Here is a 144,179-nt window from a genome sequence, read left to right on the forward strand (position 1 = left end):
TAAGGTCACATAGTCCTCGCCCAATCACTCTGGTAAGTCTTCAAGGTAGACTCCCAAACCTTCACAGACTTCATTCACTGGCAATCCACAATGTCTCTTGGATGCTCTGAATGCGACGCCTAACCGTCTGGAGGATTCACAGTCCTCAAGTGTAATAAGTCTTCAGATCACACAGACAAGAAGACTTAAGTGATGCCCAATGTTCTCTGGCTCTGGGTGGTTAGGGTTTTTCTCCTCACTAGGAATTTTCTCTCAAAGGCTTCGAGGTGGGTTGCTCTAAAACGACAAAAGCCGTGCACTTAAATCTGAGCAGCCGACCATTTATGGTTGTAGGGGGTGGGCTATTTATAGCCACTTGGCAACCCGACCTGATTTGTCCGAAATGACCCTGGGTCACTAAGGAACTGACACGTGTCGCAACAGTCAGATTTCAAACTCTCATGGCAACTTTACTTGGGCTACAAGCAAAGCTGACTTGTCCGGCTCTGGACAAGATTCGCTCTCATTGTCTTCACTCGAAGACATAGGTTTTGGTTTAGGCATCACTTCAGTCATTCTGACTGGTTCTCCTGGACCCCACTTAACAGTACGGTGGTTCCTATGACTCAACACACAAGAAAAAGAACTACGAAAGATCTAAGTCTTCGAGCTCCATAGGCTTCATAACGTGTCTTCTTTTGTCATAGTCTTCAAAGTGAATATCTTCATATACCACCTTTGACTTCAATGTCTTCATACATTTTTGGGGGTCATCTCTGGTAGAAAAACCGAATCAATGAGGGACTTCTACCTGTGTTATCTTGCAATTCTCACGAACACATTAGTCCCTCAACTAGGTTTGCCGTCAATACTGCAAAACCAACTAGGGGTGGCACTAGATGCACTTACAGTCCCTCTCCTTCTTCTGATCAAGACTCTGCCTGAGGTCAGTTCCCCGAGCATAAGCCCCACGGTCATCACCAATTCTGGGTGCAGAAACACCCTCCCCAACCTGTCCGTGACTCCCACCAGTGCGGGTAGCAGCAGACGAGGAGAAATCCGTAGACAAATTTCTTTTTGTAGGCACTTCCTTTGACCGTGGGAACTCCTTCCTAGCGCCATATCCTTCGGCTCCATGTGAGCTAGCACGACTGGTACTGCTACTAGCAGCACCTCCAACCGTGGCATCCTTTCCAGCAGTGTTCCTTCCTGGAGAAGCACGAAGCCACTCCCCCCAATGAACAGATGCATCCTCGGGAGGGGTACAGATTCCACCCAGGTGCACAAGCCTCCCACAATCAAAACAGAAATGAGGGATTTTCTCATAGTGAAAGTCAAACCATGTCCCTTCCGTATCCTCCTTTGACTTCTTCAAGTTGAAACAGCGGATAAGGGGCTCAAAAACAGAGATCGCAGTCCTTACCCGAAGGTGCTGGCCACGGGCAATGCCATCATTGTCCGTGTCCACTCTCACCGCAGTTCCCAACCAATTACCAAGAGCTCTGCCGAATTTTTCCATTCTTTTGTCAGGTGGCAGATCACTCACACGAACCTAAATATCAATCTTGTCAAACACCATCTCCGATGGCCTCACCGCCCCTTCATAGTCCTTCATGATTAGAACAGAAAAATCAAACTGCCAAGGCCCATTCTGCAACACATGTTTCCAATCACCCTCGCATCCAAAGTGAACAACAAAGATGTTGGATCCCATATCCCTGAATTTCGCCTCCTTATGCAAACCCCAAGCTCGAGGCAAGGTTCTCTCCAGGACAGATTTCTTCATTGGTTTCGAGGCACATACCTTTCCCACAGCCGACCACTTTGTTACCTTAGGAAGAGAGAGATCAGGGTCGTCGAAAACAAAACCATCGGCCTCTTTGTCTAGGAGAACCATCCCCCCATCCTTGCCGAAAGACTAGCCGCCGGATCGGGGGTCCTGCACTCCGCCGGTGACTTAGACGTCCCCGGCCTGCTGACTCCCCCAGCTTCTTCATCGGAGTGGCCACAGCCACCGCCTTCGATGAAACCCGGGCTCCATGACTCCTCGAAGCGGCAGTTGCCCCATCGCTCGCCTTCTCTGCCTACACTGATTGCCGTACGTGGAGGGGCCGAGTTGGATCGATCAACGCAACAATCACGGTGGTATTAAGCCTTGTCTCAAGCACGCGTGAAAACAGCTAGCGGGGTTAAACAACGGCTGCATACAGTATGCACACACACACACACACAGAGAGTCATACCCCGCTAATCCACGGCACGTCGATCAGTAGTCAGTACACCTACATCATCTTCTTCCCAATTGTATATTGCCACTTTGCTACTATATGCATTGTCACGCACACATAGAGGCGGCCGGCGCGTACGTGGTGTTGCGGTGTGATGTGGCGAGCCGCGGCCGCGGCGGTGGGTGCGGTTGGGGGAGCCTTGTCCGCTGCGACGGCGACGTGCGAAATGAGCATGGGAGAGGCTGCGCAGAAGAGAGTGGAGGCGTATTGTGATCTTGTGAGAAAGCAAAGCAAACCAACGGCAAAATCGCCTAGAGGGGAGACTATAGCAGCTCTTTTCTTTTTCTTTTTTGGAGAAACGGAGACTATAGCCTTGGGCCTCCGCACATTCGGCTGTCTGATTGTCCATGCATGGCCAGCACGGCGCGGTGAAAATCAAGGAGAGGGCGAGGCCTAATCGGCTAGAGGCTAGAGTAGTTGGTGAAAGTACATTTGCATGACATGACACAAGGATGGATAAGAGCATCTCCAGCCGCGCCCCCAATAGGTCCTCCTAGGCGATTTTTCTGCGCTAGCGCCTAAAAATCAGCCCAGTCGCGTCCCCAGGAGCCCGTTTTCGTCGGTTTGGACCGAAACTGGCGCCGGCAGACTCAGGCCGAACTCGGCGCGCTGGGGGCGCCCGAGGGCGCCGGGGCGAGCGATTTTGGCGTGAAAGAGCTGAGGGGCCGCCGAGTCAACGACACTCGCCTCGTCGTCCTCACAACGCCTCAGTTTCTCGCGGGGAATCAATGGCAAGGCCTCAAGGGCGGCACTTCATGGGCAGCTCGGCGACGCCTCCCCTCCCGCCACGTGTACACACGGCGTGCGGCTATAAAAGAAAGGACTCCCCTCGCCTCTGGCCACATCCGCCCACAGCCGCCGCCGAGCTCTGCCTCTCTCCCCGTGCGCAGCCGCCGACGACGTTCCTCCCCTCCACTCTCTTCCCAACCGATGGCCGAGCGGTTCCCCGGCGACGGGGCGGCGGCCAACGGCTTAGGCCGCCGCTCGCTCCATGAGTGGGAGGCCTACCTCTTCTTCGAGGCGAACATCCCGGCACCATCGGACATGCGCATCGGGCCGACGGGGTGGAGACTCAGCGCCGGTGGAGTCCCCATTCCCCCGGTGCCCGACGTCGACGCGCGCCCCGACATCTTCGTCGCCGAGATTAGCCGCGTGCGGGCGTCGCTCACGGAGGAGCAGCGCGCGCTCCCGCAGTACGCCGACGACAACCACGCGTCGTGGGCAGCATACTTCCAGCACCGGCAGGAGCAGTGGCTGGCGTCCACCAACGTGGGGCCGGTGGTGGGGGCGTGAAGAACAACAGGGGCGCCACCTATGGTGGGGCACCCCCGGCCGCACGCTCCACAGGGTGCTGGAGTACCTCGAGGATGGCAATGACCCACCGCTGGCATACCCTGCCACGGCCGCCGCCCTGATCCCTCGCCGGAGCATCGGACAATGGATGCACAGGAGGTTCGGCTCCTCCTCGTCTTCCTCCTCTCGCTCCTCCTCCCGCTCCTCTTCCCACTCCACCGGCTCGCCGGTGGTGTTCGGCGTCAAGGCCGAGCCCGCAGCGGAGACGCCACTCGACCGGCGCACCCGCAGCACCGGCATCGTCATCAACGAAGGCGGCGGGCGCACCTCCTCGCCGGCTCCTCCCTGCTACATCAAACCGAAGACGGAGCCGGGGCTCACCGGCGGTGTCAATGAGGAGCTCGACGACGCGGCGGCCTTGAAGTGGGAGCGTGAGGACTGGGTGCGGACGGAGCTGGAGCGCCAGCGCCTCGCCTACGAGCGGTTCTGAAGGAAATATGCCCTAGCTCGTTGATAAATGTTTATTATTTATTTATTTATTTATTTCCTTATATCATGATAAATTTTTATTATTCATGCTAGAATTGTATTAACCGGAAACATAATACATGTGTGAATACATAGAGAAACAGTATGTCACTAGTATGCCTCTACTTGACTAGCTCGTTGAATCAAAGATGGTTAAGTTTCCTAGCCATAGACATGAGTTGTCATTTGATTAACGTGATCACATCATTAGAGAATGATGTGATTGACTTGACCCATTCCGTTAGCATAGCACTTGATCGTTTAGTTTGTTGCTATTGCTTTCTTCATGACTTATACATGTTTCTATGACTATGAGATTATGCAACTCCCGTTTACCGGAGGAACACTTTGTGTGCTACCAAATGTCACAACGTAACTGGGTGATTATAAAGGTGCTCTATAGGTGTCTCCGAACGTACTAGTTGGGTTGGCGTATTTCGAGATTAGGATTTGTCACTCCAATGGTCGGAGAGGTATCTCTGGGCCCACTTGATAATGCACATCACTATAAGCCTTGCAAGCATTGCAACTAATGAGTTAGTTACGGGATGATGTGTTACGGAACGAGTAAAGAGACTTGCCGGTAACGAGATTGAACTAGGTATTGAGATACCGACGATCGAATCTCGGGCAAGTAACATACCGATGACAAAGGGAACAACGTATGTTGTTATGCGGTTTGACCGATAAAGTTCTTCATAGAATATGTAGGAGCCAATATGAGCATCCAGGTTCCGCTATTGGTTATTGACTGGAGACGTGCCTCGGTCATGTCTACGTAATTCTCGAACCCGTAGGATCCGCACGCTTAATGTTCGATGAAGGTTATATTATGAGTTTATGTGTTTTGATGTACCGAAGGAGTTTGGAGTCCTGGATGAGATCGGGGAAATGACGAGGAGTCTGGAAATGGTCGAGACGTAAAGATCGATATATTGGACGACTATATTCGGACATCGGATCGGACATCGGAAAGGTTCTGAGTGATTCGGTATTTTCGGTGGGGGAGTTACGGGAATTGTATTGGGCCTTAATGGGCCATACGGGAGGAGAGAAAGGCCTCAAGGGGCCGCACCCCTCCCCATGGAGCTGGTCCAATTGGACTAGGGAGGGGGGCACCCCCTTCCTTCCTTCTATTTTTCCCTTCCCTTTCCTTCCCTCCTACTCCTACTACTTGGAAGGGCTCCTAGTTCTACTAGGAAAGGGGGAATCCTACTCCCGGTGGGAGTAGGACTCCCCTAGGCGCGCCATAGAGAGGGCCGGCCCTCAGGGCCGGCCCTCCCCCTCCTCCACTCCTTTATATACGGGGGCAGGGGGCACCCCAAAGACACAACAATTGATCTCTTGATCTCTTAGCCGTGTGCGGTGCCCCCCTCCACCATAATCCACCTCGATCATATCGTAGCGGTGCTTAGACGAAGCCCTGTGTCGGTAGAATATCATCATCGTCACCACGCCGTCGTGCTGACGAAGCTCTCCCTCAACACTTGGCTGGATCGGAGTTCGAGGGACGTCATCGAGTTGAACGTGTGCAGAACTCGGAGGTGCCGTGCGTTCGGTACTTGATCGGTCGGATGTGAAGACGTACGACTACATCAACCGCGTTGTGCTAACGCTTCCGCTTTCGGTCTACGAGAGTACGTGGACAACACTCTCCCCTCTCGTTGCTATGCATCACCATGATCTTGCGTGTGCGTAGGAATTTTTTTGAAATTACTACGTTACCCAATAGTGGTATCAGAGCCAGGTTTTATGCGTTGATGTAATATGCACGAGTAGAACACAAGTGAGTTGTGGGCGATATAAGTCATACTGCTTACCAGCATGTCACACTTTGGTTCGGCGGTATTGTTGGATGAAGCGGCCCGGACCGACATTACGCATACGCTTACGCGAGACTCGTTCTACCGACATGCTTTGCACACAGGTGGCTGGCGGGTGTCAGTTTCTCCAACTTTAGTTGAACCGAGTGTGGCTACGCCCGGTCCTTGCGAAGGTTAAAACGGCACCAACTTGACAAACTATCGTTGTGGTTTTGATGCGTAGGTAATAACGGTTCTTGCTCAGCCCGTAGCAGCCACGTAAAACTTGCAACAACAAAGTAGAGGACATCTAACTTGTTTTTGCAGGGCATGTTGTGATGTGATATGGTCAAGACGTGATGAGATATAAGTTGTTGTATGAGATGATCATGTTTTGTTGAAGATATCGGCAACTGGCAAAAGCCTTTTGGTTATCTCTCTATTGCATAAGATGCAAGCGCCAAATAATTGCTTTACTTTATCGCTATGCGATAGCAATAGTTGCAAGAGCAATTTTTGGCGAGACAACCATGTGACGACACATTGATATAGATCAAGATGATGGAGATCATGGTGTCATGCCGGTGATGATGGAGATCATGACGATGCTATGGAGATGGAGATCAAAGGCACAAGATGATGATGTCCATATCATGTCACATATTATGATTGCATGTGATGTTTATCTTTTATACATCATATTTTGCTTAGTTCGGCGTTAGCTTTATAAGATAATCTCTCACTAAATTATCAAGGTATAAGTGTTCTTCCTGAGTATGCACAGTTGCGAAAGTTCTTCGTGCTGAGACACCACGTGATGATCGTGAAGGAAATATGCCCTAGAGGCAATAATAAAGTTATTATTTATTTCCTCATTTCATGATAAATGTTTATTATTTATGCTAGAATTGTATTAACCGGAAACATAATACATGTGTGAATACATAGACAAACAGAGTGCCACTAGTATGCCTCTACTTGACTAGCTCGTTGATCAAAGATGGTTATGTTTCCTAACCATAGACATGAGTTGTCATTTGATTAACGGGGTCACATCATTAGGAGAATGATGTGATTAACTAGACCCATTCCGTTAGCTTAGCACTTGATCATTTAGTTTGTTGCTATTGCTTTCTTCATGACTTATACATGTTCCTATGACTATGAGATTATGCAACTCCCGTTTACCGGAGGAACACTTTGTGTGCCACCAAACGTCACAACGTAACTGGGTAATGCACATCACTATAAGCCTTGCAAGCATTGCAACTAATGAGTTAGTTGCGGGATGATGTATTACGGAACGAGTAAAGAGACTTGCCGGTAACGAGATTGAACTAGGTATTGAGATACCGACGATCGAATCACGGGCAAGTAACATACCGATGACAAAGGGAACAACGTATGTTGTTATGCGGTCTGACCGATAAAGATCTTCGTATGTAGGAGCCAATATGGGCATCCAGGTCCCGCTATTGGTTATTGACAAGAGAGGTGTCTCGGTCATGTCTACATAGTTCTCGAACCCGTAGGGTCCACACGCTTAACGTTTGTTGACGATATAGTACTATGAGTTATGTATGTTGGCGACCGAATGTTGTTCGGAGTTTTGGATGAGATCACAGATATGACGAGGAACTCCGGAATGGTCCGGAAGTAAAGATTGATATGTGGATAGTAGTGTTTGATCTCCGGAAGGGTTCCGGATGTTTCCCGAAATGTTTGGGCACGAGAACACTTTATCTGGGCCAAAGGGAAAAAGCCCACGAGGCTTTTGGAAAGTGCAAAAGGAAGTTTTGCGGAGACCAGAGGCTAGACGCCGGGAACCCTGGCGTCTAGCCCTGGAGTCCGAGAAGGACTCTTGCCTTTCGGGTGAAACCGACTTTGAGGAGGTTTTTACTCCAAGTTTCGACCCCATGGCTCAACATATAAATAGAGGGGTAGGGCTAGCACCAAAGATAGATCAAGAAACACCAAGCCGTGTGCCGGCAACCCCGTCCCCTCTAGTTTATCCTCCGTCATAGTTTTCGTAGTGCTTAGGCGAAGCCCTGCGAAGATTGTTCTTCACCAACACCGTCACCATGTCGTCGTGCTGCCGGAACTCATCTACTACTTCACCCCTCTTGACTAGCCGAGCCGAACGTGTGCAGAACTCGGAGGTGCCGTGCTTTCGGTGCTTGGATCGGTCGGATCATGAAGACGTACGACTACATCAACCGCTTTGAAATAGCGCTTCCGCTTACGGTCTACGAGGGTACGTAGACAACACTCTCCCCTCTCGTTGCTATGCAACACCATGATCTTGCGTGTGCGTAGGAATTTTTTTGAAATTACTATGTTCCCCAACAGTGGCATCCGAGCCTAGGTTTTACGCGTAGATGTCATATGCACGAGTAGAACACAAGTGAGTTGTGGGCGATATAAGTCATACTGCTTACCAGCATGTCATACTTTGGTTCGGCGGTATTGTTGGATGAAGCGGCCCGGACCGACATTACGCGTACGCTTACGTGAGACTGGTTCTACCGACGTGCTTTGCACACAGGTGGCTGGCGGGTGTCAGTTTCTCCAACTTTAGTTGAACCGAGTGTGGCTACGCCCGGTCCTTGCAAAGGTTAAAACAGCACCAACTTGACGAACTATCATTGTGGTTTTGATGCGTAGGTAAGAATGGTTCTTGCTAAGCCTAGTAGCAGCCACGTAAAACTTGCGACAACAAAGTAGAGGACGTCTAACTTGTTTTTGCAGGGCATGTTGTGATGTGATATGGTCAAGACATGATGCTAAATTTTATTGTATGAGATGATCATGTTTTGTAACCGAGTTATCGGCAACTGGCAGGACCCATATGGTTGTCGCTTTATTGTATGCAATGCAATCGCCCTGTAATGCTTTACTTTATCACTAAGAGGTAGCGATAGTCGTGGAAGCATAAGATTGGCGAGACGACAACGATGCTACGATGGAGATCAAGGTGTCGCACCGGTGACGATGGTGATCATGAAGGTGCTTCGAAGATGGAGATCACAAGCACAAGATGATGATGGCCATATCATATCACTTATATTGATTGCATGTGATGTTTATCTTTTATTCATCTTATATTGCTTTGATTGACGGTAGAATTATAAGATGATCTCTCACTAAATTTCAAGATAAAAGTGTTCTCCCTGAGTATGCACCGTTGCCAAAGTTCGTCGTGCCTAGACACCACGTGATGATCGGGTGTGATAAGCTCTACGTCCATCTACAACGGGTGCAAGCCAGTTTTTGCACACGCAGAATACTCAGGTTAAACTTGACGAGCCTAGCATATGCAGATATGGCCTCCGAACACTGAGACCGAAAGGTCGAGCATGAATCATATAGTAGATATGATCAACATATTGATGTTCACCATTAAAAGCTACTCCATTTCACGTGATGATCGGTTATGGTTTAGTTGATTTGGATCATGTGATCACTTAGAAGATTAGAGGGATGTCTGTCTAAGTGGGAGTTCTTAAGTAATATGATTAATTGAACTTTAATTTATCATGAACTTAGTCCTGGTAGTATTAGCATATCTATGTTGTAGATCAATAGCTCGCGATGTTGCTCCCAGTTTATTGTGTTCCTAAAGAAAAATTATGTTGAAAAATGTTAATAGCAATGATGCGGATTGGATCCATGATCTGAGGATTATCCTCATTTCTGCACAGAAGAATTATGTTTTTGATGCACCGCTAGGTGACAGACCTATTGCAGGAGTAGATGCAGACGTTATGAATGTTTGGCTAGCTCAATATAATGACTACTTGATAGTTTAGTGCACCATGCTTAACGGCTTAGAATCGGGACTTCAAAGATGTTTTGAATGTCATGGACCATATGAGATGTTCCAGGAGTTGAAGTTAATATTTCAAGTAAATACCCGAGTTGAGAGATATGAAGTCTCCAACAAGTTATATAGCTAAAAAGATGGAGGAGAATAGCTCAAGTAGTGAGCATGTGCTCAGATTGTCTGGGTACTACAATCGCTTGAATCAAGTGGGAGTTAATCTTCCAGATAAAATAGTGATTGACAGAATTCTCTAGTCACCATCACCAAGTTAGTAGAACTTCGTGATGAACTATAATATGCAAGGGATGACGAAAACAATTCCCAAGCTCTTCGTGATGCAAAAATCGGCGAAGGTAGAAATCAAGAAAAACATCAAGTGTTGATGATTGACAAGACCACTAGTTTCAAGATAAAGGGTAAAGGGAAGAAGGGGAACTTCAAGAAGAACGGCAAACAAGTTGCTGCTCAAGTGAAGAAACCCAAGTATAGACCTAAGCCTGAAACTGAGTGCTTCTACTGCAAAGGGACTGGTCACTAGAAGCGGAACTACCCCAAGTATTTGGTGGATAGGAAGGATGGCAAAGTTAAAAAAGATATATTTGATATACATGTTATTGATGTGTACTTTACTAGTGTTTATAGAAACCCCTTGGTATTTGATACTGGTTCAGTTGCTAAAGAGCAGTAACTCAAAATGGGAGTTGCAAAATAAACAGAGACTAGTTAAGGGTGAAGTGACGATGTGTGTTGGAAGTGGTTCCAAGATTGATATGATCATCATCGCACACTCCCTATACTTTCGGGATTAGTGTTGAACCTAAATAAATGTTATTTGGTGTTTGCGTTGAGCATAAATATGATTGGATCATGTTTATTGCAATACGGTTATTCATGTAAGTTAGAGAATAATTGTTGTTCTGTTTACATGAATAAAACCTTCTATGGTCATACACCCAATGAAAATGGTTTGTTGGATCTCGATCGTGGTGATACACATTTTCATAATATTGAAGCCAAAAGATGCAAAGTCAATAATGATAATGCGACTTATTTGTGGCACTGCCGTTTAGGTCATATTGGTGTAAAACGCATGAAGAAAATCCATGTTGATGGGCTTTGGGAATCACTTGATTCTGAAATCAGTTGATGCTTGCGAACCATGCCTCATGGGCAAGATGACTAAAACTCTGTTCTCCAGAACAATGGAGCGAGCAATAGATTTGTTGGAAATCATACATACTGATGTATGTGGTCCGATGAATATTGAGGCTCGCGACAGGTATCATTATTTTCTGACCTTCACAGATGATTTGAGCAGATATGAGTATATCTACTTGATGAAACACAAGTCTGAAATATTTGAAAAGTTCAAAGAATTTCAGAGTGAAGTGGAGAATCATCGTAACAAAAATAAAAGTTTCTACGATATGATCGCAGAAGTAAAATATTTGAGTTACGAGTTTGGCCTTCAGTTAAAACAATGTGAAATAGTTTCACTACTCACGCCACCTGGAACACCACAACGTAATGGTGTGTCCAAACATCATAACCGTACTTTATTTAATATAGTGCAATCTATGATGTCTCTTACCGATTTACCACTATTGTTTTGGGGTTGTGCACTAAAGACAGCTGCATTCACATTAAAAAGGGCACCATCTAAATCCGTTGAGACGACGCCGTATGAACTATGGTTTAGCGAGAAACCTAAGCTGTCATTTCTTAAAATTTGGGGTTGCAATGCTTATGTGAAAAAGTCTCATCTTGATAAGCTCAAACCCAAGTCAGAGAAGTGCATCTTCATACCCAAAAGTAACTGTTGGGTACACCTTCTATCACAGATCCGAAGGCAAGATATTTGTTGCTGAGAATGGATCCTTTCTAGAGAAGGAGTTTCTCTCGAAAGAAGTGAGTGGGAGGAAAGTAGAACTTGATGAGGTAACTGTACCTGCTCCCTTATTGGAAAGTAGTTCATCACAGAAATATGTTCCTGTGACTACTACACCAATTAGTGAGGAAGCTAATGATGATGATCATGTAACTTCAGATCAAGTTGCTACCGAACCTCGTAGGTAAACCAGAATGAGATCCGCACCAGAGTGGTACGGTAATCCTGTTCTGGAGGTCATGTTACTTGACCATGACGAGCCTACGAATTATAAGGAAGCGATGATGAGCCCAGATTCCGCGAAATGGCTTGAGGCCATGAAATCTGAGATGAGATCCATGTATGAGAACAAAGTATGGACTTTGATTGACTTGCCCATTGATCGGCGATCCATTGAGATTAAATGGATCTTCAAGAGGAAGACGGGCGTTGATAGTAGTGTTACTATCTACAAAGCTAGAATTGTCGCAAAAAGGTTTTCAACAAGTTCAAGGTGTTGACTACGATGAGAGTTTCTCACTCGTATCGATGCTTAACTCTGTCCGAATCATGTTAGCAATTGCCGCATTTTATGAAATCTGGCAAATGGATAAACAAAACTGCATTCTTTAATGGATTTATTAAAGAAGAGTTGTATATGATGCAACCAGAAGGTTTTGTCAATCCTAAAGGTGCTAACAAAATATGCAAGCTCCAGCAGTCCATCTATGGACTGGTGCAAGCATCTCGGAGTTGGAATATACGCTTTGATAAGTTGATCAAAGCATATAGTTTTATACAGACTTGCGGTGAAGCCTGTATTTACAAGAAAGTGAGTGGGAGCACTACAGCATTTCTGATAAGTATATGTGAATGACATATTGTTGATCGGAAATAATGTAGAATTATTCTGCAAAGCATAAAGGAGTGTTTGAAAGGAGTTTTTCAAAGAAAAACCTCGATGAAGCTGCTTACATATTAAGCATCAAGATCTATGGAGATAGATCAAAACGCTTGATAAGTTTTTTTTCATGAGTACATACCTTGACAAGATTTTGAAGTAGCTCAAAATGGAACAGTCAAATAAAGAGTTCTTGTCTGTGTTACAAGGTGTGAAACTGAGTAAGACTCAAAGCCCAACCATGGCAGAACATAGAAAAAGAATGAAAGTCATTCCCTATGCCTCAGCCATAGGTTCTATAAAGTATGCCATGCTGTGTACCAGATCTATTGTATACCCTACACTATTTTTGGCAAGGGAGTACAATAGTGATCTAGGAGTAGATCACTGGACAGTGGTCAAAATTATCCTTAGTGGAATAAGGATATGTTTCTCGATTATGGAGGTGACAAAAGGTTCGTCGTAAAGAGTTACGTCGATTCAAGCTTTGACACCGATCTGGATGACTCTAAGTCTTGATCTAGATACATATTGAAAGTGGGACCAATTAGCTAGAGTAGCTCCGTGCAGAGCATTGTTGACACAGAAATTTGCAAGATACATACGGATCTGAATGTTGCAGACCCGTTGACTAAACTTCTCTCACAAGCAAAACATGATCACACCTTAGTACTCTTTGGGTCTTAATCACATAGCGATGTGAACTAGATTATTGACTCTAGTAAACCCTTTGGGTGTTAGTCACATGACGATGTGAACTATGGGTGTTAATCACATGGTGATGTGAACTATTGATGTTAAATCACATGGCGATGTGATCTAGATTATTGACTCTAGCAAGTGGGAGACTGAAGGAAATATGCCCTAGAGGCAATAATAAAGTTATTATTTATTTCCTTATTTCATGATAAATGTTTATTATTCATGCTAGAATTGTATTAACCGGAAACATAATACATGTGTGAATACATAGACAAACAGAGTGCCACTAGTATGCCTCTACTTGACTAGCTCGTTGATCAAAGATGGTTATGTTTCCTAACCATAGACATGAGTTGTCATTTGATTAACGGGGTCACATCATTAGGACAATGATGTGATTGACTTGACCCATTCCGTTAGCTTAGCACTTGATCGTTTAGTTTGTTGCTATTGCTTTCTTCATGACTTATACATGTTCCTATGACTATGAGATTATGCAACTCCCGTTTACCGGAGGAACACTTTGTGTGCCACCAAACGTCACAACGTAACTGGGTGATTATAAAGGAGCTCTACAGGTGTCTCCAAAGGTACTTGTTGGGTTGGCGTATTTCGAGATTAGGATTTGTCACTCCGATTGTCGGAGAGGTGTCTCTAGGCCCACTCGGTAATGCACATCACTATAAGCCTTGCAAGCATTGCAACTAATGAGTTAGTTGCGGGATGATGTATTACGGAACGAGTAAAGAGACTTGCCGGTAACGAGATTGAACTAGGTATTGAGATACCGATGATCGAATCTCGGGCAAGTAACATATCGATGACAAAGGGAACAACGTATTTTGTTATGCGGTCTGACCGATAAAGATCTTCGTAGAATATGTAGGAGCCAATATGGGCATCCAGGTCCCGCTATTGGCTATTGACAAGAGAGGTGTCTCGGTCATGTCTACATAGTTCTCGAACCTATAGGGTCCGCACGCTTAACGTTCATTGACGATATAGTACTATGAGTTATGTATGTTGGTGACCGAATGTTGTTCGGAGTTTTGGATGAGATCGCAGATATGACGAGTAACTCCGGAATGGTCCAGAAGTAAAGATTGATATGTGGATAGTAGTGTTTGATCTCCGGAAGGGTTCCAGAATTCACCGGAAGGGGTTCCGGATGTTTCCCGAAATGTTTGGGCATGAGAACACTTTATCTAGGCCAAAGGGTAAAGCCCACGAGGCTTTTGGAAAGTACAAAAGGAAGTTTTGCAGAGACCAGAGGCTAGATGCCAGGAACCCTGGCGTCTAGGGGGTAGACGCCGGGAACCCTGGCATCTAGCCCTGGAGTCCGAGAAGGACTCTTGCCTTTCGGGTGAAACCGACTTTGAGGAGGTTTTTATTCCAAGTTTCGACCCCAGGGCTCAACATATAAATAGAGGGGTAGGTGAAAGTTCGTTATATCGACTAGAGGGGGGGTGAATAGGCGATTTTTATGAAAGTCTTTAAAACGTGGAAGTTATGAAGACAAACGATAGAAATAAACCTATTACCCTGCAGCGGAAGGTAGACTACACTAGGCAAGCCATAGTCAAGTATTCAATAGAGTGAAAGCACAATGACTAATAGCAGCAATGTAGAAAGGATCAGGTAGGAAGATATTGTGAAGCCACACAGAACACGCAGTCACTCAGTGAAGACAAAAGATAGTGCGAACATACAATGACTTCACAAGGAGTAACAGTAAGTAAAGGGAAGGGAAGATGAAACCAGTGACTCGCTGAAGACAATGATTTGTTGGGCCAGTTCCAGTTGCTGTGACAACTGTACATCTGGTTAGGGCGGCTAGGTATTTAAACCTTAGGACACACAGTCCCGGACACCCAGTCCTGAACACGTAGCTCAGGACACCTAGTCCTCACCGTATTCCCCTTGAGCTAAGGTCACACAGACCTCGCCCAATCACTCTGGTAAGTCTTCAAGGTAGACTCCCAAACCTTCACAGACTTCATACACCGGCAATCCACAATGTCTCTTGGATGCTTAGAACGCGACGCCTAACCGGCTGGAGGATGCACAGTCCTCAAGTGTAATAAGTCTTCAGATCACACAGACAAGAAGACTTAAGTGGTGCCTAATTCTCTTTGGCTCTGTGCGGTTAGGGCTTTATCCTCGCAAGGAATTCTCTCTCAAAGGCTTCGAGGTGGGTTGCTCTCAAACGACAAAAGTCGTACTCTGAATCTGAGCAGCCAACCGTTTATGGTTGTAGGGGGTGGGCTATTTATAGCCACTTGGCAACCCGACCTGATTTGTCCGAAATGACCCTGGGTCACTAAGGAACTGACACGTGTTCCAACGGTCAGATTTTAAACTCACACGGCAACTTTACTTGGGCTTCAAGCAAAGCTGACTTGCCCGACTCTGGACAAGATTCGCTCTCAAAGTCTTCACTCGAAGACATAGGTTTTGTTTAAGCATCACTTCAGTCATTCTGACTGGTTCTCTTGGACCCCACTTAACAGTACGGTGGTTCCTATGACTCAACACAGAAGAAAGAGAACTACGAAAGATCTAAGTCTTCGAGCTCCATAGGCTTCATGTGGTGTCTTCTCTTGTCATAGTCTTCAATGTGAATATCTTCATATACCACCTTTGACTTCAATGTCTTCATACATTTTTACGGGTCATCTCTGGTAGGAAAACTGAATCAATGAGGGACTTCTACCTGTGTTATCCTGCAATTCTCACAAACACATTAGTCCCTCAACTAGGTTTGTCGTCAATACTCCAAAACCAACTAGGGGTGGCACTAGATGCACTTACAGTAGGGCTAGCACCAAAGATAGATCAAGAAACACCAAGCCGTGTGCCGGCAACCCCGTCCCCTCTAGTTTATCCTCCGTCATAGTTTTCGTAGTGCTTAGGCGAAGCCCTGCGAAGATTGTTCTTCACCAACACCGTCCCCATGCCGTCGTGCTGCTAGAACTCATCTACTACTCCGCGCCTCTTGCTGGATCGAGAAGGCGAGGACGTCACCGAGCCGAACGTGTGCAGAACTCGGAGGTCTCGTGCTTTCGGTGCTTGGATCGGTCGGATCGTGAAGACGTACGACTACATCAACCGCGTTGATATAACGCTTCCGCTTACGGTCTACGAGGGTACGTAGACAACACTCTCCCCTCTCGTTGCTATGCATCACCATGATCTTGCGTGTGCATAGGAAATTTTTTGAAATTACTACATTCCCCAACAGATCAGGTGTGATAGGCTCTACGTTCAAATACAAGGGTGCAAAATAGTTGCACACGTGGAATACTCAGGCTAAACTTGACGAGCCTAGCATATAACAGATATGGCCTCGGAACACGGAGACCGAAAGGTCGAGCGTGAATCATATAGTAGATATGATCAACATAGTGATGTTCACCATTGAAACTACTCCATCTCACGTGATGATCGGACATGGTTTAGTTGATATGGATCACGTGATCACTTAGAAGATTAGAGGGATGTCTGTCTAAGTGGGAGTTCTTAGTAATATGATTAATTGAACTTTAATTTATCATGAACTTAGTCCTGGTAGTATTAGCATATCTATGTTGTAGATCAATAGCTCGCGATGTTGCTCCCAGTATATTGTGTTCCTAAAGAAAAATTATGTTGAAAAATGTTAATAGCAATGATGCGGATTGGATCCGTGATCTGAGGATTATCCTCATTGCTGCACAGAAGAATTATGTTTTTGATGCACCGCTAGGTGACAGACCTATTGCAGGAGTAGATGCAGACGTTATGAATGTTTGGCTAGCTCAATATAATGACTACTTGATAGTTTAGTGCACCATGCTTAACGGCTTAGAATCGGGACTTCAAAGACGTTTTGAATGTCATGGACCATATGAGATGTTCCAGGAGTTGAAGTTAATATTTCAAGCAAATACCCGAGTTGAGAGATATGAAGTCTCCAACAAGTTATATAGCTAAAAAGATGGAGGAGAATAGCTCAAGCAGTGAGCATGTGCTCAGATTGTCTGGGTACTACAATCGCTTGAATCAAGTGGGAGTTAATCTTCCAGATAAAATAGTGATTGACAGAATTCTCTAGTCACCATCACCAAGTTAGTAGAACTTCGTGATGAACTATGATATGCAAGGGATAACGGAAACGATTCCCAAGCTCTTCGTAATGCTGAAATCAATGAAGGTAGAAATCAAGAAAAATATCAAGTGTTGATGGTAGACAAGACCACTAGTTTCAAGAAAAGGGCAAAGGGAAGAAGGGAAACTTCAAGAAGAACGGCAAGCAAGTTGCTGCTTAAGTGAAGAAGCCCAAGTCTGGTCCTAAGCCTGAGACTAAGTGCTTCTACTGCAAAGGGACTGGTCATTGGAAGCGGAACTGCCCCAAGTATTTGGTGGATAAGAAGGATGGCAAAGTGAACAAAGGTATATTTTATATACAGATTATTGATGTTTATTTTACTAGTGTTCGTAGCAACTCCTCGGTATTTGATACTGGTTCAGTTGCTAAGAGTAGTAACTCGAAACGGGAGTTGCAGAATGAACAGAGACTAGTTAAGGGTGAAGTGACGATGTGTGCTGGAAGTGGTTCCAAGATTGATATGATCATCATCGCACACTCCCTATACTTTCGGGATTAGTGTTGAACCTAAATAAGTGTTATTTGGTGTTTGCGTTGAGCATGAATATGATTTGATCGTGTTTATTGCAATACGGTTATTCATTTAAGTAAGAGAATAAATTATTGTTCTGTTTACATGAATAAAATATTATATGGTTACACACCCAATGAAAATGGTCGTTGGATCTCGATCGTAGTGATACACATATTCATATTATTGAAACCAAAATATGCAAAGTTAATAATGATAGTGCAACTTATTTGTGGCACTGCCGTTTAGGTCATATTGGTGTAAAGCGCATGAAGAAACTCCATGCTGATGGACTTTTGGAATCACTTGATTATGAATCACTTGATGCTTGCAAACCATGCCTCATGGGCAAGATGACTAAGACTCCGTTCTCCGGCACAATGGAGCGAGCGACTGACTTATTGGAAATAATACATACTGATGTATGTGGTCCGATGAGTGTTAAGGCTCACGGCAAGTATCGTTATTTTCTGACCTTCACAGATGATTTGAGCAGATATGGGTATATCTACTTAGTGAAACACAAGCCTGAAACACTTGAAAAGTTCAAAGAATTTCAGAGTGAAGTGGAGAATCATCGTAACAAGAAAATAAAAGTTTCTACGATATGATCGCAGAGGTAAAATATTTGAGTTAAGAGTTTGGCCTTCAGTTAAAACAATGTGAAATAGTTTCACTACTCACGCCACCTGGAACACCATAGTGTAATGGTGTGTTCGAACGTCATAACCGTACTTTATTAGATATGGTGCGATCTAAGATGTCCCTTACCGATCTACCACTATCGTTTTAGGGTTATGCATTAGAGACAACTGCATTCACGTTAAATAAGGCATCATCTAAATCCGTTGAGACGACACCGTATGAACTATGGTTTGGCAAGAAACCTAAACTGTTGTTTCTTAAAGTTTGAGGTTGCAATGCTTATGTGAAAAAGTTTCAACCTAATAAGCTCAAACCCAAATCGAAGAAGTGGGTCTTCATAGGATACCCAAAAGAAAATGTTGGGTACACCTTCTATCACAGATCCGAAGGCAAGATATTCGTTGCTGAGAATGGATCCTTTCTAGAGAAGGAGTTTCTCTTGAAAGAAGTGCGTGGGAGGAAAGTAGAACTTGATGAGGTAATTGTACCTGCTCCCTTATTGGAAAGTAGTTCATCACAGAAATATGTTCCTGTGACTACTACACCAATTAGTGAGGAAGCTAATGATGATGATCATGTAACTTTAGATCAAGTTGCTACCGAACCTCGTAGGTAAACCAGAGTGAGATCCGCACTAGAGTGGTACGGTAATCCTGTTCTGGAAGTCATGTTACTTGACCATGATGAGCCTACGAACTATGAGGAAGCTATGATGAGCCCAGATTCCGCAAAATGGCTTGAGGCCATGAAATCTGAGATTAGATCCATGTATGAGAACAAAGTATGGACTTTGATTGACTTGCCCATTGATCGGCGGGCCATTGAGATTAAATGGATCTTCAAGAGGAAGACGGACGCTGATAGCAGTGTTACTGTCTACAAAGCTAGAATTGTCGCAAAAAGGTTTTCGACAAGTTCAAGGTGTTGACTACGATGAGAGTTTCTCACTCGTATCTATGCTTAAGTCTGTCCGAATCATGTTAGCAATTGCCGCATTTTATGAAATCTGGCAAATGGATAAACAAAACTGTATTCCTTAATGGATTATTAAAGAATAGTTGTATATGATGCAACCAGAAGGTTTTGTCAATCCTAAAGGTACTAACAAAATATGCAAGCTCCAGCGATCCATCTATGGACTGGTGCAAGCATCTCGGAGTTGGAATATACGCTTTGATAAGTTGATCAAAGCATATAGTTTTATACAGACTTGCGGTGAAGCCTGTATTTACAAGAAAGTGAGTGGGAGCACTACAGCATTTCTGATAAGTATATGTGAATAACATATTGTTGATTAGAGATAATGTAGAATTATTCTGCAAAGCATAAAGGAATGTTAGAAAGGAGTTTTTCAAAGAAAGACCTCGGTGAAGCTGCTTACATATTGAGCATCAAGATCTATAGAGATAGATCAAGATGCTTGATAAGTTTTTCAATGAGTACATACCTTGACAAGATTTTGAAGTAGTTCAAAATGGAACATTCAAAGAAGGAGTTCTTGCCTGTGTTACAAGGTGTGAAGTTGAGTAAGTCTCAAAACCCGACCATGGCAGAAGATAGAGAGAGAATGAAAGTCATTCCCTATGCCTCAGCCATAGGTTCTATAAAGTATGCCATGCTGTGTACCAGACCTATTGTATACCCTGCCCTGAGTTTGGCAAGGGAGTACAATAGTGATCTAGGAGTAGATCACTGGACATTGGTCAAAATTATCCTTAGTGGAATAAGGATATGTTTCTCGATTATGGAGGTGACAAAAGGTTCGTCGTAAAGGGTTACGTCGATGCAAGTTTTGACACTGATCCAGATGACTCAAAGTCTCAATCTGGATACATATTGAAAGTGGGAGCAATTAGCTAGAGTAGCTCCGTGTAGTGCATTGTTGACATAGAAATTTGCAAAATACATACGGATCTGAATGTAGCAAACCCGTTGACTAAACTTCCCTCACAAGCAAAACATGATCACACCTTAGTACTCTTTGGGTATTGATCACATAGCGATGTGAACTAGATTATTGACTCTAGTAAACCCTTTGAGTGTTGGTCACATGACGATGTGAACTATGGGTGTTAATCACATGGTGATGTGAACTATTGATGTTAAATCACATGGTGATGTGAACTAGATTATTGACTCTAGTGCAAGTGGGAGACTGAAGGAAATATGCCCTAGAGGCAATAATGAAGTTATTATTTATTTCCTTATATCATGATAAATGTTTATTATTCATGCTAGAATTGTATTAACCGGAAACATAATACATGTGTGAATACATAGACAAACAGTATGTCACTAGTATGCCTCTACTTGACTAGCTTGTTGAATCAAAGATGGTTAAGTTTCCTAGCCATAGACATGAGTTGTCATTTGATTAACGGGATCACATCATTAGAGAATGATGTGATTGACTTGACCCATTCCGTTAGCATAGGACTTGATCGTTTAGTTTGTTGCTATTGCTTTCTTCATGACTTATACATGTTCCTATGACTATGAGATTATGCAACTTCCGTTTATCGTAGGAACACTTTGTGTGCTACCAAACGTCACAACGTAACTGGATGATTATAAAGGTGCTCTACAGGTGTCTCCGAAGGTACTTGTTGGGTTGGCGTATTTTGAAATTAGGATTTGTCACTCCGATGGTCGGAGAGGTATCTCTGGGCCCACTCGGTAATGCACATCACTATAAGCCTTGCAAGCATTACAACTAATGAGTTAGTTGCGGGATGATGTGTTACGGAACGAGTAAAGAGACTTGCCGGTAACGAGATTGAACTAGGTATTGAGATACCGACGATCGAATCTCGGGCAAGTAACATACCGATGACAACGGGAACAATGTATGTTGTTATGCGGTTTGACCGATAAAGATCTTCGTAGAATATGTAGGAGCCAATATGAGCATCCAGGTTCCGCTATTGGTTATTGACCGGAGACGTGTCTCGGTCATGTCTACGTAATTCTCGAACCCGTAGGGTCCGCACGCTTAATGTTCGATGATGGTTATATTATGAGTTTATGTGTTTTGATGTACCGAAGGAGTTCGGAGTCCCTGATGAGATCGGCGACATGACGAGGAGTCTCGAAATGGTCGAGACGTAAAGATCGATATATTGGACGACTATATTCGGACATCGGAAAGGTTCCGAGTGATTCGGGTATTTTCGGGAGTAGCGGGGAGTTACGGGAATTCGTATTGGGCCTTAATGGGCCATACGGGAAAGGAGGGAAAGGCCTCATAGGGTGGCCGCACCCCTCCCCATGGGCTGGTCCGAATTGGACTAGGGAGGGGGGCGCCCCCTTCCTTCCTTCTATTTTTCCCTTCCCTTTCCTTCCCTCCTACTCCTACTACTTGGAAGGGCTCCTAGTTCTACTAGGAAAGGGGGAATCCTACTCCCGGTGGGAGTAGCACTCCCCTAGGGCGCGCCATAGAGAGGGCCGGCCCTCCCCCTCCTCCACTCCTTTATATACGGGGGCAGGGGGCACCCCAAAGACACAACAATTGATCTCTTGATCTCTTAGCCGTGTGCGGTGCCCCCCTCCACCATAATCCACCTCGATCATATCGTAGCGGTGCTTAGACGAAGCCCTGTGTCGGTAGAATATCATCATCGTCACCACGCCATCGTGCTGACGAAACTCTCCCTCAACACTCGGCTGGATAGGAGTTCGAGGGACGTCATCGAGTTGAACGTGTGCAGAACTCGGAGGTGCCGTGCGTTCGGTACTTGATCAGTCGGATCGTGAAGACGTACGACTACATCAACCGCGTTGTGCTAGATATTGCGTGTGCGTAGGAAATTTTTTGAAATTACTACGTTATCCAACAGGTTCGCCGCTCGGCGCCATGGGTGCGACGAGGGAGGCATCGTCGTCCTCGACGACAGCGACGAAGACGCGCCGCGGCCACCGGTCCGCCAGGGCGACGCCGGGCAGGGGTCCAGCAGGGGCGGTTGCGTCAAGGAGAAGAAGGCCGACAAGGACGACGGCTGGGATGGCGGCGACTTCGCCGTGCTCAGCGACTTCGTCGCCCCGTAGTTGTAGTTGCAGCCTTTTTAAAAAAACTTTGTTATGTAATGTCGAATATTTGTCAAGTTTGCCGAACTTTAACCGAATATATGTCCAGTTTGCCAAACTTTAGCCGAATTTCTTTTTTTTTAAACGGCTTCTGGGGAGAACCCTGGGGCCGGCGGCTGGGAACCCGAAAGCCTCCATGCCGATTTTAGTGCCGGGTCGCCCCCAGGCGGCGATTTTACTCGCCCCGGCGGGGGGGGGGGGGGGGGGGGGCACATAGATCAGGGAGTAGAACATGACGATACTATGGGTGTGGACCAGTAGCTGACTTCCTCTTCGCCTAGCTAGCTTTCTTAAATTTCACACAAGCTGTTCGCCTAGCTAGCTACTAGAATGCTATTTCATCCCTCCGTTCAAAAACATAACATGTTCTAAAAAATTTCTTAATCGGGTGTATAAAAATCTTTGCTCATGAGTGGGCAAGTCTAAGAGCCTATTTTATTTGCAGGATTTAGAAACACAGAAATATGATAGGATTGCATGTACAAAACAGAGAATTGTAAAAACATAAGAATCCGAGGAATTGGGTGTTTGATTCACATGAGTAGGAAAATCATATGAATCCTAAATGCATGATCAAATTAAGATTACACCCTATGCAAACATAATATGAAGTTCATTGCGCAAAAAGTAAGATAATATGAAGTTAATTAAAAACTAGTATGCTACTTATGGCCCTTGTCTCATTTTTCGTGCATATAAATATAAAAAAGGAGTTTAGGTGCATCGATTCGATTCGCATGATTCTAAAAACGCAGGAATAAAAATAACACAAAATTGGAATGCCATGCACATTTGATGTTGTTTGATTGCAATGATGGAAAAAACAAAGGATTTTGTCCAAGAAGTTTGAGTGGATGCTAGATTTTCTATGAAATGTAGTACCAGTGATTCCATCGAAAATAATAATTCTAAAGGATTATAATCCTACATTTGAAACAAAAAGGCCCTAAATTCATTCGTTTTATCTATGGAACTCAATCTAAAGGAAATAAATCTTTCAGTTTTCCAATGGTACGTACCTTTGATCAAACGGTTATTATATTTAAAAAATCTATTCCTATGATTTTCCTCTACTTTTCATATGAATCAAAGAGACCTAAAAGATGAAAAATGAAGGCACTAGAGGTAGGTAAAAGTACATCTGCATAACAAAATTGTAGCCGAACTTACCGGATGGTTGATGATGGGATAAAAATCTTTGCTCGTGGGTGGCCAAGTCTGAGAGGAAAAGAGAAGGCGCATGATCGGAGCAGCTACTTTTGTAGTCCCTAGGCTCTATAACTAGGCTGTTGTGTGAGCCACGAACCTAACACTAGCATGTGAGTGTATCATCTTTCACATTTCGACAATAACACCCGCACTGATTCATCGCTATGTATCATCTCTAGTCTCATATCAACAAAGTAGTATGTCATCTCTCGTCTCATTATCCACAAAGTGTACATGACCACATTGCCCTTGAGTTTTAAAAGAACTAGATAATACTCCGCGCCTTGATACGGGAATAAGTCTCTTCCACATCCTCACCATATATCAACGGTAGCAGACCTAGCGGTAAATGAGGGCTGACTGCATGTTAAAATGGCTTGTGATATTCGGCGGATTGATTTGTTGGTGAAAAAAATTGATGAAGTGAAGGACTTGCATGTGCTTGAGGGTTTGCATGTGTTGAAAAATGGAATGTGAAGGGCTCGCATCTGCTTGATGATGCAGAGGAATTGCATGTGCTAGAAAAATAGGTAGTGGGTTGCAATTATTTAATAACAAATGATTCGAAAGGTGAGACGTTCAGTGACGCAATACTTGTTGAAACTGGATCAAGAAAACCTAATCCGGTGAGAAAGAAACACAAGGAAACATACCTGCAGCTTCATGCGGCCAAAACTGCAAACGGCACGCTAGAGAGTTTGGCCAACTTATCAAATGTACGCTGCAATCGCATGTCAAAAACCACTGGTTGTGCCCACACTGGATGCAAGTTTCATGCATGAGGGCGGGCGCTGACAAGACAAGCTGAATGACATTAACATTTCACACAAGGCAGGAAACTCTGAGAAAAAGTTACATTAGTTTTTTTTAGAAAAGGTGAAAGACCCCCTGCCTCTACATCTGAACGATGCATGCAGCCACTTTATTAAATGTTCACATAAAACCTTATAAAGTAATACAACAATAAGACTAAAGCCACTATATAGACAACATCTGTCACTACTCCTATCCAATTGATAAGGGGATTATGATAGTCTGGTCCTAATACCAAACAGACCTTGCAACCAAACCTAACATCTAAGATCTGAGATCCCATTCAGGACGCCTGCCGGGTATGGGTCACTCACCGGTCCGGCGCACTCCTCAACCAGGACACATGCGGGGTATGAGGCCGCCGCACCCACCTGCCACCAATTCATTTTCAGAGCTGTACTATTGCATTTACCTTGCCCGGTCTGGCTGCCGTCGACGCCATAACAACGCCAGACCGCGTCACCACATGCGCGAGTCCATCTCCACGCATCGGATGCCGACTCACCACAGCGCCATGCCGCCGAGACCCGCCGCCATCAATGAGTGAGATGACGCACCGCTCCATCAAAGAATCTGTCATCTGGTCCCTCGATCACGTGTGTACCTCCAAGAATGACGCTCCCAAAGAGGAAACGGCACCGGAGCATCGCCGTCATCCGATCATCCGATCTAGGGTTTCCCCCGGAGGTAGCAGATCAGGATAGAATCCGCAGATCCACCCAGCTGCCGACGTGTCGCACCCACCACCGCGCCGACCGCGACCCGGAGACCAAGCCCACGCTTGGGCCCAGATCGGGCCGCGCCACCGCCGAACCGGTGACACGGCCGCCGATCCTCTGGCGACTGCGACGCGCCCGATGGAGATCCAGATCGAAATCGAAGACGACCCCGACCGAAACCCCGCCACCAGCGCCGCTGCACCACGCCACCTCCTCCTAGCCCAGTCGCCTCCGGATCCAGCCGTCCTCGCCTCCGGGAGACCAGCCGGACCAGGCGCCCCTTATCCACGAACAGCCGACCCGTGCCGCCGCCATGAGGACCAGAGGAAGGAGGGAGAGCCCCGCCGCCGCCCGCGCCGCACGGGCTTCGCCCGACGGGCGCACTCCGGTGGCGACGAGGGGAAGGAGACGTTGAAGAGTGGGAGTTGCTGGCGGCCGATCTAGCTAGATCTCCCGAGACGCGCGGCGCGTCGCGTGAGCGGGACGAGCTTTAAAAATAGGGAAGAATTTCACTTCTCCAGCCTCTGCACCCAAAAAAAAAAGTTACACTAGTGGATGGTGAATCAGCTGTCTGTGAAATCCGAAGATCAAACTATGCGGCAGATAATCGACAGCAACAAAAGCACTGTGAAATATCTCATCATAGCAGCATATGCATGCAGAACTCCTCAACAAAATCAAGAAACGGGGTTTGTGCCTTGTACGCAACTACTTGCAAGTGTGATATGATTGAACAACGGTCCTTTTTGAATTGTGTATAATTTGTATGTGCTCCGAACAGGCCACCAATGATTTGTAATACAGTAATTTCCATTCTTCGGAGTGCCTATCTTGGTCGGAAAGAACTCGACAACATCAAACCGACTTTTTTGTCGAAAGGTGAGACCAATATGAAAAGAGAAGTAAAATAACGTAAAAGAGGTTAGCTTTTTTTTCTTGGTGGAGGATGATGCGTGTTTCATTAAAGCTCTAACACTAATTCCTCACTAATGAGAAAACTATAATATGATCAAAATTGTAAACCTTACTGTGCCACAGTAGCAAAGTTCTTCTGGAAAGTCCTGGTGGAAAGTGAGGTGTTCATCTGTGAAAAGATTTAAGTGTGTGGATTTAGCAGCTGGTGCTACAGAGAGTTATTTGAGCGAAAGAGAAACCAAAAACATACTGGAGAACACAAGGTTGCACAAGCCGAAGAATTGATCTTAAAATGATTAAATTCTTGCAAACAAAAAGGTAAGCAAATCGTTCCCCTCTGAAATCAAACTAATAAAAAATAACAATATGTTGACCATGGGATTTTGCATCTGTTGTATGACAATGGAATCTGGGTTAACCCGTTTCCAGAAGGGAAAAAATCAATATATTCAGGAGACTGGTCATAAATGGAATCACAGAAGCTTGCTCATAGTTGAGACCGATCATGGTTCAGCCATGGGAAGTCTATCTATCTTTATAAGAGAAATACCTTAAAATAATAATTCAAGTATCCATGATTGTATCACCTCTTTCCTTGCTCATAGACGAGCATCAATCGGCTACTCCAACCATTTAGTATCATTAGACCGATGATCATCACAAGTGACGATATCTAATGGCTACAAACGGGATCTGCTTTTGGAACCCATTGAAATTATTTTCACCAGCTGCTCCATGTGCAGTTATTCCAGTGAGCAGTGTGGCCATTTTACGCTCTAGATTTTTTTTTTTAAAAAGGAGGATAACCCCCGGCCTCTGCATCTGGGCGATGCATACGCCACTTTATTAATTATTCACACAAGACCTTACAAAGTCATACTCCCTCCGTTTCAAAATAGATGACTCAATTTCGTACTACAAAATTAAGTCATCTATTTTGGAACGGAGAGAGTATAATAGTAAGATTAAAGCACCGTCTAAACAACATCTGTCGCTACTCCTATCTAGTTGATGAACGAGCGCTGAAAATCTGGACCTAATGCCAAACAGACCTCGCAGCCAAACCTAACATCTAAGACCTAAGGTCCCAACCAGGACGTCTGCCGGGTATGGGGCACCCACCAGTCCGGCGTACTCCTCAACCAGGACGCCTGCCGGGTATGAGGCCGCCGCAGCCACCTGCCATCAATCCATCTTTAGTGTTGTACTGCTACATCAACCTTGACCAGTCTAGCTGCCATCGGCGTCACCACGACGCCAGACGACGCCACCATCATGCGCTCGTCCATCATCACACGCCCACCAACGAGACCCCGCTGCTCCATGCCGCTGAGACCCGCCGTTGTCAACGTGTCAGATGCCACGCCGCTCCTCCTCCTCCAGCCAGCACTTGCTCCAAAACGATGCCCCGAGGAGGGAGAACGACATCAAAAACGTCGCCATCCTCCGATCCGATAGACCCAGATCTAGGGTTTCCCCCGGAACCTCCCGATCAGGTTGATGTGACCTGCAACGACGATGCCTCGAGAAGGGAATGACGTCCGAGAAGACGCCATCGTCCGCCATGACCGCAGTCAGTCGCGATTTTCACCGGAAGACACGTCGTCCCGATCTCACGGCTGGCCGGAACCGAACGGAGTCTCGCCACGAAGACGAACGCCATCGTCGGTAATCCGGCGGAGATCTGTCATCTCCTCGCCGGTCCCTCCACGCGCCGCCGGTCGGCGGAAGGCCACCCCGCCGCGGATCCGCAGTCGCCGCCGTCACCATCTCCGCACAGATCAGCCACCCCACCGGATGGGGTGCTGCCACCGCCGCCGTCCACAGGGCCGCCGCTCCGTCGGCTTATGGCGCTCTGGCCACCGCCGCACGGGATGGGATTGCCACCCCAGACGCCACCTTCAGATCTCACAAGAGGGGCCGCCCCTGTCGCCTTAGATGAGATCGTGCTGCATCCACCCGCCCAGGTGCCTTCGGCACCGAGCCCGCCGCCACCGCGGCCCACGCCGGCGGCAGCGGCGACAGAAGGAGGGGTCCCTGCGGTGCTAGGGTTGAGGGACCCTTGGCGTCGCCTAGGGGGAGGCGACGCGAGGGAAGGGCTAGTATCCAGAAACTGCGGGTCCTGAATATCTGCCGAGCTACGATTGCAAAAGGAGTGCCGGATAGAATGGACTATGTAAGGAATTTGGAGTTTGGATAGCCATGGAACATTTAACACACACTGAAACATGTAATTGCAATGGATGCAGCCTCTACATATGGAAAACAGCAAGAGTACTTCCTGCTATCCGAGTCTAGACATCACAGCAGCAACAACATTATATGAAAAATGAAAGACTGTATGCTACTTACTTCTTTCATCCCAAATTACTTGTCTTAAATTTGTCTAGATACTGATGTAATTTGAGATGGACGTAATACTTGCTATAAATGGCATATAAGACAACGCTGAAATTCGATCCATCTTTATCCTTAGTTTCACATTAAATTAACAGGCATGTCGCAGTGCCAATCAATGGCAGGAAAACTATTCCCCGGTTATGTTCCCTGTCTTAGGGGATTGGTGGCAATAGCACTTACAGATGACAACAGATATGGCCATCCTTATACTGTGAAAGTTATGCGTGGAGTTTCAGCTACTGAACTGAATTTGTGAGATGGAATCATGTGACGCTGGTCGTGTCTGGAATCAATTGTGTCCCAACATACTTCCTCCGTTCCAAAATATAATGCTTTAATTTCTCTATTCCTGTGCTTCAACTTTGACCATAAATTTAACTAATGAGAACGACTGTGGCGGGAGCAAAAGTTATACCAGTGAATTATTCAAAAGTAGTTTTTAATTATATGATTTTTTTTCACACCGCAATCGGTCTCGTTGGTTAAATTTATGGTCAAAGTTGGATCTCAAGAAGCACAGACGTACTATATTTTAGAATGAAAGGAGTATTACACATCGCTGCATAGATCAGACAGCACAGGCATTGGGCTCCCGGCCAAGAATGATTTTATGAGTGTAAGCGCCTATTTGAGGCGATGCATCGGAGAGGATCCTCATGACCTGCACCCCTTACAGTCACAAAGTTGAGACCCTTGTACGCTTGGCTCCAGCGGTCCAGCCATCAATCTGTTTAAACATGGAAGAGTTCAGAAGCTAGGAACAAATTGGAGGACGGATATCCTAATTAAAACTAGCATATTGGAAAGAGTAACAAAAAATTAAAGGAGAATACAAATGTTGCATTATAATGGCGCATAGAATACAACCTATCCTGGTCGAAAAGGGAACATACTATGCATGTAATCTAGTCATAGTAAGTTAGAAAGCGGAAATGAGAGCGGCGATTCGGTGCTCGAGCCCAGCTGAGCCCGAAATCGCTGGCGTTCGTTCTTCGTTTGGGATTCGAGTAATTTGGTCTGACAGCTTGACAGGAAGCGCTGGAAAAAAGGACGTACGGCCCGTATACTGTATGGAATAGTGCGTTCCGTCAGGCGCGGGGTCCTGGTCCGTGGACTAGAACGCCTCGTTTTATGCTGAGACGCTGAATGTCGAACTAAAAAAAAAGGTTTCTATAAACCACGTCAGCAATCGCCAACACAGCCCACTCCCATCCCCGCACCGCCCAAGGAGCCTCCCAAAATCCGGTTTTCAGCTGCGGCGGCCGCTGCTTCCCGCCGGCGACGAACTAATGGTGGATGCTGGTCTTTGCTTTTGCTGGATGCCATGACAGGTAAGTGCATCATTCCTCGATTTAGGTCTAGTGGTTGCAGAGGTTTGTTTCTAAACTGGGGGCTGACACTACGACCGGCGGTGCGTTATAGGTTCCCACTCCGGGAGGAGTTCGCCGACAGCCTAGAACACCCAGATCCGGTCCCTCTCGCTGTGCTGCGGACGGGAGAAGCCAGCGCTGTTGTGCTGGAGGAGTCAAACGCAGGATCTAATAAGGGCAACAAGTTGGGTGTCGCCGGCCGGAGGAGTCGCAGGGCGGCATGCGCCGGTGGCGTGAGGCATGCTCGGTCTTCCCAGTCGTCCGACAGGTTCAACCCCAAGGCGCCCGATTGGACAAAAAGGTATGCGCTGGATGCATACCCAATTTCTCTGCATTTTGTTGTAGATGGCTGGATGTTAGACTGTTGTAGTATGGTCTATATCTTCGTATTGTAGTTTTCCTTCTCCCTAGAGAGATTTAAATCAAGTTCACTGCCCATGGGAACTTGTTCCTGCAGAAGTGCAGATAACTTGTTAGTTCTCCTAGTCCGGAAATTACTTTGAACAGTCATACTTTGCAGTTGAACCTAATGAAAAGTAATGGTTTGCTTGAAAAATTCAGGTTGCGTCTCCGCAGTGCACCACCCGACAGGATGCCGTGCCCCTCTAGGATGAGTGCACAAGAGGTGTCGATTCGCAAATACGCGGAGGAGCCAACACAAAGTGTTATTACACCAGAACTAGGAATTAGTTTCGACTCACTTGGCGATGGATATGATTTCTACACCTTGTATTCGTGAGAGATCGGCTTGGGAGTTAGGTATGGAAAGAACAGGATGAATGCCGAGAGGACCAAATCAGTGCGGGAGATAGTTTGCGGATGTTGATTGTGTACTAAGAAAATGGACTTCAAATTTGTTACCTGCAGATCAGCTGATTTGCAAGTTTCATGCTATACTGAGAAGCAACTATATGTAACATGCATGTATATCTGTTTGTTAGATAGTTGTTGATTGGAAAGAATCCACTGGAATAGAGCATTTCCTTTTCGTGTCCTACAGTCTCTTTGAGATAATTGCATCACCGAAGATGTATTTAGTGGTTTTCTCATGTAATGCGCTGCAGCAGCATATCTCTAATGCTCGCTGTCAGTGTACTGAAACCTTCATCTAAGTTTGAGGTTATCTAAGTGTATAGAAACTGAAAGTTACATGTTTAATTTCCATTATATGTGGGTTTCTTCATATTTCTGTTAACTGTAGATGCTCTAGAGTCTGCATATGAAATCATGGATAATTTGTTGTTGTGCACTGTTATGTCAGCGGTACTTCCATTTTTGACATTTCAAGATATTTTGCAGGAGGATGTGCTCCATGCAAGAGGAAGGACAAACGGGGTAGTAGAAATTCATCTTAGGTAACAGGCTGACATTTCTTCTCCTCTCTACTTGTTACGGAATAGCAGACTGAAGTTAACTTCGTGCGTACTGAAAAAAATGCTTAATTGCTCTTTGAGGCAGGACATTCAATTGAACATACAACTGTTCATAAATTTGGGGCTGACATTTTACATTGATTAAGTTGCAGGGGAAGCAAGCAGAGAACAGTAGATAGTGCCTGCCGTTCTGGAATCAGCCTGGCACAGAATAATGCCTGAGCCGTTCTCCAGTTTAGTTGTTCTGTCTCTCCCTTATGCTGTGGCCGCATTTAATGCACCCACGGGCAGGCTTCATTTTCCGTCCATACATCTGCTATACAGAGTAAAATACAGCACTGCTTCACGCATCCCCATGCAAGTGAATGGTGGTGATTTCAGGATCAGCTGAGCCTGGGCTCATAAACGAATATCCGAGCGGAAATTGCCTTTGGTGACCGAGCTCATTGGAGGCCTTCAGATTCAAAATTCAAATTTTATCAAAATTTATATTTTTACATTTCAAAAAATTCTGAAAAAAATTACAGATATACATGAAGGCATAACACACATGTGTGTAAAACTTCAGGGCAAAACACGTTGAAATGAGGGCTGTGCAAAAAAGACAAATCTATGGATGTTTAACACATGACACTGTTCATCCTCCTAGGCCATGAATTTGTCTTTTTTGTACAAGTCGCATTTCAACGTATTTCATCATGAAAACACACATGTGGGTTACATCCTTACATACACGCATATTTTTTTCAGAATTTTTTGAAACAAAAAAGTTTGAATTTGATTTTTTTTTTTAAATAAAGGCCTCTATGAAGCTCGGCCACCAAAACGCCATTCTCGTTAGAAAGCTAAATGAATGTGTATCATGCCTACAACAGCCATGGGTTATCACACATACTTATGGCAAGACTTTTCTCTACTTGCAGTAATACGTGACTAAACTATTATGACAGAGGTTCAACGTAGAGACACAACCAAGGCCAAAATATAAATGGTCCGAGGATGAAAAGATTATGCACGAAGCAAACCACAGAGCTTCAGGGTAATGAACATTCATGGAATCATGGGCGTTTTGATCAAGAACAAGTCTTTACCTCGCCATCATCATCATACCAAGCATGCCACGGGGTCGCTGTTGGAAGCTTGAGAGCATCAATGCTGTATCTAGTTGATGTTACTGGAATCACTGCATCTGTGTCTCCACTGTACAAAGTAAAGAAAAGATCAAAACAAAAGATACTTATATGTTTACCCAGCATTTGTACAAAGCCATGATGTTTAAACTACACAGTGGGAAAAGTAGCTAAGGTTTTACCAGCACCTTTCGGAAGGTCGAAATTACACAACCATGTTAAATGTGAAGAGAGACTAACAAAAATTAATTGACATCGAACTAGGTTGTACACAACCATCTGATAAACCCACTTCTCTACGGTGACAATATATTAATAGTTTTGGGGAAATAAACTAACTGAATCCCATGTCTACAGCATGGAGCATAGTTTAGTATAGAGCCATCTTTGTGTGCCTGAGTGGGTAAAGACTTCAGAGAGTTAGGAATAACTTGAACATCCATATACGGACCCATATTGAATAAGTTCGTGATAGATATGCAGTATAGATTTTTCACAGTCCTTCCAGTTGGTGTTAATAACTTCACTGCAAAGAATGTCAGTAGTACAGCTTTTGGCCTTCTACATTCTAGCCTTTTGACTTGCCCTTATACTTGTATATATGATGGCTTTGGTTTCTCAATAATATTAAGCTGTTTTCCCCTTTTCAGAAAAGGAGGTTAAACCTCCGGCCTCTGCATCAATCGATGCATATAACCATCTTTATTAAAATTTTCACGAAGGTCTGACAAGAACATACATCAATCCACCCGAAGCCACTCACTCTCACTTACAAACTTGATAATGTGGAGTGCTCTCACTTCCTATATCTAAAGTCGATGTCGTCGCCAATCCATCCATATAACGCATCGGAACCAACAACCAGTGCAACTGACCTAAAGCGTACACCACATGCACACGTTTTAGAAGCATCCATCATCATCGAACCGTTGTCCTATCTTCAGAAGAGAGATCCGCATCATCCCTGTTAGTCCGGCAATCCATCAGTGCCGCCACAGCGCCCAACTACGATGCCGCCCTGCGATTGTCCATCCAGACGCGGAGACTCTAAAAGATCTGTAGTGCGTAGCACCTGCCGAACAGGCATGACACAGCGTAGCACCTGTCGGCTAGGCATGACTTGACATCTCCACCGAAGCTCTGTTCAAGATGAAGACGCTCCACCTCCTGTCTCTGTCTTCCATCGTTGCTAACCAGATCCTAGGGTTTCTCCCAGAGCAACACAAGTGGGTCAATAGTATTTACACGATAATGTCTTCATCAAGGTAACGGCGCAGAATACCGCCATCGCCTGCCATCGGCTCGGTTTTCACCGGCAACAATGTCTCTCTGACTCGTAGCCGGGACTAGATGACGGATCTCGAGGTCCGACCACCCAGCCTCAGGCCGACGCTAGTAGAAAAAGGCCCATTTGTCCCGGTTCGGGAACCGGGACTAAAGGGTCGATACTAAAGCTCAATACCTTTAGTCCTGGTTCTTATACGAACCGGGACAGATGAGTCTCCACGTGGCCGCTGGCAGCTTGCCTAGGCAGGGGGGGCCTTTTGTCCCGGTTGGTAGCACCAACTGGGACCAAAAGGCATCCACGCGTCAGCAATTTAGGGGCTGGGGTTTTGTTTTTTTAAGGGGGGGGGTGGGGGTTTTGGGGTTTTTGTAGGGTTAATGTAGGGGTTTCATATATTAATTGTGTTAGCTAGCTAATAGAGAGAAGTGTCCTCTCTTATCTCCGTGCTTGGTTGACGCTACGTACTATACGTATAGAGAGGACTCGACTCGACAAGCAAATGAAGGAAACCATTAAGTACAGAAGATCGTCATGAACATATACAGAGAGAAGTGATCAACCTCTCCTTCTCCGAGAGATTGGTCGAACAACAAGTTTTCGTATATCTATCCGCCGCTACTGGCTACATATATACAATATTAAGATCTCTAACAACCCCCTAACTTCTGAACTCAAGTTCCACATGGTATTCTCCGGCTTTACTGATGACGTGGTCAAGAAAGAATCCCGCCAATTCCTCTTGAATTGCTCGTATGCGATCTTGTGGTAGGAGTTCATTCCGCATCTGCCATGTCTAATTTGAAGAAGGGGGTAAATACATATATATGAATGAAACTCAACACAAATGATGGTATAATAAAATGAAATTATGAATATTATTGCTTACGCACATCAAATTGTCTTTTAGAGTAGACCCACTTTTTTTTGCAAGTCGCGTTGTAGATGAACTCGCAAAGGTAGTATCCATAGTAATTATTCCCAGGTTCCTGCCACAAGCACTTTACGAGAAATAGAGGTCAATCAAACTGATAATGAAGCATTATAAATGGTATTGATGAAAGTAGCAAGAATCAATGGGTGATGCGCGGAACTAGCTAGCTAGTAGTACTTACTTTCGGGTGTGTAAATCGCAGCTCCCCGGCAGTCCCGGAGCTTGTGCGGTGAATACTTTCCAAACCCTGCGGGACAAAGAAAATAATTACTTGATATCAGGAAATGGACAAAGTTGCGGATATGGTGCGATAATGATCGATTGAACTTACTTCTCGAGCACTTTCGTCATGTGCGCATAGTCCTCGGGATTTTTTCGTCTCGAGTCTAAGACGGTTACCAGTCCCTGTTCAATCTTAATCTCTAGGAGAATAAAGTTGAAGCTGCGCACACATGCATAACTCATCAATTACATTCCTATAACCTTGAGTAATACTGGAAACCAAATATGCACAAGACAGTAACACTCACTTAAAGTTGTAAGGAAAGAGTATTTTATCTTTGTTTTGATTTTGAAGCAACGATTTTAGCAAGTTGGACTCGGATTCTTTGGCATCGTGTTTAACCGTCCATTCATCTATGATATTTGTGTTAATGAACCCAATATCATAGATTTCTGCCTTTCTGCATTCGACGATCTTCAATCTGCATAATATAGTGAGGATAATTATATATACATGCAAGGAAAGAGCTGAGCTATATATAGAGACTTAGTTACAGAAGTAGTACTTACAGACAGTAGCAAGTGACGATTATTTTATCGGGGCCTTTTGATTGAAAAACTGGAAGAACTCCTCAAATGGAACAGACAACAAATCAATTCCAACAAGGTCGTGCTCCTCTTTAACTCTCAGCGTCAAAGTATCCTGCCCAGACTCGCTGCAGGTTTTCATGTACCAGTCATGGAATCTTCGCATCATCTTGTTAGAGGATGATGACCAGGTTTGATGAGAGGCTTCCCATGCCGGTATTTGAAATCGTCCACCTCCATTGTATCAAAATGTGCATCGTCGGGCAGGTAATCTCCAGGATTGGTACTGGGCAGCATCCTTGGATGATTAGCGACGATATCGCTAGACACCTTGAGCGGGGGGCATGATTAGTTAGCTTGTTCGCCGAGCTGGGGAATTGTTTTCCCACATCTTCGTTCTGCTAACATTTGATCACTGCAAGTACTTCCCGACCGCTAATAATGTGCTCATAGTTGGTTTTCGGCGGTGACGATGGTGGTCGCTTCAGGGCATCCAAAGTGCGCTGAACTTTCACCTTATCTATCTTCTCCTCCGGAGGTGGATGTTTCTTCACTCTGTGCGTTTCAAAGAAGTCCTTCACTTGGGCTTCACATATCTTCGCGTTTTCCTCCTCGCTCATCTCGCATGGTAACCTCTCTAGAGGCTTGAGAGATGGACCGAATCTGTATTGCCTCCCGCCTCTGGCTGTACTGCTAGACGCCGGAGCAGTCGGAGCGGCTGCGGCTGTTTTATTTCGTTGCTTACGAGGCGGAGAAGAAGGACGCGGAGTGCTACGACGCGCCAGAGCAGCCGGAGCGGCGGCGACTGTCTTCCACTTTTGCTGACGAGGCATAGGAGGAGGCGGGCTGCTCGGACGCGCCAACATAGGCCGAGAAGGAGGCAGAGTGCCGCCACGCGCCGGAGAAGGAGGCGGAGTGCCCTGATCACTCGCCGGAGGAGGAGGCGGAGTGCCCTGACTCGCCGGGGGAGGAGGAGGAGGTGGAGGCATCCAGTTCGGAAGGTTGATGAGCTCCTTCCGCCATAGACATGGAGTCTTCAGAGCAAGACCCAACCAAGTCTTCCCTTCACCGGTAGGGTGGTCAAGCTCGAGGTCCTCAAATCCCTCCGTTATTTCATCCACCATCGCAGCAGCATATCCTTCTGGAATCGGACGGCAGTGAAAAGTTGCGCCGGGTTCAGGAGGTGCAACAGAGCCAACAGTCGCCTTGACTTTGAAGTTTTGCCACTGCGGCATAAGGTGGAAAGGTTGAGCCTCCGTGATAGCATCAACGGGGTAGCTAGCAGGAGTCGTGAAGTCAGGCTGCTGAAGGAGCTCAGTGGAAGCCATGCTGCTTCTCCACTGAGATGGTGGGGTAGCTTCTGGGGTAGCTCCGACATGTCGATGGCTGTCCTGTTCCTCTAGCGCTTGTACCCTTGCATGCAGCTTCTGCAGTTCGGTCTGCTCCACTTTCCTCCTCCTCTCCCGGCTTTTGTAACCGCCTGCCTCGGGAAACTCAACCTTCCACAAAACGGAGCCTGGCGTGCCTCGTGTCCATCCAGGGTGCTCAGGATTCCCGAGGGCCATTGTGAGCTCATCGTTCTCTCTGTCGGGAAAGAACATCCCAAGCTATGCTGCGGCGATATACTCCCGAAGCTTCGTGACGGGTATTTGCAGTTGCTGGTTCGTCTAACGGCACTTCCCTGTTTTGGGGTCCAAGGTTCCCCCAACCCCGAAGAACCAAGTCCTTGAACGGTTTGGCCAGTTCAATGTCTCTGGTTTGACCCTTTTATCAAGCAGGTCATTCTCAGCCTTGTCCCACAACGGCCGGGCTTTGACGTAGCCACCTGACCCCGTGCGATGCTGAAGCTCCTTCTTTGCAGCATTTTTCTTGTTTGTTGCTGACATCTTCTTACTCTTCTCTGATGTCTTGTGGGCCACAAATGCGTCCTAGTGATCTCTTATCTTCTCAAATCGGCCGGTGAATTCTGGAGTCTCGTCTTTGTCGACAAACGTTGTTTTCAACTCAATCTTCCACCTCCTGAATAGATCTGCCATCTTCTTAAGAGCATGAGCCTTGACCAATGGCTCTATAGCGGGCTTCTCCGGATCCTTCTCTGGCGATAGGGTGAAATTTGCCTTCAGCGTGGTCCAAAGATCATCTTGCTGCCTATCGTTGACATAAGACACCTGAGGGTCTTCGTTCTTAGGCTTATACCATTGGTGGATGCTGATCGAGATCATGTCCCTAACAAGAACCCCGCACTGAGCAGAAAATGCTTCCTTGGTCCCCTCCTAGCATGACTTTTCCAATTAGTCTCCCCTCATACTGCGATTTAGGGAGACCAATCTTCTTAAGGCCAGGAATGAAGTCAACACAAAACCCAATGACATCCTCTGTTTGATGGCCCATGGAGATGCTTCCTTCTGGCCTAGCGCGGTTACAGACATATTTCTTTAGGACTCCCATGAACCTCTCAAAGGGGAATATATTGTGTAGAAATACGGGGCCCAGAACGACAATCTTGTCGACTAGATGAACTAGGACGTGCGTCATGATATTGAAGAAGGATAGTGGAAATACCAGCTCGAAACTGACAAGACATTGCGCCACATCGGTCCTTAGCCTTGGTATGATTTCTGGATCGATCACCTTCTGAGAGATTGCATTAAGGAATGCACATAGCTTCACAATGGCTAATCAGACGTTTTCTGGTAAAAGCCCCCTCAATGCAACCGGAAGCAGTTGCGTCATAATCACGTGGCAGTCATGAGACTTTATATTCTGGAACTTTTTCTCTCACATATTTATTATTCCCTTTATATTCGACGAGAAGCCAGATGGGACCTTCATACTGAGCAGGCATTCAAAGAAGATTTCCTTCTCTTATTTGGTAAGAGCGTAGTTGGCAGGTCCTTCATACTGCTTTGGAGGCATGCCGTCTTTTTCGTGCAAACGTTGCAGGTCCTCCCGTGCCTCCGGTGTATCTTTTGTCTTCCCATACACGCCCAAGAAGCCTAGCAGGTTCACGCAAAGGTTCTTCGTCACGTGCATCACGTTGATTGAAGAGCGGACCTCTAGGTCTTTCCAGTAGGGTAGGTCCCAAATATAGATTTCTTCTTCCACATGGGTGCGCGTCCCTCGGCATCATTCGGAATAGATAGTCCGCTGGGACCCTTTCCAAATATTATGTGTAAATCATTGACCATAGCAAGTATGTGATCATCGGTATGCATGGCGGGCTTCTTCCGGTGATCTGCCTCGCCTTTGAAATGCTTGCCTTTCTTTCGACATTGATGGTTGGTCGGAAGAAATCGACAATGGCCCAGGTACACATTCTTCCTGCATTTGTCCAGGTATATACGTTCGGTGTCAGCTAAACAGTGCGTGCATGCGTGGTATCCCTTATTTGTCTGTTCTAAAAGGTTACTGAGAGCGGGCCAATTGTTGATGATTACAAACAGCAACGCATGCAGGTTAAATTCCTCCTGTTTGTGCTCATCCCACACACGTACACCGTTTCCATTCCACAGCTGTAAAAGTTCTTCAACTAATGGCCTTAGGTACACATCGATGTCGTTGCCGGGTTGCTTAGGGCCTTGGATGAGAACTGGCATCATAATGAACTTCCGCTTCATCCACATCCAAGAAGGAAGGTTATACATACATAGAGTCACGGGCCAGGTGGTGTGATTGCTGCTCTGCTACCCGAAAGGATTAATGACACCCGCGCTTAAACCAAACCATACGTTCCTTGGGTCACCTGCAAACTCAGCCTAGTACTTTCTCTCGATTTTTCTCCACTGCGACCCGTCAGCAGGTGCTATCAAGTTCCCGTCTTTCTTACGGTCCTCTCTGTGCCATCGCATCAACTTGGCATGCTCTTCGTTTCTGAACAGACGTTTCAACCATGGTATTATAGGAGCATACCACATCACTGATACGTCTCCGTCGTATCTATAATTTTTGATTGTTCCATGCCAATATTCTACAACTTTCATATACTTTTGGCAAATTTTTATACTATTTTTGGGACTAACATATTGATCCAGTGCCTACTGTTAGTTCCTGTTTGTTGCATGTATTTTGTTTCGTAGAATATCCATATCAAACGGAGTCCAAACAGGATAAAAACTGACGGAGATTTTTTTGGAATATATATGATTTTTGGGAAGAAAAATCCACGCGAGACGATGCCCGAGGGGGCCACGAGGCAGGGGGCAGGCGCGCCCCTGACCCTCGTGGCCACCCCGTAATGCGGTTGATGCCCTTCTTTCGCCGCAAGAAAGCTAATATCCGTATAGAGATCGTGTTAAAATTTCAGCCCAATCGGAGTTACGGATCTCTGGGAATATAAGAAATGGTGAAAGGGTAGAATCTGAGAACGCATAAACAGAGAGAGACAGAGAGACAGATCCAATCTCGGAGGGGCTCTCGCCCCTCCCATGCCATGGAGGCCATGGACCAGAGGGGAAACCCTTCTCCCATCTAGGGAGGAGGTCAAGGAAGAAGAAGGAGGAGGGGGGCTCTCTCTCCCTCGCTTCCGGTGGCGCCGGAGTGCCACCGGGGGCCATCATCATCACCGCAATCTTCACCAACAACTTCACCACCATCATCACCAACTCTTCCCCCCTCTATGCAGCAGTGTAACCTCTCTCTTACCCGTTGTAATCTCTACTTAAACATGGTGCTCAATGCTATATATTATTTCCCAATGATGTATGGCTATCCTATGATGTTTGAGTAGATCCGTTTTGTCCTATGGGCTATTTGATGATCAAGATTGGTTTGAGTTGCATGTTTTATTATTGGTGCTGTCCTATGGTGCTCTCCGTGTCGCGCAAGCATGAGGGATCCCCGTTGTAGGGTGTTGCAATACGTTCATGATTCGCTTATAGTGGGTTGCGTGAGTGACTGAAACACAAACCCGAGTAAGGGGGTTGTTGCATATGGGATAAAGAGGACTTGATGCTTTAATGCTATGGTTGGGTTTTACCTTAATGATCTTTAGTAGTTGCGGATGCTTGCTAGAGTTCCAATCATAAGTGCATATGATCCAAGTAGAGAAAGTATGTTAGCTTATGCCTCTTCCTCATATAAAATGGCAATAGTGATTACCGGTCTAGTTATCGATTGCCTAGGGACAAATAACTTTCTCGTAACAAAAAGCTCTTTACTAAAACTAAATTAGTTGTGTCTTTACCTAAACAGGCCCTACCTTTTATTTATGCAATCTTTATTATCTTGCAAACCTATCCAACAACACCTACAAAGTACTTCTAGTTTCATACTTGTTCTAGGTAAAGCGAACATCAAGCATGCATAGAGTTGTATCGGTGGTCGATAGAACTTGAGGGAATATTTGTTCTGCCTTTAGCTCCTCGTTGGGTTCGACACTCTTACTTATCGAAAAATTTTGCGATCCCCTATGCTTGTGGGTTATCCAGACCTTTTTCTGGCGCCGTTGCCGGGGAGCAATAGCGTGGGGTGAATATTCTCGTGTGTGCTTGTTTGCTTTATCACTAAGTAATTTTTATTTGCTGTTCTTAGTTGTTCTTTATCTTTAGTTATGGAAATGGAACACGAAATACCAAAAAAAATTAGGTGTACTTTCTGCTCATGGAGATGGGGAACCTCCTAAAACCCTCGATGCTGGTTATGTGAAAGATATTATGTACTACTTTAATAATCCTGAAAAAAAAACCCTTTCAATTATGTAATGGGAGTAACGTTGGATCAACGTGAATACTTTAGGGATTACCGCTTGACACAAAAAGGGAAACTATTATGGGATCAAATTCATATATTGAATTGGTATGCTAGGCAACTATGCTTGAGATATGGTTATACTTGTTGCTCTAGGATGAAGGCTCCACACCTTCCCTTTTTATGCAAATTTAATGATAATAAAACCTTAGCTTCTTATGCTAATGGTATATATGATTACTATGATGTTGAACAAATAGAAGAATTTGTTGCTTTTATGGGTGCTTATGAAATTGAATCTATGTTTAAAGAGTTTGAAGATTTTGATGATTCGGTTTATAGACCTAAAAATTTAGCTATCCTGAAATATTATTATGAGAATTATGAATAAAATTCCGATATTAATGCACTTATTGAGAAAGTCTCCGCTGTCCAAGAAGAGACTAATATTTTCCAGGAATCTATGGAAGAAGAAGTTGATGAAACTGTGAGCTCATTGGATGTAAAAGATGAGGAGGAGGGCGAAGAATAAAAGGAGGAAGAGCGGATTGATCACCTATGCCCACTTTCTAATGAGAGTAACTCTTAAACTCATACATTGTTTAATTTCCCTTCGTGCTTACCGAAGGATGAATGATATGATAATTGCTATGATCCTGTTGATTCTTTTGAAATATCCCTTTTTGATGATGCTTGCTATGCTTGTGGCCAAGATGCCAATATGAATTATGCTTATGGAGATGAACTTGCTATAGTTCCTTATGTTAAACATGAAATTGTTGCTATTACACCCATGCATGATAGTCCTATTATCTTTTTGAATTCTCCCAACTACACTATATCAGAGAAGTTTACCCTTATTAAGGATTATATTGATGGGTTGCCTTATACCGTTGCACATGATGATTTTGATGAATATAATATGCATGTGCTTGCTGCTCCTACTTGCAATTATTATGAGAGAGGAACTATATCTCCACCTCTCTATGTTTCCCACATGATAAAATTGCAAGAGACTGTTTATACTATGCATTGGCCTTCACTATGTGTGCATGAATTGTTCTTTTATGACATGCCTATGCATAGGAAGAGAGTTAGACTTCGTTGTTGCATGATATATGTTGCCTTGTGCTCACTACTAAATGCCAAATCATTGCTAACTAAAATTGGCTTTGATATACCTTGGGATCCGGGTGGATTCACTACTTGAGCACTATATGCCTAGCTTAATGGCTTTAAAGAAAGCACTGCCAGGGAGACAACCCGGAAGTTTTAGAGAGTCATTTATTTCGGTTGATTGCTTTTATATAGTTTTAAAACAACAAAAATAAAGAGGGGAACCCAAAACTTTTTCAAAAAGGAAAGTGAAAGTGAGAAAGACGAGCATTGTTGAAGTGGGAGCTAGCTTTGAACTTTGTTCATGCTCACGGAAAATTTGTGAATCTTGATTACATAAAATTTTCAAAAAAAATAATTATCCCCTTGTACAATTCCATTGTATTATAAAAATAATGTGCCAAGGTTTGCCTTTAGGATGTTTACATTTGCTTGATGGTTTGTACAGTGCAGGACAAAAACTTTGGCTGTAGTGCGCGATTTTACATTTTTAGTTGGAACCTCAAACGGTTCTGATTCTTTTTTAACTGTATTCCTATACAAATTGTTTATTTTTTATAATTTTGGTAGAAATTTTCAAGTATCATAAGTATGGTGAATGTTCAGATTGTTACAGACTGTTCTGTTTTAGACAGATTCTGTTTTTGATGCATAGTTTGCTTGTTTTGATGAAACTATCGATTAATATCAGTGGATTAAGCCATCAAAAAGTTATACTACAGTATACACAATGCAAAAAAATATGAATTGGTTTGCAACAGTACTTAGAGTAGTGATTTTCTTTATTATACTAACGGATCTTACCGAGTTTTCTATTGAAGTTTTTGTGTGGACGAAGTGTTCGATGATCGAGAAGGTCTCGATGTGAGAAGAAGGAAGAGAGGCAATAGCTCAAGCTTGGGGATGCCCGAGGCACCCCAAGTAAACATTCAAGGAGACTCAAGCGTCTAAGCTTGGGGATGCCTCAGAAGGCATCCCCTCTTTCTTCAACAAGTATCGGTATGTTTTCGGATTCGTTTCGTTCATGCGATATGTGCAATCTTGGAGTGTCTTTTGCATTTAGTTTTCATTTTGCTTTTATGCTCCATGCTGCTATGAGATAGTCCTTGGTTGATTTATAGAATGCTCATTGCACTTCACTTATATCTTTTGAGTATGGCTTTATAGAATGCTTCATGTGCTTCACATATATCATTTGATGTTTGGATTGCCTGTTTCTCTTCACTTAGACAACCGCCATTTGTAGAATGCTCTTTTACTTCACTTATAACTGTTAGAGTGTGGGCATATCTTTTGTAGAAAGAATTAAACTCTCTTGCTTCACTTATATCTATTTAGAGAGATGACAGGAATTGGTCATTCACATGGTTAGTCATAAAATCCTACATAAAACTTGTAGATCACTGAATATGATGTGTTTGATTCCTTGCAATAGTTTTGCGATATAAAGATGGTGATATTAGAGTCATGCTAGTGGGTAGTTGTGGATTAGTAGAAATACTTGTGTTGAGGTTTGTGATTCCCATAGCATGCACGTATGGTGAACCGTTATGTAACGAAGTCGGAGCATGATTTATTTATTGATTGTCTTCCTTATGAGTGGCAGTCGGGGAGGAGCGATGGTCTTTTCCTACCAATCTATCCCCCTAGGGGCATGAGTAGTAGTACTTTGCTTCGAGGGCTAATAAAGTTTTGCAATAAGTATGTGAGTTCTTTATGACTAATGTTGAGTCCATGGATTATACGCACTCTCACCCTTCCATCATTGCTAGCCTCTTCGGTACCGTGCATTGCCCTTTCTCACCTCGAGAGTTGGTGCAAACTTCGCCGGTGCATCCAAACCCCATGATATGATACGCTCTGTCACACATAAACCTCGTTATATCTTCCTCAAAACAGCCACCATACCTACCTATCATGGCATTTCCATAGCCATTCCGAGATAATATTGCCATGCAACTTCCTTCATCATCATATACATGACTTGAGCATTTATTGTCATATTGCTTTGCATGATCGTAAGATAGCTAGCATGATATTTTCATGGCTTGTCCGTTTTTTGATGTCATTGCTACGCTAGATCACTGCACATCCCGGTACACCACCGGAGGCATTCATATAGTGTCATATCTTTGTTCTAGTATCGAGTTATAATATTGAGTTGTAAGTAAATAAAAGTGTGATGATCATCATTATTAGAGCATTGCCCCAGTGAGGAAAGGATGATGGAGACTATGATTCCCCCACAAGTCGGGATGAGACTCCGGACGAAAAAAAAAAGAGAAAGGCCAAAAAAAGGAGAAGGCCCAAAAAAAATTGAGAGAAAAAGAGAGAAGGGGCAATGTTACTATCCTTTTACCACACTTGTGCTTCAAAGTAGCGCCATGTTCTTCATATAGAGAGTCTCTTGAGTTATCACTTTCATATACTAGTGGAAATTTTCATTATAGAACTTGGCTTGTATATTCCAACGATGGGCTTCCTCAAATGCCCTAGGTCTTCATGAGCAAGCAAGTTGGATGCACACCGACTTAGTTTCAGTTTGATCTTTCATACACTTATAGCTCTTAGTGCATCTGTTGCATGGCAATCCCTACTCCTCACATTGACCTCAATTGATGGGCATCTCCATAGCCCGTTGATACGCCTAGTTGACGTGAGACTATCTTCTCTTTTTTGTCTTCTCCACATAACCTCCACCATCATATTCTATTCCACCTATAGTGCTATGTCCATGGCTCACGCTCATGTATTGCGTGAAAGTTGAAAAGGTTTGAGAACGTCAAAAGTATGAAACAATTGCTTGGCTTGTCATCGGGGTTGTGCATGATGTGAATATTTTGTGTGAAGAAGACGGAGCATAGCCAGACTATATGATTTTGTAGGGATAACTTTCTTTGTCCATGTTATTTTGAAAAGATATGATTGATTTATTAGTAGGCTTGAAGTATTATTGTTTTTATGTCAAATGATAGACTATTGCTTTGAATCACTTGTGTCCTAATATTCATGTCATGATTAGATACGTGATCAAGATTATGCTAGGTAGCATTCCACATCAAAAATTATCTTTTTTATCATTTACCTACTCGAGGACGAGTAGGAATTAAGCTTGGGGATGCTGATACGTCTCCGTCGTATCTATAACTTTTGATTGTTCCATGCCAATATTCTCCAACTTTCATATACTTTTGGCAACTTTTATACTATTTTGGGACTAACATATTGATCCAGTGCCCAGTGCCAGTTCCTGTTTGTTGCATGTTTTTTTGTTTCGCAGAATATCCATATCAAACGGAGTACAAACAGGATAAAAACTGAAGGAGCTTTTTTTGGAATATATATGATTTTTGGGAAGAAAAATCCACACGAGACGATGCTAGAGGGGGCCACGAGGCAGGGGGCGCGCCCCTGACCCTCGTGACCACCCCATAAGGCGGTTGATGCCCTTCTTTCGCCGCAAGAAAGCTAATATCCGGATAGAGATGGTGTTAAAATTTCAGCCCAGTCGGAGTTACGGATCTCCGGGAATATATGAAATGGTGAAAGGGTAGAATCTGAGAAGGCAGAAACAGAGACAGAGAGATAGATCCAATCTCGGAGGGGCTCTCGCCCCTACCGTGCCATGGAGGCCATGGACTAGAGGGGAAACCCTTCTCCCATCTAGGGAGGAGGTCAAGGAATAAGAAGAAGGGGGAGCTCCCGCTCCCTCGCTTCCGGTGCCATCATCATCACCGCAATCTTCACCAACAACTTCACCACCATCATCACTAACTCTTCCCCCCTCTATGCAGCGGTGTAACCTCTCTCTTACCCACTGTAATCTCTACTTAAACATGGTGCTCAACTCTATATATTATTTCCCAATGATGTATGGCTATCCTATGATGTTTGAGTAGATCTGTTTTGTCCTATGGGCTATTTGATGATCAAGATTGGTTTGAGTTGCATGTTTTATTATTGGTGCTGTCCTACGGTGCTCTCCATGTCGCGCAAGCGTGAGGGATCCCCGCTATAGGGTGTTGCAATACATTCATGATTCGCGTATAATGGGTTGCGTGAGTGACTGAAACACAAACCCGAGTAAGGGGGTTGTTGCGTATGGGATAAAGAGGACTTGATGCTTTAATGCTATGGTTGGGTTTTACCTTAATGATCATTAGTAGTTGCGGATGCTTGCTAGAGTTCCAATCATAAGTGCATATGATCCAAGTAGAGAAAGTATGTTAGCTTATGCCTCTCCCTCATATAAAATTGCAATAGTGATTACCGGTCTAGTTATCGATTGCCTAGGGACAAATAACTTTCTCGTAACAAAAATCTCTTTACTAAAACTAACTTAGTTGTGTCTTTACCTAAACAGCCCCTACTTTTTATTTACGCATTCTTTATTATCTTGCAAACCTATCCAACAACACCTACGAAGTACTTCTAGTTTCATACTTGTTCTAGGTAAAGCGAACATCAAGCGTGCGTAGAGTTGTATCGGTGGTCGATAGAACTTGAGGGAATATTTGTTCTGCCTTTAGCTCCTCGTTAGGTTCGCACTCTTACTTATCAAAAACTGTTGCGATCCCCTATACTTGTGGGTTATCAAGAATCACCTTGGCAGGAACCCTCTTCATGGGGGGCTTGCCGTCAACATCACCAGGGTCATCTCGTCTAATCTTATACCGCAATGCACAACATACTGGGCATGCGTTCAAATCCTCGTACGCACCGCGGTAGAGGATGCAGTCATTAGGGCATGCATGTATCTTCTGCACCTCCAATCCTAGAAGGCATATGACCTTCTTGTTGCGTACGTACTGTCGGGCAATTTGTTATCCTTTGGAAGCTTCTTCTTCAATATTTTCAGTAGCTTCTCAAATCCTTTATTAGGCACAACATTGTTTGCCTTCCACTGGAACAATTCCAGTACGGTACTGAGCTTTGTGTTGCCATCTTCGCAATTGGGGTACAACCCTTTTTTGTGATCCTCTAACATGCGATCGAATTTCAGCTTCTCATTTTCACTTTCGCACTGTCTCCTTGCATCAACAATGACCCGGCGGAGATCATCATCGGGCACATTGTCTGGTTCCTCTTGATCTTCAGCAGCTTTCCCCGTTGCAGTATCACCGTATTTAGGGGGCACATAGTTGTCATCGTCCTCTTCTTCTTCGATGTCTTCCATCATAACCCCCATTTCTCCGTGCTTGGTCCAAACATTATAGTGTGGCATGAAACACTTATAAAGCAGGTGGATGTGAAGGATTATCGAGTCAGAGTAAGACCTCGTATTCCCATAGCTAGGGCATGAACAACACATAAAACCATTATGCTTGTTTGCCTCAGCCACTTCGTGAAAATTATGCACGCCCTTAATGTACACGATCGGAGGTGTGTCTGTCGCCGTACATCCATTGACATTTCATCTGCGTGCATTATATATAATTAAGTGTATAAAAAACCATTACAGAAGATCATGAATAGATAAGTGACCAAATTAATAGAAGTTCATCATCACATTAAAACCAAAGTACATACATAGTTCTCATTGAATAACATATAGTTGTCCAGAGTATCTAATTAAACCATACATTGAAACTATGTAAAACATTTCAATGCAATAACAAATGCGATCATAATCGCAACCAAGGTAACAATTGATCCAACAACATAATGATACCAAGCCTTGGTATGAATGGCATATTTTCTAATCTTTCTAATCTTCAAACGCATTGCATCCATCTTGATCTTGTGATCATCGACGACATCCGCAACATGCAACTCCAATATCATCTTCTCCTCCTCAATTTTTTTATTTTTTCCTTCAAGTAATTATTTCTTCTTCAACTAAATTTAACCTCTCGACAATAGGGTCAGTTGGAATTTCCGGTTCACATACCTCCTAGATAAATAAAATCGATGTCACGTTGGTTGGCATAATTGTCATAAACGATAAATGAACCAAATAGTTATAAAAGATAATATATACCACAAACGAATCATAGACAACACGAGGGCTGACGGGGGCAGTCGTGGAATTGTCACGGCAGATGTCGTAGTGTGAGGACTTAGTCGTGGAGCCATCACAACAAGGTTAGCTTAAAGGGGTTAATCAGGGCAAAGGACACGAGGAGTTTATACTGGTTCGGCCCCTTCCGGTGAAGGTAAAAGCCTAATCCAGTTGAGGTGGTATTGCTAGGGTTTCGATGACCAGGGAGCGATGATAATCCACAAGTATAGGGGATCGCAACAGTTTTCGAGGGTAAAGTATTCAACCAAAATTTATTGATTCGACACAAGGGGAGCCAAAGAATACTCTCAAGTATTGGCAGCTGAGTTTTCAATTAAACCACACCTAGAAACTTAATATTTGTAGCAAAGTATTTAGTAGAAAAGTAATATAATAGTAGTGGTAACGGTAGCAAAAGGTAACAGTTTTTGGTATTTTGTAGTGATGATAGCAATAGCAACGGAAAAGTAAATAAGCGAAGAACAATATATGGAAAGCTCGTAGGCAATGGATCGGTGATAGAGAATTATGCCGGATGCGGTTCATCATGTAACAGTCATAACCTAGGGTGACATAGAACTAGCTCCAGTTCATCAAGGTAATGTAGGCATGTATTCCGAATATAGTCATACGTGCTTATGGAAAAGAACTTGCATGACATCTTTTGTCCTACCCTCCCATGGCAGCGGGGTCCTATTGGAAACTAAGGGATATTAAGGCCTCCTTTTAATAGAGTACCGGACCAAAGCATTAACACATAGTGAATACATGAACTCCTCAAACTACAGTCATCACCGGGAGTGGTCCCGATTATTGTCACTTCGGGGTTGCCGGATCATAACACATAGTAGGTGACTATAGACTTGCAAGATAGGATCAAGAACTCACATATATTCATGAAAACATAATAGGTTCAGATCTGAAATCATGGCACTCGGGCCCTAATGACGAGCATTAAGAATAGAAAAGTCATAGCAACATCAATCTCAGAACATAGTGGATACTAGGGATCAAACCCTAACAAAACTAACTTGATTACATGATAGATCCCATCCAACCCATCACCGTCCAGCAAGCCTACGATGGAATTACTCACGCACGGCGGTGAGCATCATGAAATTGGTGATGGAGGATGGTTGATGATGATGATGGCGACGGATTCCCCTCTTCGGAGACCCCAACGGACTCCAGATCAGCCCTCCCGAGAGGTTTTAGGGCTTGGCGGCGGCTCCGTATCGTAAAACGCGATGAATTCTTCTCTCTGAATTTTTTCTCCCCGAAACACAATATATAGAGTTGGAGTTGGAGTCGTAGGAACTCCAGGGGGCCCACGAGGTAGGGGGCGTGCCCCCCACCCTCGTGGACAGGTGGTGGGCCCGTTGACCTTCATCTTTTGCAGGTATTTTTTATATTTTCCAAAAAGTTGCTCCATGAAGTTTCAGCTCATTCCGACAACGTTTGTTTCTCCACATAAATAACACCATGGTAATTCTGCTGAAAACAGCGTCAGTCCGGGTTAGTTCCATTCAAATCATGCAAGTTAGAGTCCAAAAAAAGGGCAAAAGTGTTTGGAGAAGTAGATACGACAGAGACGTATCAACTCCCCAACCTTAAACCTTTGCTTGTCCTCAAGCAATTCAGTTGACAAACTGAAAGTGATAAAGAAAAACTTTTACAAACTCTGTTTGCTCTTGTTGTTGTAAATATGTAAAGCCAGCATTCAAGTTTTCAGCAAAGATTATAACTAACCACATTCGCAATAACGCTTAGGTCTCAAGTTTACTCATATCAATAGCATAATCAACTAGCGAGCACTAATAATAAATCTCGGATGACAACACTTTCTCCAAACAATCATAATATGATATAACAAGATGGTATCTCGCTAGCCCTTTCTGAGACCGCAAAACATAAATGCAGAGCACCTTTAAAGACCAAGGACTGACTAGACATTGTAATTCATGGTAAAAGAGATCCAGTCAAGTCATACTCAATGTAAACTATCAATAATGAATGAAAATGACAGCAGTGCTCTCCAACTGGTGCTTTTTAATAAGAGGATGATGACTCAGCATAAAGTAAATAGATAGGCCCTTCGCAGAGGGAAGCAGGGATTTGTAGAGGTGCCAGAGCTCGGTTTTGAAATAGAGATGAATAATATTTTGAGCGGTATACTTTCATTGTCAACATAACAACCAAGAGATGGCGATATCTTCCATGCTACACACATTATAGGCGGTTCCCAAACAGAATGGTAAAGTTTATACTCCCCCTTCCACCAACAAGCATCAATCCTTGGCTTGCTCGAAACAACGAGTGCCTCCAACTAACAAGAGTCTCAGGGGGAGTTTTCTTTGCAATTATTTTGATTTAGTTTGAATAAAGCATGGGACTGGGTATCCCGGTGACCAGCCATTTATCTCATGAGTGAGGAGCGGAGTCCACTCCTCTTGAGAATAACCCGCCTAACATGGAAGATATGGACAGCCCTAGTTGATACATGAGCTATTCGAGCATACAAAATAGGATATTTATTTGAAGGTTTAGAGTTTGGCACATACAAATTTACATGGAACGGCAGGTAGATACCGTATATAGGTAGGTATAGTGGACTCATGTGGAATAACTTTGGGGTTTATGGAGTTTGGATGCACAAGCAGTATTCCCGCTTAGTATAGGTGAAGGCTAGCAAAAGACTGGGAAGCGACCAACTAGAGAGCGACAACAGTCATGAACATGCATTAAAAATTAATCAACATCGAATGCAAGCATGAGTAGGATATAATCCACCATGAACATAAATATCGTGAAGGCTATGTTGATTTTGTTTCAACTACATGCGTGAACATGTGCCAAGTCAAGTCACTTAAATCATTCGGAGGAGGATACCACCCTATCATACCACATCACAACCATTTTAATAGCATGTTGGCACGCAAGGTAAACCATTATAACTCATAGCTAATCAAGCATGGCACAAGAAACTATGATCTCTAGTTGTCATTGCAAACATGTTTATTCATAATAGGCTGAATCAGGAACGATGAACTAATCATATTTACAAAAACAAAAGAGGTCGAGTTCATACTAGCTTTTCTCATCTCAGTCAGTCCATCATATATCGTCATAATTGCCTTTCACTTGCACGACCGAATGATGTGAATAATAATAATAGTGCACGTGCATTGGACTAAGCTGGAATCTGCAAGCATTCAATAAATAGGAGAAGACAAGGCAATATGGGCTCTTTTGTCAGATCAATAAATATGCATACAAGAGCCACTTCAACAATTTAATTATGGTCTTCTCCTATCGACCCCCAAAGAAAAGAAAAGAAATAAAACTATTTACACGGGAGAGCTCCCAACAAGTATAAGAAGAACATGAAATCTTTTTGGGTTTTCTTTTTAATTACTACTGCAAGCATGGAAAGTAAACTAATTAAAAGCTACAACTAATTTTTTTGGTTTTTCTTAAGGTTTATCAAACACACAAGAAGAAAGCATAAAACGCAAATTAAACTAGCATGGATGATACAATGAAAAAGTATGAGCACCGACGTGTGTGAACATAAATGTAATGTCGGTGGGAAATACGTACTCCCCCAAGCTTAGGCTTTTAGCCTAAGTTGGTCTATGGCCACGGCTGGCCTGGCGGATATCCATAATAATAGCTTGGGTCGTACTGCGATGCAGCGGCTATCGCCTCCTGAGCTGTAGCGTAGCGACGAGCGGCCTCCGCTCTCCTCTCGTACTCATCTGCCTCCTCTCTGGTAATAACATATCTTCCTCTAGCCTGATAATCAAAGAAGGTAGGAGCAGAGAGAGTAATATGGACAGCATGGCGTCTGTCAAAGATTAAGCGATACTGGAGAGGTGATTCATTCCTCTCGCCAAACTAGTGGTGAACCATAACATTAAAGTCTAGGTAAGCAGGTGGTAATTCAATATCATCTTCGCATATGGCTACACCAAGAAAATTAGCTATGCGGGTTGCATAAATTCCTCCAAAGAAATCTCCATTAAATCTATTAAGATGCAACCTACGTGCAGCAATGGCTCCCAAATTATAAGATTTATCTCCTAACACATCACTCCTAAGAATACTGAGGTCAGGGACACACGTATGACATGCCTCATCTTTACCATTAATGCATCTACCTATGAAGAGAGCAAAATAATGTATAGCAGGAAAGTGAATGCTCCCTATGGTAGCTTGTGTAATATCTCTAGATTCTCCCACGGTTATGCTAGCAAGAAAATCTCTAAATTCAGATTTGCGAGGATCCCTTATACTACCCCATTGTGGAAGTTTGCAAGCAGTGGTAAAATCCTCTAAGTCCATAGTGTAAGAATTTTCATAAAGATCAAACATGACAGTTGGAGAATTACGTGAAGATGAAAATTCAAACCTCCTCACAAAGGTACTAGTGAGATTGTGATACTGGTTGCACTTCTCTTCCTCGGAGCTCACAAGATCAGCGTTACACAAATATGCGTTGAATTCTTCCTTAATTCCCACTCGATCCATAAAATTTTCTGAAGGCCATTCACAAGGACGCACTGGAGCATCTCTTGGTGGCTCTTCATCAACATCACGCATTGCAAGCCTGGGTCCTTGCTTCCTTGAGGAACCACCTTGGAACATTTTCCTAAGCATTTTTCTTCCTCTGAAAAATTCTAAAAAAATTAGTAACTTCAAAATAAAAGTAAACCAAACTCAATAATATTGATAGCAACTACTCCTACAAGTACCTAGGGCCTATATCATGCATCAAAACTACTTTTGACCATATAAATTTGACATGCAAGCTCAAGAACAGGGTCACCAAGGAACAATCTCCCCAAGCAATTTTGTGAGAGGTGCTTTGAGCAAGGAGATCGAAAATGGCAGCAAAATGAGCTTGGACTCAGGTTTTAGGTGGATATCCGTGTTTGGGGGAGGAAGAAGGAGTGTGTGGGTGAAAGGATAAGTGGAGGAGGGCCACCGTGGGTCCACGAGGCAGGGGGGCGTGCCCAAGGGGTAGGGCGCGCCCTCCACCCTCGTGGGCAGGTGGTTGACCCCCCTGCTGTGTTCTCAGTGCCAAATATTCTCAAGTATTCCATAAAAAATCATATTTAAATTTCAGGGCATTTGGAGAACTTCTATTTTCGGGGTATTTTTATATTGCACGGATAATCAGATAACAGACAAAAAAATACTATTTTTATTTTATTTAATATAAATAACAGAAAGTAAAAGGAGGGTACAGAAGGTTGTGCCTTCTAGTTTCATCAATCTCATGATCATCAAAAGGAATCCACTAACAAGGTTGATCAAGTCTTGTTAACGAACTCATTCGAATAACATGGAATCGGAGAAATTTCAAATAACACTATGTTACCTCAATGGGGATATGCACATCCCCAATAATAAGAATATCATATTTCTTCTTGACAGTAGGAAGAGGAAATTCAAAACCTCCAAATATAATCGATGGAATTTTTCCAATGGAATTGATACTATGAACTTGAGGTTGTTTCCTCGAAAAGTGTATCGTATGCTCATTACCATTAACATGAAAAGTGACATTGCCTTTAGTGCAATCAATAACAGCCCCTGCAGTATTCAAAAAGGGTCATCCAAGAATAATAGACATACTATCATCCTCGGGAATATCAAGAATAACAAAGTCCGTTAAAATAGTAACGTTTGCAACTACAACAGGCACATCCTCACAAATACCGACAGGTATAGCAGTTGATTTATCAGCCATTTGCAAAAATATTTCAGTAGGCGTCAACTTATTCAAATCAAGTCTACGATATAAAGAGAGGCATAACACTAACACCGGCTCCAAGATCACATAAAGCAGTTTTAACATAGTTTCTTTTAATGGAGCATGGTATAGTGGGTACTCCTGGATCTCCAAGTTTCTTTGGTATTCCACCCTTAAAAGTATAATTAGCAAGCATGGTGGAAATTTCAGCTTCCTGTATCTTTCTTTTATTTTTAATAATATCTTTCATATACTTAGCATAAGGATTCATTTTAAGAATATCAGTTAATCGCATATGCAAAAATATAGGTCTAATCATTTCAGCAAAGCGCTCAAAATCCTCATCATCCTTTTTCTTGGATGGTTTGGGAGGAAAAGTCATGGGTTTCTTAACCCATGGTTCTCTTTCTTTACTGTGTTTCCTAGCAACAAAGTGTTTCTTATCATAACGTTGATTCTTTGATTGTGGGTTATCAAGATCAACACCAGGTTCAATTTCTATATCATTATCATTACTAGGTTGAGCATCATCATGAACATTATCATTAACATTATTACTAGGTTCAGGTTCATTACCAGATTGTGTTTCAGCATCAGAAATAGAAATATCATTTGGATTCTCAGGTGTTTCAATAACAGGATCACTAGAAGCATGCAAAGTCCTATCATTTTTCTTTTTCTTCTTTTCAGAAGGACTAGGTGCATCTATATTATTTCTCTGAGAATCTTGCTCAATTCTCTTAGGGTGGCCTTCAGGATACAAAGGTTCCTGAGTCATTCTACCACCTCTAGTCATAACTCTAAAAGCATTATCATTATTCTTACTATTCAATTCATTGAGCAAATCATTTTGAGCTGTAAGTACTTGTTCTACTTGAGTGGTAACCATAGAAGCATGTTTACTAATAAGTTTAAGTTCACATTTGACATTAGCCATATAATCACCCAAGTGTTCAAGCATATTTGAATTGTATTTCAATTGTCTACCAAAATAAGCATTAAAATCTTCTTGCTTAACCATAAATTTATCAAACTCATCTAAGCATGGGCTAGCAAACTTAGTAAATGGGATTTCAGCTTTATCATATCTATAGAGAGAATTTACCTTTACTACCTGTGTCGGGTTATCAAGACCATGAGTCTCTTCAATAGGTAAGGGATTAAGATCATATGTTTCTTCAACAGGCGGTAAGTAAGACCATGTATTTCTTCAATAGGAGGTAAATTCTTAACATCTTCAGCTTTAATACCTTTTTCTTTCATAGATTTCTTTGCCTCTTGCATATCTTCAGCACTGAGAAATAGAATACCCCTCTTCTTCAGAGTTGGTATAGGAATAGGCTCAGGAATTGGCTCCGGAGGTGTCCAATTAATTTCATTTGTCAACATATTATTCAATAGAATTTCAGCTTCATTCGGTGTTCTTTCCCTGAAAACAGAACCGGCACAACTATCCAGGTAATCTCTGGAAGCATCGGTTAGTCCATTATAAAAGATATCAAGCATTTCATTTTTCTTAAGAGGATGATCAGGCAAAGCATTAAGTAATTGGAGAAGCCTCCCCCAAGCTTGTGGGAGACTCTCTTCTTCAATTTGCACAAAATTATATATATCCCTTAAAGCAGCTTGTTTCTTATGAACAGGGAAATATTTAGCATAGAAGTAATAAATCATATCCTGGGGACTACGCACACAACCAGGATCAAGAGAATTAAACCATATCTTAGCATCACCCTTTAATGAGAACGAAAATATTTTAAGGATATAAAAGTAACGAGTTCTCTCATCAGTAGTGAACAGGGTGGCTATATCATTTAATTTAGTAAGATGTGCCACAAAAGTTTCAGATTCATAGCCATGAAAAGGATCAGATTCAACCAAAGTAATTATATCAGGATCAATAGAGAATTCATAATCCTTATCGGTAACACAGATAGGTGAAGTAGCAAAAGCAGGGCTAGGTTTCATTCTAGCATTTAGAGATTGCTTATTCCATTTAGGTAATAACCTCTTAAGTTCGTATCTATCTTTGGAAGCTAAAATAGCTAAAGAAGCTTCTTTATCAAAAACATAACCCTCGGGAATAACAGGCAAGTCTTCATCATCAATTTCATCAGTATTATCAGATTCAATATTTTCAATCTCTCTAGCCCTAGAAAGTTGTTCGTCAAGAAATTCACCAAGTGGCACAGTCGTATCAAGCATAGAAGTAGTTTCATCATAAGTATGATGTATAGCAGAAGTAGCATCATCAATAACATGCGACATATCAAAATGAATAGCAGAAGCAGGTTTAGGTGTCGCAAGCTTACTCAAAACAGAAGGTGAATCAAGTGCAGAGCTAGATGGCAGTTCCTTACCTCCCCTCGTAGTTGAGGAATAAATCTTGGTTCTTGGATCTTTCAAGTTCTTCATAATGAATAGCAGATATAAATCCCAAGTGACTCAAAGAATAGAGCTATGCTCCCCGGCAACGGCGCCAGAAAATAGTCTTGATAACCCACAAGTATAGGGGATCGCAACAGTTTTCGAGGGTAAAGTATTCAACCCAAATTTATTGATTCGACACAAGGGGAGCCAAAGAATACTCTCAAGTATTGGTAGCTAAGTTGTCAATTCAACCACACCTGGAAACTTAATATCTGCAGCAAAGTATTTAGTAGCAAAGTAATATGATAGTAGTGGTAACGGTAGCAAAATGTAACAGTAGTAAAAGTAGTGTTTTTGGTATTTTGTAGTGATGATAGAAATAGCAACAGAAAAGTAAATAAGCGAAGAACAATATATGGAAATCTTGTAGGCAATGGATTGATGATAGAGAATTATGCCGGATGTGGTTCATCATGTAACAGTCATAACCTAGGGTGACACAGAACTAGCTCAATCTGGAACTTCATAAACTGCTCAAGTACCAACCTTTAGGTCTGAATATTTTTCCTTTTCCTGACATGTGGTAGATCTGAAATTGCAATGTGAGACTGTGAAACTTGTTTTTCATCACTTAGTCGTTTTTTGACTTCAGATCTATACTCTCACTGTCCGTGTAAGAGGTTTATCTTTATAAATTAATAACCTGCCAAGTACCATTAGTCCTCTCTAAACCGCTAATTGCTCATTTCTGCAAATTGATAGCGTCAATCTCTGGTTTACCGTACTTGCATGCTTGAACAATTAACTTTTAACGGATTAATCATAAATCTTAAACCAGCACAAATCTTCCTTCAGGTTGTCGAATAAATGGCCAAATATTTTTATGCTTGCAACTAGGTTCCGTCCCGGATTACCGAAGAAGAACTGAATGGATGTGTTGCAACTGGCGCTTTAACGAAAAAGAATGTCATCCATTGGAGAACCCCCGGTCCAGAAAATCCTCTTGAGCCCAAGGATGGTGAAGTGGTTGTGTTTGTTGATCATCTGAGCCGCGGATTTAAACCTCCCGGATCAAAAAAATTCTGTGACGTACTTCATTATTTCCAACTCCACCCTCAAGATATCGGACCTAACTCTGTGTGCAATATATGCAACTTTCAAGTTTTTTGCGAAGCTTAATTACAAGAAGAGCCCACAGTCGAGCTGTTTAGAGATTTCTTCTACTTGAACCGCCATACCGAGTTTACTGACGGGCCCAATATTGAACTTGGCGGGGTGTCAATTCGGAAAAGGAAAGATGTCAGCTTCCCTCATGCCAAGCATCACAACCACCCCAAGGATTGGAATCGGCCTTGGTTCTACTGCCGAGACACCTCTCCTACTGGTGGGAACCCTCTACTGGGTTACCGTGCCCATCGGCTCACCAGTACACATCCACTCCCCCAAAGACTCAGCGCAAAGGAACGGGCCAAATATGCCCCACAGCTTTCGAAGCTCAGAGCCTTTGTGGCAAACGGTTTGACAGGCATTGATTTTTTTCGTTGCTGGGTCTCTTGGAGCATTTTACCCTTAAGCCGTCGTCCCGGTTTAATGTGTGAGTATACAGGGGACGTTAAAGACCCTCAACGGCACACTGATATTCAGCTTACTGATGCTGAAATCACTGAATCTGTCAAGAAAATGCTGGATGAACCGGTGGCCGACTGTAGTAAAACGGGGCTTAGTCCTTTATGCGCCTCAAATAAACCGCCAGCTGTAAGAACTATTTAACTCCTTTTTCAATCCATGTTTTTAATACTTCCTTATGACCTTTTCCAATATTTAACAGGGCGATCATCCATTCTGGAAGAGGAAGGCGCAAGATAAACCGGCTAAAACACCCCGTGCCAAGACCAAGGTCACGAAGAAACTTGGCTCTTTATTCATGCACCTCATTTGACAATGACTGTTATCAGGATGACACGGAAGCCAGCCACACGAGTGACGTAGAGGTAATTACTCTCTCTTCCGGTTCAGACTCTCTGCCCACGCAGAGAACCCGACAAGCAATCCGGAAAGTAAAATTTTCTCACCCCCTAGCTCACTTGGATCCGAACTTTCTTTTGAAGAAACAGCAACATGAAGCTCGCTGCACAACCCGGCATAGCGGTCATGTGGTCACTTCGTTCGATTTACCAAACAAACTGGTTCGTAAACGCCGCCCAGAGGTCTCTCATATTTCTGACGCATCTTATCCCAAGGCGGGTTATCTCCGACAACCTCTTAATCCGTCTGATTCTCGAACTATCAGGGAACATCTCATTCATCTTCTGGCAAGTCCACGGGAACACAACTTCCACCTCTCAAAACTGTTCCTGGGTGAGTATATTAAACTAACCCTTTACACCTTATGTTTGCTTACTAACGTTTACGTTCGTCCCTTTCAGAGCCAAGGCTAGACCCAGCAAAAAGGCCAAGTTGAATAAACCAGCTGATGACAACACTACAGCTAATCCAGAAAAGACCCCAAAGCCGTCTGAACCAAATGATGATGCTATCCTTGATGATATGCCACCACAAGATCATGAAACCTTTGTTGAACAAATGGAAATTGATCTGATGGCTCATGATGATAAACCGCCAAGCCCAACCAAAGTTGTTGATGACAAAACGGACGATGTTGTTGTTACTGGTGTCAACTATACGGCCCCAGGCAACCCCACTACTCTGTCAAAACATAGTGCTAAGGAAGAATTTTCTGTTATGGATAAGGGAAAGTGGAAGGTGGATTTGGAAAGTTATGCCCATCTCAGCGCCCAAGATATTCATTCTGGGTTTTAAACCAACTGTACACCAGCCGTGATTATGAAGCCGGTCTACTGAACATGATGAAGGAGCGATATGAGGTAAACACTGCTGATCTCTGCATAACTACTCTTCCCTTATGACTGGTTTAGGCTACCAACTCTAGTAGGCCCCCAAGTGACGGTTTATAATACTGATATGAACCGGGACTTTAGAAAATACTTCAACTTTGCTTGTGTAGCCCCCAAGGGCCGGTTTATCTTTTCAAGATGAACTGGGTCTTTATACTGTAAGACTCAAAATTCTTTGAACACCTTTGTAAACCGATGAACCACCAAGCTGATTGATGGAAGGAAAATCCATAGTTTTTAACTTGAGCAAATATGCATTACTCTCCAAGTGCCAAGTATATGACTTGTCATGTGCTTGGGACTTTGTAATAATTTTGGAGAAGAAGCAATAGACATTAGCCCCCAAGTGCCAAGTGTATGACTTGCCATGTGCTTGGGACTTCAAATATGTACTGCCAACTCACAAATTGCATATCTCTTGCAGGCTGAGCTTAGCAAAAAAGAAACCCAAGTCGCCGACCTTCAAGAACATATCAAAACTCAACAAGCTGAGACTTCCAAGGCCAAAGAAGAGCTCACCGATGCTTTAGCAGCCATGGAAAAACTGAAGGAGAGCTTTAAGAGCGAGCGGGCAGGCTGGGATACAGAGAAAACAACAAGAGGGCTGAGAACGCTGAAGCAGCACTTAATCCGGTAGCAGAGGAGTTAATTGGCTTGAAACGACAAATAAATGCCATGACTACTGCTGTTTTGGTAAATAATCATCTTCATAAACCGTAAACATGTATTATCTAATAAACTGCCGGTTTACCAATGTTTTTGACAATGCATGGAGTCGCGTTGGTCATCTTGGCTCAGATATGCGTCAAAGACTGAAAGCTGCATATACATTTATAAAGAAGTTATATACCGGCATACAACGGGTCATCTGCACAGCCTCCCATAATAAGCCGCCCCCAACCTTGATCAAGGATACGTTGGTAAGGCTAGCTGTGATGCCTGCTCGGATTGAGGAACTGAAGAAATCGGCTGCCAGGTGCTACCTCTTGAGCACTGCGTTCGTTTTCCCCGAAGAGGAAGGGATGATGCAGCAAAGTAGCGTAAGTATTTCCCTCAGTTTTTGAGAACCAAGGTGTCAATCTAGTAGGAGGCTACGCGCCAGTCCCTCGTACCTGCACAAAACAAATAAAGCCTCACAACCAACGCGATAAGGGGTTGTCAATCCCTACACGGCCACTTATGAGAGTGAGATCTGATAGATATGATAAGATAATATTTTTGGTATTTTTGTGATAAAGATGCAAAGTAAAATAAAAGGAAAGTAAAAAAGCAAAGGAAATAACTAAGTAGTAGGAGACTAATATGGTGAAGATAGACCCGGGGGCCATAGGTTTCACTAGTGGCTTCTCTCGAGAGCATAAGTATTCTACGGTGGGTGAACAAATTATTGTTGAGCAATTGACAGAATTGAGCATAGTTATGAGAAAATCTAGGTATGATCATGTATATAGGCATCACGTCCGAGACAAGTAGACTGACTCCTGCCTGCATGTACTACTATTACTCCACTCATCGACCGCTATCCAGCATGCATCTAGAGTATTAAGTTAATGAAAACAGAGTAACGCCTTAAGCAAGATGACATGATGTAGAGGGATAAACTCATGCAATATGATGAAAACCCAATCTTGTTATCCTCGATGGCAACAGTACAATACGTGCCTTGCTGCCCCTACTGTCACTGGGAAAGGACGCCGCAAGATTGAACCCAAAGCTCAGCACTTCCCCCCTTGCAAGAAAGATCAATCTAGTAGGCCAAACCAAACTGATAATTCAAAGAGACTTGCAAAGATAACCAATCATACATAAAATAATTCAGAGAAGATTCAAATATTGTTCATAGATAGACTTGATCATAAACCCACAATTCATCGGTCTCAACAAACACATCGCAAAAAGAAGATTACATCGAATAGTTCTCCACAAGAGAGGGGGAGAACATTGTATTGAGATCCAAAAAGAGAGAAGAAGCCATCTAGCTACTAACTATGGACCCGTAGGTCTGAGGTGAACTACTCACACTTCATCGGAGGGGCTATGATGTTGATGTAGAAGCCCTCTGTGATCGATGCCCCCTCCGGCGGAGCTCCGGAACAGGCCCCAAGATGGGATCTCGTGGATACAGAAAGTTACGGCGGTGGAATTAGGGTTTTGGCTCCATATCTGATCATTTGGGGGTACGTAGGTATATATAGGAGGAAGGAGTACGTCGGTGGAGCAACAGGGGGCCCACGAGGGTGGAGGGCGCGCCTGGGGGGGAGGCGCGCCCCTACCTCGTGGCCTCCTCTTTTGTGTCTTGACGTAGGTTCCAAGTCTCCCGGGTCTTGTTCGTTAAGAAAATTACGTTCCCGAAGGTTTCATTCCGTTTGGACTCAGTTTAATATTCCTTTTCTTCGAAACCCTAAAACAGGCAAAAAACAACAATTCTGGGTTGGGCCTCCGGTTAATAGGTTAGTCCCAAAAATAATATAAAAGTGGATAATAAAGCCCAATAATGTCCAAAACAGTAGATAATATAGCATGGAGCAATCAAAAATTATAGATATGTTGGAGACGTATCAAGCATCCCCAAGCTTAATTCCTGCTCGTCCTCGAGTAGGTAAATGGTAGAAACAGAATTTTTTATGCAGAGTGCTACTTGGCATAATTTTAATGTAATTCTTCTTAATTGTGGTATGAATATTCGGATCCAAAAGATTCAATACAAAAGTTTAATATTGACATAAAAATAATGATACTTCAAGCATACTAACAAAGCAATCATGTCTTCTCAAAATAACATGGCTCAAGAAAGTTATCCCTACAAAATCATATAGTCTAGCTATGCTCCATCTTCACCACACAAAATATTTAAATCATGCACAACCCCGATGACAAGCCAAGCAATTGTTTCATACTTTTGGTGTTCTCAAACTTTTTCAATCTTCACGCAATACATGAGCGTGAGCCATGGATATAGCACTATAAGTGGAATAGAATGGTGGTTGTGGGGAAGACAAAAAGGGAGAAGATAGTCTCACATCAACTAGGCGTATCAACGGGCTATGGAGATGCCCATCAATAGATATCAATGTGAGTGAGTAGGGATTGCCATGCAACAGATGCACTAGAGCTATTAGTATATGAAAGCTCAACAAAAGAAACTAAGTGGGTGTGCATCCAACTTGCTTGCTCATGAAGACCTAGGGCATTTTGAGGAAGCCCATCATTGGAATATACAAGCCAAGTTCTATGATGAAAAATTCCCACTAGTATATGAAAGTGACAACCTAGGAGACTCTCTATCATGAATATCATGGTGCTACTTTCAAGCACAAGTGCGGTAAAAGGATAGTAACATTGTCCCTTCTCTCTTTTTCTCTCTTTTTTTTAGTTGGGCCTTTTCTCTCTTTTTTGGCCTCTTTTCTTTCTCTTTTTTTTATTTTTCGTCCGGAGTCTCATCCCGACTTGTGGGGAAATCATAGTCTCCATCATCCTTTTCTCACTGGGACAATGCTCTAATAATGATGATCATCACACTTTTATTTTTCTTACAACTCAACAATTACAACTCGATACTTAGAACAAAATATGACTCTATATGAATGCCTCCGGCGGTGTACTGGGATATGCAATGAATCAAGAGTGACACGTATGAAAGAATTATGAATGGTGGCTTTGCCACAAATATGATGTCAAATACATGATCATGCTAAGCAATATGACAATGATGGAGTGTGTCATAATAAATGGAATGGTGGAAGGTTGCATGGCAATATATCTCGGAATGGCTATGGAAATGCCATAATAGGTAGGTATGGTGGGTGTATGATACCGGCGAAAGGTGCGCGGTATTAGAGAGGCTAGCAAAGGTGGAAGGGTGAGAAAAATGCGTATAATCCATGGACTCAACATTAGTCATAAAGAACTCATATACTTATTGCAAAAATCTACAAGTTATCAAAGCAAAGAATTATGCGCATGCTCCTAGGGGGATAGATTGGTAGGAAAAGACCATCGCTCGTCCCCGACCGCCACTCATAAGGAAGACAATCAAAAAATAAATCATGCTCCGACTTCATCACATAAAGGTTCACCATACGTGCATGCTATGGGAATCAAAAACTTTAACACAAGTATTTCTCAAATTCACAACTAATCAACTAGCATAACTTTAATATCACCATCTTCATATCTCAAAACAATTATCAAGTATCAAACTTCTCATAGCATTCAACACACTCATAAGGAAGTTCTTTTATTATTCTTGAATACCAAGCATATTGGGATTATTTAAGTAAATTAAAATGTTATTTAAGACTCTCAAAATAATCTAAGTGAAGCATGAGAGATCAATAGTTTCTACAAAACAAATCCACCACCGTGCTCTAAAAGATATAAGTGAAGTACTAGAGCAAAACTATATAACTCAAAAGATATAAGCGAAGCACATAGAGTATTCTAACAAATTCCAAATTATGTATGGCTCTCTCAAAAGGTGTGTACAGCAAGCATGATTGTGGTAAACTAAAAAATAAATACTCAAATCATACAAGACGCTCCAAGCAAAACACATATCATGTGGTGAATAAAAATATAGCTCCAAGTAAAGTTACCGATAGAAGTAGACGAAAGAGGGGATGCCTTCCGGGGCACCCCCAAGCTTTGGCTTTTAGGTGTCCTTAGATTATCTTGGGGGTGCCATGGGCATCCACAAGCTTAGGCTCTTTCCACTCCTTGCTCCATAATCCATCAAATCTTTACCCAAAACTTGAAAACTTCACAACACAAAACTTAAAGTAGAAAATCTCGTGAGCTCCGTTAGCGAAAGAAAACAAAAGACCACTTCAAGGTACTGTAATGAACTCATTCTTTATTTATATTGGTGTTAAACCTACTGTATTCAAACTTCTCTATGGTTTGTAAACTATTTTACTAGCCATAGATTCATCAAAATAAGCAAACAACACACGAAAAACAGAACAGTCTGTAGTAATCTGTAGCTACCGCAAGATCTGGAACCCCAAAAATTCTAAAATAAATTTCTGGACGTGAGGAATTTATCTATTAATCATATTCAAAAAGAATTAATTAAATATCACTTTCCAAATAAAAATGGCAGCAGTTCTCGTGAGCGCTAAAGTTTCTGTTTTTTACAGCAAGTGTAACAAGATTTTCCCCAAGTCTTCCCAACGGTTCTACTTGGCACAAACACTAATTAAACACAAAAAACACAACCAAAACAGAGGATAGTTAAATTATTTATTACTAAACAGGAGCAAAAAGAAAGAAAGAAAAATAAAATTGGGTTGCCTCCCAACAAGCGCTATTGTTTAACGCCCCTAGCTAGGCATAGCAAACAAGGATAGATCTAGGTATTGCCATCTTTGGTAGGAAATCCATAAGTGGCTCTCGTAATAGATTCATAAGGTAATTTAAATTTCTTTCTAGGAAAGTATTCCATGCCTTTCCTTAATGGAAATTGGAATCTAATATTTCCTTCCTTCATATCAACAATTGCACCAATCGTTCTAAGGAAAGGTCTACCAAGAATAATAGGACATGAAGGATTGCAATCTATGTCAAGAACAATAAAATCTACGGGCACATAATTCCTATTTGCAACAATAAGAACATCATTAATTCTTCCCATATGTTTCTTAATAGTGGAATCCGCAAGGTGCAAGTTTAGAGAGCAATCATCAAAATCACGAAAACCTAACAAATCACACAAATCAACGAAGCTATTTAGATGGGTAGCGGCATCTTCACTAGGAAGGCCGGAAAACGGATCTTTCATGACAAGATTCAGCAAAGCAGTATTAATTTCACAAGATTCAGCATCGGTAAGAGGAGCAATCGGAGTGCTAATAAAATCATTGTTGTTGGTATTGGTGAAGTCACACAATTTAGTGTTATCTTGAGCCATCGTGACAAGCAAGCAAACTAACACACAAGCAAACAAAAAGCAAGCGGGAAAAAAGAGGCAAATAGAGAAAGAGAGGGAGGATAGAGAGAGGGCGAATAAAACGGCAAGGGTGAAGTGGGGGAGAGGAAAACGAGAGGCAAATGGCAAATAATGTAATGCGAGAGATAAGGGTATGTGATGAGTACTTGGTATATTGACTTTTGCGTAGACCTCCCCGGCAATGGCTCCAGAAATCCTTCTTGCTACCTCTTGAGCACTGCGTTGGTTTTCCCCGAAGAGGAAGGGATGATGCAGCAAAGTAGCGTAAGTATTTCCCTCAGTTTTTGAGAACCAAGGTATCAATCCAGTAGGAGGCTACGCACCAGTCCCTCGTACCTGCACAAAACAAATAAATCCTTGCAACCAACGCGATAAGGGGTTGTCAATCCCTACACGGCCACTTACGAGAGTGAGATATGATAGATATGATAAGATAATATTTTTGGTATTTTTGTGATAAAGATGCAAAGTAAAATAAAAGCAAAGTAAAAAGCAAAGGAAATAACTAAGTAGTAGGAGACTAATATGGTGAAGATAGACCCGGGGGCATAGGTTTCACTAGTGGCTTCTCTCGAGAGCATAAGTATTCTACGGTGGGGGAACAAATTACCATTGAGCAATTGACAGAATTGAGCATAGTTATGAGAATATCTAGGTATGATCATGTATATAGGCATCACGTCCGAGACAAGTAGACCGACTCCTGCCTGCATCTACTACTATTACTCCACTCATCGACCGCTATCCAGCATGCATCTAGAGTATTAAGTTAATGAAAACAGAGTAATGCCTTAAGCAAGATGACATGATGTAGAGGGATAAACTCATGCAATATGATGAAAACCCCATCTTGTTATCCTCGATGGCAACAATACAATACGTGCCTTGCTGCCCCTACTGTCACTGGGAAAGGACACCGCAAGATTGAACCCAAAGCTAAGCACTTCTCCCATTGCAAGAATGATCAATCTAGTAGGCCAAACCAAACTGATAATTCGAAGAGACTTGCAAAGATAACCAATCATACATAAAATAATTCAGAGAAGATTCAAATATTGTTCATAGATAGACTTGATCATAAACCCACAATTCATCGGTCTCAACAAACACACCGCAAAAAGAATATTACATCGAATAGTTCTCCACAAGAGAGGGGGAGAACATTGTATTGAGATCCAAAAAGAGAGAAGAGGCCATGTAGCTACTAACTATGGACCAGTAGGTCTGAGGTGAACTACTCACACTTCATCGGAAGGGCTATGGTGTTGATGTAGAAGCCCTCCGTGATTGATGCCCCCTCCGGCGGAGCTCCGGAACAGGCCCCAAGATGGGATCTCGTGGATACAGAAAGTTATGGCGATGGAATTAGGGTTTTGGCTCTATATCTGATCGTTTGGGGGTACGTAGGTATATATAGGAGGAAGGAGTACGTCGGTGGAGCAACAGGGGGCCCACGAGGGTGGAGGGCGTGCATGGGGGGGTAGGCGCGCCCCCTACCTCGTGGCCTCCTCTTTTGTGTCTTGACATAGGGTCCAAGTCTCCCGGGTCTTGTTCGTTAAGAAAATCACGTTCCCGAAGGTTTCATTCCATTTGGACTCCGTTTGATATTCCTTTTCTTTGAAACCCTAAAACAAGCAAAAAACAGCAATTCTGGGCTGGGCCTCTGGTTAATAGGTTAGTACCAAAAATAATATAAAAGTGGATAATAAAGCCCAATAATGTCCAAAACAGTAGATAATATAGCATGGAGCAATCAAAAACTATAGATACGTTGGAGACGTATCACCAGGGCGGGTGCTCTTACTGCGTTAACTCGGGCTAAGCATGTATATCTGATCTTGACCCGGCCGATATTGGAAACGGCTATCCGAGCATAAAAGAGGACGGGTCAGATTTTGATAAAGATGACCTCAGAGATTTGACGAAGGAAATGCGTCCATTAGCTAGCAAATTGGCTGAAGAAACTGATCTTTCACATTATCAGTCGATTTATGATGCCAAAAACAAGAAAGTTAATGCGCCAAGTTGCAACGCTCCAAATCTTATTCCGCCAATCCGTAAGCACACTTATGCTCCTGACGTTGATCCCACCTCACTTATAAGTGATGAAGCTGTATTCAAAGCCTTAACTGGGATCGATTGATCAACCACTGACTTCCAGCAACTGGGTAGAGAAGAGGAGGATGAACTGGCACAAGATGATCCGCAACCTTCAAGCCAGCCCGAGCAAGATTCATAAATCGGTAGCTAGTTTAGCTTCTTCCTTCTGCAAGACTTGTTGAAAAACAATTATTCTTATGGGCATCAAACCGCCTTGTAATAGGCTAGTTTAAACTCTTTATCTACTATGCCATCGTTCACATATTTGTTGCAGGACACCGTTAATCTGCCATGTTAAGATATGCTTATGTTTGCTCATGGTATTTAGCAATATGAAATCTGCTCCTGCATATAACAGAAAGAAAAAGGTGTCCTGGCGGTTTACTGCTAGACAGGTTATCATGCCCAATAACATAGTTTATAACCAAGGCCGGACTTAAGAATAACCATATAATTGAGCATATAGCATACCTGTGATATTTGATCACACTGTTGGTTTATCAAGCTAGTATAAGGGTGATAGCCCAAAATTTGAACACTGGTAATTATATTGCCGGTTTATGAAATAAACCGGGCCGGGTTAATAAACACCGGTTCATTATAATCATAAAGCATGATAAGTCGCATTAAATAAACCTAAAAAATCAAGAGGATTTAAGTAGTCATAATTGTGGCATTGCGCCGATCAAGAGGGTATAAGCTATGGTTTGGATATGACCAAAAGCCCCCAAGTGATCATCCTGGTGGCCTTACGCCGATCAAGAGGGTATAAGCTTTGGTTTGAATATGACCAAAGCCCCCAAGTGATCATCCTGGTGGCCTTACGCCAATCAAGAGGGTATAAGATGTGGTTCAAATACGACCAAGCCCCCAAGTGATTATCCTGGTGGCCTTATGCCAATCAAGAGGGTATAAGTTGTGGTTCGAATACGACCAAGCCCCCAAGTGATTATCCTGGCGGCCTTATGCCAATCAAGAGGGTATAAGTTGTGGTTCGAATACGACCAAGCCCCCAAGTGATATTGTGGGTTGTGCCCAAGGGGCACCTATGTTTGAGTTGTGCTTTTACAACAGACTCTCTTTGGTCCCTTTAACCTGGGTAGCAAGCCCCAAGTTTTTTTTCAATTATCTTATAAGCCGGTTCAAAGGGTAATCATAACTTCATGCCTAAGCCAGAAGCCCCATGTAACCAAAAACTCATTTAAGGTAAAACGACAGAGGCCCTGCTTAGCAGGGATGCCGGTTTATTTTGTCAATCATAATATATACATTGTCTTAAATATGTAAATAAGGAGAGCATGTGGCTCAGGTGTAGTAAGGCCGAAGATGAGCAATATTCCATGGCCAGTGGGTCTCCTCCTCCGATTTGCGTGAGTCTTTGTGCTCTCGAACATCGATAAGGTAGTACGACCCGTTGTTGAGATTCTTGCTGACCACAAAGGGTCCTTCCCAAAGTGGGGATAACTTGTGCATATCAGTATGGTCCTGGATGAGCCGGAGCACCAGATCACCTTCTTGAGAAATTCTGGTTTTAACCCGACGGCTGTGGTAACGGCGCAGATCTTGCTAGTAAATCACCGAACAAGCCGCTGCGATGTCACACTCTTCATCTAACATGTCAAGTGCTTCCTGACGTGCTTTTTCATTGTCAGCTTCAACATAAACTGCCACGTGGGGCGAGTCATGAGGGATGTCACTAGGAAGAACCGTCTCTGCTCCATAAACCATGAAGAAAGGCGTGCAACCCCTAGACCTGTTGGGGGTGGTATTAATGCTCCATAACATGGAAGGTAATTCCTCCACCCAACAACCCGGCGTCCTCTGCAGGGGAATCATAAGCCGGGGATTGATACCTCTCAAGATCTATTGATTGGCTCTCTCAGCTTGACCATTAGATTGGGGGTGAGCCACTGATGATACATCAAGTCGGATATGCTCACGTTGACAAAAGTCCTTCATAGCACCCTTGGAGAGGTTAGTGCCATTGTCTGCTATAATGCTGTGTGGAATGCCAAAGCGGAAGATCACCTTCTTCATGAATTGAACCGTCGTTGCTGCATCACACTTACTCACTGGCTCTGCCTCTACCCATTTAGCGAACTTATCAACTGCCACCAAGAGATGAGTCTTCTTATCCTTGGGTCTCTTAAAAGTCCCAACCATATCAAGCCCCCAGACTGCAAATGGCCAAGTAATTGGAATCATCCTCAACTCCTGAGCCGAAACATGAGCTCGACGTGAAAACTTCTGACAACCGTCACACTTTCTGACCAAGTCTTCAGCAACAGCATGAGCCGTCAGCCAATAAAAACCATGACGAAAAGCTTTGGCTACTAGAGATTTTGAACCGGCATGATGACCACAATCTCCTTCGTGGATCTCACGCAGAATCACACAGCCTTCTTCAGGGGACACGCAACGCTGAAACGCCCCTGTGACACTGCAATGATGCAACTCCCCGTTGACAATGGTCATTGACTTGGACTACCGGATTATCTGCCTGGCCAAAGTTTCATCCTCAGGTAACTCGCCCCGGGTCATATATGCCAAATAGGGAACTGTCCAATCAGGGATGACATGAAGAGCCGCCACCAACTGAGCCTCCGGGTCAGGAATAGCCAAATCCTCCTCTGTGGGTAACTTGACCGACGGGTTATGAAGAACGTCAAGAAAAACATTAGGGGGCACAGTTTTACGTTGAGAACCCAAACGGCTTAAGGCATCAGCCGCTTCATTCTTTCTCTGGTCAACATGCTCAACTTGATAACCCTTGAAGTGACCAGCGATAACATCCACCTCTCGTCGATAAGCCACCGTGAGTGGATCCTTGGAATCCCAAGTACCAGAGACCTGTTGAGCCACCAAATCCGAGTCACCAAAGCACCTTACCCGGCTTAAGTTCATCTCCTTAGCCATCCGAAGACCGTGGAGCAAGGCCTCATATTCAGCTGCATTGTTAGTGCAAGGGAACATCAAATGGAGAACATAACAAAATTTATCACCTCGAGGGGAAGCAAGCACAACTCCAGCCCCCAAGCCCTCCAATTGCCTGGACCCATCAAAATGAATAGTCCAATACGTGTTATCTGGATTTTCCTCCGGCACCTGCAACTCTGTCCAATCATTGATGAAATCCACCAGTGCTTGGGACTTGACAGCCGTATGAGGCACATACTTTAAACCGTGAGGTCCAAGCTCAATAGCCCACTTAGCAACCTGGCCAGTTGCTTCCCTGTTTTGGATGATATCTCCCAAAGGAGCGGAGCTAACCACAGTGATGGGATGACCCTGAAAATATTGCTTAAGCTTTCGGCTGGCCATAAAAACCCCATATACAAGCTTATGCCAGTGCGGATATCTCTTCTTGGACTCAATAAGCACCTCACTAATGTAGTAAACCGGTCATTCAACCGGATATTCTTTGCATGTCTCCTTCCGTTCCACCACAATAGCTACACTAACAGCCCGGGCATTGGCAGCCACGTATAACAACAATGGCTCTTTATCAACGGGGGCCGCAAGAACCGACGGCTCGGCCAACTGTTTTTTCAAATCCTCAAACGCCGCATTAGCGGCATCACTCCAGACAAAATTATCTGTCTTTTTCATCATCTGATACAGAGGGATAGCCTTCTCCCCCAACCGGCTTATGAACCGGCTTAGCGCCGCAATACGACCCGCCAGACATTGAACGTCATTGATACACACTGGTTTAGCTAGAGAAGTAATGGCCTTGATCTTCTCCGGATTAGCCTCGATGCCCCTGTTAGACACCAGAAAACCCAAGAGCTTGCCTGCCGGTACACCAAAGACACACTTGGCCGGGTTAAGCATCATCTTATAAACCCGGAGATTATCAAAGGTTTCCTTCAAATCATCTATCAACGTCTCCTTCTTTCTGGACTTCACCACAATATCATCCACATAAGCATGAACATTGCGCCCAATCTGAGTATGAAGACAATTCTGCACACACCGCTGGTACATCGCCTGGGCACTCTTGAGCCCAAAAGGCATAGACACATAGTAGAAGGCTCCAAAGGGAGTTATAGAAGTTGTCTTCTCCTGGTCCTTAACTGCCATCTTGATCTGATGATAACCAAAGTAAGCATCCAAAAAACTCAACCACTCACAACCTGCCATAGCATCAATAATCTGATCAATACGAGGGACAACAAAAGGATCAGCTGGACAAGCCTTGTTTAAATCTGTGTAGTCCACACACATGTGCCAAGTGCCATTCTTCTTAAGTACCAGCACCGGGTTAGCCAACCACTCAGGATGAAAAACCTCGATAATAAACCCAGCCTCCAAGAGCCGGGCTACCTCCTCACCAATGGCCTTGCACCTTTCTTCATTGAAACACCGAAGAAACTGCTTGACCGGTTTAAACTTGGGATCAATATTGAGAGTGTTCTCAATGAGTTCCCTCGGTACACCTGGCATGCCAGAAGGTTTCCATGCAAAGATATCCCGGTTCTCACGGATGAACTCGATGAGCGCGCTTTCCTATTTTGGATTCAAATTGGCGCTGATGTTGAACTGCTTGGATGAATCGCCGGGAACGAACTCAACTAGCTTAGTCTCATCAGCCGATTTAAACTTCAGGGCCGGATCATGCTTTGTAGTTGGTTTTTTCAAAGAAGTCATGTCCGCCGAATCAACATTGTTCTTATAAAACTTCAACTCCTCTATTGCACAAACCGACTCAGCATAAGCCGCATCACCTTCTTCACACTCCAAAGCTATCTTCCAGCTCCCATGCATTGTGATGGTCCCCTTATGACCCGGCATCTTGAGCTGCAGATAAACATAACAGGGCCTTGTGATGAACTTATCATAAGCCGGCTGTCCAAACAGGGCATGATAAGGGCTCTTGATTTTCACCACTTCAAAGGTCAATGTCTCTGATCTAGAGTCATGGTCATCTCCAAAAGCAACTTCCAGAGCTATCTTACCAACCGGATACGCCGACTTACCAGGCACCAAACCATGGAAAATAGTGTTCGACGGTTTAAGATTTTTATCTGTCAACCCCATGCGACAGAAGGTTTCATAATAAAGAATATTGATGCTGCTTGATAACCCACAGGTATAGGGGATCGCAACAGTTTTCGATAAGTAAGAGTGTCGAACCCAACGAGGAGCTAAAGGTAGAACAAATATTCCCTCAAGTTCTATCGACCACCGATACAATTGTACGCACGCTTGACGTTCGCTTCACCTAGAACAAGTATGAAACTAGAAGTATTTTGTAGGTGTTTTTGGATAGGTTTGCAAGATAATAAAGAGCAATTAAATAAAAATTAGGGGCTGTTTAGATAAATACACAACTAAGTTAGTTTTAGTAAAGAGCTTTTTGTTACGAGAAAGTTATTTGTCCCTAGGCAATCGATAACTAGACCGGTAATCATTATTGCAATTTTATTTGAGGGAGAGGCATAAGCTAACATACTTTCTCTACTTGGATCATATGCACTTATGATTGGAACTCTAGCAAGCATCCGCAACTACTAAAGATCATTAAGGTAAAACCCAACCATAGCATTAAAGTATCAAGTCCTCTTTATCCCATACGCAAACAACCTACTTACTCGGGTCTGTGCTTCTGTCACTCACGCCACCCATCATAAGCAAATCATGAACATATTGCAAACCCTACAGCGGGAATCCCTCACGCTTGCGCGACACGGAGAGCACCATAGGACAGCACCAATAATAAAACATGCAACTCAAACCAATCACGATCATCAAATAACCCATAGGACAAACGGATCTACTCAAACATCATAGGATAGCCATACATCATTGGGAAATAATATATAGTGTTGAGCACCATGTTTAAGTAGAGATTACAGCGGGTAAAATTGGGGTTAGACCGCTGCATAGAGGGGGGAAGAGTTGGTGATGATGGCGGTGATGATGATGGCCCCCGGTGGCACTCCGGCGCCACCGAAAGCGAGGGGGAGAGAGCCCCCCTCCTTCTTCTTCTTCCTTGACCTCCTCCCTAGATGGGAGAAGGGTTTCCCCTCTGGTCCTTGGTCTCCATGGCATAGGAGGGGCGAGAGCCCCTCCGAGATTGGATCTGTCTCTCTGTCTCTCTCTGTTTCTGCGTTCTCTTCTGCTGCCCTATCACCGTTTCATATATATATGGAGATCCGCAGCTCCGATTGGACTGAAACCTTCGCCGTGATTTTTTTCCCAAAAATTAGCTTTCTTGCGGCTGAAGAAGGGCATCAACCGCCTTACGGGGATCCCACGAGGGTCAGGGGCGCGCCCAGGGGGTAGGGCGCGCCCCCCGGCCTCGTGCCTCCCTCGGGCACCGTCTCGCGTGGATTTTTCTTCCAGAATTCTCCAAATATTCCAAAAATATTCTCCGGCCGTTTTTATCCCGTTTGGACTCTGTTTGATATGGATATTATGCAAACAAAAACATGCAACAAACAGGAACTGGCACTGGGCACTGGATCAATATGTTAGTCCCCAAAAATAGTATAAAAAGTTGCCAAAAATATATGAAAGTTGTAGAATATTGGCATGGAACAATAAAAAATTATAGATATGACGGAGACATGTCAGCATCCCCAAGCTTAATTCCTGCTCGTCCTCGAGTAGGTAAATGATAAAAAAGATAATTTTTGATGTGGAATGCTACCTAGCATAATCTTGATATATCTAATCATGGCATGAATATTAAGACATGAGTGATTCAAAGCAATAGTCTATCATTTGACATAAAAACAATAATACTTCAAGCCTACTAATAAAGCAATCATGTCTTTTCAAAATAACAAGGCCAAAGAAAGTTATCCCTACAAAACCATATAGTCTGGCTATGCTCTATCTTCACCACACAAAATATTCACATCATGCACAACCCCGATGACAAGCCGAGTAATTGGTTCATACCTTTTAACGCGCTTCAGCTTTTTCAACCCTCACGCAATACATGAGCGTGAGCCATGGACATAGCACTATAGGTGGAATAGAATATGATGGTGGAGGTTGTGTGGAGAACACAAAAGGGGAGAAAGTCTCACATCGACGCGGCTAATCAACGGGCTATGGAGATGCCCATCAATTGATGTCAATGTGAGGAGTAAGGATTGCCATGCAACGGATGCACTAGAGCTATAAGTGTATGAAAGCTCAAACTGAAACTAAGTGGGTGTGCATCCAACTTGCTTGCTTGCTCATGAAGACCTCGGGCATTTGAGGAAGCCCATCATCGGAACATACAAGCCAAGTTCTATAATGAAAATTCCCACTAGTATATGAAAGTGATAACTCAAGAGACTCTCTATATGAAGAACATGGTGCTACTTTGAAGCACAAGTGTGGTAAAAGGATAGTAACATTGCCCCCTTTTTTGTTTAGGCTTCTTTGGCCTCTCTTTTTTTTGATGGGGCAATGCTCTAATAATGATGATCATCACACTTTTATTTACTTACAACTCAATATTACAACTCGATGCTAGAACAAAGATATGACTCTATATGAATGCCTCCAGCGGTGTACCGGGATTTGCAATGATATAGCGTAGCAATGACATCAAAAAACGGACAAAGCCATGAAAACATCATGCTAGCTATCTTACGATCATGCAAAGCAATATGACAATGAAATGCTCAAGTCATGTATATGATGATGATGGAAGTTGCATGGCAATATATCTCGGAATGGCTATGGAAATGCCATAATAGGTAGGTATGGTGGCTGTTTTGAGGAAGATATAAGGAGGCTTATGTGTGACAGAGTGTATCATATCACGGGGTTTGGATGCACCGGCGAAAGTTTGCACCAACTCTCGAGGTGAGAAAGGGCAATGCACGGTACCGAAGAGGCTAGCAAGAGGGAAGGGTGAGAGTGCGTATAATCCATGGACTCAACATTAGTCATAAAGAACTCACATACTTATTGCAAAAATCTATTAGTCTCGAACAAAGTACTACTACGCATGCTCCTAGGGGGATAGATTGGTAGGAAAAGACCATCGCTCGTCCCCGACCGCCACTCATAAGGAAGACAATCAATAAATAAATCATGCTCCGACTTCGTTACATAACGGTTCACCATACGTGCATGCTACGGGAATCACAAACCTCAACACAAGTATTTCTACTAATCCACAACTACCCACTAGCATGACTCTAATATCACCATCTTTATATCGCAAAACTATTGCAAGGAATCAAACATATCATATTCAGTGATCTACAAGTTTTATGTAGGATTTTATGACTAACCATGTGAATGACCAATTCCTGTCATCTCTCTAAATAGATATAAGTGAAGCAAGAGAGTTTAATTCTTTCTACAAAATATATGCCCACGCTCTAACAAATACTAAGTGAAGCAAAACAGCATTCTACAAATGGCGGTTGTCTAAGTGAAGAGAAACAGGCAATCCAAACTTCAAATGATATAAGTGAAGCACATGAAGCATTCTATAAAGCCATACTCAAAGAATATAAGTGAAGTGCAATGATAATTATATAAATCAACCAAGGAATACCTCATACCAGCATGGTGCATAAAATAAAAGTGAAAACTAAATGCAAAAGACGCTCCAAGATTTGCACATATCGCATGAACAAAACGAATCCGAAAACATACCGATACTTGTTGAAGAAAGAGGGGATGCCTTCCGGGGCATCCCCAAGCTTAGACACTTGAGTCTCCTTGAATATTTACTTGGGGTTCCTCAGGCATCCCCAAGCTTGAGATCTTGCCTCTCTTCCTTCTTCTCACATCGAGACCTTCTCGATCATCGAACACTTCATCCACACGAAACTTCAACAGGAAAACTCGGTAAGATCCGTTAGTATAATAAAGCAAATCACTACTCTAAGTATTGTTGAAAACCAATTCATATTTTGTTTTGGCATTTTAGCTACTGTAATATAACTTTTTCATGGCTTAATCCACTGATATAAATCGATAGTTTCATCAAAACAAGCAAACTATGCATCAAAAACAGAATCTGTCTAAAACAGAACAGTCTGTAATAATCTGAACATTCACCATACTTAAGATACTTGAAAAATTCTTCCAAAATTAATTAAAATAAAAAAAAATTGTACATAAAGACAGTGCAAAAAGAATCAGAACCATTTGACGTTCCAGTAAAAAATGTAAAATCGCGCACTACAGCCAAAGTTTCTGTCCTGCACCGTACAAACCAACAAGCAAAGTAAACATCCTAAAGGCAAACCTTGGAACATTATTTTTATAATACAATGGAATTGTACAAGGGGATAATTATTTTTGTTGAAAAGTTTCTGTAATCAAGATTCACAAATTTTCCGTGAGCGTGAACAAAGTTCAAGGCTAGCTCCCACTTCAACAATGCTTGTCTCTGTCACTTTCACTTTCCTTTTTGAAAAAGATTTAGGTCCCCCTCTTTATTTTTTTGTTTTAAACTTTATAAAAGCACTCAACAGAAATAAATGACTCTGTAAAACTTCCGGGTTGTCTCCCTGGCAGCGCTTTCTTTAAAGCCATTAAGCTAGGCATATAGTGCTCAAGTAGTGCATCCACCCGGATACCAAGGTATATCAAAGCCAATTTTAATTAACAATGATTTGTTATTTAGTAGTGAGCACAAAGAAACATATATCAAGCAAAGACGAAGTCTAACTCTCTTCCTATGCATCGGCATGTCATAAAATAACAATTCATGCACACATAGTAAAGGCCAATGCATAGTATAAACAGTTTCTTGCAATTTTATCGTGTTGGAAACATAAAGAGGCAGAGATGTAGTTCCTCTCTCATAATAATTGCAAGTAGGAGCAGAAAGCACATGCATATTATATCTATCAAAATCATCATGTGTAGTAGTAAAATTCAACCCAGCAATATAATCCTTAATAAGCACAAACTTCTCCGATATAGTGTAGTTTGGAGAATTCAAAAAGATAATAGGACTATCATGTGTGGGTGAAATAGCAACAATTTCATGTTTAACATAAGGAACTATAGCAAGTTCATATCCATAAGCATAATTCATATTGGCATTTTGGCCACAAGCATAGCAAGCATCATCAAAAAGGGATATTTCAAAAGAATCAACGGGATCATAACAATCATCATAGCAATCATCCTTCAGTAAGCACGAAGGGAAATTAAACAATGTATGAGTTGAAGAGTTACTCTCATTAGAAGGTGGGCATGGGTGATCAATCCACTCTTCCCCCTTTTGTTCTTCGCTCTCCTCATCATCTTTTTCATCCAATGAGCCCACAGTTTCATCAATTCCTTCTTCCATAGACTCCTGCAAAATATTAGGCTCTTCTTGGACAGTGGAGGAGTCCTCAATATATGGTTTAACATAGGCATTAGAAGCATAATTATCATAACAATATTTAAGTATGGGAAAATTTTCAGATTTGTAAAGAGTAGCATCATACTTTTCAATCAAAGAAGCAATTTCATAAGCACCCTTAAAAGCAACAAATTCTTCAATTTGTTGAACATCATAGTAATTATAAACACCCTTAGCATACGAAGATACGATTCCATTATCGCTAAACTCATATTGCTTGGGAAGGTGTTTCTTAGGGTCTTCAGAACAACAAGTAAAATCATAAATTTCACATAAATTCCAAGCATAGCATTGCAAACGATGAATTTGATCCAATAAAAGTTTCCCTTTTTGAGATAAGTGGTGTCGCACATAACAAGCATGCTCATCTAAAGATTCGACCTCAACTAAGCTAGTTGGGGTTTTAGCACGAGCACATAGGGATCGAAGATGATCCAGGTAAAAAGCTTCAGGAGTGTGATAGATTTTCAGTGGTTCTTCAACCATTGGTGTAGCAGGTACAACTATTTTTTTGATATTTTGCATTTCCTACCCATAACTAAAGATAGAAAACAACTTAGAACAACAAATAAAAATTACTTAGTGATAAAGCAAACAAGCACACACGAGAATATTCACCCCATGCTAGAACTCCCCGACAACGGCGCCAGAAAAAGATCTTGATAACCCACAAGTATAGGGATCGCAATAGTTTTAAATAAGTAAGAGTGTCGAACCCAACGAGGAGCTAAAGGTAGAACAAATATTCCCTCAAGTTCTATCGACCACCGATACAACTGTACGCACGCTGGACGTTCGCTTTACCTAGAACAAGTATGAAACTAGAAGTACTTTGTAGGTGTTTTTGGATAGGTTTGCAAGATAATAAAGAGCAAGTAAATAAAAAGTAGGGGCTGTTTAGATAAAGACACAACTAAGTTAGTTTTAGTAAAGAGCTTTTTGTTACGAGAAAATTATTTGTCCCTAGGCAATCGATAACTAGACCGGTAATCATTATTGCAATTTTATTTGAGGGAGGGGCATAAGCTAACATACTTTATCTACTTGGATCATATGCACTTATGATTGGAACTCTAGCAAGCATCTGCAACTACTAAAGATCATTAAGGTAAAACCCAACCATAGCATTAAAGTATCAAGTCCTCTTTATCCCATACGCAAACAACCTACTTACTCGGGTCTATGCTTCTGTCACTCATGCCACCCACCATAAGCAAATCATGAACATATTGCAAACCTTACAGTGGGAATCCCTCACGCTTGCGCGATACGGAGAGCACCATAGGACAGCACCAATAATAAAACATGCAACTCAAACCAATCATGATCTTCAAATAACCCATAGGACAAAATGGATCTACTCAAACATCATAGGATAGCCATACATCATTGGGAAAATAATATATAGTGTTGAGCACGATGTTTAAGTAGAGATTACAGCGGGTAAAAGAGGGGTTACACGGCTGCATAGAGGGGGGAAGAGTTGGTGCTGATGGCAGTGAAGTTGTTGGTGAAGATTGCGGTGATGATGATGGCCCCCGGTGGCACTCCGGCGCCACCGGAAGCGAGGGGGAGAGAGCCCCCCTCCTTCTTCTTCTTCCTTGACCTCCTCCCTAGATAGGAGAAGGGTTTCCCCTCTGGTCCATGGTCTCCATGGCATGGGAGGGGCGAGAGCCCCTCCGAGATTGGATCTGTCTCTCTGTCTCTCTCTGTTTCTGCGTTCTCTTATGCTGCCCTTTCGCCGTTTCGTATATATATATATATATATATGGAGATCCGTAGCTCCGATTGGATTGAAACCTTCGCCGTGATTTTTCCCCAAAAATTAGCTTTCTTGCGGCCGAAGAAGGTCATCAACCACCTTACGGGGAGCCCACGAGGGTCAGGGGCGCGCCCACGGGGGTGGGGCGCCCCCCTGCCTCGTGCCTCCCTCATGCAACGTCTCACGTGGATTTTTCTTCTGGAATTCTCCAAATATTCCAAAAATATTCTCCGTCCGTTTTTATCCTGTTTGGACTCCGTTTGATATGGATATTCTGCGAAACAAAAACATGCAACAAACAGGAACTGGCACTGGGCACTGGATCAATATGTTAGTCCCCAAAAATAGTATAAAAAGTTGCCAAAAATATATGAAAGTTGTAGAATATTGGCATGGAACAATCAAAAATTATAGATACGACGGAGACGTATCACTGCTCCCTCCGTCCATGAGCACCTTGGTGAACTTATACCCTCCAACCTGAGGTGCAACCACCAATGCCAGATGACCCGGATTATCAACCCGGGGCAGATGATCCTCTCGACTCCACACAATGGGCTGCTCAGACCAGCGCAAGTAACGAGGCACTGCCGGTTCAACGGAGTTTACTGCCCTTTTATGAACCTTCTGATTCCGCTTGCACAAACTTGTGGTGAAGACGTGGTACTGCCCACTATTCAACTATTTCAGGTTACTCTGATACCCAGACTGCTGCTGCTGATTCCCCTGACCTGACTGTTGATGGTAGCCACCCTGATTTCCTTGATGACCTTGATGACCTTGGAACCCAGAGCTTGAACCGCCACCACCGTCACCCGGACCCTGAGAACCGGATCCTGAACCGCCACCCGGTCCATGGTTGCCTTGAAAAATATTTGAATTTTTGAACTCCTTCATAATGAAACAATCCTTCTAGAGATGAGTAGATGGTCTTTGTCGCGTACCATGCCTTGGGCAGGGCTGATTCAACAGATGCTCAAGATTAATGCCTGATCCTCCGGTCTGTGGGGGCAGTCTACTCTTACGACCCTGGCCATTATTCTGTGCATTGGTATTTGCCACAAAGTCCAAACTATTATCAGCTTTGTGCTTACCATTACCTCCTTGATTCACCACCGGGTTATGCTGCTACCCTCTGGTGTTGCTGCTCTTCTTTCCCTTTCTTGTCTTTTCATCGTCAAACTCAGGGTCCTTGGTACCATCAGAGTCAGCGTATTTTACCAGAGCCGCCATGAGCGTCCCCATGTCATTGCAGTGGCGTTTTAGCCGCCCTAATTTCTTCTTGAGGGGCGTAAAACAGAAATTTTTCTCCAACGTCAAGACTGCTGAATCGGCATTGATCCGGTCTGATGAGTGCAGGATCGTTGAAACCCGGTGCACCCAATGGGTTGTCGACTCACCTTCTTCCTGGACACAGGAGGCCAAATCCACAATTGACATGGGCTGCTTGCACGTGTCCTTGAAATTCTGGATAAACCGGTCTTTTAACTCGGCCCATGACCCAACGGAGTTAGCCGGTAATCCCTTTAACCAAGTATGAGTCGTCCCTTCCAACATCATGGTGAAGTATTTAGTGCATGCAGCCTCATCGACATCCAACAGTTCCATTGCCATCTCATAACTCTCAATCCATGCTTCAGGAGGTAAATCGGCAGTGTAGTTGGGCACCTTACGGGGACCTTTGAAATCCTTGGGCAACCGTACGTTACGCAAAGCCGGGGCCAAACACGGCACACCCAAAGTCCTGAAAGTTACACCTGTCTCGACCGAAGTCGTCGGACGAACCGGAGAAGGTTGACGGGCCGTGTACTGCACCGTCAGCTCGGCCTCTCATCGTGCTCTACCTTGGTCCACCACATTCTGAGCATCGGCACCACCGCCTACTCGGTTATGGCCACGAGGCGGATTACGATTCCGCGCACTGCTTGACACGGCTGGCTCATCAATATAACTACTGTAACTCCGGCTTGGGCGAGGGGTGGAATTAATCCTCTCACCGTTGTACGAATAAGCCTACTGCTGAGCCAAGGCTGTCTGAAGGAGCTCTCTAGCCCGCCGCGTCTCAACCGCTATTGGGGACTCGCCTTCGACTGGGAGAGAGTCGCCAATCTGAAGCGGCGGCAACCATGTTATCCAAGGGGTTAGAATAATGACCCATCGGCGTCGGCACATGCTGCGGCGGGTTATTGTCTTGACAAGGCGGGTCCATCATGTGCGGTTGAACCGGCGCCCTTGTTCCTGGTGTTTCAGTCCGGTTTACCACTGGCTGGTTACTGGTCCCTGCTCCGGGCGTGTTGAAGAGGTTTCTCGCCTTGTAAACCGAAGGTAGGTGGGTCTGATGCCTTCTCCTCATGACATCATTCGATGCGTTTTGATCTAGCATAAGCCGGAAGGACTCTGATTGAATCCGCTGCGCCTGAGCCTCCAACTTGGCCTGCATCATGGCCATCCCCACATCCTCGGTTGCCAGGTCTTCCTTGGCTTGAGTTATCTGGTCTCTCACCTTGGCGACTTCCGCATTATGCTCGTCCCGGTTTGCCGCGCTAACCTCGGCCGTCATCAGCGTTGCTAAAGCGTCAAGTAAACCGGACAAGACTTGAGCCGACAGGTGCGCAGGGCCACCTGCCCCAGCCGCCATTGTCATCGCTGATCCGGAAATCAACGCTGTCGCAGTTGAGGAATTCTACCCTGGCTGTGTACCGGCCATGAAGATTGCGACTCAGATGGCTGTTGAGGTGGTATTGCTAGGGTTTCGATGACCAGGGAGCGAATATGCTTGACCTGGCTCTCGATCTGTTGTTTCTTGTCCCTAAACCGCCGTCGGGTCGTCCCTTTATATACAGAGGTTGACGCCCAGTCGGTTTACAGATTCCCGACCGGCTCATAATCGTGTCCGGCTCGGTATCTACTCTTTCCTAACATACAATACAAGTCATACACTTTACGGCGGATTACATCTATGGGCCCTAACCCATCTCTGGGCCCTGGGCCTTACTATTAAGTTTCCTTCGTAAAGCGCCATCCTTCATGTCTTCATGGGCTTCAATACGGGTGAATCACTATGGGCATAACCAGGCCCCTCCAAGGCGGTTTATACTCAATAGTTATATCCCCAACAGGGGCGGATATCAAAACCATCGCACTATATAATAACAAGCAATAAGCAAATTAAGAAAATTAGACAAGTATTTATCTAATCATACAAGTAAGAATTTTTTTTCTTTCAGAAAGAAGATAAGAACAAGAGGCTCACCATGGTGGTGCCGGCGACGAGATCGGCGCGGGCGATCGACGGCGGTGAAGACGGGGACGGGACGTGACGGACCGCTAAACCTAGACAAATCTTGAGGAAAATGGAGTTTGGAGGTCGAGCTTCGAGAGGAGAAATCTTAACTAGTGTGGCTCGGGCATTTCATCGAACACCTCATGTGCATAGGAGGTGAGCTAGAGCACCACAAAGCTCTTCCATCACCAGTCAGAAAAAACAGAGCAGTGTGAAGTTCTCTACTCGCCGACGATGGGGTATATATAGGCACCCCATTGGTCCCGATTCGTGGCTGGAACCGGGACTAAAGGCCCCCCCTTCTGTCCTGGTTCGAGCCACGAACCGGGACCAGTGGCTGTGGGCCAGGAGCAAGGACCATTGGTCCCAGTTCGTGTCTGGAACCGGGACAAATGGGTCCAGACGAACCGGGACCAATGCCCCACGAGGCCCGGCCGGCCCCCTGGGCTCACGAACTGGGACGCATGCCTCCATTGGTCCCGGTTCATGACCGAACCGGGACTAATGGGCTGGCCAGGCCTCAACCAAAGCCATGTTTTCTACTAGTGCGACTACCTCCGCCGGAGGAGATAACCACCACTGCTGGCTGCACCAGGCAGAACAGATCTGACCGAAGGTGCCGCCGAGCAGTCTACCAGGTCCTCCATGCCGTCGTCGATCCATAGCCAGATGGCGCACCATCACAAGATAGCCAGCCGCCGCTGTCGACCAACTCCAATGGAGGAGATGACCCCCACCGCCGGCTGCACCGGCTAGAACAGATCTGATCGGAGGTGCCGTCGAGCAGTCCACTAGGCCCTTCATGCCATCGTCAATCCGAAGCCAGATGGCGCGCCGCTGCCGACCGCCTCACGCCACCGCCCGAACCAAGCCAGTCGCCGCACGCCGCCCGTGACCGGGCTGCCCGACGCGCCTGCAGCCGCCGTCACCCGAGGCAAGGCCGGCCACCACCGTCGTCGCCACACTCTGCAGGATCGGACGCGCCTCCACATGTGTAGGGGCCCCACACCACCCCTGAGACGCGAAAGAGAGGGAGTCCCCTGCAATCGCCGTCAGGCCCCGGGCGTAGCCCGGCGGCGACGAAGGGAGGGGAGGCGGGAGTGCTCGCCACCGTTCCTCTACTTCTTCTTTTTTGCAAGATCCGTTCCTCTACTTCGTCTACGTCCGTGTCACCTTCGTCATCACCATGTCCACCACCACCGAAGCCGATTGATTCGCTGACGAGAAGCCGCCGAGGAGACCGCTGTCGCCATGGCTTAACACGTTTATTCCTGTTCCCGTTTATTTTCGTGTGGGTGCAGTACTAGCTATTTGCGTAAATGTTTCTACTGTCTGCCTAGTACATGATTATCTGGTTAGAAATCAGTATGTGCTTAGTGATGTCAGCGCTATGCTCATGATTTATACGTGAATTAATTTAATAAGAAATCTGCTCGTATAGTCAACATGTACAGGACGTGAGTCAGGATCAAGATATTGTGGCTCCTTGTGTGTCAGGGCCAGGATCAAGATACATCGATCACAATGACGATGTACAACTGAGTCAGGATAAAGATATAGTGATGTATACTTTCCAGAAAAATATGTGTCAAATATATTGGCAAAATGACATTAGTTAATGTTACACGCATGCATGTTGATGCATTGCACATCATTGCACATCATATGCTCAAACAAGTACTGCAGAGATAACACGGTGGTGCATCTTACTTTAAAGGAACATCATCAAGGAGGCTATGGTGCTAAAGCTGCAACTTTAGATGGCAACGACCACCAGATTAGTTGACACGCAAGTGGGACAAGTTTTCAACATGGACAAGCATGTCTCTCCCTCGCAAAAGGAAAAAAAAAGCATGTCTCTGCACGAGATTGGATAGGGCCCGCCGGAGGAGACGTATGACCAATAAAATTGATAAATACTAGGACTTGGAAAAAAAATGCAAGATATAGAAGGCAAGTTTTGCAAACCAAGGAGAAAGTTTTGTTCTGTCAATTTATTAGGCATGTTTGAGTCAGCTAGCTATACTAGAATCAAACACAATATGGCCGAATGCAAGGGTACCCTCTCACTATGTTCACATTGGCAGAGGGCATTGTGCGGTGCAGCGAATGGCGAGAGAGGTACATTGTGCGTGCAGTGAACACGTGTCTTTGTGTGTGTGTGTGTGCGCGCGCGCGCGCGTGTGTGTGTGTGAGAGAGAGAGAGAGAGAGAGAGAGAATTCACGTGTTTTGTCCTTCCTGATTGGCCAGCCCCTCGTGTTCTCCCCACGCACGTAACCTCGTCTCTTTCCGCACGCCAACACAGTCGATCTCAGTGTCGGCAGATCTGGTGAGCGTCGGGAGGAGAAGAACAAGCCTGCGAGGCGACGACCATGGGGAAATCGACCAGATCCGCCGCGTGCCCGTCTGGGGGAAGGGAACACGGTGACGGGGGCTGGTTCGGTGCGCACCTCGGCCCCCGAGCCTTGCATCGCTGACCACCATCCCCTACTCCCACACGCCGCCACTATCAAGATATATCGGTGCGCCCCTCCTCACCGTCAAGCCGCAGGTCAGGTTCTTCCGCAGAAACCCCCTCCCTGCACTCCCTCTTTCCAGCCCGCGCCGCCTCTCCGACTCCTTCCTCCTTCCTCGCCGCCGCTCCCTCTCTTCACCTGCAGCTCTGGCTTCTCACCATAGCCGCTGCCCCCTCCCCCCTCCCGTGTCGATCTTGGCCGTACCCATCACCGGGAAGAGCGAGGGTGGCCGCTCCTGCAACTACTCAACCCAGAGAAGCTCGCCGTCGTAATCGCCAGACCGTCTTCCTCGCATCGTCCATGCTATTCTTCTATAGCCGGAAATTGCTCTGACCCAACGATCCCCTCCCCTTTGCTATTTTTTGAAATCTTATTGGCTGATGATGTTCATTTATTACTATAACCTGGACTAATAAGGGAAACCGAATATGCACAAGACAATAACACTCACTTGAAGTTGTAAGGAAAGAGTATTATATCTTTGTTTTCACTTATTACCAATGATCGTAGCAAGTTGGCCTCGGTATCTTCGGCACGATATTTAACCTCAGTTGCATCTATGAGATTTGTGTTAATGAACCCAATATCACCGATTTGTCTTTTCTTCAATTCGGCGATCTTCAATCTGCATAATATAGTGAGGATAATTATAAATACATGCAATGAAAGAGCTGGCCTATATAGAGAGACTTAATGACAGAAGTAGTACTACTTACAGACAGTAGCAAGTGATCGTTGCTTTATCGAGGGCCTTTTGATCGAAAAACTGGAAGAACTCCTCAAATGGAACATTCAACAGTTCAATTCCAACGAGGTCATGCTCCTCTCTAACTCTCAGCGTCAAAGTATTCATCCCCCCAGACTCTCTGCAGGTTTACATGTACCAATCATGGAATCTTCGCATCATCGTTGTTAGAGATCTTTCATCTTTGACGAGAGGCTTCCCGTACTCGTATTTGTGTTCCTCCAAGAAATCATAATGTACATCGTCGGGCAGGTAATCTCCAAGATTGCTATAACCGGGCACCATCCTCGGATCATTAGCGATGATGTCGCTAGACACCTTGATCGGGGGGCACGATTGGTTCGCTTGTTCGCCGAGCTGGGAAATTTTTTTCCCAGCTCGTCGTTCTTTTATCCTTTGATCACTGACAGTACTTCCCGACCGCTCCGCTTCGACAAATTTCTTTGCAATAATGCGATCATAGTTGCCTTTCGGTGGAGACTTTGCTGGTTTTTTCAGGGCAGCCAGAGTGCGCTTCGCTTTCACCGGATCTACCTTCTCCTCCGGAGGTGGATGTTTCTTTGCTTTCACCCCTTCAAAGAAGTTTGTCACTTCGGCTCGCGCAATCTTCGCGTTCTCCTCCGGGGTCCTCTCGTATGGTAACTTCTCTGGAGTCTTCAGAGAAGGACCAAATCTGTATTGCTTCCCGCCTCTGGCTGTACTGCTAGACGCCGGCAGAGCAGATGGAGCGACTGCGACTGTCTTCTTTCCTTACTTACGAGGCGGAGGAGAAGGACTACGACGTGCCAGAGCAGCCGGAGCGGCGGCGGGTCTCTTCCGCCCTTGCTGGCGAGGCGGAGAAGGTGGAGGTTGGCTGCTCGGGCGTGCCGGCGCAGGCGGAGAAGGAGGCGGAGTGCCGCCACGCGCCGGAGAAGGAGGCTGAGTGCCCTAATCACTTGCCGGAGGAGGAGGCGGAGGAGGAGGCGTCCAGTTCAGAAGCTTGATGAGCTCCTTCCGCCATAGGCATGGAGTCAATAGACAAGAACCCAGCCGAGTCTCCCCTTCACCGATAGGTAGTCAAGCTGGAGGTCCTCAAATCCCTCCGTTATTTCGTCCACCGTCACCCTGGCATATCCTTCTGGAATCGGACTACAGTGAAAAGTTGCGCCAGGTTCAGTAGGTCGAATAGAGCTGACAGCTGCCTTGACTTTGAAGTTCTGCCATTGCGTCATAAGGTGGCAATGTTGAGACTCCGTGATAGCATCCATGGGGTAGCTAGCAGGAGCCGTCAAGACATGCTCCGGCTGAAGCAGCTCGGTGGAAGCCACGTTGCTTCTCCGCTGAGATGGAGGGGTAGCTTCGGAGGTAGTTTCGGCAGGTCGCTTTCTGCGAGCTACTTCTCGTTCCCCTAGCGCTTGAACCCTTTCGTGCAGCGTCTGAATTTGGGCATGCTCCACTTTTTTTCTCCTCTCCTGGCATTTGTAACCGCCTGCGTCCGGAAAACCAGCCTTCCACGAAACGGAGCCTAGCGTGCCTCATGTCTGTCCAGGGTGCTCAGGATTCCCGAGGGCCATTGTGAGCTCGTCGTTCTCTTTGTCTGGAACGAATGTCCCTTGCTGCGCTGCATCGATATAGTACTTTAGCTTCTTGGCTGGTATGTTCATTTGCTCGTCCGTCCAAACGCATTTCCCTGATACAGGGTCCAAGGTTCCGCCAGCCCCGAAGAACCAAGTCCGGCAACGGTCTGGCCAGTTCATTTTCTCTGGTTCGATCCCTTTATCAAGCAGATCATTCTCAGCCTTGGCCCACTTAGGCCGGGCTTTGAGGTAGCCACCTGACCCCGTGCGATGGTGAAGCTTCTTCTTTGCAGCATTTTTCTTGTTTGTCGCCGACATCTTCTTACTCTTTTCCGATGTCTTGTAGGCCACAAATGTGGGCCAGTGATCTCTGATCTTCTCATATCTGCCGATGAATTCTGGTGTCTCTTCTTTGTCGACAAACGTTTTCAGCTCATTCTTCCACCTCCTGAATAGGTCTGCCATCTTCTTAAGAGCATGAGACTTGATTAATTGCTCTTTAACTGGCTTCTACGGATCCTCCTCTGGAGGTAGGGTGAAATTTGCCTTCAGCTCAGTCCAAAGATCATCTTTCTGCATATCATTGACATAAGACACCTCAGGGTCTTCGTTCTTAGGCTTACACCATTGCTGGATGCTGATCGGGATCTTGTCCCTAACAAGAACCCCGCACTAAGCAGCAAATGATTCCTTTGTCCGGATGGGTTCAATCGGCATGCCATCACGCGCGATTGCTGTGATCTCAAACCTTTCATTTGAGCACAACTTTTTCTTTAGGCCTCATCTCTTTACCGAAGTTGTGCTCGATCCAGAGGGCTAGAAAAAAGAAGAATTAGACAAGAGTTAATTAATATGTGTACATACCAAAACAATGAATGCATCAATTAGCTAGTCATCACAGGCTTAACTAATATATTTACCTGGCCAGACTCTGTTCGGTCACCGGAGCCGTCACCACGGGCTCCTTCTTGCACCAGCATTGGGTCACCGGAGCCATCATAATCATGTCTTTCCTCCTCCATTCTTCGATCACCGTAGCCTGCTTCTTCTTCACCCTGTTCTGCTTCCAGACCATCATTGTCGTTAAGACGACATGACATCACCTCCGGCTAAGATTATGTCCCCCAACACCTGTTCTTGTTCCTCATCTCGTCCGAACTCCATTGTTTCTGCAAATATTACAACATGGCAATTATTACACAAACATGACAGCATGTGGATATATTAGTGGCAAACGTAGACCTAGCTTATTCCGGGTTTGGGGTGGCCTCGGCAACGCTTCAAGGGTATGGGTGCGGCGGGAGGGGGTAGGAGACCGACATCGTTTTTTCTAGGGTTTGGGTGTCCTCAAGAGTTTTGGTCGAGCGAGAGGGCCGGGGGTGCTCCCATGGTATAAGTTATCGTGGTCGAAGTTACCCGGGAGGGGGTTATATCGACAACTACGACATACATACATGGGAAAATAATGTTATCGGGGAGGGGGTAGGTCGAAGCCCCCCCCCCTCGTGTTGAAGTTATCGGGACACGGGATATATCGACAACGACATATCCGATAAAAAATAAGAAGACGAAGAAGAAATAAAAAGAGGAGAAGAAGATATTAATAGAGGAGAAGATTGAAAAAAAAAAGAAGAAAAAAAAGAGGAGTAGAAGAAAGAAATAGAGGAGAAGAATAGAAAATAGAATATTCTATTTTCTCTTCTTCTCCTCTATTCCTTTCTTCTTCTCCTCTATTCCTTTCTTCTTCTCCTCTTCTTTTTCTTCTTTTTTCTTCTTCTTATTTATTTTTCCTCTTCTTCCTCTCCTCTTCTTCTCCTTTCTTCCTCTTCTTATTTTCCTTTTTCCTCTCATTCTCTTTCTTCTTCTTCCTTTCCTAGCTAGATATATAAAACTTTTCTAAAAATGTAACTTTTGCATACATACATGGGAAAATAATATTATCGGGAAGGGGGTAGGTCGAACCCCCCCCCCTCGTGTTGAAGTTATCGGGACACGGGGTATGTCGACGACGACAGACCCGATAAAACATAAGAAAACGAAGAAGATATAAAAAGAGGAGAAGAAGAAAGGAATAGAGGAGAAGATCGAAGAAAAAAAGAAGAAAAAATTCTATTTTTTTCTTCTTCTCCTCTATTCCTTTCTTCTTCTCCTCTTCTTTTTCTTCTTTTTTCCTCTTCTTATTTATTTCTCCTCTTCTTCCTCGCCTCTTCTTCTCCTTTCTTCCTCTTCTTATTTTCCTTTTTCCTCTACTACTTTTTCTTCTTCTTCCTTCTTTCTAGCTAGATATATAAAACTTTTCTAAAAATGTAACTTTTGCATATATAAAACTTTTTCTTCTTCTTCCTTCTTCCTTCTCTTCCTTCTTCCTAAATATATAAAACTTTTCTAAAAATGAAACTAACCTAAAATTAATGTACTAAATCAGAGAACATTAATGTATTTTTAAAACACCATGCATATTACAATTGAAAAAATACATACACACGTACAAAAACATGTAAAAATACATACATACATATATGAACATACATAAGAAATACATATATCTAAAAAAATACATACATATATATGAAAATCTAAAAACATCTAAAAACATGTAAAAAATAGCATATAACTAAAAAGCACGACGGCGGCGGCGGGGCCGGCAGGGGCGAGCGGCGGGCCGCGTCGGGGCGAGCAGGGGCGCGGGGAGTGGCGGCAGCGACGTCAGGGCAGAGGGCAGTGGCGACGGTGAGGATGCGGGCGACGGTGACGGTGAGTGACGGCGACGGCGCGGGCGACAGCGACGACGAGGGCGGCGGACGGCGTCGGGGCAGCCTGGCGGCGTCGGGGCGGCAACTGCGAGATGACAAGTGAAATTTTCACTTGTGTTTGCTTATATACCAAAGCCTTTAGTCCCGGTTGGTGCCACCAACCGGTACCAATGCCCACCTTTAGTCACCAACCGGGACCAAATGTCATTTTCGGCAGCCCAAAGGGCGGCAAACAAAGACCTTTGGTCCCGGTTGGTGCCACCAACCGGGGCCAAAGGCCTTGCGCTGCCCGCGGCCAAAAGTTTAGTCCCACCTCGCTAGTTGAGAGGGGCTCGGAGTGGTTTATAAGCCCAACTGCGGCTGCCCTCTCGAGCTCCTCTCAAATTCAGGCTTACGGGCCTAATCTCACACTATGCTGTTTGTGGGCCTATTGGGCCTTCTGCGGGCTTGAATCCTGGCCTAGGTTGGGTTTCTAGTCGTATTCAGTCCGTGGTGGCCCAATAAGTGGCGGGTTTTTTTTGGTTTTTTTCATTTTTTTTTGTTTTTTGAATTATTTATTTTCTTTTATTTCTTGCTTTATTTTTAAATTCTTTTTGCTTTTAGGTCAAAAAAATTATAAACTTTCTGTTAGTGCCATTAGTTTTCAAATTTGAATAGTTAAAATTTGAATTCTTTGAAATTTATGTGAATCACAAGTTTGTGATTAACTTTACTATAAAAATAGTTTTTTTTCATTTTTTTTTGTTTTTTGCATTATTTATTTTCTTTTGTTTTTTGGTTTTTTTAATTCTTTTTTCTTTTAGGTCAGCAAAATTATAAACTTTCTGTTAGTGCCATTAGTTTTAGAAAAATTATAGACTTTCTGTTAGTGCCATTAGTTTTCAAATTTGAATAGTTAAAATTTGAATTCTTTGAAATTTGTGTGAATCACAAGTTTGTGATTAACTTTACTATAAAATACTTATAAACTTATTGTTTGTGAATCACAAGTTTTCAAATTTTGTTTCTACTTACAAACTTATTGTTTATAAATTTGTGTGAATCACAAGTTTGTGAATCACAAGTTTTCAAATTTTGTTTCTACTTACAACAAAATACTTATTGTTTTTATTTTTATTTATTTTATTAAAGTTTATTTTCAAATTTTGTTTATACTTTCTGTTAGTGACATTAGTTTTCAAATTTGAATAGTTAAAATTTGAATAATGGTATTACGAGGGCCGAACCGTAAGACATTAAAGCATTTCAAATGAACTCTAAAAAATGTGAAAGTTGGCATGGTATCATAATTTCACCCACATAGCATGTGCATGTACAAAACGGACAATGGTATCATACTCGTCTGTTACAAAGTTGGCATGGTATCATCATAACAGTTGCGGGAGAAAGTCTTCACTTTTTCTTCGCTTGTGTCATTTGCTTATTGCATCGTAACCATGGATAATCTTCATCGTTTATCAGGATGCTTGGGTCAGCCTTGACTTTGAAGGGAGGAATTTCATGAAACTTTTCATAATCTTCAGACATGTCTGTCTTGCCCTCCACTCCCACGATGTCCCTTTTTCCTGAAAGAACTATGTGGCGCTTTAGCTCATCGTATGATGTATTCGCTTCCTTATCTTTTCTTTTTCTCGGTTTGGTAGACATGTCCTTCACATAGATAACCTGTGCCACATCATTGGCTAGGACGAACGGTTCTTCAGTGTACCCAAGATTTTTTAGATCCACTGTTGTCATTCCGTACTGTGGGTCTACCTGTACCCCGCCTCCTGACAGATTGACCCATTTACACTTAAACAAAGGGACCTTAAAATCATGTCCGTAGTCAAGTTCCCATATGTCCACTATGTAACCATAATATGTGTCCTTTCCCCTCTCGGTTGCTGCATCAAAGCGGACACCGCTGTTTTGGTTGGTGCTCTTTTGATCTTGGGCGATCGTGTAAAATGTATTCCCATTTATCTCGTATCCTTTGTAAGTCAATACAGTCAAAGATGATCCCCTGGACAACAAGTACAGCTCATCACAAACAGTGTTGTCACCTCTGAGACGTGTTTCCAACCAACTGCTGAAAGTCCTGATGTGTTCACATGTAATCCAGTCGTTGCACTGCTCCGGGTGTTTGGAGCGCAGACTATTCTTGTGTTCATCGACATACGGGGTCACCAAGGTAGAGTTCTGTAGAACTGTGTAGTGTGCTTGAGACCAAGAATATCCGTCCCTGCATATTATTGTGTCCCCTCCTAGCGTGCCTTTTCCAGTCAGTCTCCCCTCATACCACGATTTAGGGAGACCTATCTTCTTAAGGCCAGGAATGAAGTCAACACAAAACCCAATGACATCCTCTGTTTGATGGCCCATGGAGATGCTTCCTTCTGTCCTAGCGCGATTACGGACATATTTCTTTAGGACTCCCATGAACCTCTCAAAGGGGAACATATTGTGTAGAAATACGGGCCCCAGAATGACAATCTCGTCGACTAGATGAACTAGGACGCGCGTCATGATATTGAAGAAGGATGGTGGGAACACCAGCTCGAAACTGACAAGACATGCGCCACATCACTCCTTAGCCTTGGTACGGTTTCTGGATCGATCACCTTCTGAGAGATTGCATTGAGGAATGCACATAGCTTCACAATGGCTAATCGGACGTTTTCCAGTAGAAGCCCCCTCAATGCAACCGGAAGCAGTTGCGTCATAATCACGTGGCAGTCATGAGACTTTAAGTTCTGGAACTTTTTCTCTGGCATATTTATTATTCCCTTTATATTCGACGAGAAGCCAGTCGTGACCTTCATACTGAGCAGGCATTCAAAGAAGATTTCTTTCTCTTCTTTCGTAAGAGCGTAGCTGGCAGGACCTTCATACTGCTTCGGAGGCATGCCGTCTTTTTCGTGCAAACGTTGCAGGTCCTCCCGTGCCTCAGGTGTATCTTTTGTCTTCCCATACACGCCCAAGAAGCCTAGCAGGTTCACGCAAAGGTTCTTCGTCATGTGCATCACGTCAATTGAAGAGCGGACCTCTAGGTCTTTCCAGTAGGGTAGGTCCCAAAATATAGATTTCTTCTTCCACATGGGTGCGTGTCCCTCAGCATCATTCAGAACAGCTAGTCCGCCGGGACCCTTTCCAAAGATTACGTGTAAATCATTGACCATAGCAAGTACGTGATCACCGGTACGCATGGCGGGCTTCTTCCGGTGATCTGCCTCGCCTTTGAAATGATTGCCTTTCTTTCGACATTGATGGTTGGTCGGAAGAAATCGACGATGGCCCAGGTACACATTCTTCCTGCATTTGTCCAGGTATATACTTTCAGTTTCTTCTAAACAGTGCGTGCATGCATGGTATCCCTTGTTTGTCTGTCCTGAAAGGTTACTGAGAGCGGGTCAATCGTTGATGGTTACAAACAGCAACGCGTGCAGATTAAATTCCTCCTGTTTGTGCCCATCCCACATACGTACACCATTTCCATTCCACAACTGTAAAAGTTCTTCAACTAATGGCCTTAGGAACACATCAATGTCGTTGTCGGGTGGCTTAGGGCCTTGGATGAGAATTGGCATCATAATGAACTTCCGCTTCATGCACATCCAAGGAGGAAGGTTATACATACATAGAGTCACGGGCCAGGTGCTGTGATTGCTGCTCTGCTCCCCGAAAGGATTAATGCCATCCGCGCTTAAACCAAACCATACGTTCCTTGGGTCACTTGCAAACTCAGGCCAGTACTTTCTCTTGATTTTTCTCCACTGCGACCCGTCAGCGGGTGCTCTCAACTTCCCGTCTTTCTTACGGTCCTCACTGCGCCATCGCATCAACTTGGCATGCTCTTCGTTTCTGAACAGACGTTTCAACCATGGTATTATAGGAGCATACCACATCACCTTCACAGGAACCCTCTTCCTGGGGGGCTCGCCGTCAACATCACCAGGGTCATCTCGTCTGATCTTATACCGCAATGCACCGCATACTGGGCATGCGTTCAGATCCTTGTTCGCACCGCGGTAGAGGATGCAGTCATTAGGGCATGCATGTATCTTCTGCACCTCCAATCCTAGAGGGCATACGACCTTCTTTGTTGCGTATGTACTGTCGAGCAATTCATTATCCTTTGGAAGCTTCTTCTTCAATATTTTCAGTAGCTTCTCAAATCCTTTGTCAGGCACAACATTCTCTGCCTTCCACTGCAGCAATTCCAGTACGGTACCGAGCTTTGTGTTGCCATCTTCGCAATTGGGGTACAACCCTTTTTTATGATCCTCTAACATGCGATCGAACTTCAGCTTCTCCTTTTGACTTTCACATTGCGTCCTTGCATCGACAATGACCCGGCGGAGATCATCATCATCGGGCACATCGTCTGGTTCCTCATGATTTTCAGCAGCTTCCCCCGTTGCAGCATCATTGGGCACATCGTCTGGTTCCTCTTGATCTTCAGCAGCTTCCCCCATTGCAGCATCACCGCATTCAGGGGCACATAGTTGTCATCGTCCTCTGCCTCTTCGTCGTCTTCCATCATAACCCCTATTTCTCCATGCCTCATCCAAACATTATAGTGTAGCATGAAACCATTGTAAAGAAGGTGGGTGTGAAGGATTTTCCGGTCAGAGTAAGACTTCGTATTCCCACATTTAGGGCATGGACAACACATAAAACCATTCTGCTTGTTTGCCTCAGCCACTTCGAGAAAATCATGCACGCCCTTAATGTACTTGGAGGTGTGTCTGTCACCGTACATCCATTGCCGGTTCATCTGCATGCATTATATATAATTAAGTGTGTCAAAAACCATTACAGAACATCATGAATAGATAATTAAGTGACCAAATTAATAGAAGTTCATCATCACACTAAAACCAAAGTACATACATAGTTCTCATCTAACAACATATAGCTCTCCGGAGCATCTAATTAATTAAACCATACATTGAAACTATGTAAAACATTTCAATGCGAAAACAAATGCGATCATAATCGCAACCAAGGTAACAATTGATCCAACGGCATAATGATACCAAGCCTCGGTATGAATGGCATATTTTCTAATCTTTCTCATCTTCAACCGCATTGCATCCATCTTGATCTTGTGATCATCGACGACATCCGCAACATGCAACTCCAATATCATCTTCTCCTCCTCAATTTTTTTCCTTCAAGTAATTGTTTTCTTCTTCAACTAAATTTAACCTCTCGACAATAGGGTCGGTTGGAATTTCTGGTTCAACTACCTCCTACATAAATAAAATCTATGTCACGTTGGTCGGCATAATTGTCATAAACAATAAATGAACCAAATAGTTATAAAAAGATAATATATACCACATCCGAATCATAGCCAGGACGAGGGCCGACGGGGGAGGATACCAAAACCATCGCACTATATAATAACAAGCAATAATAAAAGTAAGAAAATTAGACAAGTATCTATCTAAAGTAAGAATTTTTTTCTTTCAGAAAGAAGATAAGAACAAGAGGCTCACCACGGTGGTGCCGGCGATGAGATCGGCGCGGGCGATCGACGGCGGTGAAGACGGGAATGGGACGTGACGGGCCGCTAAACCTAGACAAATCTCGAGGAAAATGGAGCTTTGAGGTCGAGCTTCGAGAGGAGAAAGCTTAACTAGTGTGGCTTGGGCATTTCATCGAACACCTCATGTGCATAGGAGGTGAGCTAGAGCACCACAAAGCCCTCCCCTCGCCGGCCAGAGAAAAACAGAGCACTGGAGTGCTCTGCTTGCGGGCGAGGGGTATATATAGGCACCTCATTGGTCCCGGTTCGTGGCATGAACCGGGACTAAAGGGAAGCATGTGGTCCCGGTTCAAGCCACCAACCGGGACCAATGGTGGTGGGCCAGGAGCGAGGCCCATTGGTCCCGGTTCGTCCCACCAACCAGGACCAAAGGGGCCAGACGAACCGGGACCAATGCCCCCACGAGGCCCGGCAGGCCCCTGGCCTCACGAATCGGGACCAATGCCCCCATGGGTCCCGGTTCTGGACTGAACCGGGACTAATGGGCTGACCCGGCCCAAACCAAAGCCCTCTTTTCTACTAGTGCCTTGACACTTGTCAATGCAGGAGCTTGATGAGATCTGTCGTGGGGGCCATTGGATACTCCCAAGATACACAGTATTACCTTCAGTATCAGATGGTATGTACAAATGTTTACTTTTATCTCTTAGATATTCTAGATAGGCAAGTATTAGGTCCTTGGACCATGTAGGCATAACAATTAGGAATATCATATGAATGGGTCATGTGCCACATACTTCCTGATTCTCATTTATCGAATTTAATCCCTATAGGTACTGATTCGTTTTGTGCATTGAGATGATAACATACATAGTGTGTTGCGCTAACCATGCTTGGATAAAAAGAGTTTTCAAGGTGTCAGATCAATAGCCAGGGCTTGCTGCTCTCTTGATGTCAAAGTAGCAATCTAAATAAGCCGCTTGTTTATTTATCACATGTTATGCTCCGTTGAAGTGTTAGGTTTGTTTAACATTCGATAAGTGGTTATCTTAGATCAGACTGATTAGGTCCCTAGTTAGCAATAACCAGAATTGATGTTTGATTGACTATCATCTGTGTGTGCGTGTTGACTTTTGAGCACTTCTTCACCGTTTATTTTCCTATCTTTTCAGGAATGTACCATGCCAGTGTATGTTTGAGATGCCCTGATTTTGAGATGAGCCTCACTGGTGGTCTTCGTCCTACCCCACATGAGGCGAAGTGCTCGGTAGCTGCCAATATGATATTGGAGCTTCACAAGAAGGCGGAAGAGTAAGAACAGTAGGGTACCTGATGCAAAATCACCTTGTTAAACTCCTGACTATGAGAAACTGCGGGTGGCTGGAACCAGTTGTTTAGTCATTATGACTTTGAATAAGACTTCTTGAGGAACCTAATTGTGTTGGTACCTTGTTGTTAGCTATTTTACCTTCCCGAGGTTGACTCCTTGTGTTGTTGTTGGTACTATGGTTCATAGTGGGGAGTAACTTAGACTAGTGTCATATGCATGACACTAGTCTAAGTTACTACCTTCATAATGCAAAGCAACATAATAGTAGTGTCATAGATGGCTTCATTTATTAGCTTGTAGACTCATCTTGTCTTGGGAAGCGCTATGTTACAGTAACATATTATGTTACCACCTCACATTAAATACTTGCCACATAAGCAAAAATTTCTTGAAGTGCACTATGTTACTAGCTAAGTTACTCCCACTATGACTAGCCTTAAGGTCGTGGTAAACCCCAAATTGTTATTTCAAAACTCTGATGCTTCAGTTGCGCTGACTATTTTATTATGGGACCCACACCAATGTGTACCGCGGGGCCATCAATGCTTGTGTGTGCTCGACATGGGCAACGACTTTATGGCAAACGGTGGCGTGTTTGACGAGGCCGCCACAGCCATCCGCGACACCTCCCGTTTGTGGAGGTGATCGGCAAGCCGGGATGGTACTTCGCCAATCGAGACGGCCTTTGCGCTCATGGTGCGCGTCATCGGGAAGCACACGACCGGCAAGGTACATGAGTACTGGATCGACGATGGACTCTACGGCTCCCTCAGAGCAAGTATAATAGTACCCAGTCAGCAGGCTATAAGAACTTCCACGTCATCGAAATCATAGCTGGAAGAGAGAGAGAAAAGAGAAAAGAAGCAAGCGGGCGCTTCAGTTATCGCCGGCTAGAGCGCTGGAAACAAGAAATCCAACCCACATGCAGCCTGCATGCAGCCGGGTGAGCTAGCGCTTCATTCATTCCCGCCAATCAGCATGCGTCTCCTTCCCTCCTTTCACATGCACGCATTAAGTATTGATAGCTAGTTTACTGTCGATCTAATATACTAGCAGGCTATTACGAAGGCTACAAGTGACATGGCGTACATATATAGCCGGCAGCAGGCTTTCTTATTAACCATGCTCTCAACTGCGTCCTCATGGACGACTACGTGCCCCGCCCGAGGCCGCTCGCCACCCCACGCGCTGGCCAGGAGACGTACACATCGACTGTGTTCAGGCCGACGTGTGACTCACTCGACACGGTGGTGACGCGGTACCGGCTGCCGGAGATACGCGTGGGGACTGGCTCGTGTTCTGTGACATGGGCCCCTGCTCCATCGGCTCTGGCTCCGGCTCCCATTTTCAATGGCTTCTCCATGTCCGATATTACGACATTCTCAGAAGCATAAGAGTTGCTTGTAGTGAAGTACGTGTCCCCTCCAAATGTAAGGGCTCACATTCGTTTGACAGCCGATGGATTACAAAAAATATATAATTGTAGATAAAGGAGGAAATGGCATGATCCGAATAAAACAAACTAAGACCTAAAGACACTGATCAAGCTTAGCATCATACACAAATCCATATAGCTTTGAGTTATTAAGGTGAAAACAGCACAATCTGAAGAAAAAAAACAATTAATTGTTCACAAACCCAACTAATAGACAAAAATTACAGTATATTTCTCTTCCTCTCACATTTTTCAGACGCAAGCCCATGAAAAGTTATCAAGTAGTACTAAGCTTGAGGACGGAGGGAGTATAAAAGGAAACAGTCAACATGTATGTTATTAACCAGCGCCAAGCTCATTGTGAATAATACACAGATCCATTCTCACAGCGTGGCAAATTGGCAAGTGCACATAATATAAAACTTAAAAACATGTATATATATTTGTACAAAACAAATCGGTATTTTTCAAAACTTTTATATTTGGATTATAAGATGTTTTGGACATTTCAATATGGACTATATATGGATTAAAATGAGTGAACAAATACAATAAAACACATCTATATACATCTGATTCAAAAAAAAAGTTCGAACAACTTATAATAGTGAATGGATGAAGTAGTAATCATTTGAGCGAAAGAGAAACCAAACAGACTCGAGAGCAGAAAGGTTGCACAAGCTGAAGAAATTATCTTAAAATGATTAAAGGTAAGCAAATCGTCCCCTCTGAAATCAAACGAACAAAAAGTAACAATATTGCTGACTGGGGTGTTGTATTCCGTCGTATGATAATGGAATCTCGGTTTAAACCTCTTCCAGAGGGGGAAAATATATATTCAGGAGTCTGGTCATAAATGGAATCACAGAAGCAAGAAATCTAAATGGCAAACACATGAGGGAGAAATAAGATAGACAGACTATCATACTACGGAGGCAATATTTTGCAGATATGGGAATGGATTAGGTTACATTAAGGCTTGACCAGAGTTGAGACCAAGGTTCCAAGTTTAAGCCATGGGAAGTGTGTCTATATGAGAGATATACCTCAGCCTGATAATTCAGTATCCTAGATTGGATCACCTCTTATCTTGTGCTGCTCATAGATGAGCGTCAGTTGACAACTCCAGCCATTTGGTATGTTAAGGCGTCGATATCTAACAGCTACGAACAGTATCTGCATTCGGATCCCATTGAAGTTACTTTCACCAGCTGCTCCATGTGCAGTTATTCCACTGACAGTTTTGGCCATTTTGCACTCTGTATAGACTGAACTGGTGCAAGGAATTTGCAGGTCGGATAACCGTGGATAGTTTAACACAGTTCATCAGATAACCCCTGGTTCCCAAAAACATGAAGACTAATGTTGCAACGGATGCAGCCTGCACAGATGCAAGACAGCAAGAGTACTCCTGCTATCCGTTCTGTATGCTACTCCCTCCGTTCGGAAATACTCATCATCAAAATGGATAAAAGGAGATGTATCTAGATGTATTTTAGTTCTAGATACATCTTCTTTCTTTTATCCATTTTGATGACAAGTATTTTCAGACGGAGGGAGTACATACTAGTGCTTGCTATAAATGGCGTATAAGACGGACGATGAAATTCGATTCATCTTTATCCTTAATTTCAGATTAATTTAACAGGCAGTGCTGTAGTGTCAATTAATGGCAGGAAAACTGTTCCACAGTTCTGTTCCCTGTCTTAGGGGATTGGTTGGCGCCAATAGCACTTACAAATGACAACAGCTATGGCCATCCTTATATTGTGAAAGTTCTGCATGGAACTTAAACTACTGAACTGCCTTGGTGAGCTGGAATCGTGTGGTGCTGGTCGTGTCTCAAACCAAATGTATCATATTACATATCGCTGCGTAGATCAGACAGCACAGGCATTGGGCTCCCGGCCAAGAATGATTTGATGAGCGTAAGAGCCTGCTTGGGACGATGAAGAGGAACCTCGTGACCTGCACCCCTTACTGTCACAAAGTTGAGACCCTTGTACCCTTGGGTCCAGCCACCAACCTGTTTAAACACGGAACAGTTCAGAAGCTAGGAACAGAATGGAAGACGAATATCCTAAATAGCTAAACATACTGGAGCAAGTAGCAAAACAATAAAGGAGAACACAAAGGTTGCACTATAAAGGCACATAGAACACAACCTATACTAGTTGAAAAGGGAACAAAAGTACTACGATTCATGTATATAGCAAGTTACCGCCATGGCAGGCTGGAAATCAAAATGAAAGCATATCATGCCTGCGATGGCCTCCGGGTATCACATATAGATTGCGAGACTTCTCTACTTACAGTAATACGTCAGTAAACTATAAGGACAGAGGTTCCACATAGACACATAACCAAGTCCAAAACATATGATGGTCTGAGGATGTACAAATTATGCACACAAAAAACCCACAAAGCTTCAGGGTACTGAACATTCATGGAATCATGGGCGTTTTGATCAAGAACAAGCCTTACCTCGCCATCATCATCATACCAAGCATGCCACGGGATCACTGTTGGAAGCTTGAGGGCATCAATGCTGTATCTAGTTGATGTTACTGGAATTACTGCATCTGTGTCTCCACTGGACAAAGTAAAGAAAAGATTAAAACAGAATATACTTATATATCATATCATTTATACAAGCCATTCTTACATGATGTTTGAAGTACACAGAGTGGGAAAAGTGACAAAGGCTTTAGCAGCATCTTATGGTAGGTCAAAATTACAAACCATGCTAAATGTGAACAGAGACTGACAAAAATTAATTGACATTGAACTAGGTTGTACACAAGCATCCTATAAACCCACTTTTCCACGGTGACAATATGTTACAGTTTTAGGGAAATAAACTAACGAATCCTAAGGCTACGGCATAGAGCATAGTTTAGTACAGAGCCATCTTTGAGTGCCTGAGTGGGTAAAGCTTCAGAGAGTAAGGAATAACCTGAACATCCATATACGAAGCCCATATTGAATAAGTTCATGATAGATATGCAGTACAGATCTTTCACAGTCCTTCCAGTTGGTGTTAATAACTTCACTGAAAGAATATCAGTAATACCAACATGTTAAAAGAGTAAACAAGAACGGGAAACATGTTAGCGGATCTGCTTATCGGAATTACATGTCACTGGCATTTCACGTTTTCCAGTTACAGTTACTAAGATTAACCTCTAGGTGTCGTCTCTTAGCATGTTTTTAATTAAAATTTGATCACCACATAAATTTAAAGACATGTGAACATTGATTGCTAAAGATAATACTGAGAGATAACTGATGATATGCTAAATATAATACTGAGAGATAATAGCTGATGGTACAACATATTTATTGTCATCTCTATATGGCGGAAGGGAAAGAGAATGTTGCCTTCTCAACCACTATACACGCCCTTAATACTAAGCATAAACATGACAATATAAATTTTTAAAGTCTAATCATAATTTTATAGGATAAGAATTCAGCGAACAACCCTACATTATGGAGCGTGGAATCAAAGTAATTACTGATCATTTGTGGGGAAAAACGATTTTCCCACAAACTTATGATAGCAATGCAATGGACAAACTTACATCGTAAGGATGGTGAAATCAATTCAATAGGTAAAAAGCTGCTCCATACATTACCTGCAGGTCTCCCACTTAGATTTGCCAATGACCGGATTAACATGAAGTACCTTCTGCACCTCATGCAGATTGAAATATACGATTGAATGTTGTTCAGTGCATGGATCATATTGCTCTCCCATTTTTCCAACAGACTGTCAAAACACATCATGATATGAATCACATGTACTCAAAACGTGTGAATTCATTTAGCATTAGAAAACTTATTTTATGAGCAATAAGTGTGCGTCACATGATATGAAATGTGGTAAGTATTTCTTGTTCATGGTTCTGTACTTCTGTTGATGAATTTGGTGACAAGGTCCCTTGTCTTCAAAAAAAAATGAAACATGGTATGCACTTATGGACAGTAGTACAGATCAAGGCAACATTCCCCCACTTAGTTCATACAAGTTGATATTCACGCCAAAGCGCAAAACTCTTAAGATTCTTTCTTTAAAAAATTGGTGTACAAAACTTAGCAACTCCTCAGGTAGGAAGGCATGGATGAGTAAATTATATAACAATTAAATTATCAGGTAAAATGGCACACTGTTTGTTTAACATGACTTTGAGTTGCAGGAGCCTCAAAACGTACCCGAAGCCTTTTCACCACTTTGTTCCTTGAGGAGGCAAAAGATGAATGACAAGTAGGTGTGAAGATGCTATATGAATCAATGTTCCCAGCTTCAGTGCTAGCAATGTCAAGAATCTTATCGCACTGTGGAGATGAATGCACAAAGGACTCGAAATCACAGAAAATGTTCAGTAGCTTGTATGTTTGATCAGAAATCAAGCCAGTGGTCCACATATATTGAAATATTCCATAGTGGTCATGGAAATCATCAGTCAGGGCATTTCCCACCTGTAAGAAATGACATTAGATACAAAAAAAGAGTTGAGTGTGTTAGGAATAAGCAACTTGTATTCCCATGAGGCCATAGGCCGATATATATATACATGTACAGGTATGGAACATATGCAGGAAACCCCTCATACAACGGGATAAATACAAAGGGGTACATGACTTATATTATAACTCTAACACCCCCCCTCAAACTCATGGTGGATGAACAACACTGAGTTTGGAGAGATAAAAGCCATGTTGTGCTCTAGTCTGAGCCTTCGTCAGGAAATCCGCCAACTGTAACTCGGAAGGCACATACTGAAGAGCAATAACCTGATCCTGCACAGCAGCACGCACATAGAAAGCATCAACACCAATATGCTTGGTGAGCTCATGCTTCACAGGATCGCGTGCAATGCTGATAGCACCTGTACTGTAAGATAAAAGCAGAGTCGGTGTAGTGACAGAAACACCAAAATCCTGAAGTAACCACCGTAACCAAGTCACCTCTGCCGTCAAAAGAGCCATTGCTCGCAACTCAGCCTCGGCACTCGAACGGGAAACTGCAAGCTGTTTCTTCGTCTTCCAGGCAATGAGAGAACCACCAAGAAAAACACAGTAAGCAGAAAGTGAACGGCGATCAGAAGGATCACTAGCCCACGTAGCATCCGAATAGGCCTGGAGCTGGAAAGAACTGGAGCGAGGAAAGAATAGACGGTGAGAGATCGTGCCTCGAAGATATCGAAGAACACGAAGGAGATGACTATAGTGAACCGAGGTGGGGGCAGAGACAAACTGACTCAGTATATGAACCGGATAAGAGATGTCCAGACGAGTGACAGCTAGATAGACAAGACTGCCAACAAGATGACGATAACGCGTCGGGTCAGGGAGAGGATCACCATCAGTAGCACGGAGGTGAACATTGAGCTCCATAGGAGTCTCAACAACGCGCTCATCAGTAAGAGCAGCACGAGCAAGAAGATCCTGGATATACTTTTCCTGGGATATAAAAAAGCCATCAGAGGTAGAAGAGACTTCAATCCCAAGAAAATAGCGAAGAGGTCCAAGATCAGACATAAGAAACTGCTCACTAAGACGGGCCTTTACAAAGGCAATATACTCGGGGTCATCCCCGTGATGATCATGTCATCAACATAAAGAAGAAGAAGAGTCCGACCACGAGGAGAAAGGTGAATAAACAATGCTGGATCATGAGCACTTGCTAAAAAACCAGCAGCAGTGATCACAGAGGCAAAGCGCTCAAACCAGGCGCGGGGGGCTTGCTTAAGGCCATAGAGAGAGCGACGAAGACGACATACCATGCCATCAGGAACAGAATACCCAGGTGGTGGCTGCATGTACACCTCCTCACGCAGCTCACCATTAAGAAAGGCATTCTTAACATCAAGCTGAGATATAGACCAGTGGCGTGCAGAGGCAACGGCAAGAAGTGTACGAACAGTGGTCATATGAGCCACAGGAGCAAAAGTCTCGTCATAATCACGACCATGCTCCTGCTGAAAACCACGAGCCACAAGACGAGCTTTGTGACGCTCAAGAGAACCATCGGAGCGAGTCTTAACCTTGTAGACCCACTTACAAGTGATCGGACGGACTCTGGGAGGAAGAGAAACAAGATCCCAGGTACCAGTGCGTTCAAGAGCAGCAATCTCCTCTACCATCGCAAACTGCCATTCAGGATGAACAACAGCCTGACGGTAAGAAGTCGGCTCAAGAACAGCAGCACCAGCGGTGGGAAAGCCAAAGCGATCAACAGGCGGACGAGGACGAGAACGCAAGCCATAAGTAGGCTGAGAGGAAGATGACGACCCATCCACAGAGGCATCAACTGGTCGTGGACGACGAGTGTAATGCTGAGGAAAAGATGGAATAATAGAAGGAGGAATCGGCAAGGTAGAATCAGGGGGTGGCGACGAAGAAGTCACCGGAGACAAAGGTGTAGAATCGGGTGACAGGCTGGGAGAGGAGACCGGGGAGAAAATCACCGGAGATGAAGGTGGAGAACCCGGTGACATGCTAGGCGAGGAGACCGGGGAGGATGGTGGCTGCAAATCAACTAGATGTGGAGAAGGAGAGGAAGTGGAACGGAGAGGTACAGTCTCGGCGGGAGTGATAGGTGAGTCAGGAAAAGTGAGGAAAGAGATATCCTGCACTGAAAAAGTCGAGGAAGATGGGCGTGGGTAGAAGGGACGAGACTCTTCAAAAGTCACATCTCGAGAGATACGCATCCGACGACCAATAGGATCCCAACAACGATAGCCCTTATGCTCATCACTGTAGCCTAAAAAGACACACTCAACAGACTGAGCGGTCAGTTTGGTGCGTTCACGAGGGGCAAGAAGAACATAGCAAACACAACCAAACGAGCGAAGCATCGAATAATCGGGAGAACGATCAAAAAGTCGCTCGAAAGGAACACCACCCTGTACAGCAGCGGAAGGCTGTATATTGATAAGATAGGTGGATGTGGAGACGGCCTCAGCCCAAAAATGAGGCAGGAGAGAGGCAGCAATCATCAATGCACGAGCCGTCTCAAGTAGATGTCGATGCTTTCGCTCAGCCACACCATTCTGAGCATGAGCACCAGGACAAGAGAATTGAGAGAGAGTCCCGTGCTCAGCAAGAACACCACGCAACATCTTAGAGATATACTCGCCGGCGGAGTCAGCACGAAAAATACGTATGGGTGAAGAGAACTGAGTATGAACCATGGCAGCAAAACGCTTATAAATAGACAACACCTCAGAACGAGAAGTCATGAAATAAAGCCATGTGTAACGAGAGAAATCATCTATGAAAATAATATAGTATTTATGACCACCTTTCGAAGCGAAAGGGGCCGGACCCCATACATCAGAATGGACTAAATCGAAAGGACGCTTAGACACTGACTCACTATGTGAATATGGTAACTGAATCTGCTTGCCAAGACGACAACCCTGACACTCTAAAGAGACATCTCCTGAGACAGACCCCAGAAGGCCTTGACGAACTAAAGAAGACAACCGAGAACCACACAGATGACCAAGTCGATGATGCCACTGCTGGAAGGACCCAGTGACGGAGGCGACAGAAGCGGAACAACTGGCGATGGTGGTGGCAGCAGAAGGAACATGAAGCCAGTCCAACTCCCAAAGACCCTGAGAGTCACGGCAGCGAGGGCCAGCCCCAACCAGAGTGTGCGTGTGACGGTCCTGGACAGAACAAGAGTCAACGTCGAGGATGACGCGACAACCAGAATCCGTAAGTTGACCAGCAGAAAACAAATTCATGGTAAGTCGAGGAACATGAGCAACATCAGGAACAGAATAAGTAGTAGTAAGATTGCCTCTACTAGCAACAGAATGTGGAGTGCCATCAGCAGTGAAGACATGAATAGGAGAATCCAGTGATCGAAGAGAGGACAAAGTGGAAGAATGAGAAGACATATGAAAAGAAGCTCCAGAGTCCAGAACCCATGGGGATGTACCTGACTGTGTAGAGGGTGATTGCTCAGTGCGGAAAGCATCAGTCACAAAACCGACAGTACCCGTCGAGGAAGAACCTGAAGCCGCGAGCAGACGCTTAAGTCTCAGAATATCCTGTTCAGTCAAAGCAATGGCTGAAGCTGTCGAGGTAGATGACGAAGTCCCTGAAGATGATGATCGAGCCTTGCGCAGGTGTTTCTTCTTCGTGTAGCACTGAGACTCAAGATGACCATCATTGTTGCAATAGGCGCAATGTGGACGGGGGCGACCTGAGCCTCCAGAAGGAGTGGGCAAGAGCGGCGGAGCACTTGAGCGAGAAGGGGTCGATGGAGCAGGTGGCGGAGGAGCACGAGTAGCGAGCACAGAGGGAACCTCCAGCAAACCAGCACCACGTAAGCGAGTCTCCTCAGCACGAATCTCAAAAAGCGCCTCCATGAGAGAAATACGACCACGAGCAAACAACTGAGCACGCCGGGGCTCAAACTCCTTACGGAGCCGAGACAGGAACTCATAGACGCGATGAAACTCCAAATTGGCCTGGACAGCCTAGCAACAGGGGCAGGTACGACACCCAGCACTACGGAGAGAATCAAGCTGGCGCCAGATAGCAGAACTCTGTGCATAGAAGTCATCAACAGTAGAGTCACCCTGCTGAAGAGCATGCTCCTGACGGATCACAGAGAGGTATAAGGCATCACCAGAGGGCTGATAGCGCTCACGAAGACGGGTCCACATCTCAAAGACAGTAGAAAGACCCAGAAATTCAGAAGCAAACTGAGGCAGAACACTAGCAGTGAGAACAGCTGCAGCACGAGCATCATCATCAAGCCACTGGGTGTAAGCAGACAGAGCACCATGATACAACTGAAGAGCCTCCTCATAAGCCAAAACCCTCTCATCATAAGCACGATCAGCAGCCTCATCAGCAACCTTAGCCGCATCCTTGGCGGCCTGATTAGCATCCGTAGGAAGAACCGATGGAGTTGGCGGAGTAGGGGCCACCGGAGGAACTGGACGTGGCGGACAGCAGACCTCGCTAGAAAGAACACCCCAAAGACGGATGCCACGCATGTGAATGCGCATGAAGCCAGTGAACTCGGTGTAGTTAGTACCATCAAAGATCACCGGACAGCGAGGGACAGCAACATAACCCGATGCAGCAGACATTTTTTTTTAGATCCGACGAGAACGACCAGATCGGGATCAGGCGCTGGCTACTGGAGCAGCGGAAGCCGGCTGGAGAGGGATCAAGAGCGCCGGCGAGACGAGCCCCCTGGGACGAGCTCCCTGGGCGCCTGCGGGACGGGCGGCTGGGTGACTCCCGATCGGGACGGGTCGGCAGCCGAGCTCCCTGGGCGCCTGCGGGACGGGCGGCTTGGATGACTCCCGATCGGGACAGGCCGGCAGCAGAAGCCCTGCGAGCGGCCGGCTAGAGAGGAGAGCGGGGCTCCTGCGGACGAGCCCCCTGCTTCGATCGAGAGACGGAGAGGAGATCGAGCGGATTGCTTCGATCGAACAGACGGATCAAACGCACGAGTTGCAGCGTGCAAAAAATTGACCTAGCTCTAATACCATGTTAGGAATAAGCAACTTGTATTCCCATGAGGCCATAGGCCGATATATATATATACATGTACAGGTATGGAACATATGCAGGAAACCCCTCATACAACGGGATAAATACAAAGGGGTACATGACTTATATTATAACTCTAACAGAGTGAACTTACTGATTATCTGATTGTTGTCCCTAGAAATTTTATAACGCAATCAACGAAAACATAGTAAGATACAAAAGCATAAACGAAATAATCAAGTCAAAAGGCAAGCTACAAGGTAGTTGAGGAAACGCTATTGGACTTAGTTGAGAATCATTTCATTATGTGTCGTAGGTCATTGGTAAGGGCAGTGGTATGCAACAAGCCGACAACAGAACACCGAAGGCATTTTAGTCCAAGGCCCGACAGCAGAAATATAGTTCTATCTAAACAATAAAAAGAAAATATGTGATGGAATTCAATAATCAAAATGCAGAAGTACCAAAGCCATACCATATAACCCTTGAGATTGATTGTTTTGTCTCCAGTGGCCTCGTGGTGCCTCTTTATGGCTTGAGCCAACTGAGGAACGTAGTGTCCTAACCAAACCAGAGTCATAAATAAGTTTCAGAAACTTTCCATAAGGGAAAAGGAAAGAAAGAAGCAGTAGACTGCATATGAAGAAACAAAAGCCTGTAAAGATTCTACAGACCAGCATAACTCTCTCCAGTTAAATAAAATTCACGCTCCTTGTATTGAGGAAATCGTTCAAGCCACTTTGTTAGGAACACCAACGAATCCTTGGCTACAATATATTGAGAATAAAAATGAGTGAAATCCAACAATAATATATCATTATTTTGGAGGATGTGAATTTCATGTAAACCAAATGATAGACATAGTGAATGGGGTTGCAGTACCAGTCCTCTCATCCCCATTGCTTAAAATATCAGCAGAGGTGTTTGAATATGAATAACCAACGCCAACAGGTGAATCAATGAACAAGATATTTGCAACTGCAAATATAAGAAACTGTTAAAATACATATCTTCCAAACCAAGCTGGGGTGCAAGGAACAGCACACTCAGAAGTTTAGCAAAAGAAAATGGGAACTGATATGAAACAAAAAAAGGGTTGTAAGACTGAAAACTAAGGCTGTACTCCAATATGCGTGTAAGTAGCAGTTCAAGAATCCAATTCATCAAAACTAAAATACTACTAAACAAAGGCAAGCAGTCGACTTTTGTGCACTCAGTCAGTGGTGAAGGTGAGCATCCGATGGCAAAATGTATAAGGTACTTGTTTTGCACAAGTGTGGTACATTCAAGCTTTGTCAAATTAGATCTGGCACTTTCCATCCACCAGTTGATCAAATTTCATAGCCAATTGCAAGCAATGATTTGTGCCAAGAAAGCTGAGCTTCCAGTTTAATAACCAATCAGTTTTCAGTACTCTAGCAAAATACGGGGCAGACTCAGGAGTCGGTTCTCTAGCTTTCAATTCTTTAGAAGAAAAAAAAACATATTTTCCATGAATGACTACAACACAGCTAAACCTCAATTTATAATACAGAAAACATGGGAAAGCTCTTTCAGAACTTAATTGCAATGATGATACATATGGGCTATGGGCAAAAGTGAAGCACTCCACTTATCACAAATGTTGTGATCCATTACCAAGCCTCTTGTTGCTTTTAGCAATAAAAAACTATTGTTAGAGTTGATTAATTTGGGAACTTCTGGTCAAAATATTTACTAAGGGCCTTGTTCTCGATAAAAGAGGAAGAACGAAGGGTTCCCTGTTAAGAGAAAAAGGCTTGATATTACTGCTAACATCTACATTTTTAGAAACAAGAAACGGAAGGGTTGGAACAAGAATGTAGCAGCATCTAAATTTGAATTAAGAATATTCATCAAGAATATAAATTTGCTTCTGTTGAATGGTACCTTGGTTCCAAGAGTAAGGATTCATATGCACACCCTTTCCGTCGGCATTGACATGGAAAGGACCCACTTCTTCCCCGAGACCAAAAGCGATTGATGAGCAACCAGGCCCTGACAAATGAAACGCAGTAAGCCACCATTATACTCTCAGTCTATTTACAGTCTTGTTAAAAAATGAACTTGATGAACGAAGTAGAAGTCAACATCCCAGATAGATTTATGAATACGTGCACAAAACTTCACAATCATTTGATGCCAAGTAAGTTGACATTCCTCATGGAAAATTTTATTAGGTCATCTTCCAGATGACAGGCTTGATGACCGGATTGGATAGGCACGTAGTACATATGAACTTAAAGATTCTAGCCGCTTGTAAAGCAATACCACAAACAGTTGTTCAGTGGCCAGATACCAATCCTAGATGTATCACAGTTCACAGACTACACAAACCTTTGTAATAGCAGTTTCATACTTTGGCAAGGCAGCGTTCCTAAAAGAACACCATCATGCCAGTAAGCCAGCTGAGGGTGCAACGCATCCATGATCCATCCAACAACATACAGATGTTCAGGTATCCACCACTACCTAGTGCTAGCACTGTAGCAGTAGCAGTAACCTCAGCCGTAGAAACCAAACAGATTATTACGATATTCTAATTAGGAGCGGATCGCAGAAGGAATGGGCGGCGGCGGTAAGGGGAGTAGTACCTCCGTTGAGCCAGAGCACGAGCGGCTTGGAGGCCGGGTCGTGCGCGGCCTCGAAGAACCAGTAGAAGAGCGCGGCGCCGCGCTCCTCGCTGACGGTGACGTAGCCCGCGTAGTGCGCGAAGCTGGCGTTGAACGCCTGCCCCGGCACCCGCGGCACCCGGTCCCGCTCCTGCTCCGCCCGCCAAGACTCCCCGTTCCCCGTCGACGACGCGGAGACGGCCGCGACGAGGACGAGGAGCAGAACGGCCAGGGGCCCGGAGGCGCCCGACATCGCGGGCTGGTGGCGACGGCGGCGGCGGCGCCGGAGTGAGTGTAGCTGTGCAGGCTGTGGGTCTCGCGCGGGCGGCGACGTGGGGACTGGTGGTTGGCTTGGGTCAAGAACCAAAGCAGTGGTTAATAGTGGTGAGTGGTGTGGTGCGGGTGTGGGGTCACCGTCGCGTGCACCTGGTGCACGCCGTGGCAGCGAAGAGGCCAATATCTCACGCAACGAATAATCGTACGGGTATATTTCCGGTAGAGACGGAGTAACGTATGCAAGTCAAGTACATGGTCCGTGGGGTCAGACCTGCTTGCATGAAAGAAACCCTAGCCGCCGCCAAAAGAGGATAATCTTTCAGCGCCGTCCTCCGGCGGCTTTCCTCCGCCGGCGACCTCAGTCGTCGATGGTGAGGGGGTCGCCGGATCCACGCGCGTGGATCATTTTTACTCCCTTGTAGTCTAGATTTTTAGGTTGTTCATCGTCTTGGTTTCGGCGGTGATGATGACAGCCCTGAATAAAGATTCTTCGGATTCTTGTCTGACGAGGCCATCGGTCCAATGGTTGGAGATGGATTTGGAAATCAGTCTGTTCAAGTAAGGATGGTGTGGCGGCGGCGGCATCCTTGTGCTGAACTTGTGTCGTCGGGCTCCACCATTGCGACAGCGTTTGCTCCAGCATCGGCGCAGAGTTTGGGAGATAGTCCAGGAGCGGATGCAGATTGTGGTATGCATCGACATCATCTAGAAGACAGAACGTGTGCTGGGCTCGTGGTTTGTGGATGGCAGGTATGGTTTCCTCATTCGATGTCTTAGTCGTGGTGGGGTGTCGGATCTGGAGTTCGATGACGTGTTTGAGGTGTTGCCCCGGTCTGATTCGTTCAACGGAAATGGCTTCACTTTTGGTACGTAAAGCTGCATATAAGCGCCGCGTCGAGCTCGGATGAGGCGATTGTGACACTCTCGATTCAATCATACACTAATCATACATACAAATGTGTACGATCAAGATTAAGGACTCACGGGAAGATATCACAACACAACTCTAGACACAAAATAAATAATACAATCTTTATATTACAAGCCATGGGCCTCGAGGGCTCGAATACATAAGCTCAAATACACAAGAGTCAGCGGAAGCAACAATATCTGAGTACAAACATAAGTTAGACAAGTTTGCCTTAAGAAGGCTAGCGCAAAAGCACATCGATCGAAAAGGCAAGGCCTTCTGCCTGGGAGCCTCCTAACTAATCCAGGTCATCAGCGGCCGTCATGTAGTAGTAGGCACCCTCGGAGGAGTAGTAGTAGTCATCAGTGGGGTCGTCTGGCTCCTGGGATCCGTCATCTGGTCGCAACAATCGGGTATGGGAGAAAAAGAGGTAGCAAAGCAACTGTGAGTACTCATCCAAAGTAGTCGCAAGACTTACATCAGATCTAAACTAAGTATGCATCTGTATCAAAGAAATGGGTTGTATCTGTGGACTAAACTACAGAATGCCAGAAAAGAAGGGGAAAGCCTAGCCTATCGAAGACTAGCATCTTCAAGCGTCTTGCAGCATCAGAAGAGATAAGAGTGGCATAAAGTAAAGTAGTAGTAGTGTGATCAACCTCGGCCAGAGATCCTTTCTCGACTCCCTACGAGAAAGCAATCCCAGAGCCATACTATTCAATTATCACCTCAAGTATCTAGTTCTAGTTGAATCGATCGGGATACAACTCTAAGTGTCCGTTACCATACGACAGGCTATCGATAGATGTTTTCTTCCCTGCAGGGGTGCACCAACTTACCCACCACGCTCGATTAACTCCGGCCGGACACACTTTCCTCGGTCATGCCCGGCCTCGGCCAAACAATACGCCGCAACCCGACCTAGGCTTAATAGAGAGGTCAGCACGTCGGACTAAACCTATGCCCCCAGGGGTCTTGGGCCATCGCCCCGGGAACTCCTGCACGTTGCGTGGGCGGCCGGTGAGCAGACCTAACTACCTCCTTAAAAAGGCAGGTGCTTACGCAGTCCAACCCGGCGCGCGCCGCTCAGTCGCATGACGTCTATTATGCTTCGGCTGATGCATACGACGCAGAACACCCATACTATGCCCACATGATGGCTAGTGCTATCAGGCCAGAGACCCCTCGGATCAAATATCCAAACCGTTAGTGTGTTGGTAGTGCGGTCACGAGTAGAGACTCACGAAAGATGTGACCACGTCGCCCCGTCTCGAGTACTTGCGGCAAGGGTTAAGAATGCCCGGCCACGCCACGTAAGTATCTCGCGGGCACCTTCTAGGTCAACCCAACTCCACATCACTCGCAATTAAGCTCGCGCGGGTACCCCTCAGGGTCGACCCGTCTTTAGTAACATGATTCAGTGTGAAGTCATAGTAACCATAGTAACTGTGAGTCTTGAAGGAAATATGCCCTAGAGGCAATAATAAAGTTATTATTTATTTCCTTATATCATGATAAATGCTTATTATTCATGCTAGAATTGTATTAACCAAAAACTTAGTACATGTGTGAATACATTGACAAACAGAGTGTCACTAGTTTGCCTCTACTTGACTAGCTCGTTGAATCAATGATGGTTATGTTTCCTAACCATAGACATGAGTTATCATTTGATTGGCGGGATCACATCATTAGAGAATGATGTGATTGACTTGACCCATTCCGTTAGCTTAGCACTTGATCGTTTTAGTTTACTGCTATTGCTTTCTTCATGACTTATACATGTTCCTATGACTATGAGATTATGTAACTCCCGATTATCAGAAGAACACTTTGTGTGCTACCAAACCTCACAACGTAACTGGGTGATTATAAAGGTGCTCTACAGGTGTCTCTGATGGTACTTTTTGAGTTGGCATGGATCGAGATTAGGATTTGTCACTCCGATTGTCGGAGAGGTATCTCTGGGCCCTCTTGGTAATGCACATCACTATAAGCCTTGCAAGCAATGCAACTACTGAGTTAGTTACGGGATAGTGCATTACGGAATGAGTAAAGAGACTTTCCGGTAACGATATTGAACTAGGTATTGAGATACTGACAATCGAATCTCGGGCAAGTAACATACCGATGACAAAGGGAACAATGTATGTTGTTATGCGGTTTGACCGATAAAGATCTTCGTAGAATATGTAGGAACCAATATGAACATCCAGGTTCCTCTATTGGTTATTGACCAGAGACGTGTCTCGGTCATGTCTACATAATTCTCGAACCCGTAGGGTCCGCACGCTTAAAGTTCTGTGACGATCGGTATTATGAGTTTATATGTTTTGATGTACCGAAGGTAGTTCAGAGTCCCGGATATGATCACGGACATGACGAGGAGTCTTGAAATGGTCGAGACATAAAGATTGATATATTGGAAGCCTACATTTGGACATCAGAAGAGTTCCAGGTGAAATTGTGATTTTACCGGAGTGCCGGAGGGGTTACCGGAACCCTCCAAGGGTTAATGGGCCTTATTGGGCCCTAGTGGAGAGAGAGAGAGAGGGAGGGGCCGGCCAGGGCAGGTCGTGTGCCCCCTCTCCCTCTGGTCCGAATTGGACTAGGAGAGGGGGCGCCCCCCTTTCCTTCTCCTTCTCCCCCTTCCTTTCCCCCTCTGATAACCCACAAGTATTCAACCCAAATTTATTGATTCGACACAAGGGGATCCAAAGAATATTCTCAAGTATTAGCAGCTGAGTTGTCAATTCAACCACACCTAGAAACTTAATATCTACAACAAAGTGTTTAGTAGCAAAGTAATATGATAGTAGTGGCAATGGTGGTAAAAGGTAACGGTAGCAAAAGTAATATTTTTGGTGTTTTATAGTGATCGTAACAATAGCAACAGAAAAGTAAATGAGCGAAGAACAATATGTGAAAAGCTCGTAGGCATTGGATTGGTGATGGAGAATTATGCCGGATGTGGTTCATCATGTAACAGTCATAACATAGGGTGACACAGAACTAGCTCCAATTCATCAATGTGATGTAGGCATGTATTCCGAATATAGTCATACGTGCTTATAGAAAAGAACTTGCATGACATCTTTTGTCCTACCCTCCCGTGGCAGCGGGGTCCTAACAGAAACTAAGGGATATTAAGGCCTCCTTAATAGAGTACCGGACCAAAGCATTAACATATAGTGAATACATGGACTCCTCAAACTACGGTCATCACCGGGAGTGGTCCCGATTATTGTCACTTCGGGGTTGCCGGATCATAACACATAGTAGGTGACTATAGACTTGCAAGATAGGATCAAGAACTCACATATATTCATGAAAACATAATAGGTTCATATCTGAAATCATGGCACTCGGGCCCTAGTGACAAGCATTAAGCACAGCAATGTCATAGCAACATCAATCTCATAACATAGTGGATACTAGGGATCAAACCCTAACAAAACTAACTCGATTACATGATAAATCTCATCCAACCCATCACCGTCCAGCAAGCCTATGATGGAATTACTCACGCACGGCGGTGAGCATCATGAAATTGGTGATGGAGGATGGTTGATGATGACGGCGACGGATTCCCCTCTCCGGAGCCCCGAATGGACTCCAGATCAGCCCTCCTGCAAGAGTTTAGGGCTTGGCGGCAGCTCCGTATCGTAAAACGCGATGAATCCTTCTTCTTTATTTTTTCTCCCCGAACACGAATATATGGAGTTGGAGTTGAGGTCGGTGGAGCTCCAGGGGGCCCACGAGGCAGGGGGCGCGCCCAGGGGGGCAGGCGCGCCTCCACCCTCGTGGCTAGGGTGTGGGCCCCCTGGCCTTGATTCTTTGCCAGTATTTTTTATTATTTCCAAAAATAATATCCGTGGAGTTTCAAGTCATTCGGAGAACTTTTGTTTCTGCACATAAATAACACCATGGCAATTCTGCTGAAAACAACGTCAGTCCGGGTTAGTTCCATTCAAATCATGCAAGTTAGAGTCCAAAACAAGGGAAAAAGTGTTTGGAAAAGTAGATACGACGGAGATGTATCAACTCCCCAAGCTTAAACCTTTGCTTGTCCTCAAGCAATTCAGTTGATAAACTGAAAGTGATAAAGAAAAACTTTTACAAATTCTGTTTGCCCTTGTTGTTGTAAACATGTAAAGCCAGCATTCAAGTTTTCGACAAAGATTATGAACTAACCATATTCTCAATAACTCTTAGGTGCTCAAGCAATTCAGTTGATAAACTGAAAGTGATAAATAAAATCTTTTACAAACTCTGTTTGCCCTTGTTGTTGTAAATATGTAAAGCCAGCATTCAAGTTTTCGGCAAAGATTATGAACTAACCATATTCTCAATAACTCTTAGGTCTCATGTTTACTCATATCAATGGCATAATCAACTAGCGAGCAATAATAATAAATCTCGGATGACAACACTTTCTCAAAACAATCATAATATGATATAACAAGATGGTATCTCGCTAGCCCTTTCTGAGACCGCAAAACATAAATGCAGAGCACCTTTAAAGATCAAGGACTGACTAGACATTGTAATTCATGGTAAAAGAGATCCAGTCAAGTCATACTCAATGTAAACTAACAGTAATGAATGCAAATGACAGTGGTGCTCTCCAACTGGTGCTTTTTAATAAGAGGATGATGACTCAACATAAAAGTAAATAGATAGGCCCTTCGCAGAGGGAAGCAGGGATTTGTAGAGGTGCCAGAGCTCGGTTTTGAAATAGAGGTGAATAATATTTTGAGCGGTATACTTTCATTGTCAACATAACAACCAAGAGATGGCGATATCTTCCATACTACACACATTATAGGTGGTTCACAAACATAATGGTAAAGTTTATACCCCCCCCTCCACCAACAAGCATCAATCCATGGCTTGCTCGAAACAACAAGTGCCTCCAACTAACAATAGTCCCGGGGGAGTTTTGTTTGCAATTATTTTGATTTGATTTGCATAAAGCATGGGACTGGGTGTAACGCCCTCGATGCGGCTATATCTCCCACGTGTCGAAGCATGACTTAGAGGCATAACCGCATTGAAAGCAATGTCGCAAGTGAGGTAACCTTCGCAAACAACCCATGTAATACAATAAGGGAAAAAGGATACATAGTTGGCTTACACTCGCCACGTCACACAAATAGCATAAATAACATTACATTCATCCAAATACACTCAAGGTCCGACTACAGAACCAAAATGAAGATAAACCCCAAATGCAACATAGTCCCCGATCGCCCCAACTGGGCACCACTACTGATCATCTGGGAAAGACACATAGTATCGTCCTGAGTCCTCATCGAACAGCCACTTGAGCTCAGTTGAATCACCTGGAGCGGTATCATCGGTCCCTGCATCTGGTTTTTGAAGTAATCTATGAGTCACGGGGACTCAGTAATCTCACAACCTCGCGATCAAGACTATATAAGCTTATAGGTAAGGTAAAGGTATGATGTGGAGCTGCAGCAAGCGACTAGCATATATGGTGGCTAACAGACGCAAATGAGAGCGAGAAGAGAAGGCAAAAGCACGGTCGAACAACTATGATCAAGAAGTGATCCTAGAACAACCTACGTCAAGCATTACTCCAACACTGTGTTCACTTCCCGGACTCCGCCGAGAAGAGACCATCACGGTTACACACGCGGTTGATACATTTTAATTAAGTTAAGTTTCAGGTTTTCTACAACCGGACATTAACAAATTCCCATCTTCCCATAACCGCGGGCACAGCTTTCGAAAGTTCAAATCCCTGCAGGGGAGTCCCAACTTAGCCCATCACAAGCTCTCATGGTCAACGAAGGATATTCCTTCTCCCAAGATAATCCGATCAGGCTCGGCATCCCGGTTACAAGACATCTCGACAATGGTAAAACTAAACCAGCAACACCACCCAAATGTGCCGACAAATCCCGATAGGAGCTACACATATATCGTTCTCAGGGCACACCAGATGAGCAAGACGTCGGGTAGGCCAGCCCAGAGTTGCCCCTGGTAGCCCCGGACATCGCTCAGTTGGACCAACACTTATAGAAGCACTGGCCCCGGGGGGCGGGGGGGGGGGGGGGGGGGGGGGGGGGGGGGGGGGGGGGGGGGGGGGGGGGGGTTAAAATAAAGATGACCCTTGAGTCCGCGAAACCCAAGGGAAAAGGCTAGGTGGCGAATGGTAAAACCAAAGTTGGGCATTGCTGGAAGAGTTTTATTCAAGGCGAACTGTCAAGGGGTTCCCATTATAACCCAACCGTGTAAGGAACCAAAATCCGGGAACATAACACTGATATGACGGAAACTAGGGCGGCAAGAGTGGAACAAAACACCAGGCATAAGGCCGAGCCTTCCACCCTTTACCCACTATATAGGTGCATTAAGATAAACAAGATAATATGATGATATCCCAACAATAAACATGTTCCAACAAGGAACAAAACTCCAATCTTCACCTGCAACTAGCAACGCTATAAGAGGGGTTGAGCAAAGCGGTAACATAGCCAAACAACGGTTTGCTAGGACATGGTGGGTTAGAGGTTTGACATGGAAATTGGGGGGGCATGATAAGCAATTGGTAGGTATCGTAGCATACGCATAGCAAAAGAGCGAGCATCTAGCAAGCAAAGATAGAAGTGATTTCGAGGGTATGGTCATCTTGCCTGCAAAGTTCTCAGAGTTGACTTGATCCTCGTAAGCGTACTCAACAGGCTCCTCGTTCACGTACTCGTCTCCTGGCTCTACCCAAGCAAGCACAACAAACAAGAAGGAACACAATCAACCACGTGCAAAGCTCAAGCAACATGATGCAAACATGGTATGATATGCGGGATGCGATATGTGATGCATAGGCATGATTTGGAAAGGAATGATTGAACCTGGCCTCAACTTGGAAAACCAAGAGTGCCACTGGAAAGGGGAGGTGATTTCAGCTGAAATTGATATAAAGATCATCGGAATCGGATGCACGGTTTGGAAATGGCAAGCAAAACAAATATGGCTCCGATCTGCGATTAACAGCAAGTAGCCTTATAAATGCATCAAGATAAATAAGCTACTGCACTCAAACATGGCAACAAAATACATGTCAGGGATCCACTCATAATTCTTGACAAAAGATGAACACTGAGCTACGGCTAATTCACTCAATAGCAAGCTCAAACAAGCATGGCAAAAGTGCAAAAGATAACAGGTTTCAGACTTAGTGAAATTAATAGCAAGTCAGGAATTTATCATCAGGAAGCAATGTTTAGAGCACGATAACTACATGCTACAGGAACATATCATGGCAAAGCAAGGCATGGCATGAAGCTACTCAAAGCATACAACAAAAGTCCCTTAGTGACCATGAGCCAAAAGGGATCAGAAAATACAATTGCAAGCATGTGAACATAGCAAAAACATAAACAGATTCAGACTTAGTGAAAAACTGGAGCATGCAAAACAGATAACGAGTAGGCATGTTTACGAGCTCGATGCACTCACTACGAGGCATTGCATGACAAACTAAGCATACACCCAGCAAATAGACATGGCATAGAAGCTATACATGGCAAGAACAACAACATAGCATGCATGGATCAACAACAACAAGCTCGGCAAAATTGCAAAACATGTTAACAATCTGCCAGGAACATTTTATAGCAAAAGTAGAGCTCGATTGACTCAAGCTAGGGTGCTCCATAATTGCAAACAAAGACATGGATGGATAGAGCACAACATTATCTACAAAACATCCTTACTGATCATGCTCAAAAGAGGCACGGATCACTAGGAAACAACATGAACATATGGCATACTAATAATGACAGGGCAAGGACTTAGTGAAATTCTAAGTCCCTGAAATCAGCATCATTGAGTAAGCTACTTTGCATGCTTGTGCTAGTCACCACAAAGATCACAAAAATACATGGCATACACCCCTGTAAAGATGGCATGGCATTCTACAAAACACATGTAGAGCTCAAGATCATAGCATGCACATATTAATCATGGCAAAAATGACAAAAGTGCATTTGCTGAAATAGATCTGAAACTATCATCACATAGCCCTCTTCCAACAGCATTTCGGGCATCAAGATGAGCTCAGATGAGAATGATGCAATGATGTACTCATCGAGACGAACATTTCGATATGCTACACGCACGAATCGGAGCAACAGTTGCAGAGTTATGAGCTGACGAAGTATGCAAAATAATTAGGGTTGGGAGGGAAAAAGTCAACCACGCGGATCTCAGATCCAGATCGGGCACTGTAGCTGCGCGGAGTTCGAGGATCGCCGGCCGGAGCTTCGAGGTCGCCCGAGACGTCGGGGATCGCCGGATCGGAGAGGGGGTCGGCCGGTGCGGATCGTGGGCGGCACCAGAGGAGTTCGTCGGCGGCGGCAGCGGCGATGACGGGGCGGCGGCGACCGGGCGAGGCAGCGGTGCGGCAATGTCGGCGGCGGCGGCGCGCAGCTCCGGCGTGAGCTAGCGGGCGGTGGGGCGAAGGAGGCGGCACCGGGCGGCGCAAGCGAGGACGCGGGCCGGGAGGGCCGCGCTCGGGCTTCCCGGGCCGGCAGCAGGGGAGATGCGGCCGGGCCAACCGCGTCGTGACACGTGGCGGCGGCGGGGCAAGCCGGACGTGTCCGTCGGCGGGACTTGTGTCCGGCACGCGAGGAGAGGGGGAGACTAGGGTTTCGGGTGGAATGGATCCGAAATTTGGGGAAGGTCTATATATAGAGGTAGGAGGAGCTAGGAGGCTCCAAATGAGGTGCGGTTTGCGGCCACGCGATCGTGATCGAATGACCTAGGTGATGGAGAAGGTTTAGGTGGGGTTTGGACCACTTTGGAGGGGTGTTAGGCTGCAACACATACGAGGACTTTTCGGTCCCTCGGTTAACCGTTGGAGTATCAAACGAAGTCCAAATGGCACGAAACTTGACAGTCGGTCTACCGGTAGTAAACCAAGGCCGCATGACAAGTCTCGTTCCAATCCGAAAACATTTAACACCCGCACACGAAAAGTGGTAGAAAGGGACACCAGAGGACATAGGAGCGCCGGAATGCAAAACGGACAACGGGGAAAATGCTCGGATGCATGAGACGAACACGTATGCAAATGCAATGCACATGATGACATGATATGAGATGCATGACAAAGACAAAAGCACACGAAGGCAAAACCCAACAACGAGGAAATATCATAACTTAGTGCCGGAAACGGCAAGAGTTGGAGTACAAATAAGGTAGGATACATCCGGGGTGTTACACTAGGCATCCCGGTGACCAGCCATTTTCTCGTGAGTGAGGAGCGGAGTCCACTCCTCTTGAGAATAACCCGCCTAACATGGAAGATAAGGACAACCCTAGTTGATACACGAGCTATTCGAGCATACAAAACAGAATGTTTATTTGAAGGTTTAGAGTTTGGCACATACAAATTTACTTGGAACGGCAGGTAGATATCGTATATAGGTAGGTATGGTGGACTCATATGGAATAACTTTGGGGTTTATGGGATTGGATGCACAAGCATTATTCCCGCTTAGTACAGGTGAAGGCCAGAAAAAGACTAGGAAGCGACCAGCTAGAGAGCGACAACAGTCATGAACATGCATTAAAATTAATCAACACCGAATGCAAGCATGAGTAGGATATAATGCACCATGAACATAAATATCGTAGAGGCTATGTTGATTTTGTTTCAACTACATGTGTGAACATGTGCCAAGTCAAGCCACTCGAATTGTTCAAAAGAGGATACCACCCTATCATACCACATCACAACCATTTTAATAGCATGTTGGCACGCAAGGTAAACCATTATAAGCTCCTAGCTAATTAATCATGGCATAAGCAACTATAATCTCTAATTATCATTGCAAACATGTTTATTCATAATAGGCTGAATCAGGAATGATGAACTAATCATATTTACAAAAACAAGAGAGGTCGAGTTCATACCAGCTTCTCCCATCTCAATCAGTCCATCATATATCGTCATAATTGCCTTTCACTTGCACGAGCGAATGATGTGAATAATAATAATAGTGCACGTGCATTGGATTAAGCTGGAATCTGCAAGCATTCAATTCAAGAGAGAAGACAAGGTAATATGGGCTCTTTGTTAGATCAACAATAATGCATATATGAGCCACTCAACATTTTCATTATGGTTTTGTCCTCCCGACCCCCAAAGAAAAGAAAAGAAATAAAACTATTTACACGGGAAAGCTCCCAACAAACAAAAGAAGAAAGGGAAATCTTTTTGAGTTTTCTTTTTAGTTATTACTACTACAGCAAGAAAAATAAAATAGATAAAAGATACTACTAATTTTGTTGTTGTTTTTCTTAAGGTTTATCAAACACACAAGAAGAAAGCATAAAAAGGAAATAAACTAGCATGGATGATACAATGAAAAAGTATGAGCACCGATATCTAGCAATGAGTGTGTGAACATAAATGTAATGTCGGTGAGAAATACGTACTCCCCCAAGCTTAGGCTTTTGGCCTAAGTTGGTCTAATGCCACGGATGGCCTGGCGGATATCCAAAGTTGCAGTTGGGGTCGTACTGAGATGCAATAGTCATTGCATCGTGGGCTGCAGCTTGGAGGCGAGCTATCTAAGCCCTCCTCTTATACTCTTCCGCCTCCTCTCTGGTTATAAAATATCTCCCTTTTGCCTGAAAGTCAAAGAAAGTAGAAGCAGGGAGAGCGACGTGATAGGTGCGTCGTCTGTCAAAGATTAGTCGATACTGGAGGAACTGATCGTTCCTCTCAACAAAATGATGACGAAACATAGCCCGATAATCCAAATAAGCAGGAGGCAACTCAATATCATCCTCACGTATGGTTATACCAAGAAAACTAGCTATATGGGTTGCATAAATTCCATCAAAGAAATCTCCATTAAAACTATTATGATGCAACCTACGTGCAACAATGGCTCCCAAGTTATAAGATTTATCTCCTAACACAACACTCCTAAGAATACTGAGGTCAGGGACACACATATGACATGCTTCATCTTTACCATTTATGCACCTACCTATGAAGAGAGTGAAATAATGTATAGCAGGAAATGAATGCTCCCTATGGTAGCTTGTGCTATATCTCTAGATTCCCCCACAGTTATACTAGCAAGAAAATCTCTAAACTCAGATTTGCAAGGTTCACAAGTACTACCCCATTGTGGAAGTTTGCAAGCAGTGGTAAAATCCTCCAAGTCCATAGTATAAGAATTTTCATAAAGATCAAACAGGACAGTTTGAGAATTGCGTGAAGATGAAAATTCAAACCTCCTCACAAAGGAACTAGTGAGATAGTGGTACTGACGGCACTTTTCTGCCTCGAAGCTCACAAGATCAATGTTACGCAAATATGTGTTAAATTCTTCCTTAATTCCTGCTCGATCCATGAAGTCCTCTGAAGGCCACTCACAAGGCCGCACTGGAGCGTCCCTTGGTGGCTCATCATCATCATCACGCATTGCAAGCCTGGGTCCTTGCTTCCTTGATGGACCTCCTTGGTACATTTTCCTAAACATATTTCTTCTGCTTAAAAATTTCTGAAATTTTTAGTAACTTCAAATAAAAGTAAACCAAACTCAACAAAATTGATAGCAACTACTCCTACAAGTGCTTAGAGCCTATATCATGCATTAGAACTACTTGGAACCATATAAATTTGACATGCAAGCTCAAGAACATGGTCACCTACGTAGCACAAATTTGCAATGAATAAAGCATTAGAACAAAAACTAATTGGACCAATGGAGGAGTCACATACCAAGGAACAATCCCCCAAAGCAGTTTTGTGAGAGGTGCTTTGAGCAAGGAGATCAAAAATCGTAGCAAAATGAGCTAGGACTCGTGCTTGAGCTGGATGGTGATTTTTTTGGGAGGAAGAAGAAGTGTGTGGGTGCAGGAATAAGTGGAGGGGAGCCACCATGGGCCCACGAGGCAGGGGGGCGCGCCGTGGACCCTTGTGGCCAGGTGCTTGCTCCCCCTGCTGTGTTCTCAGTGCCAGATATTCTCAAATATTCCAGAAAAAAATCATATTTAAATTTCAGGGCATTTTGAGAACTCTTATTTTCGGGGTATTTTTATATTGCACGGTTAAATCAGAAAACAGACAGAAAAATACTATTTTTACTTTATTTCAACCAAATAACAGAAAGTAAAAGGATGGTACAGCGAATTCTGTTTTCTAAATTCATCCATCTCATGCTCATCAAAAGGAATCCACTAACAAGGTTGATCATGTCTTGTTAACAAACTCATTCCGAATAACATGGAACCGGAGAATTTTCGAATAACACTAGGTTACCTCAACGGGGATATGCACATCCCCAACAATAAGAATATCATATTTCTTCTTGACAGTAGGAAGAGGAAATTCAAAACCTCCAAAAATAATCGATGGAATTTTTCCAATAGAATTGATACTGTGGACTTGAGGTTGTTTCCTCGGAAAGTCTACCGTATGCTCATTACCATTAACATGAAAAGTGATATTGCCTTTGGTGCAATCAATAACAGCCCCTACAGTATTCAAGAAGGGTCTTCCAAGAATAATAGACATATTATCGTCCTCAGGAATATCAAGAATAACAAAGTCCGTTAAAATAGTAACATTTGCAACCACAACAGGCACATCCTCACAAATACAGACAGGTATAGCGGTTGATTTATCTGCCATTTGCAAAGATATTTTAGTAGGTGTCAACTTGTTCAAATCAAGTCTATGATATAAAGAGAGAGGCATAACACTAACATCGGCTCCAAGATCACACAAATAAGTTTTTAATTAACATAGTTTCTTTTAATGGAGCATAGTATAGTTGATACTCCTGGATCTCCTAGTTTCTTAGGTATTCCACCCTTAAAAGTATAATTAGTAAGCATGGTGGAAATTTCAGCTTCCGGTATCTTTCTTTTATTAGTGATAATTTCTTTCATATATTTAGCATAAGGATTCATTTTGAGCATATCAGTTAATCGCATACGCAAAAAGATAGGTCTAATCATTTCAGCAAAGCGCTCAAAATCCTCATCATCCTTTTTCTTGGATGGTTTGGGTGGAAAAGGCATGGGTTTCTGAACCCATGGTTCTCTTTCTTTACGTGCTTCCTAGCAACAAAGTCTTTCTTATCATAACGTTGATTCTTTGATTGTGGGTTATCAAGATCAACAGCAGGTTCAATTTCTATATCATTATCATTACTAGGTTGAGCATCAACATGAACATCATCATTAACATTATCACTAGTTTCATGTTCATTACCAGATTGTGTTTCAGCATCAGAAATAGAGATATCATTGGGATTCTCAGGTGTGTCAATAACAGGTTCACTAGAAGCATGCAAAGTCCTATCATTTTTCTTTTTGTTCCTTTTAGAAGGACTAGGTGCATCTATATTATTTCTCTGACAATCTTGCTCAATTCTCTTAGGATGGCCTTCAGGACACAAAGGTTCCTGAGTTATTTTACCACCTCTAGTCATAACTCTAACAACATTATCATTTTTCTTACTATTTAATTCATTGAGCAAATCATTCTGAGCTTTAAGTACTTGTTCTACTTGAGTGGTAACCATAGAAGCATGTTTACTAATGAGTTTAAGTTCACCTTTAACTCTAGACATATAATCACCCAAGTGTTCAATCATATAAGCATTTTGTTTCAATTTTCTACCAAAATAAGCATTGAAGTCTTCTTGCTTAACCATAAAGTTATCAAACTCATTCAAACATTGGCTAGCAAACTTAGTAGGAGGGATTTCAGCTTTATCATATATAGAGAGAGAATTTACTTTTACTACCTGTGTCGGGTTATCAAGACCATTTGTTTCTTCAATAGGTGATGGATTAAAACAATATATTTCTTCAACATGCAGTAAATTAAGACCATGTATTTCTTCAATAGGAGGTAAATTCTTAACATCTTCAGCTTTAATACCCTTTTCTTTCATGGATTTCTTTGCCTCTTGCACATCTTCGGGACTGAGAAATAGAACACCCCTTTTGTCGTGGAATCGTAACGGCAGATGTCCTAGCAAAAGGACTTAGTCGTAGGGCCATCGCAACTAGGAAGCTTAAAGGGGTTAATCGGGACAAAGGACACGAGAGGTTTTATACTAGTTCGGCCCCTTATGATGAAGGTAAAAGCCTACGTCTAGTTGTGTTGGAATTGCTGGGGTGTCGATCACCAAGAGGCTAATCCGCCGGCTTGGTTCTCAATCTCTTCTTTCTTTCCCTAAGCAGCCACCGGACCGTCCCCTTATATACACGGGCTGACGCCTGGTGGCCTACAGAGTCCCGGCCGGCTCATAACGCGTGTCCGGCTCGGTGACTTCTTTTACATGCCTTTCCTTACAAGTCTTTCTTTACATACGGCAGTTTACAATATCGGGCCTTAAGCCGCCTCCGGGCTTAGGCCTTCTATAGGCCTTAATAAACTATCACCTTGAATGTTTATTGGGCTTCCTTTGTGATCTGTCATTGGGACTGATCCGGCCCCTCCTGGGCGGATCATAACTGATAGCTATATCCCCAACACCTTTTCTTCGGAGTTGGTTTAGGAATAGGCTCAGGACCTGGCTCAGGAAGTGTCCAATTATTTTCATTTTTCAACATATTATTCAATAGAATTCCAGCTTCATCCGGTGTTCTTTCCCTGAAAACAGAACCAACACAACTATCCAGGTAATCTCTGGAAGCATCGGTTAGTCCATTATAAAAGATATCAAGTATTTCATTTTTCTTAAGAGGATGATCAGGCAAAGCATTAAGTAATTGGAGAAGCCTCCCCCAAGCTTGTGGGAGACTCTCTTCTTCAATTTGCACAAAATTATATATATCCCTTAAGGCAGCTTGTTTCTTATGAGCAGGGAAATATTTAGCAGAGAAGTAATAAATCATATCCTGGGGACTACGCACACAACCAGGATCAAGAGAATTAAACTATGACCTTGAACATTTATTGGTCTTCCTTTGTGACCCGTCATTGGGACTTGACCCGGCCCCTCCTGGGTGGATCATAACTGATAGCTATATCCCCAACATTAGGCCCCAGGTTGACTTTGAACTTTGTTCTTTGTCAATCTTCAATACTTAGAAAAAATCCATCTTCCTTTCCTCGCAGAAATTTTTATAACCCGCCATGACATCATTTCCTGAAAACACAAAAAACCATTGTGATGTCATCTCTCAACGGATCTTTATTCTTTAATGCCTTCCATGAATCGAGGCGTCCATTTAGTTTGATAATCATTATTCGGGTCTCCTCGATTTTCATGCCCACCTGTTTGCTTACTCCCTTATAAATAGGCATGCCCCGGTCTTCCTCATTCTTCTCTCTCCTTCGTCTTCCTTCTCTCGCAATCTCCGCTACTGCTCGAGCTCCACCGCCGCCAGAGAGGCTCTCACCTCCGTCGACCTCGGCCACTGCATCGACCGAAATCAGTCCAGAAAAACGGCGGTGACCTTCCGTGGAAGCTTTGTGGCTGTAAGCGTTTCCCTTCTTGCCCCTTAGATCTACATTAGGGCTTTCTAGGTTTCCGCATGTTCTTCGTAGTTCATCGCAGCTTCTCCGTAGTTCTTCCCTACAGCCTCTTCTTGATCCAAAAAGAGATACATGTTTGTGCAGTAGTTGTTTTGTGCTTGCTCTCGACACTAGTAGATCCTTTTTCCCAATATAAAGGCCTCATTAAGACTTACAAACTCATCCACGCTAAACTTTTAGGTCTAGATTTTTTCCATTTTGGATAGCCATTTGATGTGGAATAATATCAAGCAATTTGGGAAACTTGTTTGTCTCAACACTTAGCTGAATTTGCTTTCTCAAATATCTATAGTCATGGCGGCTTATTGTGCCGGCTTACTTTTCCTTATATGACATTAGCCCTTACTTAAGCCGCCATTACTCCCCTGTATCATCATCATTTACTTTCACCATTGTCATTGAATTAAGTCGGTATGTTGCTTTCTTTTCAGTTCATCTTTTGAACATCATGTCGTCCAAAGCACCAATTGTCTGCAACTGGGTTCCCTCAATAGTCACTGAGGACAATCTGAAGGAATTCTTTACCATAGGTTTTTTGCCAGGGAAGAATGTTATGTCCTACCGTGCGCCTGACCCGGAGGAGGAACGGCCCAATCCAAAAGACAGTGAAGTTATCGTCTTTTCTGATCACATGAACCGTGGCTTTTCCCCACCCGGCTCAAAGTTCTTCAGAGATGTCCTCCATTTTTTCAAACTCCACCCTCAAGACATCGGGCCTAATTCCATATCCAACATCTGCAACTTCCAAGTTCTCTGCGAGGTGTACCTTCAAGAAGAACCGATTGTGGAACTCTTTAGAGAGTATTTTTATCTGAACCGCCAGAATGAGTGCACCAATGGCCCTAGCCTGGAACTTGGAGGTATCTCAATTCAGCATCGACAAGACGCCGTCTTCCCCCTAATAGTCTTGCCGAGTCATCCGAAGGACTGGAATCAGACTTGGTTCTATTGTCAAGACACTTCACCAGCAAATGAGCATCCACTGCCGGGTTATCGCGCAGAGCGTCTTGACTCCAAATTTGCACTCCCTGACAAGCTCACTGCCGCCGACCGCAAGAAGCTGATACCATCCATTAAAAGGATTAACGCTTTATTGGGGAACGGCTTAACCGGAGTTGACTTAACCCGTTGCTGGGTTGCGTGGTGGGTCATCCCTCTAAGCCGCCGATCCAAACTGATGTACGAATATGGTGGAGGCCCAGATGACTCTCTTCGTCACAACTCTGTTCAATTAATAGAAGAAGATATTGTTTCAATGTCAACTCTTCTGGTTAACGGTAAATATGAAGACTGCAGTAAAGTCGGGTTAAACCCTTTCTGCAAGCTTAACCCGGTGCCAGAGGTAAAGAACATCTGCTCTCTTCCTCTTTGCATTTTCCTCAGCTGTTTTAAATACTTGCATGACCTTTCATCTTGCTTGTTTGTTTATAGGCCAAATCTTATTTCTGGAAAGCCAAGTGCCGGGGTACTGATCCACGGGCACCTATGGGACCGGCGGACCGAGTCCCTTTCGGTTCGGCGGGGGCGGAGATCGTGCAAAGAGCAAATCGAGGCGATACACGCGAGCGATTTACCCAGGTTCGGGCCGCACGGATGCGTAAAACCCTACTCCTGCTTTGTGGTTTGTATTGATTTCTTTCTCGGGAGCGCGGAGTGCTACAGTACACTCCAACAGCTAACGAGACCGAGCGTGAGTGTATCTGAGCTAGCTCACCCCCCCTCTACGTTGCGCATGGGCCTCCTTTTATATGCTCAAGGGGTCACCGACAGGTGGCAACGGAGACAAAGGGTAAAAATGGAAAGGTGCTGCGGTAGGTATAGCTACCTGCTACAGTGTATCATACCTAACCCTGACGGCAGGGGACAAGGGCCTTAAATGCCCATCTACGTCGCCTAAACAGTGTAAAAGGGACCGTCAGGGACGCCACCGCTCGCCACGATGGCGATCTTGTCAGCGCCGCTTGCCACCGCTCACCCCAAGCTGCACAGCCTTCCGCCACGCACGCCTGGAAGGGTCCCAGAGCGACACGTTGGTGGATGTGCTGGAGCGCGGGCACAGAGTAGTGGCTTTCCACGGTCGTTGTCTTGTCGCGCCCGGGAGCTTATCGCTCACTGGGCCTTGCCGGGACGCGTGGCGCGTCGCGGCAAGCTCCTTGAGATGCCTTGGTTGGCCTTCCCGGCAAGCTCCTCTTGCCGGGGTCTTGAGGTGCCTTGGTTGGCCTTCCCGGCAAGCTCCTCTTGCCAGGGTCTTGTCTCTTTGACTTGGATACTTTGTTCTTGAATGGCTCCAAAGGAACCACGGAGGACCTTGGCGGTCACCCGGCAAGCTTTGCCGCGGGACGCTGCGACTGCCCGTGCACAAGTTAGGGATACTAGGGTACCCCTACTCTAGTACACCGACAGGAGCCCCCGGGCTTGGGCCATACACGGTGCCGAGCGCTGTTGGGCCAGGCCCAAAACAGGGCACGGGCACGCGCGGCCTAGGTTACGCCGTATCTCACTCCGTATCCGCCGCGCCCTCCCCGAACGGCACGCGTTGAACGCGGCGTCGTGGGAGAGATCGTGGGTGGTTTCTTTATTCGGAAATGCGGAACGTCCGCCCCCTCCCTCTTTATAAGCAGGGGAAACAGGGGAAGTTCGCCCATTCGCCCGTTGCTGCTTCCAATCTCAGAAATCTCCGCCGCTCCCTCGCCTTCCCAAAGCTGAGAGAGAGAGAGCAGCGCTCCACCCCCCATCGCCACCAGCACCACCAACGCCGTCGACCTCCTCCACTACTTCCGCCATGGCTCCAAAAGCCGACAAGGGGAAGGTCGTGAAGTCGACCGAGGCGCAGCGGCTTGCGGCGCTGCGGAAGGAGCGGGCCGTCTTCCCCCCCAAGCTTGCCGCGAAGGAGCTGAGGGAGAACTACTACCTCTTCTGGTCGACGGAGACGCGCGCGCATCCGCGCACGAAGGTACTCCCCGCTGCCGCTTGGAAGAAAGCCCCAAACGGATACCCTTTCTTCGCATTGTTCTTCTACTGCGGGCTCTGCCCGCCTTTCTCTGAATTCTTCTCCGATATCATGAATACCTACGGATTCCACCTCCTTGACTTCACCCCCAATGCCATTCTGACCATGGCAATTTTCGCACATCTCTGCGAAAACTTTGTCGGAGTCCACCCCAATGTAGCCCTCTTTCGCCACTTCTTCATACCCCGAGTAGAGAGAGGAGAGCCTCTATCCGGCGGAATCGCCTGGATCTCAAGGGCCGGCAAGAAGGAAACTTATCTGGAGGGAGAATTCCGCGGCAAGTGGGAGGAGTGGAGAGCAGACTGGTGCTGGATTGACGAGGAGAACCCGCAGCCATTCACCACCCAGCGCCAAACCCCAGTAGCACGCGGCAGCGATTGGAGTGACGTGGCCCCGGAAGACGACAGGCTGAAGATTGCTGTCACCAGGATCCTGTGTCTCAGGCTTGCCGGACTTACTGTAGGCGCTGTTGGCGCAGACTTTCTTCGCCGCCGCATCGCCCCCCTGCAGGAATGGGGGAGGCCCACTTGGGAGTTCAAGAATGCGGCAGATATCATGAGGCTGCGGCCGGGCCTCAACTTCAACTTCACAGTTCTGGAGCTCAACGCGATGCTACAGGAGCTCTTCAAGTATGACCCCCCAACATCCCGAAGTTTTCAGGTTGCCGGGGGGCGTCGTTCCGCTGTGCAACAATTCCGCGCTCGACCGCATCCGTGCAATGATGCCGGAGTGCGACTCGCATGGAATTGTGCCAACTTGGCAGGAGCCTGCAGATGACATCGTGCAGCAGTTCTTCGATGACTTGGTGGAAGTGCCGATCCGCTCTGACGAGAAGGATGGCCTCACCTGCGACACCACCGACGAGGAGATGACGCGCATCGCCACTAGGTTGGAAGAGGCGGCGGCAGCCGCGGCCGCGGGTGAATTTGGATTCACCGTGGAGGAGGCAGATGCAGCAGAAGCGGCAAGCCGTGCCAAGCGAGGAGAGCCCGCCGGCAAGAAGGAGCTTGCCGGGCGTGACGCCGGGCCGAGCGAGCCCGCCAAGGACATGAGCGGCTCGTTGGAAATCAACTCCTCTTTCTCCTCATCTTCGGGCAGCTCGCCGCACGCAGAGCCTCCATGCCCACCAAGAAGGCGTCTCCGCAAGGCCGGTGACTTGGCGGAGCGGCAAGCGGGTCAACAGTCGCCACGCCGCATGACACGCTCCACCGCGGCAAACACCGTTGCCGCGGGAGCGCCTCATGCTGCGACGGCAACTGGAGCGGAGTCTAGCCGGACCACCGCTTCAGTTCCTGCCGCTGCTCACGCCGCGCCGGCAGCCGGGGCGGGGTCATCTCAGACCACCGCCACTGCTCCCGCCAAGCGGCCAAGGGAAGCTTCTCCTCCGCCTCCTCGCGCCGGGCGCACGCCGGACTTCGACTTTTCCGCGTTCAGCTCCGACGAGGAAGAAGAAGAAGAGTAAGCTTCTCTTGCTGTACTTGCATTTCTTCAATCCTTGCTGTTTGTCTTGTTTCTCACTTGCTTTTCTCTGAACTTGTTCCTCTTTAGGACTCTGGCCCAGAGAGCAGCAAAGAGGGCCAAGGTCCCGGTGATCGTCATCGAGGACGAGCCCACTGCGACAGCAGGTGGCGCGCCCGAGACAACCTTGCCGGATCCGGCGACTTTTCTCCAGAGCAGCTCCCAGCGTAAGTGTATGATTTACTTTCTGCTGTGAGGCGTGCATGGGTGCTTGTCTTTGCTGACATTTGCTTGTTGATTTGTGTAGGAGCAGAGCAGCCCCACCAGGAGCCAAGGGGGAATCCCCCGACAAGGGAGAACTCTCCGGCAAGGGAGGGTTCTCCGGCAAGGGACAGCGCCAGCGGCCCTCCGACGACGGAGAACCTGACTGAAGAGACTGGCACAAGTAATCCTTTTGCTTCAAAACCTCCCTTGGGTTCTTCTTCTCTTGATCTTCTTGGGTTTTTGCTGGATTTTGCTTGACTCTTCTCCCCTTGCCGGCTGTCAGACCCATCTGCTGTGGAGCAGATGGAGACCGAGGTCGCCGCCGAAGACGTAGCCGGCGCTGGTGATCCCGCCGGCGCCGAGGCCGCCAAGGCTGCCGCTGCAACAACTGGCGAGGGGTCTGGCGATCGTACTGACGGCCCAGGGGCCGCAGGAGCGCCAGGCGCTACGCCGACCGCCGACCCGTCCGCCGAAGCCGCAGCGCCAAGCACTGAGGAGCCCCAGCCGGGCGTCTACTTGAAGGCCGGCGATGACATCTTCATCAACCTCCCCTGGGCGTCAAGCTCCAGGGCGCCGGTTCAGGGGGAGATCTTCGACGGGGAGGTGCTCGCCTCTGCTGGGTTGACGGTGGTTGACGCGCCAAGCAGCAGCAGCAACGAGCCTGAGGAGGAACGGCTGCTGCGGAAGTTGTTGTCGCTCTACCGCGCACGGCAAGCCAAGCTGGAATCCCGCGAGGCACTTGTCGCGAAGGCGGGAGCAGACATCGAAAAGCGTGCGGAGGAGCTCCGGGGCTTCCACCAGGAAGCTCGTCGGTCCTTGGCAGAGGAGCGGGAGCAACTCGACGAAGCGCAGAAGGCCTTCCTCCTCGAAAAAGCTGAAATCGAAGAGCAACAGCGGCTTGCCGCCGTGAAGCTATCCGCGGAGGAGGGCGAGCTGGCGCAGCGGAAGGTTAATCTTGACGCTCACGAGGAGGAGCTTGCCACGCGTGAGAAGAAACTTGGCGGAGCCCTCAAGCGAGCGGAGGATGCTGCCGCAGCCGCAGAGGCCGCCAAGAGGGAGCTGGAGACGAGGGTGGCGCAGCTGGAGGCCGCTCTTGCCGAGAAGGGCAAAGAGCTCAGCGCCGCCAAGGTCTCCAACGTGGATCTTGAGTTGAAGCTAACCACTTTGACCAAGACTCTGGACAGCGCCAAGAAGCGGGAGGCGGCCTTGAAGGAGGAAATCAAGGCCGACAAGGCGCTGCTGGAGAGTGCTGCCGCCGCCCAGAACGCTTTCAGGGAGACTGTGACGCACTGGACAGAGAGTCTTGTGAATGCCGCCACAGACATCGACAAGGAGCTGGCGCAACTGGGGATGGAGGATCTCGGGTATCCCTCCGACGAGAACCTCCAACCCAGCGCCAAGCTCGTCTTGTTCTTCAAGGGCGTGGCGACGGCCCTCCAGCGGCTCCAGGAGAAGATCCCGAAGCAGCTGGCCGACGAGTCGCGCAAGATCTACGCAGGAGCCCTTCAGAAAGTGTTGGTGAAGGTGGCCTTCCGGAATCCGGGCCTCAAACTCTCCAACGTCCTCAGGACCCTGCCGCCGGATGCCGATCTGGAGGCGCTCAAGGCCCTTGTCTCACCCATTGTGGACAAGGTGAGCGGGATCAAGAGGATCGAAGGCGATCGCGTAGATTAGGCTGTCCGTTTCTTCTTTTCTTGTCGCTGTTTGTCATGTTATGAAAACAATCTATTAGAGCCGCGACAAGCTATCTTTGTAATATAACTCTATTCTATGCAACGATTGCAATGTTATTCCCTTTACTTGATTCCTCCCTTTGTATGTCTTTGTCCTACGCTTTTAGGGAACTTGTCGGTGCAGGCACCTGAGCCGCGAGCGCTGAGTGCGGGACGTCAGCAGCCTGCTGGCGGTGCCGCTACCGACAAGAAACCTTGTCGCAACTAGTTGCAGCTCACTTAAGTTGTTGAGCGGACTCGAAACAAAGTAAGGGCGCAACTAGCTACGAGTTGGTTCCTCCGTGCATAGGTTTTCCATACAAAGTGCGGTCGTTCAAGGGAGATAACTTAAAATTTAAAAAATCTGATTGCTCAAACTTTGGCAACTTAGCTTTTCTGTTGTTTGCTTCCCGGCAAGGCGAAACTTTCGTGAACTACGCCTGGTCCATACCATCGTCTTCTCCTTTCCCCCCGGCAAACTTGTGGGCGAGGGGAACCTTCCTTTCAAAAGAAAGAAGAGACAATACAGATATGGAGCTTTACAGCTCGTTATTGCTTACCGTGGAGTAGGTGCTGCACAAAGTGTCAGATCATATATGCCAAAAAATAGAAAGCATGAAATCGACAAAATGTGCGGAGCACATGAGCTTTACTTATGCATGGGGTCTGCGCCCGGCTTTGTACAAAGGATTACATGCAACAGCGGCAAGACTTGTACAAAAAGTGGTTGCCGGAACGGGTTCCGGCAGCCGCGCCTTACGGGTAAAACTTACGAAGATGCTCAATGTTCCAGGAGTTGCTCACCGGAATGCCATCCTCGGTCTCAAGGTGGACAGCGCCAGGCCTAGTGACTCGTTTCACCCGGTAAGGGCCTTCCCACTTCGGCGTCAACTTGTTGGAATTCTTGGCGGATTGAACACGTCGAAGAACAAGGTCGCCTTCCTCGAGACTTCTGGCATTAACTTTGCGGCTATGGTAGCGGCGCAAAGCTTGCTGGTAGCGAGCAGCTCGCACAGCAGCCTGAAGACGGTCTTCCTCAAGGAGCAGCGCGTCATCTTGTCGCAGCTGCTCTTGCTCGAGCTCATCATAAGCGAGCACTCGAGGTGACCCGTATACGAGTTCCGTGGGGAGAACTGCCTCTGCTCCATAGACTAGAGCGAAAGGTGTCTGGCCAGTGGCTCGATTTGGCGTCGTCCTGATCGACCAAAGAACCACCGGCAGCTCGTCGATCCAGTTTCTTCCGCACTTGTGCAGCCTGTCGAAAGTTCTGGTCTTGAGCCCGCGCAGCACTTCAGCATTTTCCCTCTCCGCTTGACCGTTGCTTCTCGGGTGAGCAACAGAAGCGAAGCAGACCTTGGCGCCAAGGTCTTGGACGTACTGCATGAAGGTGCGGCTCGTGAATTGTGTACCGTTGTCGGTGATTATCCTGTTAGGGATCCCGAAGCGGCAAACAATCGACCTGAAGAACTTGACTGCTGACTGTGCTGTCACCTTCCTCACTGGTTCCACTTCCGGCCACTTTGTGAACTTGTCGATTGCTACGTACAAGTACTCAAAGCCCCCGACTGCTCGGGGAAAGGGGCCGAGGATGTCGAGCCCCCAGACCGAAAATGGCCAGGATAAAGGGATCGTTTGGAGAGCTTGAGCTGGTTGGTGTATCTGCTTGGAATGGAACTGGCACGCTTCACACTTGGTTACTTGTGCAGTTGCATCCTGGAGGGCTGTCGGCCAAAAGAAACCTTGCCGGAATGCTTTGCCGACAAGTGCTCTTGCGCCAATGTGGTGGCCACATATGCCTCCATGTATCTCTGCCAACAGCTTTTGTCCGTCTTCCCGGTGAATACACTTCAATTTCACACCATTGAGTCTTCTTCTGTACAGTGTCTTGTCGACAAACTGGTACATACTTGACTGCCGGGCTACTCTTTCTGCTTCTTCTTGCTCCTCGAGAAGTTCTCCTGTCTGAAGGAAACAGACAATCTGCTGCGCCCATGCTGGAGCTTGTGGCTCGACAACAAGGACTAAAGGCAAATCTGCCGCTGCGGGAATATCCGCTTCTACGGCGAGAACCTGCGGATCTGCCGAAGCTCGACCTTCCCCGGCAAGCTTGCCGGAGCAAAACTTGCCGGGAGCTTCTGCTTCAACGGAACAAACCCTGGGGTTTGCCGGAGCAGACTGCTCCTCAGCGCTCTTGGCGTTGATCTTGGGGACTGTTACGGGAACATCCGCTTCTATGGCGAGAACCCGCGGCTCTGCCGGAGCGTGACGTTCCCCGGCAAGCTTGCCGGAGCAAAACTTGTCGGGAGCTTCTGCTTCAACGGGACAAACCCTAGGGTTTGCCGGAGCAGACTGCTCCTCAGCGCTCTTGGCGTTGATCTTGGGGACCTTCTTGGCAGCGGCTTCGGGAAGCTCTGCCGGCAAATAGTCACCAGAAATCAACTTCCTCTTCTTGGTCTGTCCAGTTGATGGCGTTACGGACGGCTGAGTCAGCTTGAGCACAAAGATCCCTGGTTCCACAGGTAATTTAAGTGCGGCGCACTTTGACAGGCCATCGGCAATGGCGTTCTGAGCTCTTGGAACATGCTCCATTTGTAGGCCGTCAAAGTGCTCTTCTAGCTTTCTCACTTCGTCGACGTAAGCTTCCATCAACGGACTCTGATAATTCTTGTTTACTTGGCGGACGACAAGTTGTGAGTCACCCCTGACAATGAGCTTCTTGATCCCAAGGTCTGCTGCGATCCTGAGACCGGCAAGCAAGCCTTCATACTCTGCAGTATTGTTTGTTGCTTGCTCCTTGGGAAAGTGCATCTGGACTACGTACTTGAGGTGCTCTCCGGCGGGTGCGACAAGCAGCACGCCAGTGCCGGCGCCTTGCAGCGAAAAGGCACCATCAAAGTACATCAGCCACTCTTTGCTTGCTTCCTTGACGGGGATGCTCGTTTCTGGAATCTCTTCATCTGGTGTTGGCGTCCATTCTGCTATAAATTCTGCCAATGCTCTGCTCTGGATAGTTGAAGTACTTTCAAACTTGAGGCCAAAGCTTGACAGTTCCAGTGCCCACTCAACAATCCTGCCTGTCGCTTCTGGATTCTGCAGTATCCTCTTCAGCGGAAAGCGAGTGACAACTGTGATCTCATGTGCTTGGAAATAATGGCGCAGCTTTCTCGAGGCCATGAGAAGGCCGAAAAGCAACTTCTGCACGCCAGAGTACCTTAACCTAGCCCCCTGCAGAAGGGAACTGACAAAGTAAACTGGGCGCTGCACCATTTTCTTCTGTATCTCCTCTCGCATCTGCGCAGATTCATCTTTGTCGGGACCAGAGCTTGTCGGGGAAGCCCCCTGCTTGTCGCTGGATGTGCTTGCCGTGGTTGCGGGCTCGTCATCTGCCTCCCTCTCTGCTACTAACGCAGCACTAACCACTTGATTGGTTGCCGCTATGTACAGCAGCAACTTCTCTTGTGGCTTAGGTGCGACAAGTATTGGAGGGGAGGACAGGTATCTCTTCAAGTCTTGCAGCACAGCCTCCGCTTCCGGAGTCCATTTCATTGGACCTGCCTTTTTCAACAATTTGAAAAATGGCAGGGCGCGCTCAGCAGACCTAGAGATAAACCTGCTGAGAGCAGCCACGCAACCGGCAAGTCTTTGTACATCCTTGACACGCTTTGGTGCTTCAATCTGCTCAATGGCCTTAATCTTGTCGGGATTGGCTTCAATTCCCCGCTGAGACACGAAGAACCCGAGAAGCTTGCCGGAGGGGACTCCAAACACACACTTCTCAGGGTTGAGCTTGAGGCTGATCTTGCGCAGATTTGCAAAGGTCTCGTCTAAATCTTGAATCATGGTTGCTCTGTCCTTGCTCTTGACCACTATGTCATCCATGTAGGCTTCCACATTTCCGTGTATTTGTGGCTCAAGAGCGACATGGACTACTCTTGCAAATGTTGAGCCAACATTTTTTAATCCGAAAGGCATCCGTACGAAACAGTACGTGCCACATGGAGTAATAAATGCGGTCTTCTCCTCATCTTCTTCTGCCATGAAGATCTGATGATATCCTGAGTATGCGTCAAGAAATGAAAGCAAATCACATCCGGCTGTGGAGTTAACAATCTGGTCAATGCGCGGAAAAGGAAATGGGTCTTTGGGACAAGCTTTGTTAACATCGGTAAAATCGATACAAAGTCTCCATTTCCCGTTTGCCTTGCGCACGACTACAGCATTGGCCAACCACGTAGGATGGAGCACTCCTCTGACAAGGCCTGCTGCTTCCAGCTTCTTGATCTCTTCTGTGATGAATTCTTGGCGCTCCACTGCTTGCTTCCTGACCTTCTGTTTGACGGGCCGCGCATGAGGACAAACGGCAAGGTGGTGCTCAATTACTTTCCTGGGAACACCGGGGATGTCAGACGGTTGCCACACAAACACGTCGACATTCGCCCGCAGGAAAGCAATGAGCGCGCTTTCCTATTTAGGGTCGAGAGTGGCACTGATGGTGAAGGTACCACCAGTGCCGTCCTCCTTGGCGGACACCTTTTTCGTCTCTGGCGGAGCTGCCATCGTCTTCTTACACTTGCCGGTGGAGCTCGATGGTGCATCCTCGACGGCAGCGCAGCACTCCGAAGAGGTGCGCTTGCCGGAGTGGGCATCAGAACTCTTGCCGGACTTGGTCTTCTTCCCCCCGGGAGCTTCAGCGGCAAGTGACTCGCGTTCTGCTGCGGCTGCTGCTTCCCGGTAGATCTTGTCGGCGCAGATAAGAGCGTCCTTCTTGTCACCGGGGACAGAGATGACGCTTACCGGGCCTGGCATCTTCAGCATGTTGTATGCGTAGAGGCTGCCATGAACTTGGCGAGTGCTGGACGGCCAAGTATCCCATTGTAAGGTAATGGAATATCGGCAACGTCAAAAGTGACCCTCTCAGTCCTGAAGTTTAGCTCACTGCCAAATGTTACCGGCAGCGTGACTTTCCCCTTCGGCTTGCTCCTTCCCGGGTTGATTCCTTGGAATGTGCCGGTCTCTTCAAGCTCGTTGTCAGGGATCTGGAGTTTTTGGAGTACAGCGGAGGAGATCAGGTTCAAGACGGCCCCGCCGTCAACTAGCATCTTAGTGACCTTGAGGTTGCGGATAGTTGGTGAAACCAACATCGGCAAGCACCCGACCGCAGTTGTGCGATCAGGGTGGTCCTCAATGTCAAAGATGATAGGCGTGCTGGACCATTTCAGAAGCTTGCGCGACTCGACAGGTGGTTCCGCTGCACTGACTTCCCGCACCCACTGCTTGAGTTGGCGGTGTGAAGTATGCAGAGAAGCACCACCGTCAACGCACAAGACCTCTGTGGCTTTCTGGAACTCCTGCTCGCTGGTCTCGACATCGTCCATGTCTTCGTCGTCGTCGTCGTCTTCATCGTTGTCGCGGCCGCGGGGAGGTCTATCTCCTTGCCGCTGCTTGGCCTTGCCGCGGCGTCCTCCCCGGCCGGCGCGCTTCTTGCCGGATTCTCCAGCACCTCCTTGGGCCCTCTCCTTGTCGCGTCGCTCGTATTCAGCCTTTGGTGCTGAACAAGCTGCTCGACTTTCTTGCAGCTCTGGAGGTCATGGCCCTTGGTACGGTGAATCTTGCAGTACTGCTTGTCGGTGCCGTCCTGCTTGTCGGCGACTGCCACAGCCTGACAGTTGGTGCATGCGGCAATCTCCTTGCCGGAGCTACCAACTTTGGCCTTCTTGGCGCCACCTTCGTTGCCGGACTGCTCAACGACTAGCACCTCTTTGCCTTTCTTCTTCCTGTTCCGCCGCCGGTTTCTCTTTGCCGGGGCAGCATCCTCGCTGTCAGATCCTTCTGCTCCGGTCTTCTCTCCGGGGAGTTTCCTCCCTTCCTCAGCACGTGCACACTCGTCGGCCAGGGCATACAGCTCACTGACGTCTCTGATCCTGCACATTGCCATCTCCTCCCGCATCCTGCGGTTACGCACGTTCTGATGAAATGCGCTGATGACCGCGGCGGGGTGGACGTCTGGGATGTTGTACTGTACACGGCTGAACCTCTGAATGTACTTGTGCAGGGGCTCTCCTTCCTTCTGGGCGAGCAGATGAAGGTCACTCTCTTGGCCATGAGGTTTGTGGCCGCCTGTAAAGGCGCCGACAAACTGATGGCATAGGTCTGCCCAGGAGGATATGGAGTTGTCCGGCAAGTGCATGAGCCAGGACCTGACGTTGGGCTTGAGCACCAGCGGGAAGTAGTTGGCAAGGATCTTGTCGTCTCGCCCCCCGGCAGCTTGCACCGCGATGGTGTAGATGCTGAGCAACTCCGACGGATGCGTCTTGCCATCGTACTTCTCTGGAACGTCTGGCTTGAAATTCTTCATACTGGGCCACTGTACTTGCCGCAGCTCACGAGTAAACGCAGGGCAACCTACCGCGTACGGCAAGTCGCCTGGTTCCCCTGGCGCATGCATGTCGACAGAGGGCCCAGCGCGCTGGTCCGATTGACGTCGCGCTTCTCTTCGGCGCTCGATGCGAGTACGAGCGTCTTCTTGTTGTCGTTCTTGAAGAACTTGGCGCTGATCGCGACGAGCTCGCGGATCTGATGACGCCGTGGAGTCGCTATCGAGGTGGATCCGGTGAGTCGGCGATCTTGGAGTTCGGGGCAGAGAGTGCACAGTGGTTGCACCCCCACCGGTCTTGTCACCACCGGCTCGTGCCTGGCTGACTTGCTGCGGCTGCGATGTGCTCAGCTGCCGTTGCGTGTCGCCGTTGGCGAAGCCGATGAGACTCTGAATGGTAGCCCTCCAGTCGTCGATCTTGTCTGCCGTTGGAGGGTAATCCAGGAGCAGTTGAGCTCGCGCCAAAGCTTCTGCTGCAGTGGCGGGTGGCGGTGGCGAACGGTGCGAGGAGCGGGATATGCTCGGACTTCTAACTATGTTAGAAGGAGCAGTATCCCGTCCAGGCGACCGTGCCTCGCTCGTGCCAACATGTTGGCGTGCATGTTGGTCTTGAGCACTTCGGGATCCACCAGCTCGATCTTGGTCCAGCAAACGCATGGTACCGTGAGCACCATGACGCTGCCGGTCCCGCGCCTCCTGAGATGGGCGCGGTGCATGTACGGACGCCGAGGTCTTGGAGTGCGCCCGGTCGTTGTGGGAGCCGGCTACGCCGCCGATGGGCAGCGCAACCTTGTCCTTGGACCTGGCAGTACTGTGAGCTCCCTCGTCGACGCCCGTCCTTCTGCCGGCGCCTGCCCCATCAGCCGTTTGCTCCGGCGGTGGTGGGTTCGGCGCGGGCGGAGCAGCCGCCTCCGAAGCCTTCTTCTTCGGCGGCATGTCAATGAAGATGATGAAGATCTAGCCCGCGTGAACGTCAGATCTGGTTCACGCAACCTCGACGCCCCCTACCTGGCACGCCAAAGATGCCGGGGTACTGATCCACGGGCACCTATGGGACCGGCGGACCGAGTCCCTTTCGGTTCGGCGGGGGCGGAGATCGTGCAAAGAGCAAATCGAGGCGATACACGCGAGCGATTTACCCAGGTCGGGCCGCACGGATGCGTAAAACCCTACTCCTGCTTTGTGGTTTGTATTGATTTCTTGCTCGGGAGCGCGGAGTGCTACAGTACACTCCAGCAGCTAACGAGACCGAGCGTGAGTGTATCTGAGCTAGCTCACCCCCCTCTACGTTGCGCATGGGCCTCCTTTTATATGCTCAAGGGGTCACCGACAGGTGGCAACGGAGACAAAGGGTAAAAATGGAAAGGTGCTGCGGTAGGTATAGCTACCTGCTACAGTGTATCATACCTAACCCTGACGGCAGGGGACAAGGGCCTTAAATGCCCGTCTGCGTCGCCTAAACAGTGTAAAAGGGACCGTCAGGGACGCCACCGCTCGCCACGATGGCGATCTTGTCAGCGCCGCTTGCCACCGCTCACCCCAAGCTGCACAGCCTTCCGCCACGCACGCCTGGAAGGGTCCCAGAGCGACACGTTGGTGGATGTGCTGGAGCGCGGGCACAGAGTAGTGGCTTGCCGCGGCAAGCGCCTTGCCGCGGTCGTTGTCTTGTCGCGCCCGGGAGCTTATCGCTCACCGGGCCTTGCCGGGACGCGTGGCGCGTCGTGGCAAGCTCCTTGAGATGCCTTGGTTGGCCTTCCCGGCAAGCTCCTCTTGCCGGGGTCTTGAGGTGCCTTGGTTGGCCTTCCCGGCAAGCTCCTCTTGCCGGGGTCTTGTCTCTTTGACTTGGATACTTTGTTCTTGAATGGCTCCAAAGGAACCACGGAGGACCTTGGCGATCACCCGGCAAGCTTTGCCGCGGGACGCTGCGACTGCCCGTGCACAAGTTAGGGATACTAGGGTACCCCTACTCTAGTACACTGACACCAAGTACGATCACGAAGCCGCCAAGAAAGCCAGAGCCGCCGCCATAACCGCCAAGAAGACGACCCGAAGATCTAAGAAGAAGAAGAAAAGCACCGCTGAAGATCTGTTGAAGCTTGATGATGATACTTCTGAGTTGGAGGTAGCCCTTGACTCCCTTAGCTAGCTTTTTAACAATCTTATTAACACTGATCATTGCCAGGACGACATGGGGGCCAGTCAAGCCATGGAAGAAGAGGTAACTATTTCCTCCGACTCAGCCCATTTGCCAAGACAGAAACTTCGAGTCGTAACCCGAAAAGTAAGGTTTTCACACCCTTTGGCTTATCTGGACCCTCATTTTCTTTCGAAAAAGCAGCAACATGAGAGCTGCCGTCAGGCCCGGAACGTCGATGAACCGCCTGTTGTTCTTCAACAAACTCCTCAAGAGCACCAGAATGAGGTCTATTCCTTCGCTTTTTTACTTTCCATTAATGGATCTTCTCCCTTGTACTATTAACTTTATTTTATCTTTGTAGGAGGTGTCCCGCTCTTCTGGCGACTCATCTCAAACTCAATTCCCGGCCTTTAAGACCGCCCCTGGGTAAGTAAGAAATCATCTTTCCTCCGTGTCTTTCAAACTGCTTTTTTATACTGACTGTTTCATAATATCCTTCTTAGTGGCCAAGCCAAGTCCAAGAAGGCGAACGTGACTAGGCCGGCGGAAGACCCGCCAGTTCTTGCACCTGAACTGGCCATGCCACCTTCTCCCCCTCAGACGGAAGCACCAGAAGACCCGGCTGTCAATACTCAATCAGATCCTCCTGAGCCGTCAGCTGACGCTACCATCGTTAATCCTTCTGCTACCGGACCATCCAGCTCAGCCAACCCGCCATCGCTGTCTGCCCAGGATGTTCTGATCACTAGAAGCCGCTTTGTTGAGCCAGGGAATCCCACCGTGTTGGCTCATCACACGGCTAAACAAGAGGCTTTGGAGAGACAAAAAGTGCATTTTGACATTTCTCATTATGGCCATCTGAACGCCAACGACATATTGTCCGGCTATCTAAGCCATGTGCACTCCAGCCGTGACTCAGAAATCGAAATGGTCAAGCAGTTGTAGCTGAAGTATGAGGTATGCTCTTCCGGCTTACTTATATTCTGCCAGCCCCCAAGTCTTCAGATTATGATAAAACCTTGAATGATCTGTAGACTTATGATATAGGCTAAAGCTTTACCTTTAGATATTTCTGGAGTCCAATAAAATAGAATAAACTTCACCGGTAGTCCCCAAGGGCCGGTTCACTTGACCATAAATGAGCCGGTACTTTGAATTTCTTAACTATCTTATGCCGAACTCAACAAATATTGTAGTCCGGCTTACTTTAAGATACTTGCTAAATATCATACATTAGCCCCCAAGTGCCAAGTGTTGTTACTTTGTAAAGTACTTGGCACTTGAAGTATAGTAGAGTTATAAAAATTTGTTTTGGCATACATTAGCCCCCAAGTGTCAAGTGGTTTTGCAGTGCAAAGTACTTGAGACTTGAATCTTGACTCTTGGACTTTAATGGAAACCTTGACACACCTGTGTATGTTTTGTAGAATGCCTTATCTGAACTGAGCTTGCAGTTAACTGATGCGAAGACCCAGCTGGCGGATCAGGAGGCAGAAATCAAGTCTACTGACTCCAAACTGCAATTAAGTCTTGCTGAGACGGAGACATTGAGAACCAGATTGACCGCCAAGAAGAAAACCTAGGCTGAACAGAAAACGCTGCTGAAACAACGCGCCGAAAAAGCTGAAGCAGCTCTTGAAGAGGTTACTACGGAGCTGACCGGATTAAAAGACCGGGTGTCGCAGATGGTTTCCACCATCTTTGGTACATCATCTGTACTGATCTTTTGTACCT

The 144,179-nt window shown here is 45.4% G+C and overlaps 2 protein-coding genes across 3 annotated transcripts; one reads left to right on the forward strand and one right to left on the reverse strand.

Moving 5' to 3' along the window:
- The first annotated feature begins 29,802 nt into the window (after positions 1-29,802).
- Positions 29,803-31,145, forward strand: LOC125524451. Its single transcript, XM_048689507.1, has 3 exons — positions 29,803-29,956; positions 30,048-30,296; positions 30,557-31,145. Exons 1-3 carry the CDS (start codon positions 29,922-29,924, stop codon positions 30,732-30,734), a joined length of 462 nt encoding a protein of 153 aa, XP_048545464.1. The 5' UTR covers positions 29,803-29,921; the 3' UTR covers positions 30,735-31,145.
- A 1,281-nt stretch (positions 31,146-32,426) lies between these two features.
- LOC125524450 (serine carboxypeptidase II-2) lies at positions 32,427-111,138 on the reverse strand. 2 transcript variants are annotated; one of them, XM_048689505.1, is made up of 10 exons: positions 110,741-111,133; positions 110,037-110,144; positions 109,011-109,106; positions 108,803-108,895; positions 108,604-108,689; positions 102,813-103,079; positions 102,236-102,369; positions 101,554-101,649; positions 101,082-101,190; positions 100,188-100,623 (listed from the first exon to the last, which is right to left on the reverse strand). In XM_048689505.1, the coding sequence occupies exons 1-10, from the start codon at positions 111,009-111,011 to the stop codon at positions 100,459-100,461; spliced, it is 1,425 nt and encodes a 474-aa protein (XP_048545462.1). In that variant the 5' UTR covers positions 111,012-111,133; the 3' UTR covers positions 100,188-100,458. The 2 variants fall into 2 exon arrangements, with proteins under 2 accessions (XP_048545463.1, XP_048545462.1); XM_048689506.1 differs by lacking the exons at positions 100,188-100,623; positions 101,082-101,190 and adding an exon at positions 32,427-32,568 and having other exon boundaries at positions 110,741-111,138.
- Positions 111,139-144,179: the final 33,041 nt, after the last annotated feature.

Source organism: Triticum urartu, chromosome 7, assembly GCF_003073215.2.
Source record: "Triticum urartu cultivar G1812 chromosome 7, Tu2.1, whole genome shotgun sequence".
Lineage (NCBI taxonomy): Eukaryota > Viridiplantae > Streptophyta > Magnoliopsida > Poales > Poaceae > Triticum > Triticum urartu.

What these genes read in the sequence shown, in the direction of transcription:
- LOC125524451 (XM_048689507.1), top strand. Translation starts at nt 29,922, where the DNA reads ATGCTGGTCTTTGCTTTTGCTGGATGCCATGACAG. An exon ending in TTTGCTGGATGCCATGACAG is followed by an intron (nt 29,957 to 30,047) that starts GTAAGTGCATCA and finishes GGTGCGTTATAG; the next exon opens with GTTCCCACTCCGGGAGGAGT. An exon ending in GCGCCCGATTGGACAAAAAG is followed by an intron (nt 30,297 to 30,556) that starts GTATGCGCTGGA and finishes TGAAAAATTCAG; the next exon opens with GTTGCGTCTCCGCAGTGCAC.
- LOC125524450 (XM_048689505.1), bottom strand. Translation starts at nt 111,011, where the DNA reads ATGTCGGGCGCCTCCGGGCCCCTGGCCGTTCTGCTCCTCGTCCTCGTC. An exon ending in AACTGGAGAGAGTTATGCTG is followed by an intron (nt 108,690 to 108,802) that starts GTCTGTAGAATC and finishes TGGTTTGGTTAG; the next exon opens with GACACTACGTTCCTCAGTTG. An exon ending in GGTATGATGATGATGGCGAG is followed by an intron (nt 100,624 to 101,081) that starts GTAAGGCTTGTT and finishes GTGTTTAAACAG; the next exon opens with GTTGGTGGCTGGACCCAAGG.